At 29.5% G+C, this 124,351-nt stretch overlaps 6 protein-coding genes, 1 long non-coding RNA gene and 1 pseudogene across 21 annotated transcripts; 5 read left to right on the top strand and 3 right to left on the bottom strand.

The window, feature by feature from the left end:
* Positions 1-15,261: 15,261 nt before the first annotated feature.
* LOC111678549 (serine/threonine-protein phosphatase 2A activator) lies at positions 15,262-21,804 on the bottom strand. Its single transcript, XM_023439937.2, has 6 exons — positions 21,646-21,804; positions 21,281-21,570; positions 16,622-16,964; positions 16,458-16,558; positions 16,287-16,394; positions 15,262-15,683 (listed from the first exon to the last, which is right to left on the bottom strand). Exons 1-6 carry the CDS (start codon positions 21,680-21,682, stop codon positions 15,405-15,407), a joined length of 1,158 nt encoding a protein of 385 aa, XP_023295705.2. The 5' UTR covers positions 21,683-21,804; the 3' UTR covers positions 15,262-15,404.
* A 5,079-nt stretch (positions 21,805-26,883) lies between these two features.
* On the top strand, positions 26,884-41,033 carry LOC111678552. Of its 6 annotated transcripts, none has more exons than XM_046948802.1 (5): positions 26,884-26,989; positions 27,159-28,767; positions 34,044-34,125; positions 40,450-40,566; positions 40,747-41,033. In XM_046948802.1, exons 2-5 carry the CDS (start codon positions 27,536-27,538, stop codon positions 40,756-40,758), a joined length of 1,443 nt encoding a protein of 480 aa, XP_046804758.1. In that variant the 5' UTR covers positions 26,884-26,989; positions 27,159-27,535; the 3' UTR covers positions 40,759-41,033. The 6 variants fall into 6 exon arrangements, with proteins under 6 accessions (XP_046804758.1, XP_046804754.1, XP_046804746.1 ...); XM_046948798.1 differs by having other exon boundaries at positions 40,634-41,033; XM_046948790.1 differs by having other exon boundaries at positions 40,450-40,582.
* A 1,629-nt stretch (positions 41,034-42,662) lies between these two features.
* On the top strand, positions 42,663-56,245 carry LOC124420789 (annotated as a pseudogene).
* An 841-nt stretch (positions 56,246-57,086) lies between these two features.
* Positions 57,087-58,056, bottom strand: LOC124419440 (glycine-rich RNA-binding protein 1-like). Its single transcript, XM_046948951.1, has 2 exons — positions 57,833-58,056; positions 57,087-57,779 (listed from the first exon to the last, which is right to left on the bottom strand). Exons 1-2 carry the CDS (start codon positions 57,848-57,850, stop codon positions 57,624-57,626), a joined length of 174 nt encoding a protein of 57 aa, XP_046804907.1. The 5' UTR covers positions 57,851-58,056; the 3' UTR covers positions 57,087-57,623.
* A 3,121-nt stretch (positions 58,057-61,177) lies between these two features.
* On the top strand, positions 61,178-65,060 carry LOC124419443. Its single transcript, XR_006940600.1, has 3 exons — positions 61,178-61,293; positions 61,342-61,395; positions 64,796-65,060. It is a non-coding gene; the product is annotated as an uncharacterized LOC124419443 (long non-coding RNA).
* Positions 65,061-69,895: 4,835 nt separating this feature from the next.
* LOC124420785 (uncharacterized protein K02A2.6-like) lies at positions 69,896-70,330 on the bottom strand. The gene has a single exon (XM_046954919.1). The coding sequence runs from the start codon at positions 70,328-70,330 to the stop codon at positions 69,896-69,898; it is 435 nt and encodes a 144-aa protein (XP_046810875.1).
* A 5,583-nt stretch (positions 70,331-75,913) lies between these two features.
* Positions 75,914-90,289, top strand: LOC111678556 (protein Aster-B). Of its 3 annotated transcripts, XM_046948753.1 has the most exons (11): positions 75,915-76,707; positions 78,426-78,494; positions 79,209-79,530; positions 81,291-81,504; positions 84,044-84,926; positions 85,082-85,334; positions 85,391-85,521; positions 85,605-85,801; positions 86,287-86,581; positions 86,683-86,803; positions 89,154-90,289. In XM_046948753.1, exons 1-11 carry the CDS (start codon positions 76,265-76,267, stop codon positions 89,187-89,189), a joined length of 2,964 nt encoding a protein of 987 aa, XP_046804709.1. In that variant the 5' UTR covers positions 75,915-76,264; the 3' UTR covers positions 89,190-90,289. The 3 variants fall into 3 exon arrangements, with proteins under 3 accessions (XP_046804702.1, XP_046804709.1, XP_046804715.1); XM_046948746.1 differs by having other exon boundaries at positions 75,914-76,707; positions 86,683-90,289; XM_046948759.1 differs by lacking the exon at positions 78,426-78,494 and having other exon boundaries at positions 86,683-90,289.
* An 8,919-nt stretch (positions 90,290-99,208) lies between these two features.
* LOC111684602 (uncharacterized protein DDB_G0286175-like) lies at positions 99,209-102,791 on the top strand. 8 transcript variants are annotated; one of them, XR_006940590.1, is made up of 2 exons: positions 99,209-99,692; positions 99,950-100,005. XR_006940590.1 is itself a non-coding variant. In XM_046948863.1 (2 exons), exon 2 carries the CDS (start codon positions 101,218-101,220, stop codon positions 101,923-101,925), a length of 708 nt encoding a protein of 235 aa, XP_046804819.1. In that variant the 5' UTR covers positions 99,209-99,629; positions 101,141-101,217; the 3' UTR covers positions 101,926-102,791. The 8 variants fall into 8 exon arrangements, 7 of the variants coding, with proteins under 7 accessions (XP_046804819.1, XP_046804816.1, XP_046804815.1 ...); XM_046948863.1 differs by lacking the exon at positions 99,950-100,005 and adding an exon at positions 101,141-102,791 and having other exon boundaries at positions 99,209-99,629; XM_046948860.1 differs by lacking the exon at positions 99,950-100,005 and adding an exon at positions 101,129-102,791 and having other exon boundaries at positions 99,209-99,629.
* The last annotated feature ends 21,560 nt before the right edge of the window (positions 102,792-124,351 follow it).

The following is a 124,351-nucleotide window of genomic DNA, read 5'->3' as shown; positions in this document are numbered from 1 at the left end:
CGCCATACTTTTATTTTTCAGAGAGTAATGAGGGTTAAAGTCATTTTCTGAAGGGGACCTTAAATGGGGGGTAGGGTCAATTATGGACCGATATACGTAAAATTTGGTTAAGAGATATTGACTTGCATGGCACTTATGTGTATCGAATTTCATCGCTATATTCCCATTTTTAAGAGAGTAATGAGCGTTAAAGTCATTTTATGAAGGGGACCTTATATGGGGGGTAGGGTCAATTATGGACCAATCCACATAAAATTTCATAGAGAGGTTTTGGCTAGTAAGAAACTAACTTATGTCAAATTTCATCGACATACTTTTATTTTTAAGAGAGTAATGAGCGTTAAAGTCATTTTCTGAAGGAGACCTTATATGGGGGGTAGGGTCAATTATGGACATATATACATAAAATTTGGTTGAGAGATATTGGCTTGCATGAAACTTATGTGTGTCGAATTTCATCGCTATATTCCCATTTTTAAGCCAGTAATCAGCTATTTAGTCATTTTCTAAAGGGGATCTTATATGGGGGGTAGGGTCAATTATGGTCCTATGTCCGTCATAATGCAGAATTATTTTTCAGATGTCAAAAAATTGACCTTGTGAAATTTTGTGGCATTTGCTTCATAAACAACGAATTTGTGAATATTTGAAGCTATTTATACAATATTCCGGGGGTACATTTGTATGGGGGCTATGTGAAATCGTTGACCGATTTTGCCCATTTTCAATACCAAACATTTCTGATCAATAAAATATATTTTGGGAAAATTTCATCTCAATATCTCTTATTTTGTGGACGCTATCGTGCCAACAACAGACAGACGGACGAACATGGCTAGATCGTCTTAGAATCTTACGAGGTCCCAGAATATATATACTTTATGGGGTCTTAGAGCAATATTTCGATGTGTTACACACGGAATGACAAAATCAATATACACCCCATCTTTTTTGATGGTGGGTATAAAAATTAAATTAACTTAATTTTTAGTGTCCGACCGAACGTTCGGATACGGGTTCGGAGTTCGGTAAAAAGTGAGGTTCGGCCAATGTTCAGTGTTCAGCGAAATTTTGACCGAACACCGAACTTTTTATAAAATGTTTATCATATTTTTACATCATCAAAAAGCTTAAAAAATGCTGAAAATTTGTTTACAGAAGTTATCATACATCCTGGCTGTAAAATAAATTTCCGATGTAAAATTACAGTAAAATTACAGTTTATAAAAAAATGTATATAATATAAAGAAAATATACTTACAATACTTAACACAATTCGCAAATTTCAATTTGCCGATTTATATGAACCCGTATCCGAACGTTCGGTCGAACACTAATCTTTATATTATATATATTTTATTTTTAAAAACTGCAATTTTACTGATTCAATAAAATTTATTTTGATTTCGATACATATATAAAACGAAATTTTGATCACCTTGGATCATAATATGATCATGTATAACAATATTATGATAAATACAAAACTATCATGATGAAATATTTTGACGGTATTTAATCATAATATGATATTTTAAAATTGTTGCAATAACGAGTTTAGACTACAATCATAATTTTAACGAATTTAAATGCGTTTTTCATTAAAGAAAAAAGTTGTGTTTACCGAACTTTGAAAACCGAACAAAGTTCAGGTTCGGAAGAACTTTCAAATTTACCGAAGTTCGGTACGGAAATTTTAACAAAATAATTAATCCAATATTAATCGGTTTTTCAACCGGTATAAAACCGGTTTTTTCTAAATGTTGATTTTTCGTTGATTTTTTAAAAACCGGTTTCGAATACTTTTATTTGCTTTGCATTAAAAGATTACTTAAATTAAATTTTGAAGTAAATAATACAGCCCGTCTAAATTTTAAGAATATTTGAGTACAGCAAGTAGAGTGTATTTTACCTTTGGTTAAACTCTTTTGATTTGAAGAATCAAAAATAATTAAATTTTTTCAATGTTAAAGATATATTTTTTGTTTTTACATTGTTATGAGATAAAAAATGTTTTATTGGCTTTTGATGTGTCCATTACCATTATTAATGTTAATATTATTTAAGTGAAATTAGTTGTATTCTATATTACTACAATTTCAATTCCGAATAACTTCCAAAACCATTCGAAAACCTAATAATCGATCACCCTAATGCTGATCCAAAAACGTGCATAAAAGGTATGATATGACAATTTCAAAAGTGGAGTGGAGTGCGTGGAGTGGAGTGCGTGGAGTCTAATATATTATCAAAAAAAAATAATAATAATAAAATAAATAATAATAATAATAATAATAATAATAATAATAATAATAATAATAATAATATTTTAGTACTCTAAGATCCAAAAAAGTACCCTCTGAAATATGTTTTGATAGTAAAACAAAATATCTTTTTCCATCCCTGCTTCCAATCATCAGGCTGTAGTGGGTGACCAAAAAGAATCCCTCAAACGAGAGGACCAGTATCGAATTTGAATATTAAAAATGGTCATATACAATAACAAGGTCCATTACAATTCAATGATTATGAAATATTATTTCCAGATTCACTGAACACAAAAAAATGAAACTGTGTCATTTTTAGCTCTTCTCTCGACTGTCCCGTCGAACAGTGTTGCCAACATTGGTCAAGCAAAACGCGCGCAAAAAAATTAAAAAGGGGTAAAAAAGCGTAATTTTCTAACTGAAAATGGGTAAAAAAGCACTAACGTTTTTCAGTCAAATATTGTTTATTTTAATAAAAATTGCACATTATTTCGCTCATTTCCTACAAGACTCCAAAATTCGTTTTTTAGAACATTGGGCTGCAAAACAAAACATGCGTCATACTAAAGTCTTTCACCGGTGTGAGTTAGATTTTTAGTAACGTAAGAACTAAAACTAATGTTTGACGAATATTAGATAAATAAGATGAGAATTTCAAAAATAGTAAAATTTCATTAAACATTCAAACTGACAGGCACACTACCAACTGGCCAACCGATGTACCCACACCCAAATTGTAAAACTTTACAAAACTTATGAAATATATTTTTTTTGCAAAATCTATATATATATTATTTTTAAGTTTTTTGAGTTCTGGAAAAATTGTTAATTTCACTGATAGTGAATAACATAACTTATTTTAAAGTATTTTGAATATTTTGTTTTTTTGTTTTTAAAGAATATTTGCTTTTGTACATTTTGTACATAGATTTTGTTTTGTTGGTCAGTTATAGACCAATTGTCATAAAATTCGGCATAAAGAATTATAATAAAAATCTTTTTATTGCGAGTACAACGATGAAGTAACCATGGAGGCTTTATATATGAGGGATAGATTCAATTGTGTAAAAAAAATTATATAAAACTTATTTTTTGTCAATTTTCATCGCTGTACTCATATTTTTAAGGGGACCTTAATAGGGGGTAGGGTACTTTACCGATAAATCCGAATTAAATTCGGTAGGAAGATTACATTTGTATAAAAGTAGTTTATTTCGAATTTCTCCGCTAAACACGTATTTTTTAGTCAGTAATGAGCGTTAAAATCAATTTTTGAAGGTGACCATATGTGGGGGTAGGGTCAATTATGGACCGATTGCCGTAAAATTTGCTAGAGAGATTTTGGCTTATATAAAACATATTTATGTCGAATATTTTTAAGTCGGTAATGAGTATTAATGTCATTTGGTAGAGAAATTTTGATGCATATAAAAATTTGTGGAAAAATTTAACTCGTTTGCTTTTTACGTTCTAACCCTATCGTGCTTTCAACAGACAGACGGACGGACAGATGAACAGACGGATGGACATGGTTAGATCGCCTTAGAATTTAATAAGGACCCAAAATATATACGACCAATGTGTTACAAACGGAGTGACAAAATCAATATACCCCACTCATCTTGGGTATATGTTGGGTATAAAAAGCACTAAAAGCACTGTCATAAAATTAGAAAGCACCACTTTAGTGCCTTTTTGAAGAAAGGCACCATGAGCAAAATTTTCCGCGTTTGGCACACCAAAACGCACCGCAAATAGTGCTAAAAGCACTAAGTTGGCAACACTGCCGTCGAACTGCTGGGGAGTTCTGTGTAACTCCAACACATATGTAAGAAACTTACTCTCTCTCTCTCCAAACACTGAACACTACCCAGCAGTTCGACAAAGAGTCAATACATACGAAAAAGACAGTAATTTCCACTAATAGTTAACCACCTGGATGATCGTAATCCGTATGTTTTGGGTCATTCATTACGAATGTACCCTTTGTAATCGGGAATGAAGACAGTCGTCTTTTACTGTTCTCAAGTAACACAGAGATTATACTCTTAAAAGTATTTTTTTTTGTTGTATTTCCGAAAGTAGTTATTTTACCCATCTTTTGGAGAAATAATTATTACTTACTACTAATATACCACCAATGGTTGACTCAAATTTATATCTTTCGGATCAATCGTCACATTATTGCCCGATATTATTCTAGAGAGAAGACACTTGAAATTTTTAAATTTTAGTTCCATTAATATCTTACCACCTGGCTGACTCCAATTCGTATGTTTTTGTCTTTCGTCACAAATAAACTCTTTGTAATCGAGAATGAAGGCAGTCGTCACTTTAGTGTCCCCTTTGTAAGCGAGAGCGGAGGTAATCGTCTCTTTACTGTCTCTTTGAAGGGTGTAGAGTGACGATTGACTTCCTCGTAGGACAAGCCCATGTAAAAATGGTCAGTCACCTGGGTAGTTAGGTGGCTAGGGGCCACCACAAGTGGTAGGTTAAGTGGTCAGTTCGGGACTGTCCCGTCGAACTGCTGGGTAACTCTAAGAATGTATTAGTAGAATTCTCAAGCCAACATAGTTGCAAAAAATCGAATTTAAAACAAGAATGAATGTATAGTCGGACGTAGCCGATACCCTATATGATACCCTATGTATGTTAAAAATGTAGATTATTAAAAAAATATTTGATTTGTTTTTTAACTTTATTTCGGAATATTTTTACTTTTTTTTGGCAAAAAAATAGATTTATTACAAGAGGGCTCAAAGGGGAGTAGGGGAAAAAATTTCCCTATCCTTATAAATATTGGTAGGGAAAGTAAAGTCTACTTCAAAGTAATTTATATAGAATTTAAAAGTGTTATTAGTGTTTGTAAGTGAAGTGGAGTTTGTATGGGGGCTAGGGTCAAATGAAGCCCGATCATTACAAAAAATTGTAGTGTCATTTAAAGTTCTATAAAACTAAGTTTTGTCGACTTTTGTTGACATAATAGATCAGCACAAACCCAATATACCCTCCCCACTAAAGTGGTGTAGGGTATAAATATTGAAAAAATTATTACATTTAAAGTTATATCTTAAAAGATTTCTTTATTTATATATTTTGCAACATAATTTTTTCTTGTACCATACGACAATTTTATTTTTTTTTAGTTTATATTTCAACAAAAAAATTTAATGTCAAAAAATTAAAAATATTTTTTTATTTTATGAGGTTTTGGCTCGTAAGAAACTTACGTGTGTTGCATTTCATCGTTTTACTCGTATTTTTAAGCCAGTAATGAGCGTATTTATTTTTTGGGCCGATCCTAAAAAATTGTACCGAATTTTATCGCTATACTCGATTTTTTAGGCCAGTAATAAGTGTTAAAGTCATGTTCCAAAGGTTTTGGCTTATATGAAATTTATGTCGAATTTCCTCGCTATACAGTTATGCTCATGAAAGCTGTTTTTGGAGGCTCACTTGTATGGGGGCTATCCGAAAAAGTGGACCGATTTTCAATACCAAACAAGCAATAGCAATAGAGAATATTTATGCGAAATTTCAACTGTCTAGCTTTTCCCTTGTGGTCCCTATCGTGATTTCAACAAACAGACAGACGGACTTGGCTCGATCGTCTTAGAATCTAATAAGGACCCAGAATATATATACTGTTGTGGTTCTGTGATCAATATTTCGATGTGTTACTAACGGAATAACAAAATCAATATACCCCCATATTTTTTGATGGTGAAAGTGTTACTGAGAGTATGAATTATTACTCTCTTACATCTACAAGATCTGTGTGAATTTAATACACTTGTATGAGTATTTTTGTTTACATAAAACAACAAAAATATGAAAGTACAAAATGTATCCGAGTTATAGATGGGAAATGGGTAAAAACCCAATTGGTAAATATCGGTAAAAACGGTATATTGGGTAAAAACGGGTAAATACCCAAGTGTTTACCAAAAAGATGGGTATAAACCATAGCAGAAATATAGAAGGTAGTGTCAATCTCTCATTATTTTTTTAAATTCTCTATCTGACATGCTTAAGGATTTTGAAGTTTTCGTTAAATTAGTGATACCATATACATTTTGATTTTTCCCATTTTATAATGAAATTTCTATATATTCTTTGAAGTTTATGTAAAAAATTTATAAAAATAATTTCAATTCAGTTAGAAAATAAATGAATAAAATCACATTTATATTAAAATCTTTGAAAACTAATTTGTAAAATTAATTAGAGAATAAATATGAGCTGCATTTTCCCGAACTGCGAAAATACGAAATACTTCTGCAAAAATTCCAATGTAAGAAATTTTTAAAGTCCCTCTATTACCGGGTAAACGCCAACAGTGGCTTGAAAGATGCAAAACCAACGAAGAAAATTTGCCAAAAAAATTAGCCTATGGTTTGTTCAGATCATTTATTTAAAAGTGACATTACAATCAATTCAAAACGTGCAAGATTGGATAGAGATGCTATCCCAATAACTACTAGGTATGTTATATAAGCCAAATACCAACTTTTTGAACCATTTGGAATACGGGTTTTAAACCGTCATTTAAAAGAAAACAAATATTCACACATCAATAAAAAAAATTAAAAAAATTCTCACTTAATAAACCCGAAATGTGTTTTATTTATAAACACAATTTAATTAACTTCCTTTAATATAACATAAATTTTATTTATATAAATTAACTACACATTTTTTGTAAAATATTTCTTGAAATCCATTATTATTTTCAACATGTGGCAACTCTGTATATAAAGTTTAAAATAAGGAAAACGTCAAAAAACCTTATTTAAATTTAATTTTTTTGATTGAGACTACCTTCTATATTTTTGCTATGGTATAAACTATGTTTTAGATAATAGGGAATAAAAATACAATATAATATTAAAGTTAATGTATTTTTCATTAAATTTTATAAAGAAAAAATAATATATATGCAAAACAGATGGAAATAAAGACATAATGCGATAATAATTTCATTCAGACATATTATTCACTATCGCTGGAACTTCCATTATTAGTCTCAATTAGGAAATAATCCAAAACAGTTTGAGTTGTAGGTGTTGAATGGGTTATACCAGTAGAAGTGGATGGTACATCATCAAACGAATCAAAAGAACTGACCGTTTCATCCTCATCTCCTAATAATATTGGCGAATTGGTTTTATCTTTTCTATCTCTATTGAAGAGATTCCAATTATGTGATATAAAGCAAACTTTTCCGGCATTATCAACAGTTAACCTATTGCGTTTCTTTGTATGGATGAAGCTTTGGGTGCTGAATGAGCGTTCTGTTGCAGCTGATGTGTATGGAGCAGTAAATATACGAACAGCAATCCTGCTTAATTCTGTGGATGCGCAAATACTCTTCCACCAGGTGGAAGGAGATATATCTTCTATATTGCTCCATACAAAATTCCTTGCCCACAAATTTTCTTTTGCTTTATAGTTCGCCAAATCTACCATTACATCTATATTTAAAGTTTTACCCACATCATATATAAATTCCAATGCAATTAAATAATCAGATGCACTCAAATCATGCCCTTGACTATTAGGGTCAAAGAAGCTAGCTGCAAAATGTATGGGTTTAACAGACATTTCCATCCTTTTACTAAAGGAAGTCAATAATTGCTGTTTTTCATTTTTATTAATTTCAGTAATGACGTAAATGCATTTTGCAGCTTATTTTTTGTGTCATTGAATACAAAATGTACACGATGAATATTAAGTTTGTCTGATTCGAAAACACTTGTTCCCCGTATTCCTTCATTATGTTTATAATTTCTTTGGCTCGATATACCAATGTGTGGCTGTTGCATTCTGTACTTAAGCTACGAACAAACACAACCTCAGGCTTAGATATTAAGAAATTTACAACTCCTTCATTTCGTACATTGCTCCAACCATCACAATGCAAATGTAAATACCTTGCTGATTTTAATTGAGTGGTAATGTATTTCGGTAAATAGATTATTTAAATATTTGTTGGTAATTGTTTTTCTGTTTGGTAATTTGTAGAGGGGTTGCAGCTCTTGAAAAAACTCTACCCAGAGTGGGTGTTCCACAATTGAAAATGGGGAACCAAAGACAATAATAGCCTTTGCTAATTTCTCATTAAGATTTTCTGTTTTTTTTTTTTTTTTTTTTTTGATATATAGGTGATGCTTTTAAAGAACTAAGCGAGCTTACGCTATCAAAGGATTCAAGTGAATTTTCAGTTATATGTACATCATCTGTTTTAAAAATGTATTTTTGATCATTGCTGGGCATTTCTTGCCCAGCAATGATATTTTATTTACATTTGCATATTTATAATTTGTGTCGCAATAACTGCACAACACAGATTTGACACCACTTGCATTTCAGAAAAAATGCTACCATATTTTTTCATTTCTTGGTCTTCCCATGTCCAAAGCTACAATTTTTCAAGTTAATTATTACATTTCATCACTGTTAGAACCATTACTACATACCTTATTCTTCTTTAATGGCTTTTTAACGGAATTTGTATATTTTTTATATAAATTAAATTGTTTATTTTAAATTTATTTATGTATAAGATGATTGACAATTAGTTTTTGAAAATTATGACATTTTTATAAATACCCAAAAAAGTTTTAAAAAAAGGAATATACCCAGTATTTGCCCATACAATGGGTAAATATAAAATTTTTTGAGTCAAATTTTGTAAAGAGCCCATTCTTGTATAGCATATACCGCTTCGAAAGAAATTAGATAAATAGACTTATTTTATTGACATGTAACATCATTGCATTGACGAAAGTGTTACAAACTTTAAGACATAATCAAAATGCCGTTTCCATTAGTGTGGTGTAGGGTGTATTTAAACTGTATTTGGGCTGCATTGAAATTAACAATAATAGTTTATATTAAGCGTTAATTCAGGCATTCACACAATTTCTTTGGCCCAATAGTCCCTGCTGCAGCAATAAACATTGCTAAAAGTTGTGTTTTCCACAAAATTATTAAAAACATTTTCAGAAAAAAAATTTTCAATTGTTTTTATTTTTTTTTTAATATTATTTTCCAGTGTCAATATTGGTCCAACCCGGCAAAGGGTATTTTACATATGTACTGTCAAAATTTCCATCTGTAAAAGTTGTACATATCCTCTGATACATATGAAACATTGTATATGTAAAATACATACATGTTCGTGTGACAAACATAAACAAAATAGCTGTTTTGTTTTGAAATACAAGTTTTCGAAAAAAATAAATTAAAGAAAGTGAATAAAGAACATGAAAAAGTAAGTATTTTTGAATTTTTAATAAACTCATTTATAATTTTATATTTTTTTACACATTAAAAAGACAGCTTTAATTACATTTATAGATTATGTCATATGGAAAAACACAGGCTGGTGCGATAGAAAAAATTATGAATCGTATGTAAAATAACAATTTTGACATACATTCGGAATTACATATGGATAAAAAAGTGACAATATATATGTAAAATACATGTCGTCTAATAATAATAATATTAAATGAAGATCTTTCTTGCATTGGTCAACTGAATTTAATAAAAAATACTAATTAAAACCATTAATTTTCGACCCTATAAAGTATATATATTCTGGATCCTTATAGATAGCGGAGTCGATTAAGCCATGTCCGTCTGTCTGTTGAAATCAGTTTTTAGAGGACCCCAGATATCGGCGAGATCCAAACCTTCAATAATTCTATTAGACATGCTTTCGAGAAGATCGCTATTTAAAATCAGCAAAATCGGTCGGTAAATAACGGAGATATGAGAATTATTGTACAATTGTGAGTTATTGTACAATAATTTTTATGCGAATAATGTAAGTTTGAAACTTAAAACTAACACAAATTTTTTCCAAGTGCTTTTTAAAACAATTCGTCAATGTTGACCAGCAAAGAACACGAAAGTGTTGTTGTTTTACGCTTGCTTGTATACTGTTAAGAACAACAACAACGTATTGCTAGTGTTAAGCGCATATAAGTGTAACACACTGTCTATAGCTAAGCACATTTACAAAAAGAAAAGAGTACCAAAGTAAATTAATAAAGTAGCATCACTTGAACAGCTGACTATTTTTTTAACTAGTTTCTATAGAAAAATAAAATTATTTGTCAAAGTTTGTTTTGAAAATTGTTAACATTGTTTATGTCGCCATTTTTAAATTGTGTTTTGCTATTTGTTTAAATTTGTGAAGAGTTGAAAAAATGAATTAAAAGTGGTTTTAAAGTAGTTTAAAAGTGTTATAAATTGTATAATATATAAGATTATAATTAAATCCTTAATATTTTCAACTTAAAAGTAATATTTTATATTTATGTTTTTTTCACTTTGTTGTTAAAGGAAATTTTCTTAAATTTTATTTTGACACATTCTTGGATTGTTCCAAAAACAAAATACATGTGCTTGTTGTAGATGTTGTTGTACAACAAGAGATGTCGCTACTTTATTAATTTACTTTGAAGAGTACCAAGCGCATAGGGCTTGGGCACTCTTGGTTTGGATGCTGTTGGCGTCATTGCGTTATTTTTGTTTTTCTGTGTTTTTCGTTATGTATGTTTAGATCAGACGTCGGCGCTAGTATTGTTCTGACAACGAAGATTTTCGGCAAATTACATGTACACAACACGATCGCATACGAACCTCTAAACAAGAGCATCAAAAATACAAATATTTTATTTAGTTGCTTGACAGCATTCAACAAAGCAGGTTGATGTCGCTTTGTTAAAGAAATTGCAAACACAACTTGAAAAAACAAAAACAACTTGCAAAAGCAAGAGCATAATTTACAAAAACAACGTACACTCTAAATAATTTTCTAGAATGCATAACAATGAAAGTAAATAAGTTAATCTTATTTCATACTTTTTTTGTACATTTTAATTAGAAATGTTGTTTCTATGTGAAGAAATTATCATTCTTAAGTACATTGATTACATATTGTTTATAAATATTCGTATTTTACAGTAATGCAATTTAATCTTCAAAATTAAAAATAACCAAAAATTTTTTTCAGTGCAATTTCAATGAAAAAATGCCAATAGTGTGTGTAGTAGTGATTTTTTTATCTGCCTCTCTATCCGCCGGTATATGGTTTAGATGTCTTTTGGTTTAGATCAGTCACGAGCAAAACTGAAATTCTAATGCACGCGTGCATAGGCCAAGAAATTCTGCTGACGCTTTGTTGACACACCTACACTATAAGCTTGTGTGTATTAGTGTGTCTGTGTTTTACTAAAATGACCACATGGACGGTGAGGCACAATGCGTCGTATGTTATAAAATTATATGTAGAAAAGCTTTATTTTTTTTGAAAAGGCATTATGTAACTTTCCATGGACCCTTAAATGACCTTAGGGGACATGACAGAAAAGTAAAGTTGTTGCAATTAAAAGCAGAGTTTTTCTTAAAATTTATAATTAATGAAACAACAGCAAATAATTGCAACAATCTTCCTTTAAATAGAAAAAAAAATATCATTGCCTCATAAAAAGGCATCTTATGTAGTTGCTTTATCGTTAGCAAAACAATGTCGCCCATTTGAGGATGGCATTTTTTTCTTAAATTTAACTACAGATATTTTGAGTTGTTTTGGAGAAAAATGTCATGAAACTATGAAACTCTGCCAGGATATACCATTATCTCGTCGTACTATAACAAGAAGAACGGAAGATATAAGCAAATTTATTAAAATGTCAGCAAAAGAAAGATTAATTAATTGCAAATATTTTTCGATTTCTCTAGATGAGAGTACGGATATCAATAATATTTGCCAGTTAATTATTTGTATTAAAACAGTTAATGCAAATTTAGAGTGCTTCGAAGAAATGTTTGAAGTGGTTTCACTTCATGGTCATGTAACAGGACAAGTTCTGTATGATGCATTAGATGTTAATGTTTTTGCATTTGCTGACAAAAATAAATTAGCCTCAATATGTTCGGATGGAGCAAAGGTAATGAGAGGCAAAAATAAAGGACTTTTGGGCATTTTAAACAAAAATGGAATAAATTGCCCAGCATTCCATTGTGTCATACACCAACAAGCTCTTTTCTCCAAAGAGTTGGGTATGAAAAATACAATGGATGTTGTTGTAAAAGTAATAAATATAATAAGAGGGGGGCACAATTCTCTGACACACAGAAAATTTAAAGATTTTCTAGAAAACCTTAATTCGGATTATGGAGATTTACTTTTATATACCGAAGTCCGTTGGCTAAGTCGAGGCAAAAGTTTGGAAAGACTTTTCCATTTAAGAAAAGAAGTACTCGAATTTTTAAAAACTTTATCCAATAAAGATACAAAACACCTTACTAATTGTCTTGAAAATCCCGACTTTCTATTAGATTTCGCATTTTTATGTGATATTACCGAGATATTAAATGACCTTAATTTATGCCTGCAAGGTAAAAATATAAAAATATTTCATTTGAATAGAATTATTCACCAATTTAGTACAAAATTAGATCTCTTAATAAATCAATTAAAAAGTAATAGTATATCAAATCTTAAGAAAACTTCATCAATATTCATAGAATTTAATTTTAATACGTTTGATTGTATTCAGAAATACGCCAAAATAGTTGAGTCCATAAAAAAGAATTACAATGACAGATTTCAAGACTTAAAATTTATAAAAAAAAACAATAGAAATACATGATAATCCCCTTAGATGTAATGATTTTGAAGTTCCTATGGAATCTGGGGAAAAATTTTGGCAAAATATAGATGATACAAAATATTTCAATTTAAAAAAAGGAATATATAAGCTATATTCCATGTTTGGCACCACATATAACTGTGAGGTGGCATTCTCAAGTATGAAACTGATTTTAAGTAAATTGCGGAATAGGTTAACCGATCAACACATTGGTGACTTATTGCGTATTAAGGAATATAAAGGAAACATTGATTTGGATAGATTAGTTGAACTTTAAATTAAGTTCAGTTAATATCTCGGTAATATCCCTTAAAAGTTCGAAGTCGAATAGAAAGTCGTGATTTTCTTAATGATATTTCAGTAGTTTTATTTAATACTACTTTTTAAAAATATTCCATTTTTGTTTAAAATGCCCAAAAGTTAATGAGTTTTTCTCGTCGTAAAAAGTATTTGCAATAGAAAACAAATTTCAAAACTGTGTACCACCATTTTGTTATAACGTGCAGTCATCTCTCTGCTGCTTAACGCACACAAATATACACATGGTGGTATGTGTTTGCCCATGACTGGTTTAGATTCCTTGTGTATTTTGTGTTTTATTTCGTTTAGCGTTGTTGTTGTTCTTTTTGTTTAGCTTTTGATGTAATAATAATGTAGTCGGGAAAAAATTTAAAATTTATAAAAGATGTTTAAAATACACTATGGTGAAGGGTATATAAGATTCGGCACAGCCGAATATAGCCCTCTTGTTATACCCTACACCACTATAGCGGGGAGGGTATTATACGTTTGTGCTGATGTTTGTAACATACAAAAACATTGGTTCAATACCCACCTTAAAGTATACCGATCGATTCAGAATCTTTTTTTGATTCGATTAAGACATGTCCGTCCGTCTGTCCGGCTGGCTAGCTGGCTGTCCATGTAAACCTTGTGCGCAAGGTACAGGCCGCAATTTTCAAGATAATTTGATGAAATTTGGACCAAACATGTTTTTTGGCACAGGGACGAAGCCTATTGAAAATGGTTGAAATCGGTCCATTATTTCACCTAGCCCCCATACAACCGTACCTCCCGATACCTTTTTATGCCATAATTACGTCAAATATTCTATTATATCTCTCAAATTGGCTCAAATAAGTTCTATATAGGTATAAATGACACTGCAGATTTTCGTAAGGATCGGCCCTTATTTGACCGTAGCCCCCATACAAACCCCCCTTCAAAAAATGTCTTAAACGTCTAAAATTGAATTGTAACCATTTGTATCGCAATGAAACTTAACAAAACTAACTGTTATTTAAAAATATATCCTTTCTCATATTTACCGAGGATCGGCCCATATTTGACCTATATAAAGTCTCATTTAGATATTTTAGTTTTTTAATAAATTGTTTAAATATTTTGGAATTATGAACGTAAAAGTTTCTTAAAAATAAAAATTTTAAAAATATACTCATATTATATGGTCGGCCATGCCCGACTATACTTTCCTACTTGTTTTTTATTCCGATCGTGTAAACACATAAATATAAATCATACGATTTTTATTATCTTTTTTGTTATACGGATGGAATTTCTTTTTACTTTTTCATTGTACAATAACAAAATTTATCTATCACTAGCGAAGTCGTCAGCTACTCTTTTTCACCACCTGGGGGAAGGAGATAAACATTAACCTAGGCGTCGTAGTCGATGGAAACCAAATACCAACTGTGAACCACCCAATACTTTTGGGGTCACATTTGACAGGCTGTTTACTTCCAAAGCTCATTAATCTCCTTCGCTGACTGATACCTAGCGGAGAAATATTCTATGCTGTTAAAATTCTGCCCTACGGCCTTTAACGGGCTTCATGCAAATAACGTCAGAGCATCACCTACAGAAACGAATGTCCTCCCAGTCAAGGAACATAATGTTAGGCTAACTAAACAGTTCCTCCTGGGATGTCAGCGGAAAACAACAGTTGCTCTGGCACAACTGAGATCGGGATGGAGCAACAGGCTCAACGCCTACTGGTCCCGCATAGACCGTGCGTCTCCATATGGACAGGGGTCCCATGATACCCACCACATATTCAACTGTCCAGACCACCCTACTTAACTTAGCCCAATGGATTTATGTACTATCCCTATTGAAGTAGCCCAATTTCTTGGCTTGGACCCGTATTAAAAATTGCATAGTGATTTAATAGTGTTACAACATGTACGAAATTCACAATTTTTGATAAAATTTTCAGAGATTATCCCGGTTGACATTTGCACCAATTTTTCTGGGTCGGAAACTTATAGAAATTGCAAACGGAAAATCAAATAAAATGAAAAGATATTTTCTTTCTTTTATTAACCTTTATTAATATAAAATAAATAACATAACATCATAATGTTTTTTAATTACGAAAACCATCGTTCATCCCGAGATTGAGCTGTACACAAATGTATGTATGTTTGTTGATTTGACATTGTAATTATTCAGCGGTTTCCTTAGTTGATTGACTGGATTGAACGTTTATCATGACACGTTGCTTGTTGTTTATTGAATCTGGTTCGGTAGAACTCGTTGTTGAATTTTCTTGATCAACAACTTTTAAATTGCTCCCAATTGTTGGCTTTTTTGCCTCTGTAACTGTTGCAGGATGCAAAAATCCTAACCGCGCACTGGCTATAGTTGTACCTGGTTTCACACTATTAAATGACATTAAATTTCCGAAGTAAACATGTTGAATTATTGGAAATTTTGATAAAATCTATAACAAATATTAAATTGAAAAAAAAAGAAATCAGATTCATTTAACGAATAATTTTTAAATATATATTATTTTTATTTAAACAAATTAAATTAAAAAAGAAATTAAACGGATTTTGTTCCGACTTCCGAATCTATAGCTTCGGAAGTCATATTATCTTTTATGAAATATTTTTTACAAACATAATTGTTTGGATGATTGGTTATGTAGCAGACCTGGGACAACTGCATTAAATGTGTTAACGCATACAATTTTTTAGCATTAAAAAATTAATGTTAATGCACGTTTATTGTATTACCATTAACTAAGACTCATTTAATACATTAATTTTGCATTAACATTAAATAAAATAAAAAAAATCAAAAGTGTAAAATATATTAAAAATAAGAACGAAAATTGCATAAACGATTGAAAATTGGTTCAAAAATAATAATTGTTACTATTAATTTGGACCTTTTCTTCATTTTTTATATACATCATAGTTGGGGAACCATTATAATTATAATTATGATAAAGATAAATTCTGATTTATGTAAAATGTTTCATACGCTTAGATATAATTGCGTATTACATTGGGACTGTGACATCCGAATTTCTACTTACCTCTTTTTGATACATTTTAACCAGACCAGCATTTATTTTAGACCATGATGGTACGGCGGAAATACTCCACAACTGGTATGAATGTTCCGAAAAGTGACCAGTTTTAACCTTAAATATAAATTCATAAAATATCTTTCGTTGATTTACTTAATATAATTATTGAGCTCACACCTGTTGTATAAAATCAATACAACTTATATACATATATTCGCTCTTATACGAATCAATTATATCCTCATCTAAGAACTTGGCTGGCGGAAATGGACTTCCAACTTACAAAATAAAACATTTATTAGAAAAAATAAATTTTGCATTCCAAAGTAGTAAAAACATACATGAAAGCTGAGCACTGCCCCAAATAAATGGCACAAACTGATAATCGTCAAGCGACCATACACCTTGACTACCTGCTGGCTCCATACGATAAGTTTTCTGTAGTCGTCGCACAAAAGTAAGGTACGTATTAAATAGAACCAACGCACTTGCAATATTATCTTCTTCTTTCAAAATTTCTCCTTTGAAAAGCGCACATAAAAAGAAAATAAAAGACAGCTCGTGCCCGGTGCCATAATCTATTCGCACAGAATTGCCAAAGGACTCGGATAAGTAGAAACCCAATTCAGTAACCAAATGACATTTATCCGCCGGAATACTTTTTAACAAAATTTGAAATATCTCCTATGAAAATCATAAATTAGGTACTGTTCGAAAATGCATCATTGCATCTGATGATTAGTTTGCGATGCAGATGCAATATAAGCTGATAAGTATTTTATACATAAGCAAACATTTTGATTAAAGTAATAAGAATATTCATAAAGTTAAATTAATTATAACCCCCATATTCATATATGTATAACAAAGTTATTTGTGGTCTATTGTAGGAATTTTGTGGAGAATAAACCTTAAATAAGCGACCGATATCTTTATGAATACAGGAGTAAATATTAACTTCAGCTATTTTTGCGATGTCTGTTCAACGTTTTTTTTCATATGATTTAGGTATTACCGGTAGAATAATACATCAGATGCAACTCAGTTATGCATTTCCGAACATATCGTCACCAAAACGCAAAAGGCACTAAACATTTATTTAATTTTATAGAACAACCAAAACTCTATCAGGCCTATTCTGAATAATAAATTGTCGGAGAGTTTGTTTCTTGTCCTATACAAAAAGCATGCAAAAGAAAATAAACTCCCGGGGAATTATTGTTTATTGGTATTTAAAATAAAAATTAAGTATAAACCAACGCGATTATTTTTCTGCAAGGCTGTCAAATTTATTGTCTGTATATATTGTATATTTTTTATAAAATCGCTAAATTTGGTCTACGAATTTCAATAGGTCAATGAAAAAGCTGTTTGCGTTTTAGGAGGCAATATGTACTACTTACAATAATAATTGCCTTGATATAATAGTTTAATTTTAAGAAACTCAAGCGTTCCTATTCACATGATTTAAAAAATAAAATTTTTATAACATGATAGTCATTTTTAAACTTTAATTTAAAGTAGTCTTTACTGTGAGTGTAAAATATGCATGTGTTAGAAATATTCAGCCCAATATGTATGAAAGATCAGATATTATATACCTATATTGACTATATCGAGGAACTATATTCAATAGTGTCTATCTAAAATAAAACAAGTTTTCAGGAGAGCAAAAAAACTGTTTATTTCGCTAGTTCGTGAAGATTTTTTAGTTTTTTCTTCTACAATATATTTCACGACCATATTTAAAATCGTTATATAAAAAGAATTTAAAACTTTGCATTATTTACAAAATTATTCACAAATTTGTATCAAATAGAGCTTTTTTCTATGAAAATCTTTTTTCAAACCTTCAGATTGATAGTTTTTCATACACAGAAAAAAGTATCAGCAAAAATGTTATGAACTGCTTTTTTTTAATCTTTATTTTTTCAAACACAATCTAGAAGCCTTGACTTAAACTATTTTAAATATATTTTTATTTTTTATTTGTTAAAAAAATGTTTGAAATTTTCTTAGGAAAAGTTTGTATTTCTTCATGACTTTTAGATTAAAATCGATAAAATCTGCGCGCAATTGGCAGTATTTTATGAAGAATAGATATTTACTATGATTGCTGATGTTTTCTTGTTTAAAATATTGTTTTTCAGCATTTCAATAAACATTTTTTTAATATACAAAAGTCGCTAATAAAGGATTACTAGCTACTAAATATGGAAACAGATTAGTAGATAATAGACTTTGTTTTTTCATGCATATTGCAGAAAAGTAAAAATTAAAAAAAATCCGTCATGTACAAATTAAAAAATTCTATGAACTTTTAATATTTTGATTGAAAATGGTTTGGGAACAAAAGTCATGTTCGATTCATTCAATTTATTACAAAATTCATTCCAGTTATGTATTATTTTTTTCTGTGTAGATATATAGTTTTTTATTTAATTTAATATCAATAAATATTATATTTTATGCAATTTAATGAAGCAATATAATCCAAATTGTTGAAAAATCAACAGCTTATAAGGGTTTGGTCCAATATCCAAATATTAATCTAATCCGAATTCATATATTTTTTCGGATTTGTGTATGTCCAAATTAGTAAAAAACACTTATTTACAACAGAAAATTATCCAAAATAATAAAGTTTGAAGCAATTTTTGGATAGAATAGAGAATTTTGCATTCAGAATTTTTCTTTTTATACCCAACACCACTATAGTGGAGAGGTTATTATAAGTTTGTGCTGATGTTTGCAACACACAAAAATATTGGTCCTATACCTTAAAGTATACCGATCTATTTAGAATCATTTTTTGAGTCGATTAAGACATGTCCGTCTGTCCGGCTGGCTGGCTGTCCATGTAAACCTTCTGCTCAAAGTACAGGCCGCAATTTTCAAGATAATTTGATGAAATTTGGAAAGGGACGAAGCCTATTGAAAGTGGTTGAAATCGGTCCATTATTCAACCTAGGTCCCCATACAACCGTACCTCCCGATTCGAGCTTTTTATGCCATAACTAGCTTTTTGTACACGGCGTTATCCGGGATTTTAAATTATTTATAATATTAAATCTATAGCTTAATTAATATTGGCTTTGCTTTTTACCCCTGAAATTAATATGTCGAAATTAAAATCTACATTTAATCTATAAATCTACATTTATCTATATATTCAGAACAACTTTCACAAAATTTACCAAAACCACACATTTTCTCCCTTTATAAAATTCTTTGGGCTTAAGTGGTAAAAAATTAATTACCTTTAAAATTAGCAACAAACAATAAAAAATATTAATACTTAAGATTTCGGATTATTAATCATTTTCTCATTTAAAGCAAGATTTAAACTTTTCAAAGCATTTAAAAAGGTACTTTACTAAAAATTGAGAAAGCTAAAACCTAAAAATATTTCCTTAAGAAGCCTTCACACGATCACACGATCTAATGAAAAAGTAAGATGAAATTCATCCGTATAAAAGATAATAAAAGTCGTATGATTTATACTTTTTGTATTTACACAATAGGTATATGTATGATGGAAACAGCTTTTTCACTTTTATGAGTTTACATAAAAATACATCCCTGATCTAATACGATGAAATTTTCCATCAGTATTTTACTCAATGTAGTAAGGTTTCATTACATATAGTGTTTAGACGATCGCATCCGTATCCTTTGACAGATCATATTACGTGTGTTCTCTTCTATACTATTCATTGACGTAGAGAAAAAGTGTGCACTAATTTTACCCCTTTCTGATTTATGTTCCAAATAATGCCTATTAATGCCTTCCAAAACAGTATTGAAGTGTGTGGTTCAAATTTCATAAATTTCGGTTCAGTCGTTGTCAAAATAAGACTTAATTGCATCAAAAAATGTTGCAAAAATACGAATATTTGCTCTGCAGTTTAATTTTTCAAAAATATTGATATTATAAATTTAAAATTTACACAAATTCCGAAAACTTCATATCATTTTATAATTACACAACAGAATTCGTTTCTTATGAAAAATACGAACTCCCCTCTTTAACCATTTTAATTTAATTTTTCTAAAATATATCTTTTGATTGATTACAGCAAAATACTTCACAAGTATTTTCATATTTCCGAAAAAGTAATTAAACTACATACAATTACCCGTTAAATTTGAATTACCCACATGCCTATTTTTTATGCACAAAAGTACCTATTTTCCTTTTTTGTCGTTTTCACCTATTTTTTCCAATTTTCGGAAAGTTATATAGTCTATTGACGCATCCAGACATATATCTTTCTATGTTAAAAATTTGAAGAAATTTATAATATACATTATGATTACGTCAAATACCTATACTATTATCACTCTAAAAAATTGGCACAAATAAGTATAAACATTGACTTGTAACCATTTGTATTGCATTAAAACTCAACAAAACTAACTATTATTTAAAATTAAACCCTTTTCCAAATTTAATGAGGGTCGGCCCATGTTTGACCTATATTCTATTTAAAGCCTCATTTAGAAATATTGTTTTTTTTATCAATAAGTTTCTTAAATATTTTGGATTTAAGGTGAAATTCAACATCAAAATTTCTTTATGAAAAATAAAAATTTTAAAAATATACTAATGGTGTAGGGTATTATATGGTCGCCCATTCCCGACTATACATTCCTACTTGTTTTAAGATAGAGAAATACTGCTATAAAATTGCCAAAAAAATATTTTTTTCTTTTGAAATTAATGTCACTGGTGCGGGATAGTTTTCTGGATATTTTCCTCAATTTCATGAAAATGACAGATAGAGACTATTGAATATAGTCACTCGATATATATTATTTAGTAGTCAAGATAAGTATGTCCAACTCTAATCCAATAACCGTCGGACATGAATTGAGCTGAGAAATATTTCCTATTTTTATTATAAGATTAAGGACTATCATGTGGTATAAAATAATTTGTTAATATCAAATGGAACGCTTGATTTACCCCAATTTTAAAATTAAGGCTGACAATTTACATGATTCATTTTTCGTGACCAGGCGCGAAAAGCTTTATTTCCGAAACGTTGTGGTTGTTCAATCGGTGGTGTTTCATTGATGAATGAATTCAGTTTATCAAAGATTTCGATCAAATTTTTCATCGTTGGCGAAATGTAAATCTGATCATTAAGTTTTTTTCCTTGTATTGCTGTGCTGATTCCATTTATAAATCCTACTAAATCATAATATGCCTCTGAACGTAACCACACTTGTACATCCGATAATTGTTTTACTTTTTTCTCAGGTTGTGCTGCACCGGCTAATTCAACTTTGAAAATAATACACACACAAAAATTGGGATTATTCATAAATAAATAAAAGGACAGTCCTTTTCCCAACTTACGTGGAATATTTTTGGGTTCTTGTACAAGCATATCCATTTTGACCACAATTTGTTACAAGACAGTTCTCTATACGATTTTTTTCAAACTATATTATACTTTTTGCTGAAATGATGAAATTTAATAACAATAATGTCAGACAACTTTTGACAATACATAAAATGTTTGCTTTACAGTTAGCGACAAAAAAGCATACCCAAGGCGAATTCATATAAGGTGGTATTAATCAATCAGCTGATATTTTTTTTTCTTAATTCGCCTGGGTTTCCTAGCTGTCAAAGTTTGTTATTGTTTACATTTTTATATTTAAAAATGTCCGTTAAACAGAGAAAAACTTCGTTAATATTTTGAATTATTTATGTAAAAATTTTGAAAATACCAAGCATCTCGTAAACAAATATCATTTTATTTAAATAATGGCATAATTGGTATGTATACAAATATGTTATTTAAGAAAAATATTTTTTCTATCAAATGTTAAATTTTACACAATATTGTTTTATATTTTATATTAAAATTGTGTAGATAACGTGATTAACTAAACAAAATCTCTTTCGGAACACTTAATATTAAGAAACGCATATGAAGTATTTTCCCGGCTGGCGGTAGCTGACTTCTACGTTATGGCTTAATATTGAAATCTATTAAATGTTAACAAATTAAACAGTATTGTTTAATATATACACTATGTAGATAAAGAGGTTAAATAAAAAAGTCTGTTCCGGAACGCTTTCTATAACAAAACATATATAAGGTATTTACCCGTACGGCGGCTGATACATTATGGCCAAACATTGAAAATTAATCCGCCGAAGTAGAATTATCCATTTGCAACAAATATTCATTCATTCGTAATATATTATTTTCATGAATATGTACTTATTTATGTATATTTTTTACAAAAAATTAAGTTTTACTTTACTTAAGGCACTTACTTAAATTTTGCAAATTAAGCTGCCGGAATAGAATTTTTCGTTTGAAACAAACATTATTCAATTCAGAATATATTTTCCTCATGGTTAGGTTAGGTTAGGTTGATAGGAGGATGTATACTACATCAAATCCGAAGAAATACACCTAGGCCACTATCGGGCCTGTTGTGCGCTCCTTATCATGAAAAAAAACCAAATGCAAAAACAAAATACATGTAAAATGTTGTCGTTGCAGAACTGCCACCACCTTATCTGTATTCGCCTTGCTAGAATACGTACAAATGAAATCATTATTCTTGAACAACTTTAAAATTTTTTTGCTGGGTAGTGTAATTTGTTATCTGAACGTATGTTTATTTGTATATAAAATGAAATTTTATTGAACTTTAGTTTCTAAACAATATTAATTCTTTAAGCAATAAGTATTGCTTATCAAAGATTTTCAGCCCTTTTTGAACTTTGAAATGTACATTGGGGCAGCTATATAGAGAAGCTTGGCGATAATTGAATAATTAAAAATTAAATTTACGAAGAGCAAGTTAGAGTGCTATATTCGGCTGAGCCGAATCTTAAATACCCTAAACCAGCTACTTTTTTAGTCGAACAAATATTTGTAGAAATAAGTTTTCTCATGCCTTAAATAGAAAAACCCCAAGATTTAAAAAGCTTAAATATGTTACAATTAAAAGATTTATTGAACATTACAAACCACATTTTCTTTTATATTTTTATGGCACCCTAAGATATGCTTTAACGATATTTAAAAATGTGCATGTATGTATGTGTGTGAAAGATTTAAGGATTTTCAAAATATATACAGTGAATCAATAAAGTAATTTACCTATGTAAAATTTATAAATTTTAAGAAAAACACATCTGAACAATTATTTTTATCAAAATGAAGTAATTTGTTTGTTGTATTTTTTAAAGAATATCTTATATTTTAATTTTCTACCATGAAAAGTAAAATACTGATATTAATTAACTAGATTTTTGATAAAATGTGAACGTATTGTTAATTTTTTAGGTCAATAAAGTATTTTGCTTTTTTAGGATTTTTTGCATTTTTGCTGCATTATTTTATAATATTTAATATTATTATTACTCCTATATATTATTACTCCTATATATATGGAACGACTAAATTTGACATTTCTTAACCGATTTATCATCCTATATACCTATAAGAATTTATACATATTTGACTTAACATGAAATCTATGGTTTCTTTGATTAAATTTCTAAAATTTAAAAGTCATTTTGAATTGGATACATGATATATTAGATAATCAATGGATTTGGACCTAAAAAATGTTTAGTGAGTTATAAATCTATATATTATAACAAAAATTATCTGGGTTTTTGGTCATTTTGTGTTGATAAACAAAAACTACTTTACGGAAACCCCATATATTTGGCGAGTACTGTGTAATTTTATTTAGAATTGTAGAATATTGATTCTTATTCAATAAATATAACACTAAGTACCTTTCTAGCCACTCTAAGTATGGGGACATCACCATATACCACTATAGAACTATTACATGCTAAAATCTTGTTTTTATACCCTTCACCTTCGTGAGAAGGGTATATATAAGTTTGTCATTCCGTTTGTAATTTCTTTTTCTTGTTGCGATCCAGCCAGAGGGTTGAGAACTCCTCCTATGAGATGACACCGCGGAGTTGGCAGGGTAAATTCTGGCCTCCCGAGAAAACAGGTTCGTAACAAAAGTTATTAAGATTTTGATGACAACAATAATTCCATATATAGTATCGGACAATAATTTCACCCATAGCCTCATAAACGAACATAGGTGACCGCTAAATTTTATGAGGATTTCGGATAATCGGATAATTGACCGGGGGTACGGTGATTTTTCTCGATGTAGACAGTTACAGTAAATGATTATTTTCCATAGAAAGAAAGGAATAATATCGAGGGATATTCTTCGAAAACACTTTTTGCATTTTTTTATCAAAATACATGTATGTCAACATTAAGTGTATAGTGAGCTCATATTAATAAAAAGTCCAGAGGTTTGGTTTTGTAAGTGAAGGGATTAACCTTAGAAAAATTCTTTAACTATTATACACTCATAGCAATGAAATTCAGCAAAAATATGTTTTACATAAATCGAAATCTCTTTATAAAACCCCAGTAGAAAAGGGAAAAAGTAAAATTTTCATCAGAACTAGTAGCCCGAAGTGCTTACAATTCGGGTGAAAAACTTATGAATTTAACATTAGCATGTCATTGGAGGAATGTGCCGTTAAAGAATCATTTCATGGTATTTTTTTTTACATTTGAAGTTTTCCTCTTTTTAGTTGTTATACCCTTCACCTTCGTGAGAAGGGTATATATAAGTTTGTCAATCCGTTTGTAATTTCTATAATATAATTTTCCGATCCCATAAAGTATATATATATATATATATATTCTAGATCATTATAGATAGCGGAGTCGATTAAGCCATGTCCGTCTGTCTGTTGAAATCAGTTTTTAGAGGTCCCCAGATATCGGCAAGATCCGAATCTTCAATAATTCAGTTAGACATGCTTTCGAGAAGATCGCTATTTAAAATCAGCAAAATCGGTCTATAAATAACGGAGATATGAGCAAAAATCCGAGACAATCTCTGAAAATTTCATCAAAAAAGCCACATTTTTTCATGCTTTGTTAAAAAAGCAACAACAACACTGTGAATTGGATAAAGATGTACATGTGCGTGTGGAGATGTATTTGGTTTTATTCAGCTGTGTATTTTTTTTTTGTATGTTTGGATGCTATTCTGTTCTCACGAAGGTAAAGGGTATAACAATAACAAGGAGATAAAGCAGTAATATGTTGGTAATACAGCTCATATTTGTTTGATTGTGGTAATACAGTTTGACGGTGGTATTACAGTACAACGGTTAATATTTCTTTCTGCTACAGTTTATATTTGTTTGTTTGTTTGTATGTTATGTGTGACATGTGTGCAGAGATGCAAAATAAATAAAAACTGTTTTTTAAAACATACTTGGTGAAGGGTATATAAGATTCGGCACAGCCAAATATAGAAATATTACTTGTTTTTTGTGTGACTTGACAAGGGCAGAGAATTGATAACTCTCCCTAATGATTCTAACTTTTTATGGTTGTATCATGGTCCCGAAGAAAATATTTTCTATAAAAGAATGAATATAGGGACTTAAAAAAAAATCTTAAAAAGAACGGCCTTATATATATGTTCCAACTTTAGATGTGTCTTTGAGGAAGATTTATGAGTGAGAATTTTGCCAAAAAACTATAGTATAATTTTAAAAGACGTAGGACCACCACATAAAAACAACTAAAAATAGATCAGGAAATTTTTAGAATAAGAAATTAAACCAAAATATATATTAAAGCAAAGGAGATAGCACACACATGTAAGCGTATTGTTTGTAAATCTTCTCAAGGAGTAGTTACATTTTAAATTCTTGTTCATGTCATTCAGATCACAACTGTTAATTGAAAATACCTCAAACATTTTAAGAAAAGGTATCATAGAATCATAACATTTTTTCTTTTTTTACAAACGGGACCATATAATTATAAAAATTAAGCAAAGCTAATTGCAAAGTCGAACTTTTTTGTTTTTAACTTATGGTATGTTTCACTGGCTTGAAATCTGCTAGATTTGCGTAAACCTCTTTAAGGTGTTTCCACTGAGCTTACTCGTTTTTGATATTCTAGTTTTCAAACAAATTCTGTCACTTTATTTTGTCATATCCACTATAAAGTTAATTTTATATAAAATTACATATTAAAAATACAAAATTACAGTTGTAAACAAATAAATTTATTTATTAAATGCCACTAATTTTAAAATTATAATTTGTTATTATTTTCACTTCGAAATTAATTGTCACTTTTTCGATGAAAACATTCAATTTGAATGGATAGCTTTGCTTATCCTAGACACATCGCATTGTTGCATAAGCAAATCTTGTTCGAAAAAATACAATTTCAACATGTTTTAAATCAAATGTAGTAGATTAACTAGATATGAATGTGTCAAAAAATTATGGGAAATCTACATGATTTCAACTAGTTTTGCCCAAATCAACTAGATTTGCTCAAACGCCTCAGTGGAAACATAGCATTAATATAACGATTTGAAAGTATTGAAACTTTTCTAAAATAAATATATTTCCTAAATAATTTCCTTCAGTGTGCCAAAAATATATACATATGTGTTTTTTGTTCTAGATTTGTGTACAAGTAGTCTTTATATTTAAAAACAAAAGAAATGAAAGCTTTTTTAGTACCTTAATAAGATTTATCTCGTTCGCATGTATCATTTCCCGGTTCCTACATTAAAAATATATAAATATTTTCTATTAAATATACTTCAATAACTGATCGAAATTAACAAACACCTGTGGATTTGTAATAAAAAATAGAGTTATAATATTCAGATAAATATTAAAAATATTAATTATTTTGAATAATAATTGTAGATTTATCTTGCAAATGCAAAAAAAATATTTAATAATGATGTAATAAATGTTTTTTTTTTTTTTTTTTTTTGTATATTGCAAATTATTGAACTTGAAAGTGTTTTGGCATAAAAGCTTTTCGTCTTGTAGCGAAAAAGACAAACAGACAGCAAATATTTTTATGATGTGAAGGAAACAACACTTATACATACATACATATACAAGAAATTTGTTTACAAACAAATTCATTGTTTATACGCAATATTTTAAATAAAAACAATAACAATTTAGAATGATCGATAACATAAAAGAGAATAAAGCGAGAGAAGAAAACGAAAGCGGATGATAGTGAGAGAGCTTAATGAAAAGTATCACTAACAACGTGTATATTAATGTATTAAACGACACAAATAAAAAATACCGTAAATAATAAATACATTAACATATTTACTTTTAAAATAAAAATCGTAAAAAGGAACATCTAAAAAATTTAAATATGGCTAAAAAATGTAGCGTGCGTTCATTGAGTGATAGTTCTTTGGGAGAGTTGGCTAATTTGATTGTATCGACGCTCGGATATGCAAAGTATGCACCGGACGTTGATCTCGATATTAACATTGTTATGGTTGAAATCAACCAATATTTAGAAATGGCTGGTGCAACGTCAAACATCTATCAGGATTTATTACGGGTAATTCTCAGTTCCGACTACTTGGATGCTAGTATGCGTTTCACCTGTTTGCAGATGTTGTTAAATTGTGGAGTTTCCTTTCTGGTTACCGAGGTATTTCCATTTTCATATTATGAAAAAATACTACAGGTGATTGCAGCGCAAGGAGCTGGCTTACGTGTTCTTAATTTGAAAGGAATTTGGGTTAAGGATGAACACATGCACTACATGTTCGAAATTGTCAAGAAATGCCAATATCTTACAAAGCTCTTTGTTCCTTATATAGCTAACGATGATCTGCTGCAAGTGATTGGAAAAAATTGTAAACGATTGCAAGTACTAGACATATCTGGAGAGACGGATATTACCGAAAATGGAATAGAATATCTTAGCAAGGGGTTATGTGCGCAGCGTTTAACTGTCATTGACATCGGTATGCCAGGAGAGGAAAATATTTGTTACTCTGATATTGCCCTTATTTTAGAAAATTGTCCCAATGTTGAAACTTTGTCAACGTATTCGTTCGTGGGACCTGCACTGAAATTTGTTCATGATAATGTTGACAAGAACTTTACTTGCAAATTGAAATATCTCCATGATACAGCTTCAGATGAAGAAGCTGTGAAAATAATAGTCAAGACGTGTCCAAATCTGGAGTCAATTTATTTGGATACTCCAAAGATTGGGTGTTTGCGAGCACTCGCTAATACTCAATTGCGAAAACTTAAAATATATAAATTTTCATCAAATGAATTGGTAAAGTTACTCGAAAATATCGGGCGAAATTTAGTCCATCTTACAATGATTAAAAGCAATGGTGATTTGGATTTGAATGTTTTGGCGCGAATGTGTCCTGGTCTAATAGATTTAGACTGCTATATGATGGATGGTTTAATTTATGCCAATTCTAATCACTGTCGTTTTACTTGCTTAGAGGGTCTTGAAATGTTAAGCAGTCCTATGACCAATATGGCTTTAAAAGCGCTAATATGCAACAATACACAACTGAAGCGATTGGCTGTCGATAGTGTTTCATTCAGCGATGAAGATATAGTAAGGTAATGTATTTGTAATAATAGATCTAAATGAAAAATTATTGCATTCCTCAGTTTAAAAGTACGACATGAAATAACTGCCCAATGGAGCCAAATTGGATTTTGACTTTGAGATCCAAAAGCCTTTTTCGATAAAAGCATTCCTTCAAACTCAATTGTTGATATTTTATAGCTGATTTTTTTATTCTAGACAGAAAATGGTGTTGCAAAACAATTTTGAAAATAAATTTCGACTTGTTTTAAAACTAGTGGATTAATTAATTTGGCATGTGTTAAAAAATTTTTCACCTTCTGTATTACGACGACGTTTTCCAAACATTTTTGAGTTTTTGGTCTCACTCTGGTGTTTTGGGGTTTACGAAAATATTTTCTTTATAGTCATAAGATGTTTGCTATACTGACGACAGCAAACATCTTTCCACCAAATTCCTATGGCAGTATAGTTGGTGAGACTGTCGAGAGTTTTAACGTGAGCACCTGCCGTGTCGGCCTTATCTCACGGTGGTCTTTTTCATCCACAGGGTAGACTTGAGAACGGTCTACCATCGCCCCTTTGTCTTCAATGAAGAACTCAGGTGGCAATTTTTGCACATTGGCTATGACCGGTCCATGCGCAAGTACTTTGCTGGAGTACTCGAGCTATCTAATCTCTTGCCAAAGTAGTCACGTTGAAAGACAACCACACTACTATGGCTCAGTTGATTCGGCAACAGCACCTAGAGAAGTAACCGGTGGACCGAAGCACGATCCATCAATAAGCCGTAGACATTGTTCTTACTCACAGTGACACGCTGTGGCAAGTCTGATATGAACAGAGTATACTCTGAACATAAATGGACAAGGAAGGAAAATTAATCGGTATCACTTGTATATTATACCTTTCATCCATCATCATTCAACCCAGCACACATCTCATTTATTCGACACATTCATAGAGAAAAACATACGACACACTCATTTAGATATACGGGTGGGTGAGGCCCGCATACCTCTACATTCACTCCGTATCATATACAATTGACTCCAACCCATTTCCAACGCTTAGTCCCACAGTCACTCCTCTGTGGGGTATCTGTTGTTTTCGGCAACAGCACCGAACTTATCCCGAAATATTGACTATTATCATGCATCAGTCTTTTAACCGCCACTTACCTTTCCCGCGAATTCGGGTTTAAACCACAGCCACTACTTGGATCCCGAAGGAACCTCAACCAACTGACCAGCCAGGACATCGTCCTGCGGGCAACTGGCCACCCGTAGTACCAGATTATGCGGTGCTCTGGTCTAACCTCTGGCAATCTATACAAGGACTAAGCCAAGCAGTAGACTGTAACCAATTTTTCAGTCCCGGTCAGACCGGAGGTATTGGCCACCTCTTTATACGCCGGGATTGCAATAACACCAAGGCGGAGGTCTCGCCAGGGTAACATGCCCCCGGGGGGATATAGTTGGTGAGAATTCAACCTTCTGATAGGTACTTCTCCCTGTTTACATTTGTTTACTTATAATAAACTAAGTTTATTTATAGACAGCTTATTCATCGCCCTTACTCTTAAATCCTTCCAATTTTTTTTTAAATTACTGTTGGAAAAATTTTAGTTTTTATACTTGTACTTATTTTCAATGTAAATGTAAATTTTCTCTCGAATTAGTTTTTGAGACATTTGTATAATGTTGAAAAAATTTTGTTTTGTCAGAAATTTTCAACTAATAATTAGTAATTTTAATAAATATAAATTTTTTTAAAATATAAAAGGAAATGTTATTAATATTGGGAGTCGTAAAAACAAAACATTGTCGCATTATATATTGCAGCATGTAAATCCGCTAAAGAAATAAGTTTTTACAGAAGTTTATTAAATGAATTAAAAGTGTAAGATTTGATTAAAATAAAACAGCTACTCAATCCAACCGAGTTTTATATGCTGCAAATGGTTCGACGATAAATAATTTGGTGAAAAAGTGTTAAATTCACCAAATAGTTGACGGTTTAGATTTCGTTTTTCCATACATAGACGATTTTTTAATTGCATCTACTACAAAAGAAGAACATTTTGAGCAACTAAGAGTATATTTTAATGCCTTAGTAATTACACATTCTTAGGGTAGTTTATTAATTCAGATGGTATTAAACCCTAGCCTGAAAAAATGGATGCAATTCTCAAGTATCCTAAGCCTGATAATGTAATATCTCTACGCAGGTTTCTTCTTAAATTATTACAAATCATATATTAAACATTCTGCAGACTTACAAACTCCGCTTAATGAATTCCGAAAAGGTAATATAAAACTGGTGTGGTCAGACGCCCAATCTGATTCATTTGAGAAGTTGAATAATGTTCTAGCTAAATGTACTCTTCTTGCCCATCCATCAGTATTAGCATCTCTCTCATTGTACGTGGATGCATCTAATATATCTCAATCATTACGGGATTACATTTTAATAATTTACATGGTTTATCACACCGTAGGTATCAGAACTTCTATTAAATTAATAACCAGGGCAAGGATTTCTATGCAAATGCATGTTTGTAGTCAGTACCTCAAAATAACTTTTAACTAGTTTTCATTTCGAATCAAAGAATTTGCTACAAAATGGCATCGATTTCTTGTTGTATATTTTTTCATATTTTGTTATAAATGCATAAATTGCATATTTTGCTTTAAATTGCATATACATATTTTGCATATTTTCAACATTTTTATAGCATATTTTGCATATTTTTTAATTATTCTAAAACAAATTGTTTTGTTTTTTCTGTATTTCATATTTTTACAACAAATTTGCTATTTACATATTTCGAATTTTTTAAAATTCGTATTAACATATTTCTATGAAATACATTTTACATTTGTATTTAATTTATAAAACCACAATAGTACGGAAGGTATTTTGAGTTTGTGCTGCTAATTGTAAAGTCCAAAATATTGGCCAATAAAGTATCGGTTCAATATCAATTTCTGAGTCTGTCCATCTGTATGTCCATATAAAAAATATTGTTCTTACATCTCTCTCACGTTCATAATTCAATTAAAAACATTACCAAACGAAAAAATTCGGAACAAATATAATTTATACAAAATTGCATTCATTCCCCAAGTTTTGTTTGAATTGCTATCAAGCTTTTTTTAAGTTGTTTCTTTATATTTGTCATTCTCCAGGTCGTCGTTCCGTTAAAGTGGTATTGTAGTTCAAAAAGCAGTCCTTAAAAACCTGTATATTTGTTGTCAAAAACTTAAGATCTAAATATCTATTAATATGTACAAAGAAATATTTTTGGTGCCTATTTTTCATATTTTTAGTGCATATTATAGAGCATATTTTTCATTTTTTAGTGCATGAAAATCCTTGGAGGCTTTGCGCATTCTATATGTTTCATTTATCTGTGAAACTAAAAGAACAAGATTTTTCAAATTTTGCAAGAAGAAATTCGTATATCTGAGAAAGTAAAGAGTTAGAATCTTCAAATTCTACATGAAGAACTTTGACATTCATATGAACATATAGAGAATAACGGTCGGACTATATGAATTAAAAACAAAATTTCGTTTATCTGAGAAACTTAGATTTTAAAAAAATTTTCATTGATTACATAATAATTTTAATAAACATTCAGAATTGAATTGCGAATTGAACATTCAGAATTGAATTGCGAATTGAAAACTATACATCTGGAAAACGATTATAGTTACACTCTTCAAAATTATTAAGTGGGCTTTGTTATATATTTTACTTTTAGGGTAGCAAAGCACACTGGACATAGCTAGTTTATCTATATATATACATAAAATTCTAACGTTACAGACTGACTGATTCATCATTCCACAGATAATGATAGTTAATGAAAATATTAGTTAATTATTTTTTGGAAAGGATATTTTATCTTAAAACATATTATAAACACGTCTTCTCGTCATTTTTTCTGCACTAATGCTAAATGAAAAAAAGTATGTAAAATACTTTTTTAATTTTCAATACGAAAATGTACAACTTTTCTTTTTTCAGTTTTAATTAAAATGAAATGTCAAAGAATAAAAAATATTCTTTCGTTCGCAAAATATAAATTATTTTCAGGGTTTTAAATTAATGAAAAGTGTTTCAAAAAATAATAAACATTAAGTTTAAGTGATAAGAAAAACTAATAAGTTTAGTGAGTGACTTTAGTTCTCATAAGTTTGTTTCATTCTCTCAGAGCTCGTCTGTGTGAAGAGAATAAAAACTTTTTTTAAACCGCTTCAGTTTTGCCTATATGTACTACTATATGATTGTACCTATTTTGGTACTTTTCTATAAAACATTGTTTTTGGTTTACTAAATTATACATATGAATACATAATAACGGGCCACCACAGTGACTGTGGTGATAACTAAAAGTTGTTTCTAATTTTCACAAAAGTATTTGAAATTTGTATTGAAATACAAAAACAATTTGTGATAATTTGTAACAATTTTTTGTTACTGTAATATAATTATTATTTCGATAATGTGGTGGAAAAAAGTACGCCACGGATTAATTTTTATTTCGTTAATGGAAAGGGGAAAAGTACCGAAAGGGAGTAAAAACGGAGAATTTGATGTCATTTAAACACAATTAGTCAATTTAGACAAATTTTTAGATTTAGGAACAACAAATTATATAATAATATAATTTTGAACCTAGAAACATGAAATTAAGCATTAAGGGCCCCTAGTAAATACGAATTTTCTATAATATTGAACCTAGAAACATTAAATTGTAAGACCTGCAGTAAATGCAATTTTTTGGTACTTTGTCGTTTTTAAAAGGTATTTTTGAAGATTCTACAATATTCATTCTAGAAACATAATATTAAGTATTTAGGGTCGGAGTTAGTGATTTTATTAGTACTTTTTACATGTACATGTATTAATCAACTTAAAGTTATTATTAATGGATTTGAATACCTTAAGGTGTGTGTAGGACCAATATTTTTGTGCGTTACAAATATTAAATAAACACTTAAATGTCACTGCATTTTTTGTATAATAAAAATCCTTATTACGACAGATTTCATGTTAAGTTAAAAATTTATAAATTATATAAATTAAGGTATATGGTAATATATAGGTTAAAAAATTTTTAAACTTAGTCGTACCAATACTGAAATATTAGGAACTTGTTATTTTATTCTACATTAATTTTTATATTTCATATTAAATTTTATTTAAAAATAAAAAATATAAAATTTTACATAGGCAAATAACTTTATTGACTGACTGTATGTATGTACATAATAACAATTTAAATTTATAATTTCAGCATTTTTATTGAACATGACTTTAATGTACTAGAAGATGTTTGGTTCACCTTAGCGCCAAATTTAACGGTTCAATCAATTGAGGTAAGTTCATAAAGATGATTTTTTTCTGTAGTGTCAAAATTATGTTTAACTTACAAAAAGAACAATAAAACATCAACTTTGAACTGACATAGAAACAAAAAAGTCTTCTTTTCATGTATACACTGTAAATAATAATTCTTAATATTACGAAAAAAAATTGTAACTACTGTTTTCGTAACATTTACAAATATTTCATGTAGGTATAATACAAAATATTATGTAATAAAACCTTTTTCTATTTTTACGTAAACATTTCGTAAATTTTTATTCCTTTCACCTTTGTGAAAAGGGTATGTATAAGTTTGTCATTCCGTTTGTAATTATTATAATATAATTTTTCAACCCTATATTTTAAATACTTATAGATAGGGGAGTCGATTAAGCCATGTCCGTCTGTCGATTAAGCCATGTCCGCCTTTAATAATTCTATTAGACAAGATCGCTATAAAAAAATCAGTCAAATAGGTTCCTAAATAACGGAGATATGAGCAAAAATCCGAAACATCCTTTGAAAGTTTAAATAAAAAAAGACAAATTTGTTCATGCTTTAATAAATAAGAAACAATAACACTGTGAAATGGAAAAAGATGTAGATGTATTTGGATGTATTTGGTTTTAATACGATGTGTATTGTGTTTTGTATATTTGGATCAGCCAAGCGCAGAAAGAGAAACTGTTATTGTAGTGGTAAGAAAATTCTAAAAAAAACACTTAGAAAAAATATTTCCTAATAACGATTGTTATGATCAAGTTTTATAACAAGTAAAATGGTAAATTTTACAGATAAAACATATCCAAAGAAAAGAAAAATGGTTATTTCTTCACAAAGATTAGATTTTTAAATATAAAATGTTTAAAAAAATTATTAAAAATATCGTTTTTATGTATTTTTATGATTATGCATTCCTAAAAAGTTTTTGGAGTGTATGAGTTTTTTGCAAGTTGCTCTCTTGTTTGCAAGTGATGTTGTTTTGACACGTTTTGTTTGCAATTTCTGAAACAAAGCGACATCAACCTACTTTGTTGAATGCTGTCAAGCAACTAAAGATCATTTTTGTAATTTTAACGCTCTTGCAATAAGTTTTATTTATGATCGGGCTATGTACGTGTGAATTGCAGAAAATCTTCGTAATCAGAACAATATGAACGCGCAACGCAGATTTGGATGAAGCTTGGTTTTATTGCGTTGTTTATTTTGTTTTTCTGTGTCATTCGTTTTGTATGTTTAGTTCAGACGTCGGCGCTAGTATTGTTCTGAATACGAAGATTTGCGGCAGTTTACATGTATACAGCACGATAATATACGAACTTTTAAAAAAGAGAGTCAAAAATACAAATATTTTATTTAGTTGCTTGGCAGGATTCAACAAAGTACGTTGGAGTCGCTTTGTTTCAGAAATTGCAAACGCAATTTGAAAAAAACAAAAACACAACTTCAAAAACAAGAGCATATTTTACAAATACAACATACACCCTAAATAATTTTCTAGAATGCATAACAATGAATATAAATAAGACAAAGCTTAAAGAATGAATTCAATTTGGAATTAATTGAATGTACGATTCTTTAAAATCATTCAATGAATTTAAATTCTAAAGCTGAATTCCTTGGCATTATATTGCATTGAATTAATTCCTAAGATTCATTCTTTATAAGAATGAATTCAATTGAATGATCATTCTTATATGTTTAATTCCTTCTGTTGCAAATTGAATGAAAGAAAAATTGCTTAATTCAATTTTTAATATACAGAATGCTTTTGAATTATAAAGCAAAACTTTTATTCAATCTATTCCAAATTGAATGGTTGAAAAAATTTTAATTCAATTTGTAATAGATTGAATTCAAACAAAATTTTTATCATTCAGAGGGAATTTAGAAATCAATAGGAATTTGTTGAAATTTATTTTAATTCAATTTGTAGCAGATTGAATGCAAACGTAATTAATTCATTCAGGAGGAATTTAACATTCTTTACGAATTAATTCATTAGAGAATTAATTCATCTACATCGAAAGCTTTAAGAATTAATTTTAGGAATAAAATCAAAGTGAATGAGTTAGAAGAATTGTTAATTCTTTAAAATATAACTCAATTTCAAAAAAAGAATTAAGGAATGAATTCTTTTAGAGCTTTGAAATAAGATCATTCTTATTTGATACTTTTTTTAATTTTTATTTGAAATGACCTTTCTATGTGAAGAAATTATCATTCTTATGTCCATTGATTATATTTTGCTTATAAATATTCCCAATTTATAGTAGTGCAATGTGATCTACAAAATTGAAAATAGCCAAATATTTTTTTCAGTGCAATTTCATTGAAAAAATACAAATAGTGTGTGTGTGTAGTGGTGATTTTTTCATCTGCCTCTCTAAACGCCGGTGTATGGTTTAGATATCTGTTGGTTTAATTGTCTTGTGTATTTTGTATTTTTATAACCTACATCACTTTAGTGGGGAGGGTATATTGGGTTTGTGCTGATGTTTGTGACGCACAATAATATTGGTCCTATACCCACCTTAAAGTATACCAATCGACTCCGAATCATTTTCTGTCCGTCCGTCCGTCCATGTAATCCTTGTAATCAAACTACAGGTCGCAATTTTTTAGATAATTCAATGAAATTTGGCACATGATCTTTTATGGTACTGTAGACGAAGCCTATTGAAAACAGTTAACATCCCCATCGAACTGAACCCAACAAAAAGGGCTTTCAATTTCATAATTATGTTTAATATACTCGTATCTCGACAAAAAGCTGCAAAACCAAGTTCTATACTAGTCTTGATGACTCTGATGAACTTTATTATTATAGGGCCTCACTTCACCCTAGACCCTCTAAAGAGCGCCCATCAAAGTTTACTTAAATATCCACAGTTTTATAAAACAGTAAATGACTTTAGTATATCTGAGGCAAGGTACAATTCAACTTAAATGCTTTATTATGAAAACTAAATCACATTTATTCATTTACAGGTGTAGGGTATTATATGGTCGGCCTCGCCCGACTATAACATCTTACTTGTTTTTTTTTATTTTCCTTTAGCGTTGTTGTTGTTCCCTTTGTTGGTTTTGCTTGTGGGGGGTATATAAGATGCGGCACAACCGAATATAGCACTCTTATACTAAGTTTACACGGAGCAGTTGAATTACTTAATTCGGCCTATGAATTACAATAGCCAGTTTACCCGTTTCTACGACACATTCGTAATTCGTTTTGACAGTTCATCACCATGTTTTTTTTATTCATTATTTTGTAATTTTTTCGAATATTTGTGTGTGTATGATACAAAAATACTTTTATTACATTATTTCAACAGTTAAAGTTGTATATTTTCTATTTATTTGCATTTTTTGTAATTTTATTTTTTATTTGTCTCCAACCAATAAATACAAACAGCTGATTATGATAAATACCCGATAAAAACTAGAGATGACAGTAAGATCGTGAATTACGGATAAATGCTCCGTGTGGACGGGGTATTACTTGTGTTTTGTAAATTCAAGAGAAAATAACATAACATTGTAGAAAAATAGAAGGTACCCAATAAGCATTTTTAATTCAAGTGTAAAACAAGTTTTATTCCAGTCAAACATTCAAATTTCAAGTGTTGAATTACACTTGTATTACAATAGCATCTCCAGTTTAAAGGAAACTGGAATTCCAGTCGAACATTTCAGTATAATTTAAGTTTAATTCAAGTCTTGAATTGAATTGTAACTCAAGTCGAAAAATTATTAAAATTGAAGCATAAAGTATGATATTACCTATATATTTGTTTACAGATTCAAGATTTTATTGCTATATTTATCCATGATCAGTAGAATTTAGGTCAAAAAAACTTTATTGTAGTTAAAGAACAAAATACTCATAAATGATCAAATTTATTACATCATTTAAAAAAACACACTTTACATCTAAACTGCATACCTACACATTTAAACCTGCAAAACAGTAAGGATCTTGAAAAGTCCGATCAAAATAAGAAGTGTTCCATAATATAGACTAAAATAAATTTTCAATATTAGTACTGAATACATAATTACTGTTTGCTGAAGTAATTAATAGGAACACCATATTAAATATGCGGTTTAAAATAAATCGAGGGCAAGATATGTAACAAAATTGTATACTTTTAAATTTTACGAAAATATTTTTATATTTTCTCTTTTTTTTTGACAAGAAAATGTTTGAAGAAACATTTCATCAAATCACTGCCATATAAATGAACTTTGATATTTTCAATATTTTATTATTATATATCGATATTAATAAAAACATCAGGGTAACATTTGAAAGGGGTCCATTAAAATTATTTTATGTCGAATTGCATTGCGGTATTCGTATTTTTCGCGTCATTTTTGGTGGGAATTTAATTTATGGACTTACCTTATAAAAACTGGTAGAGAGATTTCGGTTCCTATAGAACTTATCAGTGTCGAATTTCATCGCTGTACTCCCATTTTTAAGCCATTAATGAGCCTTTTTAAGGGGGTAGGGTCAACTATGGACCGATCCACATAAAACTTGGTAGAAAGATATTGCCTCATATAAAACTTATTTCTGGGAATTTTATCACTGTACTCATATTTTGAAACCAGTAAATAATAAGTAATATTTTATCTGGATCGGTCAATTATAGACCGATCCAGATAAAATTTGGTGGAAAAGTTTTGGTTCTTAAGATACTTACTTATGTCAATTTTCTTCGCTATATTTGTATTTTTACGCACATAATTAACGTTAAAGTCGTTTTCTGAAGGGTCCTTATATGGGGGGTAGGGTCAATTATGAACCGATCTACATAAAATTTTGTAAATTTTGACTCGTATAAATCTTACTTCTGTGAAATTTTATTGCTATAATCCTATTTGTAAGCCAGTAATGTGCTTTATGGGGGGTAGGGCCAACTATGGACCGATCCACATAAAATTTGGTAGAGAGATATTGCCTCGTATAAAACTTATTTCTGTGAAATTTCATCGCTGTACTCGTGAGTGTTAATGTAATTTTATGAGGGGACCTTATATAGAATCGGTTCAATTATGAACCGATTCTTATAAAATTTCATAGATTGGTTTTGGCTAGTAAGACACTTACTAATGTAAAATTTCATCGATCCACATAAAATTTGGTGGAGAGATATTGGCTCGCACGAAACTTATGTATATCGAATTTTATCGCTATATTTCCATTTTTAAGCCAGTAATCAGCTTTTTAGTAATTTTCTAAAGGGGACCTTATATGGGGGGTAGGGCTAATTATGGTCCTATGTCCGCCATAATGCAGAATTTTATTTCAGACATCAAAAAACTATGCGAAATTTTGTGGTATTTGCTTCATAAACAACGAATTTGTGAATATTTGAATTTTTTTATACAATATTCCGGGGGTACATTTGTATGGGGGCTATATTAAATCGTTGCCCGATTTTGCCCATTTTCAATACCAAACATTTCTGATCAATAAAATATATTTTGGGAAAATTTCATCTCAATATCTCTTATTTTGTGGACGCTATCGTGCCAACAACAGACAGACGGACGGACATAGCTAGATTGTCTTAGAATCTTACGAGGTCCCAGAATATATATACTTTATGGGCAATATTTCGATGTGTTACACACGGAATGACAAAATCAATCTTTATGACTTAAAAATAGAGTTGGAGTTAAAGTTGAGTTCTAATTAAATATCAAGCAGTTGATTTAAAATTTTTTGAGTGCTTATAGGGTGGTGTCAATCTCTCATTGTACAAAAAAGGTACTTTAGTTTTGTTTTTAGATATAGAAATAATAAACAACATTTAAAAGACCGCTAACTCCTAGATTAAATCGTAATCTATGTTATAATTACAGTATATTATATGTTGGATTACTCATACATTGCATTTTCAATACTTAGATTGATCGCTTAGAACGACATACTGATGTCAACGAATATTATATAAGTACATTGTTTCATTAACTGCTGGGAAACTTTTAATGTACTGAAGAGAGTTTCATCATATTTGATTTGTTTATAAGAAAAGAGCGATACTAACAGCACATTCCGCACGGAATCAATTTTTTGTTTATACCATTTAGTTTTTTTTAGTATACTTACATTTTAAACAAAAAAATCTAGAATACATTTTCCCCATTTTTTTAGTTTTAGACAAAAAAAGTGGTCGTCTGAACCATAGTGCACTGTGAATGTTAGGTTGATAGGTGAATAGTAGATCAAATCCGAAGAAATACACCTAGGCCAATGTCGGGCCTGTTGTGCGCTCCTTTGTGAAATTATCTTAAATAAATATTTTTTCTACTTTTATTTATAGATATTAATGGAAAGATGTCCTGAATTGCAGTCTGTTGGTCAACTTAGCGGCTGGTTCCTTACACCGGATGATCTCGCTTTAATACGAGGACTATTGAAAAGCGGAAATTCTAGTCTTGTACTTACACCAAATGGTTTTTTTCCTTAATATCAATATCTCTAGATTTTTATTCTATTCTTCCTAGGCTACTACTATTACTCACGATCACTAATATAATTATTTTATCTACTAAACTATTCAAATTGAATTCTAGTGTGGGACCAAAAATCAAGCAATTATTTTTTATTTCACTTTCAGCGTCTTCAGTGATTTAGAAAGTATCTTCTGTACATAGATGGATTTCTGCTATTACACACACATACACATTATTGTATTTATGTTTGGATGGATGTTATTAGCGGAAATACGCCCGATAAAAGTCATCAAACAATTTTATTATTAAGATATAAATATTCATACTTTTTGTGCTACTATAGTACATAATTTTAATTTTAAATATTCGTTATTTCTTGTGATTTGTAATTATGAAATACATATGTACATTGTAACTATGTATGTATATAAATATATGCACGTAAATCAGATCTAAATTTTATTTATAATTTTAACTAGAACAAATAAAAAAATCAAACATAGAAAAATACTTATTTCAATTTGTTGATTGATTATATATAAAGTACTGCCTAGGAGTAAGGATGGGATCATCTAAACGCAATATGTAATGAAACCATCACACATTGAGAGAGAATACGGATGGAAAATTTAACATTTTTGAAATGGTTCAAAAAACATTAGATCAGGGATGTATCTCTGTTATACGGAATTTAATTTTAATTTTTCATTAGACTTTACGTACGTAAAGTTAGAAAAATATGATTAATAGCAAATTCATGAACGAAGCATAAACAACTATTCTTTCATAAAAGTTAGTAGCAATTTTTTTTTAAATTAATCAAAATTTTTCAATATTGTGCGCTATAATTATGAAACATTTTTTATGGCTTACATCGAATTTAGATACTTATTATATAAACTAGTTACTTATACTTATTATATGCTTCTAGTTTATATAATAAGTATCGAAATTCGGTGTAAGCCATAAAAAATGTTTCATAATTATAGCGCATAATATTGAAAAATTTTGATTAATTTAAAAAAAAAATTGCTACTAACATTTATGAAAGAATAGTTGTTTATGCTTCTAAATGCATATTAGTGACAAATATTAAGCAGTTGTCTTTGGTTATTTTCGATGAAATGTGTCTTGTAGAACTAGTTAATTACTTTGTGACAAAATTATGCCCTAAATTGGTCAACAGTCCAATTTTTTAATCTAGTGACATTGGAGATGAGATTGAAACATTTTTTTTCCAGGTTAAGAACAATCTGACCCTCTAACACATTTCGATGGTGATGATTGTAATAATTTTACCATATAACCTATAAAACTTGCTTCTACACCGCAAAAATAAAACGAACTACTTCCAAAAGGATAACATTTATCACCACATCAAAAGTAACACTAAGTGAATTTTTACCTTCTGTGCAAGTGATATTTATTAACTTCCAAAAAAACAAAAAGTATGCAATTTTTTTTTAAATATAAGATATATTTTTTGTACGGCAATTTGTTGAATTAAACCAATTTTATTTAGGAGTTAATTGATAAATGTGTGTAATATATTTATTTATGTTAATTTATTAATTTATGTTAATATTGAGTAAAATTATTTGTATTCTATAATACTACAATCTCACTTCTTAATAACTTCCAAAAAAAAAAAAATAAAAATTATTTGTAAAAGAATAAGAGAAAGAATAAGAACTAATCCGTTAATATCTAATATAGTATTACATGGATTTGTCAATACATTTGTATGCTTATAATCATGGTATAAATATATTAGAAGGTAGTTTCAATTTGCCTTAATGTCAGTCTGATTAACCATCTGACAAGAAAGGCGATTTGAAGTTTATGTATAAAATAAAGCTACCATATTCATGAATATTAATCCCACATTTCATTTTAAATATTCAAACTTAAAATAAATAACAAATATTTTAATTCAAATAAAAAAAAATTTAACACAACAAAAAAATATTTTTATAAAAATGAGCTGTCTTTTTCCGAAATGCGAAAGCAAGAAACACCGTTCAAGCGTTTCAAATATACATTTCTTTAAAATACCTACTATACCGTATATACGCAAAGAATGGCTAAAGGTACGTATGTTAGATTTTTAGTTGAAGTTTATTCGTAATATTTCCATGTGAAAGGTGTGCAATATCGAAGAAGACGATTTGCCATTAAACAAATTCCAACTCTTATTTTGGAGATTTGTTGCTTTTGTTTTTACTTTGTTAAGAAATTAACATAGTTGTTCAATAACAGAATTGAACTATGCACACAAATAAAATAGAGAATTTTATTTCTACTTACGTGTTGGTTGGTTGGAATTGAAACACTTTTTTTTTTTTTTGTTTTTTTCAAATAATTGAAGCACCGGGAGTGCGTTTTTTTATTATTATTATTATTTTTTTAATTTAAAAACCACCACTATGACCGGGAGTTGTTCGGTTTTTTTTTTTTAATAATAATAATTAGCCGATCTTCTTCGGCGCCAAGCCCGGCTTGCTCGTAACACTTCCTAAAACATTGCCTTTAGGAAGTGTTTGGAGACCTTCAGTCAAGGTCGGTAAGGCCGTCGTCGAAGTCGATAAGATCGTCATGGAGATCGATCAAATCGTCTTCAACGCGGCCTAACCGGACTTCGACAGCCATGCAATAAAATAGTCAATGGTGTGTTTCTGCCTAAGGTCGAAGCCATCCACCAAATTTTATGTCTTCTTTCAGTAAATCAGTTATTCGTCAGTAAATTTGGAACCAATGTATTATTATTGGAAATTAATCACATATAATATTCGTAATTGGTGTAGGGTATGATATGGTCGGCCACACCCGACTGTACGTTATATGTTTAAATGCTGGACTGCTTCTACCAAATTAAATATTTTCAGTCAACTGAATGATAAAGACCAGTATGTTGAAGAATATTTGGAAGAGTATCTCGATGAAGTCAATCAATATGTAAATGGGTTGGTTAAGTATTCAAAACCGTTTACAAATATACATATATAAAATAAATTATAAATTTAGATGTGGGTTAGAAACTAGAAGTATTTCGAGTAAAATTGTAAGGAAATATTATAAAGTTAAGTAAGTAAAACATAATAAAAATCATTATTAATTCCACTAAAGCTTAATTACATTTTGATTTAAAAAGAACGCATTGCAAATAAGATTCAAATTCAACAGCCACTTATATATATCGTTGTACATCATTTATGAATTACACATATGTGTTTAAAAATTTCTCAATGTATTTTACACTTTTTCTTAATATGGCAACGCTCTTTTGAAATAATAAACTTCAAACATCTCCTTTCTTGTCAACAAATTCATATTGAAACAACCTTCTATATTTTTAAATCATGCTTATACATGGAAATTTGTCATTATCATTAAAATTTCATAATCATTTTGAAAAAAAAAATGAAAAAAATTTAATTCCATTTAATGATAATATATTTTAATATTTAATATTTATATTTTATTTTCATTAGAATTTATTTCAGTAATTGTAATGAAATATCAAGAAAATGTTCAAATACTATTTATAATTTGTAAACAAAAATTTTCATTATTAAAAAAAGATATTCAAAAAATCTAGTAGCTTTATAACATGAAAACACATTATAAACAAAAATTAAACCACCCATGGTAAAAATATGAAGGTAGTGTCTTTTCTCTCTCTCAAAAATTTTTTTGAAGTTTAATGATGAAACAGAATACGACCGTAACTTACAGCAAAAACGTTGTCAGAAAAAAATGGCCCATAATTAAGTCGTTGGGAGTAACTTAAAATACTGTCATTTTTAATAAATATTTTAATTTCAGAATGACATTTGTGAAAAATAAAAATTATTTTCAAAATTTTTAAGGAAATAATATAAATCAATATACAGATGAAATGAGTGCAATCACTGCCATGGACGTGATTAAAAATATATCCAGCATTGTAAAAACTACAATAAATACGTACACGCTGTACGAGGAATCCCTGATGAGAAGTAATCGAAGGTGGTGGGTGAGGCCGTTTAATTTGACCCGAGATTCCATAGGATTTTTTAAGACGTGTATGGAACAAATAAAAGTCCAGGATGAAGAACACTTTTTTAAGGCAACGAGAATGGAGGTATCTAAATATAATATGTTGCTTACGTTACTAAAACCAAAATTGCAGAAGTTTTCAAGAAGAAAACCGATTGATCCGGAACAACGTCTCTCAATAACAATACTGTACGTATTGAGTTTTAATAATGTTTTACATACGAATGTATATACCAATATTTATACACTCTAGATACCTAGCCCACGGATTCAATTTCTAAGTATTGGCTTGGGCATACAAAATAGGGTTTTCTACAACGAGGGAGATCATTTATGAAACGTGTCAAGTCATCTGGGATTTATTCCATGAAATATATTTATCAAATCCTAACAAAAATGAGTGGATAAAAATATCTTCAAATTTTTTGAAAGAAACCGGTCTTCCTCATTGCTTATGCGCCATAGACGGGAAGCATATTCGCATCAAAAGTCCAAAACAAAGTGGATCATTATTTTATAACTATAAAAAGTTCTTTAGTATTGTTTTGCTGGCGGCATGTGACGCGAATTATGATTTTACGTATGTGGATGTCGGAGCTTTAGGAAGCCAAAGTGATGGCGGTGTATTTCGTGAGAGCAATTTTGGGAAAAAAAATTATTAATAATGAACTTAACGTTCCAAATCCTAGATCATTACCAAATTCAAATATTGTGTTTCCGTACTACTTTGTAGCAGATAATGCGTTTCCACTATTAAAAAACCTTATGAGACCTTATCCGGGGAAACACCTTCCGGAAGACAAAAGAAAATTTAATAAAAATTTGTCAAAAGCTAGAAGCAGAATAGAAATTTCTTTTGGAATCCTCGCCAACCGTTGGAGAATTCTGCACACTTCAAATAATGCTTACCCAAAGGACGTTGATAAAATAGTTTTAGCAGCAATAGTTCTGCACAACTTCTTAATATTTCACAAAGACAAATAATATTTAAATCCAGAAAATGCAGAAGAAAATCTTGAAGAATTGGAAAATATACGACTACTGCCTTCGAACCATTCATCTTCAGATGCATTTACTTTACGGGACAATTTAAAGAATTATTTATCAAATATAGTAATAATATTATATATATTATATATTATATATTATATATATTATATATTATATATATTATATATTATATATATTATATATATTATATATTATATATATTATATATAATATTATAAATAAAAAGTCCTGTATTTTTAAAAATTATTTTATTTTATCAGGGAACAAACAAGAACATAGATACATAGTAATATAACAAATGCAATTAAAAAAAAATGGTCAAATATTTATGAATTTGCATATTCACTTATTTTTGAATAAATTAATGAACAAACCGCGCTTTCAATTTCATTAATTTGCTGCATCGTTAGATTAGCATCCTGAATTTTATTTGCCAAATTCCGAAGAGCTGTGCAGTTGGATTAATTTTTGAACTTATATTTTCGATAGATTCTGTTGCTTTATTTAAAAATTTTTTCATTTGATTTTGAATATCCCCTCGTTTATTTTTCCGTTTTAATGATGTTGTTGTGATGAATTCAGTGTCAGTTTCATCGATTGTTGTATCCACCGATAAGTCGGGCACATTAGATATAGTTCTGAAAATATACATACATAGATATGTATTTATATTGTTAATACAAATGCGTATTTATTCGTACTTCCTTTTGCATTTCACATCATCTAAAAAACGTAGGCTGTCAGCGTATTTGTAAGGTTTACAAAACAAAAACTCGCTTCCGGAAGGCTGATTTTCTTTTTGCTTGTACCTTTTGTAAGCGTCGCGGATACTCTTCCACCTTTTCTTTGCATCATCATCTATCAATATAAAAACATTATTTAAGTTATCAAAAAAAAGTTCACTAACCTGAGATTCCGACCGCTTCTCCATTTTTTTCCACAATTCTTGTTTCAAATAAAAATTTTTATACATATGGGATTGCAAGTTATATATGCAATCGTGTTTTTGCACCTCTTCTATTAATTTTTCGTTAAGTTTTTAAAATAATATTATTAGATTTTTTTACAAAAAAATAACGATTTTTTTAATTTTTCTTGTTTCTTTCCTTTATTTTTTCGTTGACACAAAACTTCAAAAACATTTAGTTTATTTACAAAATGTATGAAAATATGGTAACGTTGTTGAGAGAATGGGAGTTTCAAAATGAGAGCATAAAAATAATCGCTGTCAAAATAAAATAAAATCTATTTTTACAAGCGCATTCTACGACTTCAACAAATGCCAATTTGTATGGAAAAAAGCGCTATGCCCCAGTTCTGTTTCATCATTTACTGTTTTTTTTTTTAAATTTGTATTTTGTAAATAAATAAGAAAAGAAAAAGGGGGAAACTTGTTTTTAAGAAATTTGTATTTTGCATGTGGAATTTATGTTAAAGATTTAAAAAAATATTTTAGGTTCAGTGAGAACCGCTGGCGCGATTTAAAAATTATTGTTTTAGTTGGTTTTTTAAATTATATACAATGTAGGTTATCCTTTAGACGTATTTTTATGCAAAGCATAATTGTGTCCTTAACACTGCAGTAATCAATAAAACTGATTTTTTATGGCAGGAATGCTGTTTGACAACTCTGAAGTAGATTTAACCTTATTTTTAGAAGCAGTTAAAATTTGATATTTGTGTGTCAAAAATAAACTACATATTTCCAATGACATCCTTTTTTAAAGATCATTGTATTTTTACCAGTGACCATTCTACATCTTGGTTTATATTTAAGGATCATTAATGCGAAAAATATGTAATCGCATTTTTAGGTGTGATTAAGATTTCTTTTGTAAAGTATGATTTCCATTTATTGCTAGGTATGAATTTACACAAAACAAACATTAGCCTTTAATATTAAGGGGAACAGCGAAAAAGTGGAAAAGAATTCTTGTCCTAACTCCAATAATGGTGTCAATATTAGACAATAAGATGAAAGCAAAGTAGCCAAAAGATTTCATTACTCGTTTTTTTTACTTAAAGAAAACCGTGTATTCTTGGACCGAATGGAACACATATTGCACAAGTTATTTATACGGACAGCAAATTCTGGTCTTCCTTATACTTACATATATGTTGGAAGATAAATTTTAGATGTAACAAGATATAAACTAATATTTATTAAAAAAAACGTTTTTACATATAGCGGTTTTATTTGGTTTCTTCTGTTAATCCTTTCTCCAACTTGAAAAACATGGGAAGCAACAGACAATGTTATCGTGAGTCTCATAGTGTCGATCCATTTGATAATGGACTTAAGAGGAAGCATATAGTTTTGGTTATTCATTTTCCTCATAAAGCTGATTTCTTTTTGGCAATTTTATTTAAACTTTTATTGTATTAGATTTAAAATTTTGTTTGATTTTCAGTTTGAATTGATTTTTATTTAATTTATTTTGGTTGAAAAATAAACAAAAAAATATGATTTTTTAAATAAATGTGGTAGCTCGATTTATTAAAATACCAGCATACGTCAGAAGTTTAATATGACGTCTAAAAGAGAGAAGTATACTACCTTGATATTTTTACCATGGTACCACCTGTTAGAGTTCTCCACAGTCATTTGTCAAAATATGTAAATAATAAATTAAATATTTTTAATTTTGAATAAAAACATCTCAAAATTAAAATGTGTACTTTTCCTTACTCGTCTGTATTGCCATTTTTGTGTCTCATCCTGGTTATTGGAGAGGTCCGATGAACGGTAAAATCTATATTTCTGGATAAAATCTTTGCTGTTGCCGGAAAAACAAGAGATATGTACGTAAGTCAAAATGCTTTACCAGAACATCTATCATGTTGGCCTTTTTTTCCTATAAAATTATTGAAAACATTTTAAGAAAAAAACTAATTTTTCAATAGTTTTTATTTTTTTAATATAATTTTCAAGTGTCAATATTGACTTCACCCAGCAAACACAGAGAGTTTATTTAAAATTAAGAATAATTGATAATGAAGATCTTTCTTACATTGGTCAACTGATATTAAATAAAAATAGCTAATTCAAAACATTATTTCATAAAATATCGAAATATAATATCAAACAAAAATATAAAAACTTTTTAAACGAAAGAGTTTGTGTTTGTTGGGTTACATATTTTTCAACTAATACATTCTCACGACTTAGGTTTTTGACAGCAGACTTAGGTTTTGTCATACTCAGTTTCAGTTCTATGTATATCTTTTCTATAAATACTACCATAAATTGTTGTACTAATACATTCAGACGACTTAGGTTTTTGACAACAGACAGCAGAGTTTCCGCTCTATATATTCTATGATATGGAACCACCATTTTTTTTCAATGTTTAGATGAATTTTAAGCTGCCTTAACACGAAAACACAAGTAATATGATCTGTCAATATTTTGTGTAGATGAGTGCGGATAGGAAAATGAAAAGAACCATACGACTATCAAATTTTCCACCCGTATGTTCTCTTAATGTGTGATGGTTTCAATACATATTGCGTTTAGACTATTCCATCCGTAATCTTCTACACAAAATTTTGATAGATCATATTATTAAACATGAAAGTGGTTATTGGTACTTTTGGATACACTTGTGTTTCAGTAAGAAAGGTGCTGTAGATGATTTTAAATATTCAATTAGGTTATTTTGGTTGCTTGTTTAAGCGCAAATGCAATAGCTGATGCAAAAAATTAGGTAATTCATATGAGACATTTTAAGAAACCCCTCCACTAATGAAATGTTCAGATGGATGTTAAAGTTCTTCGTGCCAAATTTAAGAAAGCTCTAATATTTTCCCCAATAAACGAATTTTGTATTTAATTCATATGGGAGGTTGCAATTTATTACCCAAATGTTCATATTGATTTGGGGATTTTTGCTGTAATAATTTCCCAGATTTTTTCTATTTAATTCATATGGAAGGATTTAACGTCTCTTATGAAAGTCCGCCCTTTTTTTCTAAAATCTTCAGGTAAATATTATAGTTTGAAGATGCTAGCTCTGTTATTTTCCCAGATAAACGAGTTTTTGTTTATTTTATTCATATGGGTGGTGCAACGCCCCCATTGGTTGTCCGCCAATTTATTGCCCAAAATGTTTACATGGATGTTAAAGCCGGATTCACAATGCTAGCAACCAATTATTTTTAAAATTCTCCATAATTTTGCGGCCATAAAAAACACGTGTCACATTAATACGTATAGTATACGGATGCCTCTAATTTATTCTGTACCTTATTCATTTAACTCGTTCCTAACTTTTAGTCCCACAATAATTTTTCTCTCCCAGGGCATGTTACCTTGATCATCTTGTAATTGCTAACCGAGGAAATAGAGAAGCTAAAAATACTTCCTGTATGGCGGGACTATAAACTGGGATATTCCCGGTATACAAGACTTTGCTCCAGTTTCGGACTTTGTCCAGATTTTGGACTTTGTATTGTAACGATTATTGAAGAGGTCCTTTAGGGTACAAGTGTTTTCTGTGGTTTAAACCTATTGAATGTTGGTTAAAAGACTGATACACGGTAAAGGCTATAATACGGGATAAGTTGGGTATAGAAATGTAAATCGAATGATATTTTCGCGTCTCCGAAGTTATGCTACCGGGATTATATAGATCGAGTACTTGAGCAAAGTGTTTGTACATGGATCTGCAGAACAGGTTATCCGGTTTTTATGTTTTTGCACAAAATTGTATTCTTTGACCTTTTATATTGTATTATATTTTTCTAAAAAATTTTGATACAAAATTTAAAATATTATTTTCCGTTCGTGTTTATAAAAACAGACCTAACATTTTTAAACATAAGTTAGGAAATGTTTAAAATTTTTTGTATATATAATTAAGATTTACAATTAAGTAAAAATTTGTTATTTAATGATTTTAAAGTTCTTGTATTATTGGTATAGTATTTTTGGTCCACAAAATAATTTTAAGTGAGTTGGAGAGGCATATTATTTTCACTTTTTTCGAAATAGCTGCCAAAATTATAGTAATCTGTAGGTTATACAGAAAAATAGCTTAAAATTGTTCGGGATTTGGTTTGATCTATTTTATAAATTTTCAGATTATTTTCGGCGTTCTACAAAAGTCGGTTGTTTATAAACACTGCACGTATTCCAAAAAATAGCAAAACAAGTCATGGTGTTATATTCGGCTATACCAAATCTTATATACCTACCATCTAAACATCCTTATTATCTTTGTCTATTAATTATATCTTGTCTAAAAATTGTAAAATATTTGATGTTATCTAAGCAATTTCCTCATTTATTAGATCTATGTTAAATTTTAAAATTAAATTCATTTTCTGAAGGGGGCCTTATTCGACCTTGTTTATGTCGAATTTCATAGCTGTACTCGCAGTTTTAAGCTAGTAATGGTTTAAAAAAAATTTCTAGATCAATCGTGATTAAATGTCTTTGTTGTCCGTCTCTTTTGGTAAAGTACGAAAATCTTTTGTTCCGGCATACGTTCCAAATCAGTTTTAACAATGTTTAGCACGCCTAATTACTTTTCACAAAAAGCACGTTTTATTCCCAAAATTTTGTTTTCCCAATAGATATAGTTGTAATTTTCAGGCATTCCACGTTTAATTAATTTAATATATTTGTATTAATAGTTAAAAATTAAAATATTTGCTAAAAACTAATTTTATATTGTGTTTATTTGAGATTATTTTACACTAACAAATCGATTGTTCTTTTTGTATTGTTGTATTTGTTGCAGCGACGAGGCTACCTTATTAAGTGTACACTGCCTTATATGAGGTCAATTGAGGAAAGATTCTTATATAATGTGGTAGAGACCTGTTGGCTCGCACAAAACTTGTTTATGTAGAATTATGTAGAATTTTACTGCAGTACTCCCATTTTTAGTAATAATTGTATTATTTTTTTACAATTTTGCATTTCTTGCTCAAGTTTAAATCATCTACAGTTGGGCGATGACTTTCGAAACAACTAAAATGGCTTTCGAATAATATCCGATAAATCTGCACATAATCTGAAGAGATTTGTTTTTGTAATTTCATCAGACTTAATTGTCATAACATAAATTCTCTTTAGATATTTAACAGATTAGTCTGCACTTTTTCTGATATTTTTTGCTCAGTCATTTTATACCTTTTTTCTCTTCATTTGTAAGAAAACTTTGCGTCAACTCTGCACATTATCTGAAGGATTTTTTTTATAAAAATCATGCACAAACCTGTTTATTTATATTTTGAAATTCGTCAAGTGTACTTTAAAAGGGAACTTAGTTTTTATACCCTTCACCTTCGTGAGAAGGGTATATATAAGTTTGTCATTCCGTTTGTAATTTCTATAATATAATTTTCCGACCCTATAAAGTATATATATTCTGGATCCTTATAGGTAGCGGAGATGATTAAGCCATGTCCGTCTGTCTGTCTGTCTGTCTGTCCGTCTGTCTGTCTGTATGTTTGTTGAAATCAGTTTTTAGAAGACCCCAGATATCTGCGAGATCCGAATCTTCCATAATTCTATCAGACATACGACCGGCAAGAACGCTATTTAAAATCAGCAAAATCGGTCCATAAATAACGGAGATATGAGCAAAAAACCGAGACAACCTCTAAAAATTTCATATAAAATTTAGATTTTTTATTCATGCTCAGACAGAAACTGCAAAAAACAAAAACAAAATACATAACAATACGGTAAATATTGTTATTGTAATTTGTTTATAAAAGCAAAGCAGAGCAAGAGCAGCAGAGCAAGAGTAGCAGAGCGAGAGCAGCACTAATGTTTTGTTATTGGCTAGAAATATGAAATTAAGTATGTAGAGCCTGGATTAAGTGAGAACCTATAAAAGGGGACTTTCTGGTACTTTTTCGTTCTTCAAAAGGTATTTTTTGAAATTTCTATAATATTGAACCTAGAAACATGAAATTAAGTATGCATGGCCCGGATTAAGTGAGGACCCAAACAAGGGGAGTTTTTGGTACTTTTTCGTTTTTCAAAAGTTACTTTTTGCAATTTCTACAATATTAAACCTAGAAACATGTAATTAAGTATGTATGGCCCGGATTAAGTGAGGACCCATAAAAGGGGACTTTTTCGTTGTTCAAAAGGTACTTTTTGCAATTTCTACATTATCGAACCTAGAAACATTTAATTAAGTATGTATGCCCGGATTAAGTGAGGACCCATAAAAGGGGACTTTTTGGTACTTTTTCGTTCTTCAAAAGGTACTTTTTGCAATTTCTACAATATTGAACCTAGAAACATGTAATTAAGTATGTATGGCCCGGATAAAGTGAGGACCCATACAAGGGGACTTTGTGGTACTTTTTCGTTTTTCAAAAGGTACTTTTTGCAATTTCTACAATATTGAACCTAGAAACATGTAATTAAGTATGTATGGCCCGGATTAAGTGAGGACCCATAAAAGGGGACTTATTGGTACTTTTTCGTTTTTCAAAAGGTACTTTTTGCAATTTCTACGATATTAAACCTAGAAACATGTAATTAAGTATGTATGGCCAGTTAAGTGAGGACCCATAAAAGGGGACTTTTTGGTACTTTTTCGTTCTTCAAAAGGTACTTTTTGCAATTTCTACAATATTGAACCTAGAAACATGTTATTAAGTTCGTATATCCCGGATTAACTGAGGACCCATAGATGGGGACTTTTTGGTACTTTTTCGTTCTTCAAAAGGTACAAAAGGCTTTAAACACATCATGGTGAAGGGTATATAAGATTCGGCACAGCCGAATATAGAACTCTTACTTGTTATTTTCTCAGTTGGTCTTTGGAAATCAATTAAGCAACATCTGCAAATGTGATGATTATTGTTTAAATTTCTTTAAACTTTGTTAATAGCAAAAAATACATCATTTTGTAATTTTGAATATATGTATGTATACAATAACCTCTATTTTCGTATATAATACATTAGTATTATTGCTAAATTTTATTAATTTTAAAAATAATCTATAAGTTTCTATTATTATTTATGCATCCTTAAGATGTCATGACTCATGAATAATGGAAGCTTATAAATTATTATTAAAATTAATAAAATTAAATTATATACATATATGAAAATAGTTTTCATCAGAAGTTGATCGGAATAGCCAGGAGTCGATCAGACTCTTGTACGAACTGTCGGACATTTTATCAGACATTTATCCAAATTTTTTTTATATTTAATCAGATTTTTGTACGAACTGTCTGTTATTTTATCAGACTTTTTATATTTGATCAGACTTTCGTACGAAATCTCGAAAGAATGTCAGGTATGGTATCAGACATTTTACGACTTGATTTGATACCCTTTTTTTGTTTGTAATTTCTATAATATAATTTTCCGACCCCATAAAATAAACAAAATACAAATTCATCTGTAGATTTTGTTATTGTAGTCTTGTTTATAAAAGCAAGACAGAGCGAGAGCAGCACGAGAGTGTTGTTACTGGCTAGAGACATAAAATTAAGTATGTGGAGCCTGGCTTAAGTTAGAAGCCATAAAAGGGAACTTTTTCGTTCTGCAAAAGATACTTTTTAATTTTTCTGTAAGTGCCGGTCTATACTAGGAAACTTTTTTTTAGAAACTTTTGATTTTGAGTGAGACAGAAAGAGAAAGAATATCACTCATCGCTTTCGCGATACGGAGTTTCTCGCACTCGGAAACTTGTTTTGTTAGACCTGGTTCACACTAGAAAACTTTTGTTGAGAAACTTTTGATTTTGTGTGTGAGAGAAAGAGATGGTTGATATATTTTTTTCTCTTTCTCTCAAACACTAAAATCAAAAGTCCTAATGTGAACCAGGTCTTATTCATCTCATTCGTACAACAACAAATCAATGCAATTACTATGTAGTTTCTGAAACAAAAGTTTCTATGTGTGGACATAAAGGAAACTTCAAAAGAAAATTAGGAAAAAGTTTCTCAACAAAAGTTTCCTAGTGTGGACCGGGTCTAATATTGAACCTAGAAACATTATCAAATTAAGTTTATAAAGCCCGGATTAAGCTAGAACACATAAAAGGGGACTGTTTGCTACTTTAAAATTTTCTATAATATTGAATTTAGAAACATTTAGCATGTAGGTCCTTGGCTAGGTAAGAACTTACAAAAAGGGACTTTTTGTTAATTTTTCGTTCTACAAAAGGTACTTTTTGAATTTTCTATAATACAGTGCACTCGCGGTAACGTGAACACCGTCTAACGTGAACACCGCCTAAGGTGAACAAGATGTTTTTTACATTGACTACTCTGTAACGTGAACAAACACAGAAAGCTCTATAACGTGAACAATATTTTTCACAGTATATGTTTTCTAAGCATGTAGACAACATTGAAATACATTCATTAAATTCGAATTTTAAAATTTTGGGAATCTCCTTACATAAATGAGTGTATATCCCCTAAATTATTTTGTTTGTATGGCAAAGAAATTTGAAGTTAGTTTCTTATGTGAAGTGAATCAGTCGGAATGAGTGTAAAAAAATCTAAATATTTGTAGTTAAAAGAAAAGGCTGACATTTTAGATAGTTTGCAAAAGGGAACAAGTGTGACTAGTTTATCAAAAAAGTATGCTGTATTAAAAAGAAACAAGTAAGAAGTTATAGTCAGGCGACGCCGACCATATAATAATTTCATTGAATTATCTCCAAAATTGCGACCTGTAGTTTGATTACAATGTTTACAACCCTTTTTGGGGGGTACAGTTGTATGGGGGCTAGGTGAAAAAATGGACCGATCTTAACCATTTTCTGGGGCAATAGAATATCATGTACCAAATTTCATTCAATTATCTTTAAAATTGCGGCCTGTAGTAAGGTATAAAAAGAAGCAATTTTGAGTTGTGTAAACAACACATACCAAGGACCGGGAAAAAGACAAACATTAAAATCATCAGAACTTCCAGTTAATGAAAAAACTCTTTACCGTTGGTTCCTCCGAATGCGTGATAGGAATTGGCTGTAAGTGGTCTAATATTAAAAGAAATTTGATTTTAATAAAATTTTAAATAATACTAAAAGAATATCACGCTCAAGTGTGTAAAATACAGATTTATAAATTAAAATTTCAAATTTTTTTCATGAAATTTGACAATCGCTAACGTGAACAATTTCGCTAATACATACAAGGGGACTTTTTGGTACTTTTTCGTTCTTCAAAAGGCACTTTTTGAAATTTCTATAATATTGAACCAAGAAATAAGAAATTAAGCATGTAGAGCACGGATTAAGTAAGAATGTATAACATGGGACTTTTTGGCACTTTTTCAGTCTTTAAGAGGCACTTTTTGAATTATCTATAATATTGAACATAGAAACATGAAATTAAGTATGAAGAGCCCTGAAGAACAATTGATATTTTTTGATTTTTTGTAATTAAATTAGTACTGACTGCTTTTTAACACATCATGGTAAAGGGTATATAAGATTCGGCAGAGCCGAATATAGAACTCTTACTTGTTTTAATTTTTCAATAGTTTTTTATTTTTAAAATTAAGTAACAGTTACAATGCTAGCAACAATTTGGTTTTAATCTTTCCCTTTCTTTCTCATAATTTTTTATTTTTTCCTTTAATTTTTAGTACAAAAATGTAACTCAAGTTTTGTGAAAAATTTGAACATAGACCTGGTCCATACGTGGAAACTTTTGTTGAGATAAAGTTTTTTGTTAAGATAAAGTTTCTTAATTCTCATTTGAAGTTTCCTTAATGTCCACACATCGAAACTTTTGTTTCAGAAACTACGTATTAGACCTCATCGTATAAGTAATAGAAGGTAGTGCCGTTATGTCAGTATGATTAATCATTTGACAATAAACAAGATTTGAAATTTATTATCTCGTATTCTATCGATGTGAACAAAACATACTTTTTCCCAGAGTTGTATAAAAACCTACAAGTTGTATAAAACGAAAAATTCTCTTATAGAAAAATTTAAAAATTCTCTTGTTAGTTTCTAGTAGTTCTCGACAATTCTTTTTAGAAAACTTTTCTTATAGAACATTTTTGAAAAATTCTTTTACAGAAAATTTTCAAAAAATTCTCTTAAAGAAATTTTTTGAAAAGTTCTGTAATAAAAAATTTAAAAAAACTAAAAAAATATGTTTCGCAAACGTTTTTCTATTAACGTTTTGGAACATTATCTTTCATAAAATTAAAAATAAAGAAATGTTTTATAGAAATATTCAATTATTTATGTTTAAAACAATGGTAAATTAAAAAAAACTTTGAACATTAAATGCGAAAACTTTCCATATTAAAAGTCGAAAAATCGCATTTTTAAAAATATTTATATTTATTTATTTTACTTAGAATTGTAGCACCTCTCTGAGGATTGATAATATAAAAAAAATTCAAATTAGACATTAAGAAGTTCTATAGGAACATAAATCTCTATACCAAATTGTCTGCTGATCGGTCCATAATTAACCCTATCCCACATATAGGGTCCGCTCAGGAAAATGACTTTAACACTCATTAATGCCCCAAAATAACCAAATTCGACACAAACAAGTTTCGTAGGAATTTGACATAAGCAATTTTTATAGGAACATTAATCTCTATATCAAATTGTATGATGATCAGTTCAAAATTGATCCTATCCCCCTATAAGCTCCCCTTTAGAAAATTATATCGGTTCATAATTGACCCACATAAATATTTTTTATTAATAAATGGTTCCAATGCTTATACTCTCTAATTTTACCCAACAAAACTAAAATTAACTGGAACTGCTATTTTTGTGGCAGCTATTCTGGCGGCTCTTGTTGCTGGAGTGGCCCTTGTTCCTTGGATTGTGCTTGTTGCTGCTGGGCCAGTTGATACTGGGCCGGTTGTTGCTGGGCCAGTTGTTGCTGGGTCGGTTGCTGGTGGGCCGGTTGTTGCTGGACCAGTTGTTGCTGGGCCGGTTGTTGCTGGGCCAGTTGTTGCTGTGTTGGGTCCAATTGTGGATGGTACCACTATTCTTGTGGTTGGTACCACATCTGATTCATTCATTAAGATTAAAACTTTTTACCTCATATCCAACTTGTCCACCAGACCAACCGCCACGACCACGCCAACCTCCGCGACCACCACCATAACCACCACCGTGACCAGCACCACGTCTTCTATTTTCTCCTTCAATAAGGAGGAATAATAATTTCTGAAAAAAGGAAAAAAATAATTACAAATTAAAAAATCGAAAAATAAACCCACCATAGTGCTTGGATCCATTTTTTAAATGGCGGTTCTTTCCATTTTTAAAATGTTGGTTCTTTCCATTTTTTAACTTTTTTCTTTTCCATTTCGTTAGTTGTGTTACCAGATTAATAAATTTTTAAATAGTTGATTATTTATTAAGTAAAGTTATTACCATTTCCAAGCCTGGTCCGAAAAAAGCATGATAACATTTAATTTAACGGCCGTTAAAGTTTCGGACAGAAACGGTCCACCACCTGTGGTTATTAAAGATTTATTATTTTCAGCAACCTTTCTTTTAGTTTTAGAAAATATTTAAATATTACAACTAAAATTTTAAATTTTTAGTGAAATTTTATACTATACTATATTTTATATTCCAATGGCATTTAACTTTGAGCATATTTCAGCCCAAAGTGTTTCACTTTTACTTTTGTTGCCTCCAAAAATTTACTTGTTGGAAGCAAGTTCCGGGAATTTTTTTTAATTCGCTACACAACAGTTCAAATTGCCCAGTCGTAGTCTTCTTAAACCTTAATAATTAAGCCAGAGTGTTATGTTCGACTACACCGAATCATAAATACCCACCGTCGATGTCCTATATGGACTAAGAGAGATTTAAAAACCTATAAGGCCTTATATGGAGAGTAAAATCAATCATGAAATGATCATTAAAATTTTGTACAGAGATTTTGGTCCCTATGAAACATGTTTTAATGCGAGTGATGTCCAATCAACATTATTATTATTGTTTAAAGGTTATATCGGGAGATACTTGTACGGGGGCTTGATGAAATCTTAGACTGATATTGCCCATTTTTAATAACAAACAACCCCTAACAGAGAATATTTGATTAAAGTTTTAGCCCACTAGCTTTTCCCATTCAGACCCTATTCTATTATCAGAGGGACAGACAATCGGAGTAGGTCGTCTTGAATCTAATGATTCATTCCGTTATAAAAAGAATGACATTCATATCGTAGACACAAACGAAAAAATAATACGATTTAGTGAATTGTAATTGTGACTGTTTACCATTTCCAAACGAGACGTTCTATCGAGATAGTGAATTGAGCTATAGATAGAAAAGGAAGCCTTTTAGGGACAATTATGGTTTCTAGCAACTTAAAAAGCACATAAAATCAAATTGTGATGGTGGGTTGCTTATCGAGTTATTGCAATAAGCCCTTCATTTCACCTAGCCCCCATACAACTGAACCCCCGAATAGGGCTTTTAAACTTTGTAATCAAACTACAGGTCGCAATTTTGGAGATAATTCAATGAAATTTGGCACATGATCTTTTATGGTACTGTAGAAAAAGCCTAAAATGGTTAACATCGGTCCATTATTTCACCTAGCCCCCATACGACTGAACCCCCCGAATAGGGCTTTTAAACTTTGTAACCAAACTGCAGTTAAAGTGATGAAGTATACCTGAAGGTTATGGATAAAGAAACTGCTGCAGAAGCATGGGAATCATTAATGCTACAATTTGAAGCGAGATCCAAAGATCAATTATTCAAAAACTGTATTGATTTCTTTCCGTTCATGTGGAACACATATGAAGATGCGAGTCTACATATAGCAAAACTTAAAAACTTATGCACAAAAACAAAAATTGATATCTGGAATGAATGAATGGTAATAAATATCGAACATTCCCAAACCATTTTCATTCAGAATATTAAAAGTTCATAAAATATATGAATTTGTACATGACGGAATTTTTTGTGAATTTTTACCTTTTTTCTACGATATTTATGAAAATTTGCAAAATAAGTCCATTATCTACTAATATGTTTTTGTATTTAGTAGATAGTAATTCTATAATAGCATATATTGTACAAATAAAAAAATAAAAATTGAAATCTTGAAAAACAAAATTTTAACAACAAAAAATCAGCAAACATAATAAAAAGTCTTCTTCATAAAATTCGTCCATTTTTGCGAACATTTATTCGATTTCAATTTAAAAATCATAAAGGAATAAAAAAATTTGAAAAAAAATTCAAACATTTTTAACAAAAAGAAAAAAATAAATTATATTTGAAATAGTTTATCTATCTATCAGTCTAGGCATCTAGACATAGATAATACACATAAATTGCCAACCCAAGCTTTACCACGAAAAAAACAGCTTTCTCTCTCCACACTTACATGTTCTGTGTGAATTCAACACAAAGCTACAACAACAAATATTCAATATTTCAGGTACAAAATTCGCACAAAAAACGATTCGGAAACAATTTTTATAACACAAACACATATTATTTATTTTTTTACAATTGTTTTAATATATTTTTTTTATCGAAATCTTTTTAATTTTCACAAAACAAAAAATTATTTTTTTAATTGTTTTCCATTTCATTTTCTAATTTCAAATTGAAGGCGCAGAGTAGCATTTCTTAGTAGTAAACAAATTTATGAGAATCCAAAAAATTAAAGATTTTTACATTTAAACAAATATAGAATGCATTAAAAATATTATCATGCTTTTATAAATGCAATCTACAATTTAAAATGTATTAATTTAAGAAAAATAATGCAATAAAAACATTGTAATATTATTTCGACTGATTTTATACAACTACGTGGACATTGTATGTGTGGTAAAAAGCTTTTATACACTAACACTTCTAAAGAAAATCTTACTAATACATATTTAGAGTAAGGTTTTTTTGACAGCTGCGTTAGGTTTTTCCGGGAGAGTTGGCCTTCTACGGTAATATTCTATGCTTCTAGATTTCAGACTACAATACTGAGTATTAATACTAGTCAAAAAATCATGTACTGTAATACAATTTTGTTGTCTAAATACAAATTGATTGATTGTGACAAACAATACCTCTGATTCTTTTTTAAGTTTTTGAAAATTTTTAAAAATTTATGATTTTTCATATGTATCAAAGTTGCATTTAAAAAACAAATTTTTTCTTAAAAAAAAAAAAAATAAACAGAAAAAACTAAAATTAAAAATACAGAGAACATCATGGAATTTATAAAGGTAAGAAATGAAAATTCAATATATTTATGTTCCATTGCTGAATTTTTTAAGGTTTTAGATCGAATGGACCAAAGATGTTGTATTTAAATTAATAAGCCTTTGGGAAGAAAAGAATGTATTTAATAATACAAAGGATCCTCTGTAACACAACAAACACGACAGAGCAAGTGCCTTTGAGGACATTTCAAAAAAAAAAAAATGAACGAATTTGTTCCAAATATGACTCCAAATGAAATAAATTCCATCATTATAATATTGCAAACTTATAATCGTATACATATGTTAATTATTTTTAGACAAAGCTTAGTTATCTACGTTCACAATACGGGAGAGAGGTTTTAAAAATAGCAGAGAGCAGAAGAAGTGGATCTGGTGCAGATGAGTTATATGTGCCCACCGCTTTTGGTTTGACCAGCTCCATTTCCTTAGAGATTTCGTGACTGTCAGAAAAGGAATATCAAGTTTACCAAAGGTATATGTATATTGAAATATATTCATACATAGTGAACATTGTGTTTAGGATGTCGTTTTAAATTCTATGTCTGAAAATGAAGATCAGTTATCCCAAAATATGGTAATAACGGATAAATACATACGAATTTATTCATATCATCATCATCATATATATAAATACGCAAAGCCAAAACGATTGGGAACATTTTCCGGCTCTATTACTTGACCGATTTTCTTGATTCTTTTTTTGTTTAATACAGATTGGCGAGCCTCACTGCAGAATCTATATATGATTAAAATCGGTTTAGTATTTTCGGAAATATAAGCGTTTAAAGTTTCTACCAATACACAAACATGTGCTTGAATTAAAAAATAGAAAACAAAATAAGAATGCAAAACAACAAAACTGCATTTTAGAAAAAAGAGAGGAGAGTGTGAAAACAGGTTACTTCTCTGTTGATGTTTTCTTTTTCTATTTGGCAGTGATATTTTTGTTGTTTTTAATACGATTTTTAATATTTTGAAAATAAGATTCTATTGTTTTTGCTAAATTGTGAATGTAATAATGATGTAATATGATGAGTGATACAAAAGGATGTTGGTGTTTGACCTGGGAAAACATTAGTGGGACAATAATTCTACATAAATGTTATTTTTTAGGGATTTTAATGATGGATATATTTACCTACAGCCAGAAGGCGATTAGGGCGATATCAGGTGATAGAATTAAATCTAAGACCGTATTTGATTGTAAGAAAGCTTTAACTGAATACTCTCCCAGAGGTAAGGTTTACATCATATGGGTACCAAGCCACTCGGGAGTAGTCGGCAACGAAAGGGCGAATGTAATAGCTTTAAAGGGAAGGGAGCTCGTTGTAGTTAACCTGACAAACGCAAAACCATTCGACGCAACAAAAGCTAAATTAAACATATGGATGAGGGAATCCCACAAGGCCTCTATGGGTTGACCCTGATGAAAGCAAGACGAGAAATTTCCTTAAAATGAGGTTAGTATGATGGTACGTATTTTAAGTGGACACACAGGATTACGTGCACATCTATACAAAATTGGACTTGCGGATTTAGACGAATGTAGAGCATGTGGAGAGGACAGTGAAACTCTGGAGCACTTTCTTTGCCACTGTCACGCATTCGTCGATGTTAGATCCAAGTATCTTGGAAGTGATGTTATTCCGGAAATAACATTCTTAACAAACAGTGATTGGAAGATTCTTAGGAATTACGTTTCTTGGACGTAGAATAACACAAAAGCGTCTTCCCTTTAAATCCTCACAGTGCTAAACATGCGTATTAGCGATATACTGATTCATTTATTACGTTGAATTATGTACCGACATGACGAACTAAACTTTCCTACTTATGTTTTAACAGGCTTTGTTTTTGTCCATCATTAGGTTATGTTAGGATTAGGTTGATAGGAGGATGTATACTACATCAAATCCGAAGAAATACACCTAGGCCACTATCGGGCCTGTTGTGCTCACCAATTCATGAAAAAAAAAAATTGTTCACTGAATGTATTATTTTTCCATGTTTTCCATGTCTTGGACGTAATTCCTAAAAATCTTCCAATCAGTGTTTGTTAAGAATGTTATTTCCGGAATAACATCACTTCCAAGATACTTGGATCTAACATCGACGAATGCCTGACGGTGGCAAAGAAAGTGTTCCAGAGTTTCACTGTCCTCTCCACATACTCTACATTCGTCTAAATCCGCACGTCCAATTTTGTATAGATGTGCAGATGTGTGTCCACTCAGAATACGTACCATCATACTAACCTCAGACTTGCTCATTTTGAGGAGATTTCTCGTCTTGCTCTCATCAGGGTCACCCTATAGAATCTTTGTGGTTCTACCCACCGTTTCATTATTCCAAGAGGCCTTATGGGATTCCCTCATCCATATGTTTAATTTAGCTTTTGTTGCGTCGAATGGTTTTGCGTCTGTCAGGTTAATTACATCGAGCTCCCTTCCCTTTAAAGCTATTACATTCGCCCTTACGTTGCCGACTACTCCCGAGTGGCCTGGTAACCATATGATGTAAACCTTACATCTGGGAGAGTATTCAGTTAAAGCTTTCTTACAGTCCAATACGGTCTTAGATTTAATTCTATCACCTGATATCGCCCTAATTGCCTTCTGGCTGTCGGTAAATATATCCATCATTAAAATCCCTAAAAACAAACATTTATGTAGAATTATTGTCCCACTAATGTTTTCCCAAGTCAAACACCAACATCCTTTTGTATCACACATCATAATACATCATTATTACATTCTCAATTTAGCAAAAACAATAAAATCTTATTTTCAATATATTAAAAATCGTATTAAAAACAACAAAAAATATCACTGCCAAATAGAAAAAGAAAACATCAACGGAGAAGTTTTGCATTCTTATTTTGTTTTCTATTTTTTTAATTCAAGCACATGTTTGTGTGATTGTGTATTGGTAGAAACTTTAAACGCTTATATTTCCGAAAATACTGAACCGATTTTGACCATATATAGATTCTGCAATGAGGCTCGCCAATCTGTATTAAACAAAAAAAGAATCAAGAAAATCCGTCAAGCAATAGAGCCGGAAAATGTTCCCAATCGTTTTGGCTTTGCGTATTAATATATGTGATGATAAACTTGAAGGATGGACTTTTTATACTAAAGACAGCAAAATTAAACGTATTTATTTGTTATAAAGATAATACTTATATACCTGTTCCAAAATATCATTCAAATCTAAAGTTTTATTAATTTAATAAGAAATATTTATTAAATTAAAAAAGACAATTATTTAAAAATTTCATAGTGGTTAAGACGTTTTACTTCATTTAAAAACAGACATTATTCCACTTTCGATCGGCATGGAATCCTGTTATAGTTCTTATAGCAATAATAGCAAAATTTAATGACTTCAGAAGTAATGAATTTGGAATCAAATAAAAAAGATGAATAACCTATGGTAAAATCATTACTTCTGTAGGCTACAAAGGATTAGTGCTGGAAAGAGAGATTGTTTACGACAAACTGTTCATGAAGGGGCATGGGTGATTGCTGGAGGAATTGGCAGATTGCTAACCATAGGTCTTAATTTAAAACTGGGAGGCGTTTAAAAAAAACTTGGATGAGAATGAGCAAAAATCAAATATTGAAGATCTCAAACAGTATTTAAGAAAATAGTTTACTAATTTTACTGTCAGGAATGAAAATATCATTTTGTAAGTTTTGAATAGATTTTAATGAACATTTTTGTAGAGGATAATAAAACTTAGATTTTTTACTTCTTTCAGGATTAAACTTAAATGTATCACATTTTCTTAAAGAATAGGTTGATCAAAGCAAGTTATACTTATTGATAATAGCAATTGAAGTAATTTTTTGACAGACATGTCAACTACGAAAATATGGTTTTTGTAGCATATGTATGTAACCTTTTCTTCAATGGTTCCGGTCGAATTTCGGCCGCGGGCCGAACTCTAGCACATATAATTATTTAAATAGAATTTCATCGAAGACATATCTGACTACAGAGAAGGGCCCTTAACAATTAAACGTAAAAAAGGACATGATTCTGATACTACTTGCGATAGCTTATTGAAAGATGCAAGCAATATTATATCCGTCCTGAAGGAATCTTTTAACCTACCAAAATATGATGAGAGCCTAGTAATTTTTTTTAAAGCAAATATGGAAGAAATAACAGACAAATATCTTAAAGATGAAGTTACTTCAAAGGTCATGATTCTGTTATTTGAATACAAAAAGAAACAAATACAATTAAATTATGAAAATAAATTTTATTTTATAAATTATTACCAGGTGCCTTATCTAAACTGCAAAGATCGATGATAGTTGTAGGAGGATGTTCTTCAAAATCTCTAAGTATGAAATTCTGAAGGCCACAACAAGCCAATGTCACAATTTCAACTTTCTCAACAGGGAGATTAATTTCATTAAAGAAAATTTGAAATCGGTTTGCCAGTATGCCGAATGCATTTTCGGCCAGTCGACGTGCTCGTACAAACGATAATTAACTATTTTATTTTCTTTTTATACCCTTCACCTTCGTGAGAAGGGTATATATAAGTTTGTCATTCCGTTTGTAATTTCTATAATATAATTTTCCGACCCTATAAAGTATATATATTTAGCGATTAAATTAAAATTAATCCTCAAAAGATGTTTTTGAGTACTCAATTAGTTAATTTTGTTTGAAAGTTTAAGCGCCCAATGGAGGTGGTTTAATCTTAAGCACGAAATGCAAAAGTGTAAACAGCTGATGGAAAAAAAATTAATAAAATTTTGATTTAATTTGATTTAATGATTAATAAAATATTGATTAGTATAAATTATGGACACTTTAAAATACATTTTTTGTTTTCCATTTAAGTTTTCATTAATTTTCATATTAAATTTACAACTGTCTTCTTCTTTTTTATAAAATATACATTGTTTTGATAACAAACAGTCATGTTTGTCTGGCAACACTGCGAAGTTTAATCTTGTACTCAAAAACATCAAATGGTATTAACATTGGATTAAATTTATTTTTAGATTAACTAATCTAATATAAATTGCCATTTGATTGCCAACTCAAAATTCCGGTCTAAATAAAACAACAATATTTTTATAAAAGTTAAGAAAAAGTATTTATTATTCACGAATTATTTCCATAAAAAAATTTAAAAATTTGTGTGGAAAATAATTTTGAACTAAAATTAGAAAAGGTTTAAAATGAACAAAAATGTTTGCGTAAATTAATATTTGGTAAATTTTTCCATATATATTCAAAATTTACTTTTTTCAATTTATGTAATTAATTTTTCCAATATTTTTTTGCATTTTACTAAAATATTTCGTACAATTTCGTATATATAAGGCATGAATTTTTTTAGTGCATGGATATCAATATTTGGTTATATTTTATGGGTATCACTATTTGGTAATGAGTTATGCGCCTTTAAGTGTTTTTCAAAAAAGGACCTTGTACGACGATCCATAAAAACGTTTCACAGTAATGCATATGAACAATACTTATACCAAACTTTATATCGATATCATGATTAGGTAATGAATTATGCGCGTTTAGGAGCAATGACAAATTTTGGCCCTATTGGAAAAACCTTTCACATTAATATTGATGTGCATATGGGCAATACCTGTACCAAATATTATATCGATATCTTAATTTAGTAATGAGTTATGTGCATTTAAGTGATTTTCGGGAGGGGACTTGAATGGGAGCTTTGTCCAATTTTGTAAAGATATCGACATCGTGAAGGAAGTTATTAACAAAAACCCATTTTCCGGGAATATGTACTTTTGTATCGGAGGTATATACGACTACTGAGGCCCCACGTTGGGGCCAAAAATCTCTGTAACGATTCTTTGAGTTGGTAAATTTTAGTGTGAACTGTGCTACCTTTAAAATCGGCCGTGCTCGTCGTTGGGAGGGGTGTATATTAGGTTCTCAACTATCTGGCAATTAGAATCGAATACTAAAGATTTTACCATAGGTAGCAAAAATAAAAAAGAAGTAATTTAAAGCTACTCATACATACACAAGAGAGAGAAAGAGATATTAAATGTTGACGATTTTGGTGTAGCTAAGATAGAATCTGGGAAAAGGATATATTTTTAAATAATAGTTAGTTTTCTTGAGTTTCATTGCGATAAAAATGGTTACAAGTCAATTTTAGACGTTTAAGACATTTTTTGAAGGTGGTTTGTATGGGGGCTAGGGTAAAATAAGGGCCGATCCTTACGAAAATTTGCAGTATCATTTATACTTATATAGAACTTATTTGTGCCAATTTACAGAGAGATAATATAATATTTGACGTAATTATGGCATAAAATTCAAATCGAGAGGTAAGGTTGTATATGGGGCTAGGTGAAATAATGGACCGATTTCAATCATTTTCAATAGGCTTCGTCCATGTGCCAAAAAACATGCTTGGTCCAAATTTCATCAAAATATCTTGAAAATTGCGACCTGTACGTTGCGCAAAAGGTTTACATGGACTCAAAAAATGATTCTGAATCGATCGGTATACTTTAAGGTGGGTATTGGACCAATATTTTTGTATGTTACACACATCAGCACAAACGTATAATACCCTCCCCACCATAGTGGTGTAGGGTATAAATACTATCCTAATTACCCCATACTTTCACTTCATCTTTTAAAGCAAATAACAAATTAGTTTTCCACTTCAAAAATCACACAAAAACAATTAATTCATTACTTCATGATGAATAAAATTTAAAAGTTTAAATTTTTTTTAATTAAAATTCAATTAAAGTTAAATTTTCAGATGATCAATAAATGATGAACTTATGGTCACCTTATTATCAATAATAAAATTTAGAAATAGGTTTTTCTTTATATAGGTACTTTTTCGTTCTTCAAAAGGTACAAAAGGCTTTAAACACATCATGGTGAAGGGTATATAAGATTCGGCACAGCCGAATATAGAACTCTTACTTGTTTTTTTTTGTCTTTGACATTTTAAAGCAGCCAAGCGCAGAAAGAGAAACTGTTATTGTAGTGGTGAGAAAATACTAAAAAACACTTAGAAAAATATTTCCTAATTACGCTTGTTATGATCAAGTTTTATAACAAGTAAAATGGTAAATTTTACAAATAAAACATATCCAAAGAAAAGAAAAATGGTTATTTCTTCACAAAATTTAGATTTTTGAATATAAAATGTTAAAAAAAAGGTATTAATAAAAATATCGTTTTTATGTATTTTTATTATAATGCATTCCTAAAAAGTTTTTGGAGTGTATGAGTTTTTTGCAAGTTGCTCTCTTGTTTGCAAGTGGTGTTGTTGTTTTTACACGTTTTGTTTGCAATTTCTGAAAGAAAGTGACATCAACCTACTTTGTTGAATGCTGTCAAGCAACTAAAGATCATTTTAGTAATTTTTACGCTCTTGCAATGAGTTTTATTTACGATCGGGTTATATACGTGTGAATTGCCGAAAATCCTCGTAATCAGAACAATATGAACGCGTAACGCTGTTTTAAAGGCATCGTCGGAAACAAAAACATAAGGTACCTATAATATTATATGTACATACATATTTTAACGGTATAAAAGTATATACAGTGTCTCTCATAAGTATTCGAATTTAGGTATAATATGAAAAGAAACCAAATTTAATAATATATTTTGTATGCAAAATTAATAAATTAATTTGTTAAATTCTCTAGACTGCCCTTAGTTTTGATATCACGCTTTTTAAAACTTTAAACATTCACATTTACTTAAATTAACTTAGCTTTATTTAAAAATAGTCCATAAAATTACCTCAAAAAATTATACGAATTTTTTCTGTATTTAATATTTGACTATATTATACGAAACACAAAAATTAGAATCGAATCTTTATTTTGCTAAAAATTGTTTTAAGGGGTAACTATCAACCAAATGGATATATTTTTGGAACATTTGGTTCACAATTTTGGGGCATTTATACCATATTTTTATGTAATATCATTAAAATGTCGGTTTTTGGCAATATTTTTGTTTTTTCTCCTTTTTCCCAGATATAAAACCAAAATTTGTTATTGGGATTTAATATACCCCTTGGAGTGTCTAAAAATAATATTTTTTATTACAATAATCTGTATTTAAACGTTCCAAGATATAATATTTTAATCATTCTTCTATTGCTAATTCAATTTATTGGAACTCAAGTTCATTTTTATAATACTAGGGTTAAAACTTTTCGGGGAAACTTGTCTTCTATATATTGTTTCAGATATCAGCTGTTACACATTTTAAGTTTTCAATATATTTTGGATGTTTATAACTCCAAAGCATGTCTCGAAGAAACGCCATTCAATATAGTGGAATCATTCTTTTTATAACCAATGGCCTCTAGCCTGAATGTCACCATATCATTATGGTCTAACTCAAAAATATTGATATCTGTTTAAATATTATCTACTATGATCAAAATAATCCCAAAATTTTTTACATACAGTGTTGTTGTAATGCGCAACATAATCGTGTTATGAGTAGTAAAAACTAAAATCTAGTGTATAGGATGACGTTTTGTTAAGGCATGTTTTGGAGTTGTACACCGCTACGATGTCTTGAAAATTTTAAATATATTAATGCTAATATCTACTAGCCAACTTTGTCAAAAAATATCGATTCTAGTGGTACGAAAAGGGACTTAAGATCCAGATAATTCAATTAGAAACAGAAGAACATGTTAATTGTGCAGAAGAGTGACTATAAATGGTATTTACTGATTTTAAAGGAAGTCTTGAGCAGTAATCCGCATTCAAATTTTCCTTGGTAGACTTAAAAATTACATCATAGTTGAAATTAGCTAGAAAGTCGGCATAATTAGCCATACGGCTAATACATAAATTTGGAAGAGACTTCTCGGGACGAAGAATTTGTGTTAGGGGCGTATGGTCCGTTATCAACGAAAAATGACGAGCATAAAGATATAAGAAAAATTTCTTAACAGCCCACACTATAGCTAAAGCTTCCATGTCAATTTGCGACTAGCATATGCTATTGGACGTTCTTGACCGTTGCTAAGACGATGAGAAAGAACGACACTTAATCCAGGATTATTTTGCAGTAGAAAGTTTTGGAGTATCACGTTTGGCCTCAGATTTGTGAATTCCATTGGAATCAATTTTGTGACCCAAAAATTCGACTTCAGAGGTGGCGAAGACACATTTTGACCGGTTTAGTCGTAAACCATGTTGTCTCATTATTTCTAAGAGCATATCCAGTTTGTTTAGCATTGATTCGAAATCTTTTTCAAATATCAGAACGTCATCGAAAAAATTTCGTACATTTGGAATTCCTTGGAGAACAGTTTCTATGCGCCTTTGCCAGATGGCAGGAATATTTGCAGCTCCATAAATTGCGCGTGTTGGCCTGATTAATCCATTAGTAGGTGTATTAAGAGTTAATGCATGACTAACTTCTTCGTCCACCGGTAAATGGGTATATGCATCAGTTATGTCTAAATGGCAAAATATTGTAGATCCTTTCATTTCATTAAATATGAACTCTGCTCTTGGGATTGGATGTTCGTCAACAATCATCCGAGGATTAAGATTAGTTTTATAATTACCGGTAATTCGAATTTTACCATTTTTCTTTGCTACAACATGAGTGGTTGAGGCCCATTCTGAAAATTCGACTCGTTTGTAATAGCCCAAAGCAATTTTCTTGTCATTTTCTTTAGCATATGCATCTCTCAGAGCTAGTGGTATTTTTCAAGCTTTAGCGAAGATTGGACTTGCATCAGCTTTAAGATAAACTGATATTGGTGGTCCTGACAACAAACCAGCAACTTCACCAAACACATCTTCATATTTTGCTAATAGTTGATTTAGAGTTTTCTGTTGTTTTTGAGTTAAGTTTTGGTTAGCGGTTGTAATGGCGTTAATTTAATTTCGTGAACAAACTGCGCTATCCACTCTCTTCCGAAAAGTGAATAAAAATTTTGTTCTACTACATACAGGTTTAGCTTTCGTGAAGTATTACCAACTTGTACGTTTACAGGTAACCGCCCAACGCATGAGATTCTATGGCGACTGTAACTAGAGAATTGTCTATCTGTTTTCTGTAATAAAAAATGACTTTTAATACTTCGAAGTATTTTTAAACTTATGATACCACAAGGTGCTCCTGTGTCTAACTCCATGTTAATAGGACGTCCATCGATTTGAACCTTCAACAATTTCCTATCTGTCGATTTATCGTTATGCTAGTTTGTTTGTCATTTCATTTAAAGGCATTGAGTCTGAACGATTGACTTGCACTGACGTATTTCGAATGACTTCAAGAGATTGAGCGATTTCGTATGCTGCAGCGAATATATCAGGTTTCTTCCCAATGATTGCATTACATATTTCTCGAGAAGAAGCTGCTCAATCAGCATTCTATCAACGAAAGTTTCATATTCGCAATTAACTGCAGCTTGCTTGAGTCGCAGTGCAAAACTAGCTATTGTTTCGTCTTTTGATTGATTAAAACCTTTTTTAATTCTTCATATGGTAAGTCTTCTGGTTGTAATGGACTCACTGAAATTCGAAGAGCTGATTTTAATTCTGTACCCTTATTGACTCTTACATATTGTGCATGCATCCCTACTGGAACATAGCTAAGCTGCAATGCCCAATCAAATCGTGTGAAATAATCTTTCACTATTGTTGATTGTGATGAGCTATATTCTGACATTGTAAACACTGGATGCTTCTGGACTGCGGCCGTCGATGCGTTAGAAGACTCATCCGCGAATGCTTTCTGAATTGCGTTCGCGAACATTCCCGTAAGGGACTCTATAACGTTTGGTGGAATAGACATCGTGCTATCCCACTTCTGACACCAAAATTTAATGTGTATGAACTTATTTTATTTAATATAAAACAACGAATAATATATTTTTATATGAAAAATTAAAGTATAAAAAATTTTTTAGATATAAAATTTTTTCACAAAAGTTAAAATATTTTGTCTGTATGTCTGAAAACTTTATGTATTTTCCCTAAAGATTTTTTGAAATACCAACCAAATTCTATAATATTTTAATTTTGAAATGTGTTAATACTCAGTATTGTAGTCTGAAAATACCTTAAATATTATTAACTTTTGCCAATGAAAGCAGTTCAAAATATTTATGGTGAAACTTTTCTTTCTGTTTGATTGGAACTGAACAACGGTTCAAAAGCAAGAAACGAAAATCAACTGCCAGATGTTTTACTAGTATGTAAAATTCTTCAGATTTTACAAACACATTTTGATACGTTCAAATCAAGCTGGATGCTTTTAAATAATAATGAAGAAAAGAATTTTGATGAAATGTCAGCACAACTATGTATGTATGAAAGAAATTGCAAAGGAGCAAATGTCGTCAAAAATGAAGAAGCTTTAGTGGTGAATAATTTTAAAAAGAAGTCATTATCAGCAAGCAACAAATCAAATAAGAAATCTGATGTCTGTAATTAAACAACAAGAAAGGCCATTGGGTACGTGATTGCAGAAAATGGATCAACGACGGTAAGCCAGTAAAGGAAAATATAAGTGAAGTAAAATGTACATCATACCGGATACTACAGTTGTAATTCAGGTCTGAGTTGGGGAACAACTCTCGCGTCATCGTTTTTATTTCTTAAGGACGGTCAGGCTTGTGCTTGTTGCTGGGCTTTCGACAGAATTACTTCTCACTCCGCACTAATTTAATGCACTACTTCGTATAACTGTTCTAAGTTATGTGTTGTCTTCATTAAACGCGAGCTTTTGTTTTACCTCAGGGTGAGGTTATGTTTTTAACTGGTAGAGACCATAAAATACTCACGATATAACCTGGTGGAGACCATTTAAACTCAAATATTACTGGTGAAAACCATTTAAACTCTAAATTTTTTTCTGGTGGAGACAATTAATACTTTTGATGAAATTAAGTCCGGATGCTCCAACTTCCTATATGAAGGTATAGGTCGTTTGGTGGGGTTTTCTCTGGACAAACGTGTGATAACCTGGCAATATGAGTGCTTAATGTACCGCCATCCTAATTAAAACCCGAAAAAAAATACCGGATACTACTTAATTTGTGACGAAATAAATGCAATTAATGAAGATTTTCCAAATGATTGGTGGATTGATAATGGTGCAACACGCCATGTTACAAATAGTAGAAGTTTATTTAAAACCTTTGAAAAATTTAAAATTTTCTGCTGGTAAAGAAATTTTAGATGTCGTTGGAAAGGGAACTATAGAGATCAAATCAAAAGTAAACAACAAGGTACTCATATTTGATTTGACAGATGTTTGGTATGTTCCGAACATTTCCAGGAACATGTTCTCTGTATTGTCTACCCAAGATAAAGTAAATAATAGTGAATTTAAGTCGACTACAACTGTCTGTAAACTATTATTAAACAATGAAGTTTTATTAGTTGGACAAAGCATATATTTAACCAGTCATTCTAAGAACAATAAATGAAGTTAATTCTACAGAAGCTGATAATACATTGCAATTATATCACGAGAGATGGGGAAATCAAGATAAACGACATATTCAACAAAAACACAATGTAAAGTTAGACAATAAGTTAGCGAATTCTGCATTTATGGAAAGTCTCATCGGCAACCATTTAAAACTACAGAGAATGCTACTTATTCCAGGCGAGTTAATGTCATCCGATGTATTTCCAGTATCTTTTAGTAAAAAGAAATATTTAGTTATATTTAAAGATTCATAAACTAAATACTGTTTTGGCAACTTACTAAAAGAAAAAAACCGAAGTTAAAGATGCCCTAAAAGAAGTTTTAGCTCTTGCAAAGAACCAAGAAAATAAAATTAAAGAATTTTTGAGCGATAATGGGGTGAGTTTGATAATTATGAAATTCTAAAAATTTTAAAAGAATATGGAGTGACACAGAGGTTGAATGCTTCTCATACACCACAACAAAACGGTGCAAGTGAACGAGAAAATAGAACAGTGATTGAAATGGCTCGAACATTTAAGTATTCAAATAAGAACGTAAAATTTCCTGAAGCCACTTGGGCTGAATTAGTTCGCACAGCCATTTACATTCTAAATCAAACTCGAAAGACCTCTGTTGGTAAGAGCCCACACGAGCTATGGTTTAGAAGAAAGCCTAGAATAAATCATTTAAGAATAATCGGAAGTGAATGCTATGCCTATGTTCCTTGTCAGAAGAGAATGAAAATGGATTCAAAGGCAACCAAGGGCTACTTAATTGGATATGACACAGAAGAACGTTACCGAATTTAATAAAAGAAAATCACAGTATAATGTTATCAAGAGATGTTATGTTTAGTGAAGAACTAGTAAATTGTGATGAATTCCAAGATGCTGGTGGAGAATATTTCGAAAGATAAGAGTGGTGAAATAAAATTAAAATTTAAAAATTACGATATCTATTACAGCTAAACACTCCTCAGGACAGTCAATATGCCGTGAGCGAATCCCAACCTAGTCAACAGGAAAATAATTCAGATACTGAAGAAAACGAATCTTATGAAGAGTGTATAGAAGATGGTTATTTAAAATCCGATATAAGTGATTTCCATGGATTCGAGGTAAATAAACTTAAGAGATCATTTACCAATGGGGATGAAGAACCGATTAGCAAACGACATATAGTTCTCACCTTACTACATAATTCAAGAATTGATGATTACGTTATGGCGGCTCAAGATAACTTTTGGTGAAGCAATTAATAGTGCGGAAAAGAAAGCCATGAATTCCGAAATTAATTCTTTAAGAAAAAACCAAACGTGGGAAATGGCTGATCTTCAAAACGATTCCAAAACTCTGCCTTCAATGTGGGTATTTAAAGTGAAAACCAATCCTGATGGAAGTATAGACAAATGTAAAGCAAGATTGGTAATAAAAGGCTTTAAACTGTGTAAAGGTATAGATAAGAAACGTTTTGTTCTGTAGTCAAATTGGGAACAATTAGAGCTATTCTAAGTGTAGCTGCTAGTCAAAACATACATATATCTCAATTTGATGTTTCAACAGCGTTTCTTTATGGTCATCTTGAGGAAATTATTTGTATGAAACAGCCCGAAGGTGTTGATGATAGTACTAAAAAGGCAAGTGAAGCGGATCCATTCTTATATATGAGAGATAAAAATGGTAAGAAGTTAATACTTACCCTGTATGTAGACTTTGAATTTAAACTACAAGTCGCAATTTTGAAGATAATTCAATAAAATTTGGCACATTAGTACCGTAGACGAAGCCTGTTGAAAATATTTAACATAGGTCCCTTATTTCACCAATCCAGCCTACAACAGAATCAGCCGAATAGGCCTTTTAAGTTCATAATTATGTTTAATATACTCGTATCTCGATAAAAAGCTTCAAAACTAAGTTCTATACTTGGCTTGATGACCCTAATGAACTTTATATAATGAACATATATTTACAATAAAAGGCTTAATATTATATGAGGCAAGATACTATTCAACTTAAATGCTTTACTATGAATACTAAATCACATTTTATTTTTTGTAACAGGTATTTGGTATTATAAGGTCGGCCTATAAATTCTCACTTTTTTTTTGTATTTTATTTAATTTTATTTTTTATGTCATCAAAATTTAAGTAGCATTGCTACATAGAACGGCTACTTAACAAAGTAGCAATGCTACCAAATTTTTGATTGTTGATAAAATATTTGTTGCTACTATTTGAAGTATTCAACAGCTACATTGAAACATTTAAATACAAATGACTGTATTGCTGCTATCAAAATTTTTATTATTTTGCTACATCGATAACTACTGCTACCAAAATATAAAGGTAGCAGTAGTAAATAATTTACGCTAAAAAAAATTTTAGTTGAAATTTTAAATACAATTTTGTGAAACTTGTTGCACCATGAACAAACATACATATACATACATAAAATGTTTATATTTTAATAGTATTTTTTCGTTTAATTTGACTTCTTGTGTACAGTGGCAACACTGTACACAAGAAGTCTTTTTAAGCCGCTAGTGTCAGCCGGCGTTAATATAAATTTGCGAAAGTCTCTGGCAAATACACAAACAGCTGAGTGAGATAGCTGTCAGATAAATTCTCACTTCTATGTCAGATAAATTTTTTCGCACTGTGCATTTACTTTCATCGAAACTCATTAATATCATAAATATTTTTCCAACTAAAATATAAATGAATAAATGAAACAATTTAAGTAAAATGTTTAAAATAAAAAAGATTCATGAAAAAAGTGTAAACTAAAAAAATACAATAGATTTGTTTGGATTTAAAGAAAAATTTGTTAACTGGCATTTTACAACATTACACATGATGACCATGTAGTTTAGAAAAATCAATGCAGTTGTCATCATCACTTTTTGACTACTAAGGGCAATGTTATTGTATGCTTAATAACAGTCTGGAGGAGTATACTTCAAGTATTAAGAATTTTTAAGTTTTGTCATGAATTTTGGTATATCACAAATTACTACTACCACTACTTATACTAATACCAGCAATACTGTAACTACAACGGCGGCATTAGCATCTGTTAGCACAGCTACTGTCTCCGATAGCATTAGCAAAGATACCACAACTGATGTACCGACAGGAACAGAAACTCAAACCTCTAGTAACGTCTCTGATAATATCGGTAAACAAAACTCTACTAGCAATTCCATACATCCTTCGAAATCATTTACAACTCCACAAAACTGCTTAGAGATCTTAACGTCAATACAAAATAAAACAGTTCCTAGCGATTGTGCGTCTACTGCTAATTATTTTTCCACGGCTTCCTCCAATAACTCATCGCAAATCTTGCCGACCTCTTCTTCCTCATCATTATTAACATCTTCGAGTGCAACAAGATCACCTTTGGAACCATTAGGTGGTATACAGTCTATGTAAGTAAATATTCATATACATACATGCGTACATAATTTTATAAGAAATATTTAATGTAATTGTATGTGTATACATTCTTTCAACAAAATCTTTCCATTAAATCTTACTATGCAATCTTTACATTAACATTATGTCTATAAATTGATTATTATTTTCGGGAACAAATTACGTAAAAATCCAGCCAATATATCCCTTATATATTGTAGACCATTATCATAATATATTTTGCCTTCGATACCAGCTCTACTGCTGAATATTATGTGTTATTTGCTCTTTATATTCATACGTATATGTACGTTTATTAAGCTTCAAGCGAAATTTTTTGAAATTGTGATATCATATCTTTCATGAAGTATTTGGATCAGCATCAATATTGGCGTTTTTATTTGTTAATTTCAACCATATAATAACGGATCAATTAAGCTATGTTTGTCTGTTAAAATTAATTTCTGAAAATCCCAGTTATCTTTGGAAGCTAAATCTTCAAAAATTTTTTGCGACATGCTATCGAGGAATTTCATAAAACCTATTCCTAATGGTTTTATACAATGCCAATTAAACCTAGTACCTAAAAATCATAATTCATGCTGTAACAGTTTGTGCTGAGCGATGCTGAAGTTTGTCTGCAGTTATCATTGATTGTAAAATAAACGTAAAGAAGTAATAATATAATTTCAAATAAGTATGTATGTAATAAAAAACTTATTTGCGTTTGGTGCGTAAACTTTTTTAACAACCACGCAAAAATATATTTTTTTTTATATATATATTAAATACTTTATTCGGCGATGCTGTGTCAATTCTCATATTTTGCAAAAATATCTAATAGTTATATACCTAATGTACATATATACATGTTTTTTCATTAATGAATGGAATAACTTGCATACTAAGAAGAAAGGTATTTCCGATATACACACATAGTTTAATGTATATTGGAATTTAAGATTTTTGAAACAATATGCAACGTAATCATGTTAACAAAATTTTTCTGTAATTTAATATTTATATTGCCGTTATTATGTTGATGTTCCATAACACGTTGTTGTTAAACTACATGCCACAATTTTCAAGATAAAAATATCTTTTGACTTAAAAACTAAGCATATTTTCGATAGTTCAATTCGGTCATTTATTTCACCATACTACCAGTTCCTCCAATTAGAACATTATAGTTTATAATTAATTAAATTAAATAGTTAAATAATAGATCTTCCTTACTATACAAAAAAAAATCATTTCCTACTCATAACTGGTTAGTATATCATATGGTCGAAATCGGTAGGCGAAATTAGCATACAAATTTTGATTTTGATATTTTTGAATTCTTAATATATTTAGTTTCATTCTTATAATTTACATAAATAATGCAATAACAAATTGTGCTAAAATTTTTTCAAAGCTACTTAAAAAGTAAACAAGAATCTTTATTATTTGATCATTAAAAAAATCTACTACTTAAGTATTTTTATATAGAATTTAAAAATATTTAATACGAATTAAATTGTTGGTGCGATTTTATTTAGAGTAATATCGATTAACACATAAATTGTTTGTTATTCAAATTGTTTGTCTTTGCTATTTGTATATTTGTTTATTAACATTATTGTTGTTGTTGAATTTTATCTTTAATTTATTAAATACATATTCATTTTTATAAAATTTTTATTTTCATTGAATTTTATTTTCGTGCACACACATCCTTACATCAATATAGAAATAACGAAAACTCTTCAGTTCACATGGATGGAAATGAAGAAATAAATATTTGTTTTTATTTCGAAAGGTATGTTAAAAATCGTACTTCCATTTTCTCTATATCCGGTCATTTTTGTCGTTCGTAACAATATATTGACAGTATATAGTAAATATCTTTCGATATGCAGTATCGTAGAGTCTAATCATACATATTATCCAACAAAACCATAACAGAGATTTTAAAGTTGAACGTAATAGAGTGAATAAATATTTTTTATTTAATAATATATGTACATACATACATATACATACATACATATGTATGTCCAAAAATTCGCAACTGCAATGTAGTTCTAAATCAAATTCTAGGTGAACAAAATTAAAAATTTATATCTCTCGTTTTCATAAGAGAAATTAAACAAATGTTGGATATTTTTTTTAAAAATACATTAGTTTACAACAATTTTGCTCTGATATAAAACATATAAGAATTTCTTTGTTTATGCCGTCTAAGGTCCAGAAAAAATATTGGATAAAATTTGTGACCTTTAATTTTTATTTATTCATTAAAAAGTGTATATACCTATGTACATTATTACGTGTCACGATTAAGACAACTGCTGGAATGGTCGATCGTTGTGTTTTTAATAAAAAAATTCAAGATCATCATCGTTCTTCAATGTTTACTGCTGCATTTTTGAAAATAAGTTTTAAAATGAAGAAAAATTGTAAACTATAACTAATTTTATACATTTGTTATTACGTTTAACGATTTATTTAAATATTATTGCAATTTTTTCAGGAAACTTCTCTTGCCAGAAGATTTACCAAAACAAATCAATTCGACGATTTCAGACAATTCTTCTAATATCGAAAATACAATAAAATCTACATTTTCTTCGATTTCTAATAGTATAACTGGTACTGTTGCCTCATTGAAAAATGATAATTTGACAACTCAACCTGATTTGAGTCAATCAAGAGAATCTTTAAAATCACAAACAGAGCGAAATAGTTGCAGCAATATTGAGGAAAATATTGAGTTAGATGACAAAGTAAATGATTTAAGTCTGAGCGAAAGTAAGATTTCAATTAATTCAGCAAACATATTACGTTGTGATGAGGTAAGTAAACATTTTGAATATTCCAGTTCTTGTCAGATTGATAGGTTTTTAGTCAGTAGTAGTCACAATTATTTAGAAGAACAACAAAAGCAAAGCTTTTTTTGAGGTAAATTTCAATTTAAAACGTGGTCACTTAAATACCATTTAAATACCGTCTTACATTTTTTTGAATAAATTATGTAATATAAATAATGAATTTTTAATACATTTTAATAATGCCTTAAAGTATGCTTTTAAATGCAATACTGTTATACAAGATAGGTAAATGTTACTTTTAACATTCAAATAATCGTCAAACAATCTTCTATAGTTTTTGTAAAAACAGCAGAAGAAAGAGTAGACTATATTTTGTTTAAACAAAATGGCAAACGTATGTTTATAGCAGAGACTGAAAATAACGGGTCCAATTTATTTTTATTAGTTTATTTGGTGTGATCACTATTTAAATTGCTTTTTTGCAGTTTATCACTCAGATAAATATTTATGTTGGATTTGTTTTTGATAAGTAGTTGAGAGAAACTAAAGTGAAAAACAAAATAACTCGATACAATAGATTTTTAATCTGTAAACATTTTTGAAAAGGTTATTTTTAAAGGCAAAAAATAAATCACAAATCAAAGCAAACAACAATAATTTACTCACCTACTTTTATATAAGCAAGAGAGAAAAGAGAATAGAAAACGCAAGTGCTCAGCCAAAAACAAAAAAACAAAACTTGTAAAGGTATAATAAACTATTTAAGTAAAAATCATTTTGGGTTAAATTAGACATATTGGTCATACAGGGATTATTTCGAATGAATGTAATTTTTGACTTATTGGTTCTAACAAAAGTATGCACACAAGAAGTGCTCTTTAAACAAAGTTTAACTAAAGGTTTACTCTTTAGTTTAATTACAGTTTTCCATCAAAGATGTAAAAGATGGATTTACATTTAGAGAAAAATACCGGAAATAATCGATTTGTAGTTAACATTTTTTAACTCAATTGTTCAAAATGGACTTTTATGTTTTTATTTTGTGATCACTTAGTGGAATGCATTGCCAGGAATTACAAGACATATTATTTTTAAAAGTTATTTTTTTTTATAAATATGTATGTGTATGTGTATAAATAATAGAAAAACTTTGTTTATTTTGGTATTTTTTTACGGTTACGATTCGAGTCAATTAGTTGTTTGCAGTCTGTTTTATTTATGTGTATATTCAAATGCCTTATGGTGCGATCAATTAGGTTGAACTCATTTCAACAACTAGCGAAAAAGCTCTAAACATATTTGATTAGAAACCCCTTACTAAAAAGCTCACCATTGATGAAAAGCTTTCATTGATAACAGCTTGCTCTACAAACACAGTACAATAACAAAATGTGTGTTTGTGTTACTTCCATGCTAAACATGCTTTAGTACGGCCAATGCCATTTAAACCAGTAACATCTTAAAACTAGCTGCAATCATTTTGGCTAATACATATTCACAATATTATTTTTTCAGAATAATTCCATTATGAAACTATAAAAAAAATAAATAAATCGAAGTAAATAAATAAAAAGTTTATACAAGTTCTTCATTATCGTCGTTACTTGATAGTGTTTGATAAGAACAATTAATCTGACAATAATGAGTAATACATATTTGTTGGTTTTATACATACATTTGAATGTAGAATATATTTCGGGTTTACCCATGAAATGACACTGTAAATAGTAAACTTAATAAATGTTTGGTATTAAAATATCCATTTATTTTTTATTTTATTTTAGGACTCATTAAGCAAATCTAGTGAAAACTCGGGAGATTTATTGAGAAACCTTTATTCATCTGATTGTATTGATAAAATAAGAAACGTTACACGTTTGTCAGAACGTGCTAAAAAGAAATCGTGGTATAACGTGTTGTATCCTAACTATAAGTCACGTTCACAGGATTTTAAGAAATTATTTAAGGAAGTGCCAAATGATGAACGCTTGATTGTTGGTAAGTCAATAAAATTAATTGTGGTGTTATGAATACAAAGGTGTCTTCAAATAAGTGATACATGTTTTAAATAAAAGTCAATTTAAATATGTACAAATGTATCACAATAATAACGAAAAAATCGAAAAATCACTTTTTAAACAAAATGTGTACATTGTATTATAAAAAAGTCTTGGAAAATAACACTTACAGTGAATCAACTAAGTTTTTTGCTTCTTTAGGTTTTCCAATTAAAAATATATATTGTGTAAAATGGAAAAACCATGAATAAATATTTACATTAAAATTTTGGTGCATTTGTTGTTGCAGTTTTATATCTTTCATAAGAATTTGCAGGACAATAAATTATTTTGCATTTTTAAAATTCCAGTTAATTTCGTTGGGGTTTTCAAATTACTTTTTAATTACTTTTTAGAACTTATTGTTTAGTTGTAAAAAGGACACGTGTTAAGTATTTTTCAATTGTAATCTTCATAAACCATTTCCTTATAGTTTAAAACAGAGAAGTTAATTGCATTAAACATTTTTTAAAGGAAAATAATGGGGCAATTCCGATGTAAAAATGTTTCAGTTATTAGAACAAGAGTAAATCAATGATATATAATTATGAAATGTTTATCAATATTATTATAAAATATTATATAAAGTAATTGACGAAATAAATTAAAGAATCAGAGAAAACAAGACATTTTCAAAATCTTTAACTATTATAGGGGAGCGGCTTGTAGGAAAGCCATTGAATTTCTATTTATCTTCTCCAAAGTCCAAAGGAAAAACACTATGTTTAGATTTTTTATTCTAAACAGACCTTAGGTAGCTTGGAACCAATATAAAATGCACTGTCGTGTGGTACAGAAAAAATACTCAATTTAAATATTCATAAAATAAAGCATTCAAAATATTATTTTCCGTAAAAATTGTGAGAACTTTTTCAAATAAAAATCAATAATAAAAAACCATAAGGTACAAATAAAAATCAATATTTTTTGAAATTAATTATAAAACTCATTATGCGATATTTACCTTAAAAACACAGTAAAAATTATAGGATTTAAACAGGGATTAATAGAAAATTTATAAAATTTCTTTACTAAATTTGCAGAAATTGTGCAGAAATGAGATTCGAAAATTGGAAAATTTAAATTTAGTCGGTTTTTATTCTTTGTTTTGAAAAATAAAAACCATTGATTGATTTCTATTTTTTGTTTGACAGGCAACATACATGTGCGTTAGCCAAAGCATGAGATGTATTGCAAATCCGCAGGTATCATACCATCAGGACACTGATTTGTAGGGGTCGAACCAGTTGATCCTATCTTCATTTATGGATATTCCTATATCCCGTTTTCCGGGGATTAACAACCCGGAAAGTGAGTAGCCATTAAAACTCCTATGGTTTTCCGACTACTAGTCATCCAACTGCCACATGGTTTTTGAATGAAACTTGGGGCAGGAGAAGTGGACAATAAGATTCTGCGCCGCTACAAAATGTACTTCAAGATTTACGCTTTACATTTCATTCCAGGTTTTTAAACGATTTACCGAGCTCTTATAGGAAGTTCAGTTTTCGGTTTCTTCGCATCGTTAAACGCGTCTCTTTTCGAGATTTCGCAATGTCAGGCCAATATTAGAAATAACAAATTGTTGTTATTTTTAATATTGTTTTTTAATTTGAATATATTTTTTATATTGAATATATTGTAATCAGTGTTTCGTTAATCGTTATTCTTAATACTTGTGCCTGTATTGAGAAATATTAAAAAACAATTTTTAAAAAATTGTATGAAAACTCCGTTTTTATTAGTGTTTTTACACCAAATTACACAAAAAAATTAAATATTGTTTTACCTTCTTCTTTCTTAATATGGGACTTGTTTTTTGTCGGCTTTGAAATATTTTTAAATCTCATTTATAATTTTATTTTTATAGTTGACCTGAATGCTTATGTAATAAGAACACTTGTGAGTTAAAAAGAAAAAAATACCCTTTACATAGAGTATTGGTAGAATGTTGCAAATTTTTGTATAAAATTTAATTTTTAAAATACAGTGAGTTCCTAATATTCAGCCTCATATTTAAATAAATTCAAAAAACAAAAAAATATTGTAGCTTGAAATAAACATATTCTCATTTATTATCTTAAATTAGCCCTAAAAGTTAATGTATATATAAAAGAATCGTAATACTTTTTTTCATGTTTTGAAATACGCAAAGGTATAAATAACTGGTAAAATCGTTTTGTTCTATTCATAGTAAACAAAAAAAATCAATTAGATTTAGTAAACTGTATCCCGTTTCTGTATTTTTTACATCGAGAAAAAAAACAGGGTGAACACAATTAATTGAAATATTTCTTGTTAAATTTTAATGCGTACAATTTTAAAATAAACTGATAAACTGATTTTTCTCGATTCGAGAAAAATACAGAATCGAGGCACTGATTAAACATATTAACATTTAATTTTTGAATACTTTACATAAATTAGAACCGAAATGATTGAACAAATAATTTATGAGTTTTGTTTTTTTTTTATTTTAGACTATTCCTGTGCACTTTATAGAGATTTGCTTATACAGGGACGATTGTATATATCACAAAACTACGTTTGTTTTCATGCCAACATTTTGGGTTGGGAAACTTGTTTGATTATCAAGTGGAAAGACGTAACGTCGATAACCAAAGAGAAAACGGCGCTTGTTATACCAAACGCCATATCAATTTGTACACCAAAAGAAAAATACTTTTTTTCGTCATTCACCACGCGCGATAAAACATTTTTAATACTTTTTCGAGTATGGCAAAATACGTTAATGAATAAACCCATGCCAGCACAGGAGATATGGCAATTAGTACACAATTATTATGGTGATGAATTAGGTCTTACGACAGATGACGAAGATTATATAGATCCAACTGTTGAGGATCGAGACGACAGCACTTCAAATATAGACTTTGTATCTGCCATAGATGATACCAATTCATTGAGTGTTTACCAAGAGGCTATAGTAGGGTCCAGTTCAAATATTTACCAAGCAATTGATAGTAGTAGCGGAAATAGTGCTTCTAATAATAACAGCGGAAATAATAGTGCCAGTAGTGGTGATTGTATAAACTCAAAAATAATGAAGTCAAATGCTAAAGAATTAACATTGATCTCAGCAAAACCAGAAGATGGTTTCGCATCAAATTCTCAAACACAGCAAACTTCTGCTACAAGTGGCGGCAGCGGTAGTGGGAGCGCAGTTACCGGTAGTCATAGTGCAAATGTTTCAAAAGAATCAAAACATAATACTTCAACATTCGATTCAAAACGTAAAGTGTCAAAAAATAATCGACAACGAGAAGAAAACACAAGTAAAAATTCAGAAACTCTACCAACCGATATATCGGATTCCAGCGATTCAGAAGAAAATAATATTCCGTAAGTAGCAAAAATCAAATTCGCATTTGCTAAACGGATCCAAAAAAAATACTAAGTTATTTTTATCATAATTTTTTTTCGAATTTTTATATACAAATTTCCTTTTTACATCCTTTTTTATATGTGATAATTTAATAAATATTTATAAATTTTAGATTCGTAGCCACAGCTGAATGTAATTCCCCTCACGAAGGCCGCCAATTGGTTCATACAATACTACCGATCAATATAGAAACATTGTTTAATTTATTGTTTTCTAAGTCGAAATTTTTGCTAGATTTTCATGCAATGCGAAAGTCAACGGATTTGGTTTTTGGCGAATGGATAACAAATGAAGATGGTCAAAAAACACGTACTTTTAATGTGACTGTACAGTTGGCCGCTTCGGTTGGTCCAAAAACGTCCAAGGTATGAATTCACACTCAAATGATCTTCGATTTGAATAAATAAACAATTAAATTTAGGTTACGGAATTTCAAGTGATGCGAGATTGCAGTAAACCTGGTGAACTTTATTCCATTGATATAAATAACGTCAATGCTGGCATTCCATATGCAGATAGTTTTAGCGTTTTAGTACATTACTGTCTGGTTAAGTAAGTTAATAGAATGTGTTTATGTTTCTATTTCTTTAAAGACTTTTCAATTGATTTGTTTTGTTCTATAATTTCAACTAAAGGACTGTAGATGATCACACAATGCTTTCGGTTCACGCCCAAATCAAATATAAAAAATCTATTTGGGGTGTTGTTAAAGGTTTCATAGAGAAAAATACTTGGGCTGGCCTAGATGATTTCTACACATCGCTATTGCATTCATTACAAAGCGAAACATGCATCCCACCGGCCAAGGGCAAAGGAAGACGTCCACGCAGGGGTAAGCATAAACCAATAAATGCTTTATGTGTTATTGCAAGTCTAAGTGAAGATGGTGGTCAAACCATCACTTCTTCTGTAACAAGCGTTGATGAACATGAATATCTGAGTAATAGTAATAAAAACATCGATCCCTGTTTTTATGAAACTACAACAATTCATTGTCATTGTCGCCACCACAGTAATCATAATCACAGCAACCATTATCACCGTCATTGTCACTGTCCTCAACATAAAAAAGAATGCGACAAAAAAGGTACAATAGGCAATTGTAAATTTCCATTTCACTATGTATTTAAAAAAAAAAGAATTAAACTTAAGTTAAATTTAAATTGAACTATTTGAATATTGTATATAATTTATACAAGATTAAAAGTTATATTTCGTCTGAGGAACTCAAATAGGGGCTACTTTCGAATGTACGAATATTTTAATACAATAAAATGTAAATTTCTCACAAAAACGTGAAATTAATTATCGTTTTAGGCACTGCTACTCAAATACGTCCACTGGAAGAGATGCCTATATTGCCAACAAAACCTGAGCCAGCTGACCACAGTGGTATTGCACAAACTATTTCTACACGCCATCCAATCGACAGTCCTGTTGTAGCAGTTGAAGCAACTACAAAATTCAGGTGGCTGTCACTGTTTGTTCTTGTTCTCTTATGTTTCCTCATAATTGTTAATGTCATATTATTGCTTAAATTATGGAAATTAGAGGAGCGCATTGATGAAGACATGTCCGCTAGAGCACGTATGCCAAATTTATCGGCTCTAAAGTATGTACCAGCATTATTGTAGTTTTTGTTTTCTACCTTAAATTAATATTTTTTTAAATCTTATTATTCTCTCTTATTTGTAAATCGTACCTTTTTTCCAGGCAATTACCTAATAATCATGAAGATTGGATTGAATTGTTGCGTCAACAGGAAATTTTACACGAAACCGAATTGAAAAAGTGGCACACAGTATTGCAGACCGCAATTGAATTGTTAAAAAAGGTGAGCGTTGTTTGTCAAAATATGTTTCACAATGACGATAAACTAACTCAACAGATCGATCAAATCAGTGATGAACTTTAATTCGCAAAGTATGATTAAAAAATTCAAAACAAATTTTATAGAAAATTTTTTAAACTACAACAATTGCAAAACAATCAATCAAAAGATGAAAATTTTGTCTTTTTACAGTCTCGATATTTTAAAAATATTTTAATCTGCATTTGAAATTGAATCTGCAAATACATTTACATATATTTATATTGCGAAAGTCACCTATCGCCCAAACAAATTAATATTTATGTTTTTATTATCCTTAGTTTTTGTAATTTTTGTTATGTATAAAACGTTTTACTTAATCTAGTTTAATACTCGAGAACATATTAGAAAAATTATGTCAAAAAACTAATATGGAACTTTGAATTTTCAATAAATCTTCAAAAATTAATTTTAATTAATTTTTAATTTAATCAAATGATTGGAGATCATTAGAACCAATGCACATTGGAAGATTCGACAACTGTTTTTATTTGTTTTTTTTTTTATTTTTCTAATTTATTTGAAATATTTTTCAGAAATAGTTTTTATTTATATTATTTTCCTTAAATATATACATATATGTTAAAAATATCATCCAAATGTACGATAGATGGAACCATTGAAACATCGTTTTTAATTCATTAAGCTTTTATTTTCTAATTTAATTTCAATCATTTTATTTACCAGCCAATTACTTGAGTTTAATCAGGGTTTCAAGTGGTTTGGTTTAGTTAAACCATGCATAATTTTAATATTAGCGTCTTATTGGAGTCATTTTTCGAATCATAAAATCAATGCAAATTGGAAGATTCGAACACGATGTATCATTAGTTCGGGCAAGCTATTTGTTTTTTAGATGTTTTCAAATTTATTTGAAATATTTTCTAGCAATTCATTTATTTTTATAAACATTTATATTGATGGTTTTCGCATCAGTTTTCCTCATTCCCAATTTCTACCCACATTAACACAGAAAAAATTAATTCATATCTGGAATGAATTTGGTAATAAATATTATGAATCGAACATAACTTCTTTTCCAAACCATTTTCATTCAGAATATTAAAAGTTCATATTTATTTAAGTTCGATATTTATTAAAAAAAAATTGCAAAATAAGTCCATTATCTACTAATATATCTCTCTATTTAGCCGATAGTAATCTTATATTAGCAAATTTTGAAAATTAAAATCTTGAACAACAAAACATCAGTAAAGCATCTATTCTTCATAACATTCGGTCAATTTCGCAAACATTTCATCGATTTTAATCTGAAAATCATAAAAAAATCCAAAGAAAATTTCAAAAATTTTTAACAAAAGAAGAAATATAATTTAAATTTGAAATATTTTAAGTCAAGGCTTCTAGATTTTGTTTGAATAAATTTATATGAAAAAATTCATACAATTTAGGAACTTATTCTTAAATACTATTAAATATGGCAATGAATGGAGTTCATAATATTTATGCTGAAACTTTTTTCTGTGAAATTGGGAAACAAAATTATGATCGAATCTTTAAAAACAACTTTTAAAGGTTTATTTGAACTTAAGTTATGTTGAACTTAACTACTTTAAATAAATTTTTGGTAATTTGTTGTTGAAGTAGAATTTCACCACAAATAACATACTTGAAGTACTTCCAATTTTGGTGAAAAATCTATCAATTTTACATTAGCGTGTAATTGGAGGGATGTTGTTGTTTTTGACAACTATGAACTACATCTAATCTTATTCATAGATGCAATAAAAATCCAATATTTGGATGTCAAAAATATACCGAATTCGTTGAATGACATTCTTATGTTAATTTCATTGGTTTTTCACCAAAGTTTGATGTACTTCAAATATGTTTTTTGTAGTGACTTTCCTCACTTTTAACTGGATTTTTATTTGTAAGGAAATATTTGGTTTATAAAAGCGAAAAATATATAATCGCATTTTTAGATGTGATAAAGATGTAGTTTGAAAAGTATGATATCAATTATTTTTTGTTGGGTATATTAATTTGTCCAAATGAAACCTAAAAGTTCTTGACTTGAATAAGTTTTATCGTACAAAAGTCCATTGCTGATTTGATGTGATTATATATTATATTTGTTTTTGCAATTTTCTAAAACAAAAGTGAGAATCACACAGATATAGAAAATAAATAAAAAATAAAATAAAAAATAAAAGAAAAAATATTTGTAAGTGTGTTGTGCCGACAGACAAAATATTATTTTTTTAATATATAATTATTTGTTTTTTTTTGTTTTGTTTTAAAATTGTTTTTATTATTTTATTTTTCTTTTATATCTCTTTTATCATTTCAGACTGAAAGAACTTTGGCCGAACTAATGTTTCGCTAATATACATATTTCCACCTATAGAATAAGTTTTTATTTTTTGTTTGCTTTTATTGATTAATTATTTATTTTTATTATTTTGTTATTGTTTTGCTAAATCAAACATATTTTAATAGACAAATTAGAAAATATGTACCTACGTACATACATATATGTATGTATGTACAGATTAATAGAAATATTTGTAATAAATGTAAAACGATTGTTCTTCCTCTTCTTCATATTTCTCCTATTAATGGTGCATTTTTATTTTGTTCTAAATTAAACTTTTTCTTATACATTTAATTTTATACATTTCAATGTTAAAAACAAAACCCATAGTGAGTAGTAATTATGTGATTTTTTGTTTAAATATGTAATTAGCTGCAAGTAGAATATATGTATGTAGTTTTTAACTAATAATTATATTTATTATTATGTATTAATACTAATTTTGTTGTTGTGTTTTTATTTTTGTGCGCTTAAGGTGTTTAAGCTAATAGTTGCAATAAACATAAATACATAAATACTGAAAAATGCCTCAGAGTGTAAACATTTCTTGTCAGTAGAAAATTTATTTTAAAACAAATGTATATTTAATTTTGTATATAATAACAATTGTTTATATATTTTGATATATTGTTACCATAGTTTTACTATTACAATTATTTTGTCTGTCTTAGCAGCACACGAATTATTTACTGTCAAACATTATGAATAATAACAACTAATATTTTTGTAAAAAAAGATTTTTAATAAAACTATTTTTAAAATAAGAAAAAAAAAACTAAGTAGAAACCAAATTGTTAATAACCATTGAAAAATTTAGAATTTGAATAATAAAAAAATTCGAATACATAAATGTATTTCTTTATCAACTAAATATAATTAAAAAGAAAGGGTGTATTGTATGTCTGTTACCAATAGTATTTATCGTACAAGTAGATATGTATTGTAAATTAAGAAGGAAATTCCTTATTTCCCAATAAATAAATGTAAAAATTTAATTGTAAAGCATTTGAGAATATGTATGTATTTTAATTGATAATAAATAAACAATAATTTAGTCAAAATAAAGCTTTGCAGCATCAAGTGAATAAAAATAAATTGTATTTCAATGATAACAAAAAAGTGTTTTATTTTAAATTGAGAAGAGATCTTTAAAAATACTGGAACATTTTTTCCGAAACGAGTGTCAAACATTCTCCAACATAGTTAGTGCATATTTTACCCGCAATACATTTTTTTCCATTTTTGAATATTTTGATTTTCCTCTCAAACCCTAAAAGATCTACAAAAACTTACGAAAATTATACGAATCTGTATTGCTTAGCAGAAAAAATTATTCAGGAGTGATTGTGCTACCAGGGTGATACTTCTAAGATATACGAAAGCAATACTCATAGAAGACAAAAAAGAAAGGTGAAAATATTCGAAATAGTCGTATGGATTATATATAGAAGATTTTATCATTAGGAAGAAAAATATAAGAAATTAAAAAAACTAGAAATTTGAAAACACATTTATTAGTGTTAGCATTAAAAGATTATAATATAGAAAATATATTTATTAATATATAAATTTTCAAAATTAAAGTTGTTTTAACATAATTTCCTTTGTCCACAGGAAATTTCTCAAAAATCATTATGACTATTACTTTCTTATTGATAAACAAAGATAAAGTTATATTTTTTCAAGCATAAGCAAAAGCTTTACCCAGTGTGCTTTGCTAAGTTAAAAGCAGTATTTTTTTCGGGTTTTAATTAGGATGACGGTACATTAAGCACTAATATTGCCCGGTTATCACACGTTTGTCCAGAGAAAAACCCCACCAACCGACCTATACCTTCATATAGGAAGTTGGAGCATCCGGACTTAATTTCATCAAAAGTATTAATGGTCTCCACCAGAAAAAAGTTTTAGAGTTTTAATGGTCTCCACCAGTAAATATTTGAGTTTAAATGGTCTCCACCAGGTTATATCGTGAGAATTTTATGGTCTCCACCAGTTAAAAACATAACCTCACTCTGAGGTAAAACGAAAGCACGCGTTTAATGAAGACAGCGCATAACTTAGAACAGTTATATGAAGTAGTGCATTAAATTAGTGCAGGGTGAGAAGTAATTCTGTCGAAAGCCCAGCAACAAGCACAAGCCTGACCGTCCTTAAGATATAAAAACCATGACGCGAGAGTTGTTCCCCAACACAGACCTGAATTACAACTGTAAAAGCTGTATAAATAAAAAAATACACTTAACGATTTTGAAGATTCTAACTACAATAGTTTTCCAAATTTACAATATGTTACATTAGAGTGATTCAAGCTTGTATGAAGGAAAAAAATAATCCAACAGGCCGTTTCCCAAGTGCATCAAAGGTTTAATTTAACTTTCTTTTACTCTATTGTAAATATCGGACTATATACGATAACTTCCAGTAACTTTTGGTAAATATCGCCCACAAATAAAGATTATTTCACTGAGAATTCCCAAATATTACAAAATTTTACCTTTGAACTCCACACTTTATGGGTTAAGAATGTCCGATTTTATTAAAACTTCGTATATATATTTTATATTATCTGGACTATAATACTCGGAAAATATTTTATTAATACGTATTCTCTAAAATATTACAAAAAAAAAAAACAAGTAATATTTCTATATTCGGCTGTGGCGAATCTTATATACCCTTCATTAAGTATGTTTTAAAAAAACAGTTTTTATTTATTTTGTATCTCTGCACACATGTCACACATAACATACACACAAACAAATATAAACTGTAGCAGAAAGAAAAATTAACAGTTGTACTGTAATACCACCGTCAAACTGTATTACCACCCTCAAACAAACATCAGCTGTATTACCAACATATTACTGCTTTATCTCCTTGTTATACCCACTTACCTTCGTGAGCATGCAAACATACAAAAAAATACACAGCTGAATAAAACCAAATACATCTCCACACGCACATGTACATCTTTATCCAATTCACAGTGTTGTTTTTGCTTTTTTAACAAAGCATGAAAAAATGTGGCTTTTTTGATGAAATTTTCAGAGGTTGTCTCGGATTTTTGCTCATATCTCCGTTATTTATAGACCGATTTTGCTGATTTTAAATAGCGGTCTAACTGAAAGCATGTCTAACTGAATTATTGAAGATTCGGATATCGCCGATATCTGGGGACCTCTAAAAACTGATTTCAACAGACAGACAGACGGATATGACTTAATCGACTCCGCTATCTATAAGGATCCAGAATATATATACTTTATAGAGTCGGAAAATTATATTATAGAAATTACAAACGGAATGACAAACTTATATATACCCTTCTCACGAAGGTGAAGGGTATAAAAACGATTTCCTGAAATAATTCGATTTTAACTGTTAACGTAGGAAATATAGATTCAACTTTTTTACTGTTTAATGGCCTTATTTATTGCCTATAAATCTCCATCCCCTAAGAATTTTTTAATTTGTTTAACAAAGTTTCAAAAAAAAAAAAAAAAACTAAAATTGGAGATTTGAAACTGCCGTTGTAAAATCAAACTTATTTGATCATAGCTGAGAACGAGTTATCTTATAAAGACAAAAACTAATATCCGAGTAAATATAGATATATTTTGAGTAACAAAATGTTTTTTTAGAATATATCCAAAAAATTTAATTTTTTTGTCATATTTTGAATTTGTATGCTACGAGACACGTTAATGGCCTGGGGAATTTTAAAGTTTTTGTGTTTTATATCTTTCCGAAATGCTTACTCTGTGGACATTATGATTCCTTTACATTAAAGTTCAAAATTTATTATTAAATGGCCAAATTTGAGAAAAAACTGAAAAAATCTATATTTTCCCCTTGTAAATGCACTTGGAAAGTTCAGAGCCTTTGCGGCAACTGTTAACGTTATCTTATCAGCTTAATAATACCCTTCACCTTCGTGAGAAGGGTATATACAAGTTTGTCATTCCGTTTGTAATTTCTATAATATAATTTTCCGACCCTATAAAGTATATATACCTATATTCTGGATCCTTATAGATAGCGGAGTCGATTAAGCCATGTCCGTCTGTCTGTCTGTTGAAATCAGTTTTTAGAGGACCCCAGATATCGGCGAGATCCGAATCTTCAATAATTCTATTAGACATGCTTTCGAGAAGATCGCTATTTAAAATCAGCAAAATCGGTGGGTAAATAACGGAGAGATATGAGCAAAAATCCGAGACAACCTGTGAAAATTTCATCAAAAAATTGTTTAAAAAGCAACAAAAACACTGTACATAGAAATAGGTGTACACGTGTGTGTGTAGATGTATTTGGTTTTATTCTGCTGTGTATTTTTATACCCTTCACCTTCGTGAGAAGGGTATATATAAGTTTGTCATTCCGTTTGTAATTTCTATAATATAATTTTCCGACCCTATAAAGTATATATATTCTGGATCCTTATAGGTAGCGGAGATGATTAAGCCATGTCCGTCTGTCTGTCTGTCCGTCTGTCTGTATGTTTGTTGAAATCAGTTTTTAGAAGACCCCAGATATCTGCGAGATCCGAATCTTCCATAATTCTATCAGACATACGACCGGCAAGAACGCTATTTAAAATCAGCAAAATCGGTCCATAAATAACGGAGATATGAGCAAAAAAACGAGACAACCTCTGAAAATTTCATATAAAATTTAGATTTTTTATTCATGCTCAGACAGAAACTGCAAAAAACAAAAACAAAATACATAACAATACGGTAAATATTGTTATTGTAATTTGTTTATAAAAGCAAAGCAGAGCAAGAGCAGCAGAGCAAGAGTAGCAGAGCGAGAGCAGCACTAATGTTTTGTTATTGGCTAGAAATATGAAATTAAGTATGCATGGCCCGGATTAAGCGAGGACCCAAACAAGGGGAGTTTTTGGTACTTTTTCGTTTTTCAAAAGGTACTTTTTGCAATTTCTACAATATTGAACCTAGAAACATGTAATTAAGTATGTATGGCCCGGATTAAGTGAGGACCCATAAAAGGGGACTTTTTTGTTGTTCAAAAGGTACTTTTTGCAATTTCTACAACATTGAACCTAGAAACATGTAATTAAGTATGTATGGCCCGGATTAAGTGAGGACCCATAAAAGGGGACTTTTTGGTACTTTTTCGTTCTTCAAAAGGTACTTTTTGCAATTTCTACAATATTGAACCTAGAAACATGTAATTAAGTATGTATGGCCCGGATTAAGTGAGGACCCATACAAGGGGACTTTTTGGTACTTTTTCGTTTTTCAAAAGGTACTTTTTGCAATTTCTACGATATTTAACCTAGAAACATGTAATTATGTATGTATGGCCCGGATTAAGTAAGGACCCATAAAAGGGGACTTTTTGGTACTTTTTCGTTTTTCAAAAGGTACTTTTTGCAATTTCTACGATATTAAACCTAGAAACATGTAATTAAGTATGTATGGCCAGGATTAAGTGAGGACCCATGAAAGGGTACTTTTTGGTACTTTTTCATTCTTCAAAAGGTACTTTTTGAAATTTCTATAATATTGAACCTAGAAACATGTTATTAAGTTCGTATATCCCGGATTAAGTGAGAACCAGTAAAAGGGGACTTCTTGGTACTTTTTCGTTCTTCAAAAGGTACTTTTTACAATTTCTACAATATTGAACCTAGGAACATGTAATTAAGTTTGTATGGCCCGGATTAACTGAGGACCCATAGATGGGGACTTTTTGGTACTTTTTCGTTCTTCAAAAGGTACAAAAGGCTTTAAACACATCATGGTGAAGGGTATATAAAATTCGGCACAGCCGAATATAGAACTCTTACTTGTTTGTTGTATGTTTGGAATCCAAACATACAAAAATTACACAGCAAAAAAATATGATTTGCATTTTTTGTTAAAATAAAATAATTTTCCTTTTTGTTTTGCAAATATATTTTTTAATGAATAGAAAAAAGTATTTAAAACGTTTTCAATTATATGAGAGTAGATTGTGAGTTATTGTACAATAATTTTTATGCGAATAATGTAAGTTTGAAATTTAAAACTAACACAAATTTTTCCAAGTGCTTTTAAAACAATTTTTTTTACGATAAACAAAAACAAAATCTACGTCTCTTCAATGTTTACCAGCAATGAATCAGAGGTCGAAGTCGACCGGCTTCGAGTCGTAGCTTAGCCGCCGAACTATATTTAGTTGCTTGAGCCGCCGCCGATACATTCGGCTTAAATCGACTCAAATTAATTTAATGTTTTTACTAACTAGACTGTAAGATGAATTATGTTTAAAATACACTATGGTGAAGGGTATATAAGATTCGGCACAGCCGAATATAGCACTCTTACTTGTTTTTTTTGTATGATATAGTTTCAAAACTAAGAGAACAATTCTAGAGAGGGAGACGGGCAAAATTCGCAAGTTTCTCAGTTATAAAATTTTTCTTTTTTATACATATGGGGCCTTCAAGTTCTCCAATTGAATGTGCAAAATTTGAAGAATATAGTTCTATTAGTTTCCCAGATAAACGAAATTTTATATTTATATCATATGGAATGTGCCCCTATTAAAAGTTCGACTGTTATACTTTAAATATTCAAATTAATGTCAAAGTAAAATTTCAATATTCTAGCTCTAATAGTTTCTAAGATATACGATTTTTTACTAATTAATATACTTCGGGACTCCAAGCCCCCCAGATAATAGTCCGCTCGTTTCAAGAATCTTTTTGTATTAGTTTCCCAGGTAGGAGAAATTTTGTATTTAATTGAAGTTTGCTTAATGTCCACACATAGAAACTTTTGTTTGAGAAACTACGTGTTAATTGCATTGATTTGTTATTGTAGAATGAGAAGAATAATAAAACAAGTTTCCGAGTACGAGAAACTCAGCACCGACCGAGATATGGATGATATTCGTTTTCTTTCTATCTCACTCAAAATTTAAAGTTTTCAAAAAAAAGTTTACTAGACCCTTCCCTCCTCCATTTGATTTTGTATTATTGATGATATGTCGTTCGGTTCTCTTTTTTATGAAGTTGAAATATATAGAAAAGTTTAGAATAGACGAAGTGATTAAAAATGCTCTAGTTACTAGAGTTGCAGGAAGTTGCAGATGCAATTTATAATACTTTTTTCTGATAAATAATAGTAGTAGATACAATGTTCACCCAACCTCTTATAGCCCCTTTTCCCTTTCTGCGGTCTTTCGAAATTTGGATTTGTATAGCTTTCTTAGTTTCTTAAGTAGGCCACAATCACTTAATTTATCGGAAAAAAGTAAACCGCAAAATCGCATGAAATGATCACTTATTAAGACTACTTTAAAACACGTGCTAATTTACAAAGAAAATTTTTAATGAAAAATCATAGCCTTCATTTATGTAAAGGTACCTAAATTCTAATTTTAAAACTTTAAAACGACAGGCAAAATATTATCAACTTTGCATATGTTTAAACAGTCACAAGGTTAAGCAGTAATCAAATATGATTTAAATTGTATGATTTGAAGTGTTAGCTATAATCTACCATCAAAAATGTATCAGAATTAAATAATTGAAAGAAATCATTTTTGACCACCGTGCACAAGTGGGAATCGAACCCACCACCTCCGGTCTACCAGACTAGAACACTAACCTACCGCAAGAAACAAAAGAAAATTAAGATCCATTTAATTTATCTTCGTTCAAATTATTTAATTATTTTTTTATTCGTCTCATTAACTTCACTTAGAACTCCACACATTATGTAAGACCTGGTCGACACTAGGAAGCTTTTGTTGATCAAGATTTTCTTAATTCTACGTATTAATTGCATTGATTTCTTATTTTACGAATGAGAACAATAACAAAACAAGTTTTCGAGTACGAGAAACTCCGTACCGCGAGAAAGATGAATGATATTCTTTGCCTTTCTCTCTCACGAAAAATCAAAAGTTTCTTAACAAAAGTTTCCTAGTGTGGACCAGGTCTTTCTAAAACAAAAGTTTCTATGTGTAGCAGGGATAGAAAAAGAGATTTTGTTTCAGTATCAAAAAATATTCCAGAGGGTACTTTTTTTGGATCTCAAAGTACTAAACTATTTTTTTTTTGCCAAAAGTGCGTACTGAAATTATTAAATATTTTCAACTAAACCCAACTTGGTCTTACAAAAAGTTGGCCAAGCATACAAAGGTCTGCCGTCAAACTGTTTCTAATGTTATTAAACAGTACCGGGAGAACTTGTTAGTTGATAGAAAACCTGGTTCAGGTAGAAGGAATGGTCCACATGATGTTTCTAAAGCCAAAAAATAGAACGCATTTTCAAAAGAGCTCCCAACACATCCGGTAGGAAAGCAGCTCGGTTAGCTCAGTGCTCGGTCTATTTGGTACGAAAAGTTGAAGCTAATGCAGGTTTAAAAACATACAAGGCTCAAAAAGTTCCTGACAGAAACAGAGCACGGAAATTGAAGTCAAGTTTTATAAAAAAATATTCTTGCTGCATAATGGATGACAAAACGTATGTTCTGGCAGATTTTTCGCAACTTCCAGGTCAAAAGTTTTATGTTGCTGATGCTCGAGGGAATGTTGAAGAAGTTTAGGACCCAAAAGCAGACAAAATTTCCCAGAAAGTTCTTGGTATGGCAAGCAATATGCAGTTGCGGCAAAAGAAGCCAATCATTTGTTACAACGGGCTCTATAAATACCGAAATTTACATCAAGGAATGTTTACAAAAAAGGCTGCTTCCATTCATAAGACTTCATAATGTGTCCACTTATTTTTGGCCTGACTTGGCATCCTGTCACTATGGTAAACAAGCCCTTGAGTGGTACAAGATTAATAATGTGGTATTTGTACCAAGAGAGGCAAATCCTCCAAACTGCCGGAGCTAAGGCCAGTGGAGAGATATTGGGCTCTTGTTAAAAGAGAATTGAAGAGTACAAAAAAGGTGTCCAAAAGTGTGGTAGATTTTAATCGGAGATGGACTACATGTTCGAGCAAAGTGACAGAAAGCACTATAAAAACGTTAATGGAATGGTTTCCGAAAAGGGTTCAAAATTTCATCACTAGTGATTAAAACTATAAAAATATTTTTTTTTGTAAATTGTAATAATAATTTGAATCAAATAAAAAAAATAAAGCTGTAAGTTTAGTGGTTTCTTTTTTATAAACATATATGTATGTTAAGAATTTTTCGATCTCACTCCCTAATTATGTTTTTATCAGAAAATATATTTTTTATATATTGTACTTATGTTCCAATATAATTGTCTTCATTAGCAATAAAATTGCTTATTATTGAATTAAAAGTATGTACATTCTTTAATATTTAAAATTTTAAAGTCCGGTTCCTCTAGGAACCAAGCAGATACTATTCACGTAACTTAGGTAAATACTACATATGAACAAAGTTGTAGAACAAGATGCTTAGAAATAAAGTTTTATAACATTATTTTTTCCCGCTTAGACCAGGCTACTAATGTTTATACTTTTAAGTTTTAGACATTAATGAACAAAATTTGACCCATTTTAGAGAATACTACACATATTTTGCGACACATAAATATATTTGGTACGAAACATAATTTGTGTGAGATAATGTTGGATACGCTACTGATAACACAATTGACGATGTTTCTTGGAAAATCAAAGATTTTCTGCAAAAGAGAATAATTAGGTTTTGACTTCATCATAATGCTAAAAAGATTTCAAAAGGGCTGGATACGACTACCTCCAATTGATGCATTTTTGTGTTTGTGTTGCCGATATTGTTATCGCATTATCGCATTACAGCAACATTTCACAATCTTTTAAGAGTTTTCTTTTTGTATATAGTATGAATTTCTCTGAAATGTTCTCTTTCTTTAAATAAAGAATTGATACTGGATACGAGAGATAATAGCACAACAAAATGTTTGCTCATAACATACATCACAATAACAAAAAGCATTCGGCATACGTTTTGTTTGTTTACTGACGACGACTACTGACTACTGATATTGCTTTGTTTTCAAGTTGTCTTCATCTGCTGCAGCAAGATCAGTTAAAAACAAGATCGGTCGGTAGAAGAACATGTAAATCTGTTCGCGGAATACAAGAAAATCGAAAATAAAAAAAATAAAATCTCGGCAAATGTACACTGCATTGTTTATGTTCCCACTACATAAAACTGAAATATAAAATAAAAAATACATATGAACATTAGGGCGGAATTCTTTTTGGTCGGCAAAATACCACAGCAGTACCCTATAGACAATACTCTCCTATTAATTGATCTAAAATGGTTTTAATTATTTTCATATAAATAGATTAAATACGCAATATAGTCGCGATTTGATACAAAATAAATATACTTATTTTTCTCATTTTAAAAAAGTAATATTTATAAGAAATTTATCGTGTTAGGTGCGGGAACTTTCTATATGATCGCGAAAAAATAATATATTCCGTAACATTTGTTCATGCTCTACAAGGCCTTGCTATGGTATTTTTGATATTTGCAAAAATTGCAAAGAGTTATGACCCTAATAAATATATTTGAACATAAGTAAATACAGTTTACTTGTATAAGAATTTATATACTTTTACGTATATATGTACATATGTATGTACATTTGTATATAAAATATTATTGACGTTGTTGTAATTGTTAATATGATAATTTTTAATATTATTTGTTTAACAATGTCTGTACAAATATACAACAAATGCATGATAGTACATACATATGTACAACCAAGTTCAACGACAACAAAAACATCATCACATCACTGTGCAGTAAAATTAACGTAAAAATATTTACAGGAATTGAAAAAACAATTGTATAATATATATTTTCATACAAACACAGCAAAAATTTAAATACTTAAAGGAAAAAGTAACAAAACAAGTAAAAACAACTGAATATAAAAAATAAAAAAATGCAACAATTGTAAATTACATAAATTAAAATTATAAATATTTGATTACAAATAATACAGACATAAGTAATTTGTTGAAAAAAATTAACACTTTTTCAGGGAATCGAACCTTACATCTTTAATTTTCATAAACTGTGCAAATATTCAAGGCCTTAAAATTGAACAAAATTAATTAAACTATTTTTCTAGTTTTCTTAAAATTATAATTTTAAGAAAAATAAATAAATATACATCATACGAAATTTGGAAATTAATATATATCAGGCGCGGGCCCAAGGGGTAAAAAATGATCTTTATCATGATACAATTAATAAGGTAGCCTTGTCCGCAGCTCTGATCATCAGCTGTTACAATCTTATCTGTCAAAATTCCTGTTTGTTTATATTGTGAAATTTTTTAAAAAGTTAAAAAAAGTTGTGGTTTTAAAAGAGTTTTCTGAGTAGTGATTTTAATGTCTTTGTTGTCCTTCTCTCTTGATAAAATAACAATATCTTTTGCTCTGTAATACGTTCCAGATCAGTTTCAACAATTTTTTGCCCGACGAATTAATTTTCGCATAAAACACAATTTTTCGCAAAATTTATCCTCCCAATTTTAATATATTAATTGTTAAAAATTAAAATATTTGCTCACAACTCATATTGTTGAGTTTTTTTTGTTCTTTTTTATTCGCCCCAACAAAATTTTGACAGATGGAATTATTTCACAATAACAAATCGTTTGCTTTAACGTTGTTTTGCAACGAGACTTACTTATTAACTGATCTGTAACTTTACTTCTTCGTTTCCTTAATGTGAATTTTTGTTTTAGTGGGATAACATTTACCTATTTCTGTGGTTCAAAAAAGTAATCATTTTCATGGTTCCATTTACAAAATTATAAAAAAATAAAAAAAAAATTAGTAAAAACACTGCGTAATTATTTATAAGTTATGACATTTCAGTTTCAAATGAAAGGTTCACTTGCTTTTAAGTTTTTTAGAATAAATATAAAAAATTAATAGTGCCAAATTAAGTAGGTTAAATCTTTTAATCTATCCTTACTTGCATTTTGAAGTCGTCAGATTTTATTACAGATATTAAAGGAATAACAATTATTTGCTCAGCAAATAAAAACAGATAAAAATAAAATAAAAATATTCAATCTGTTAAAATGATAATCTCAAAAGATCTTTTTATTTTTGGCGAGCATATTTTTGGCACAATTATACCAGAATCATTGGCAAGTATATCTGCGCCAGCGGTTACAACAACAACTACTACATTTACATCAACGTCGTCAATATCGCCAATTAATACTACTTCATCGAATTACCAACATCATAATCGTCATCATCATCAGCAGCATCAGTATGATAACAATCATCAATCAAATTGTTTTGATTCCATTGATCAAAATGACAAAATGTTTAATCAATTGAGTGGTGACTCAACAATGATGTCTGAAGATGAGGAGTCAACACCAGGTGCAACCAAAACAAGAAAAACCATTCCGAAACTAACAGAAGAATTGGAAACAACAAATGCAACAAACCTGAAACACCATTATATATCATCATCTTCGTCACAATCATCAACATCTTCCTGCTGCCTATCATCCGCGATTTCTACCATTCATTCTCAAACTAATGTCAGCAAAACTTTAAAAAATTTCGAACCAAACGAGAGGTTGTCTGAATTTAACTCATGTTTCCATTCCAAAGATAGAATTAAACCTACGTCAGCGACTGATGGTGTTTTAAACTCTTTTCAGTCAAAACAACGGCCAGGCACTATCGAGTCAGAGAGAATGCAGCATATCCATGGAAATCGAAATCAGCACAAAGTAATATTGGATAAAAATTCAAGGTTAGTAGAATGATTTAAAGAACTTTTTTACTTCAGTTTAAGATTAATTCATTTTTAGCAGAATAAAGATAAAAATAGTTTTCTCTTTCTCTTAAAAAATAAATTATTAAGATAAAAATGAAATTTTTGTTTATAGTTAGCACTGAATGAATAGGCAGAATATTCTATCAAATTGTACTATGTTTTACATCCCAATTGAGTGCTAAAAAAAATTCCATCACTGTATGTAGACGTTGAAAAATATACACAAGTTCAATTTACATAATCAAAAAGTATAACAAAGAGCGAGCAAGTATGAGGGAGATTAGTTTTACGATATCATTAAAAAGTTTTTCTTTTTTTTTTGTTTACACATAATTCATTGACACTTTACAAATTTCTCTAGAATTTTGATAAAAAGGTAGACCGCAAATATGACCTTGAATGGATACATATTTATGCGTGTACTTCGGTACGTTATACAAATAGTGATTTAAAAACATGTTCGATTTCTGGTGAGAATTTAAATAAAGTTATGTTTACAAATAATTGCATTCCGATAACACAGCGAGACAAAATAAACATTGTGTGCATTTCATCAACAATCATATTTATGCCCTACACCACTTGAGTGGGGAGGGCATATTGGGTTTGTGCTGATGTTTGTAACGGACAATAATATTGGTCATATAGCACCTTAAAGTATACCAATTAGATCGATTTATGATCGGCCCATTATTTCACCTAGACCCCATGCAACTGAACCACCGAATAGGGGTTGTAAATCGTGTAATCAAACTGCAATTTTAAAGATAATTCAATGAAATTTGGCACATGATCTTCTATGGTACCGTAGACGAAGCCTATTGAAAATGGTTAATATCGGCCCATTATTTCACCTAGCCCCCATACACAGTTTTATTCAACTTAAATGTTTTATTATGAAAACTACATCACATTTTATTTTTGTAACAGGTGTGGGGTATTACATGGTCCGCCTCGACCGACTACAATTTCTTACTTGTTTTTACTTTAGTTTTGCACCGTTTTTCAATACTGTAGATATTTTTACATACCATTGTACATAGGAGCCTAACTATTTATTAATGTACTTTTTTTAATCTGTCAAAAATTAGGTATCGTTATGACCTGTGCAAGGATTTTTATGCAAATGCATGTTTGTAGTCAGTAACTCAAAATAACTTTTAACTAGTTTTCTTTTTTTTTTTTAAATTGCATATATTGCGCATATTTCCAACATTTTTATAGCTTATTTTTTTTTGTTTTACCAAAAAATAAAACAAATTTCAAACGACAAAGTTTGACATATTTCTTTTAATTTAATAGTTTTTAAAACTGGCATTTTAATATTGTCATAGAATTCAATAGGTTTCTTTACTAGTTTTTTAAACGATAAAAATGGATTTGTATCATAGAATCCAAAGTAATCGGTTTTATTCCGATTTAAATGTTAATGCTTTATTGCAAATTCTAGTAAATTTTTTTCAATATTGTAAAATACTCAACAAATGTTTAAAAAAAATGAAAAACGTCAAAATTTGTACTAAAATAGTAAAATAGGCTCTAAAAAAATTAGTAAAATATGCAATAATATGGTCAAACAAATCGATACCAAAATTCCTGAATTACTCTAAAAGGTGTAAATATCTTATCCATGAGTCCATATAACGCACCTCAAAATAACATGCATTTGTATATTTTGGTTTCCCTGGTTATAAGTAAATTTTGAATGTTTGAGACATTTTTAAAGGGGCGTTTGTATAGGCTAGGGTCAAACAAAAGCCGATCATGACAAAAATCGGCAGTGTCATATAATTGTAGTGATGTAAGGTACAACTATAGAATTGTGTATATTTTTGGTGCAGCTCTTCCATTTTAATAAAGCCTAATTTTGAGTAATGCCAAGTAAATAAGCGATATGTAGTGTATGTATTTAAATTTAAAAAATAGTAATGCAAGATTTTCACTTTGAAAGTATTTGTCATAAAAATGCAATGAAATTGTTTAAGAGTTTGTTTATATTTACTCGTTTTGTTTTGTTATTTTTTTTCTTTCTTATTGTCTCTTCCTATTACTTGTACCGGTTAATGTGTTTAAGCTGTTATTCGTCGTTAGACTTTTTATCACCGCAAATCTTGACCTACATTGAAAGTTTATTAACCGGTTCGGCTTGAATCTTATTTAACATGAATGAAGAAATAAAAACAGATATACATACATATGTATGTATGTATGTATGTATGTATGTATGTATGTATGTATGTATGTATGTATGTATGTATGTATGTATGTATGTATGTATGTATGAATGTATGTATGTATAATGAAAACTCACATTCGGAAATCTCTAAAAACCCATATGAAATGTTGATAAAAAACGAAATTTGTAAGTTGAACCACCAGTTATATTTGTGAACTTATGTATGTACATACATATGTATGTATGTACATACATATGTATGTATGTACATATTTATGCATGTATGTATGTATCGTCTTTTGATATGCAAAAGAAAGAATTACCAATTCTTTATATGAGAGATACCAAAAATAATAAAACAAAAAATCTTTTAAAATTAGATAATTTGCAATTTTATGTAAATCTTATAAAATAATTATATTGATACCCTATCTTGGTGAGTTTTGGCGGTGACTGTAGCCTCAATACATTCTCTATGCCTGGTATAAATTTAAGAAAATTAAAATTTTTAAATCCTATAAAATTGTCAAAAATATTTTTTTTATACCCTACACGACTTTAGTAGTGAGGGTATATTGGGTTTGTGTTAAAGTATACCAATCGGCTTAGAATCGTTTTCTGAGTCGATTAAGCTATGTCCGTCCGTCTGGCTGGAAGCCTATTAAAAATGACCATAGAACAGAACCCCCCGAAAATGACTTCTGAGTTCATAATTATGTTAAATATAAAGGTAATATCGATAGTTATATAAAAGTCTTGATGACCCTGCCATGTTTCATAAAGATCAGGCCCCATTTCACCATAGCTCCCTTCAGAATGTCCAAAATTAACTTATAAAAACAAATATCGCGATGAAATTCAGCACAATAAAAAATTATATAAAAATAAATATATTCACAAAATTTTTTAGGACTTGTTCCATATTTGCCCCTAGCCCCCATATAAAGCCTCTTTCAGAAACAGAAGATAAATGCTTTGTTATGAAAAATAAATCACATTTATTTTCTTGTTTGATTTTGAAAATTTACATTGCGGATAGTTTGATGAATATTTTGCCATCTAAAAATGAAAGATTAGTTATGGAATTTTTGTTACTCTCTGGAAAACTAAACTTTTTATAGTTACATATTATATTGTTTATTCATATCTCTCGAAGGGAAGATAAAGGAAATTTTCTTTAAGTTTTCCTTCACAATTGTTCATTTTGTTCTTAGATGCTGTTCACAGAAAAAGCATCAAAATATTTCATATCATGGAGAAATTTTTCACTTTACCTCAATAAAGTCGAAAAGAAGATAAAATTCGTATGATTTATATTTTTTGCACATAATAGGAGTGTTCGCTTACTTTCCAATAAAAATATCCAGTAACTTTATGATAGAAAGAAAGTTTTTGTTTATCACTCTCTTCAAAGTAAAATATTTTCAGATTTTGGTAATGAGTATTGTAGGTTATGTAGTTATTTCATACATTACTTGGTAATGAGTTCTCGTTATCAATAAAATAAATTAATTTTTTTGAATGGAATTAGTAGTCAATTGTATATAGCGTCGTATGTCTAATAAGAAATTAGTTAGTGTTTCTAACCATAGCCGATTTTAGAAATTTTTTCAAGAAATGTTGATATTTACATTTGTGTGAAAACCATTCCAGATAGAATGATAAAACTATTTTTTAATAGGGCATTGAGTAAGAGAATAGAATAGCAAACATGAAAAATGACTATAGAACCAGTTTTAAATCCGGAAAATCGGGTAAGCAGATTTGAAACTAGTTATTTTTTGGTCATCGTCGAAGAAAAATAAGTAGTTATTCACCCAAAAAGTAACTACTTACACTTTTCTCCAATATTACTTGCCTACTTACCGGGTATGTAAAGATTTTGCTGGGTTACTCTCTCGCTGCAAGTTTTCAAAAGTACACGAACGGAATACGGTAACAATTGTGAATGACTTTTAGTGTCTTTTTGGGGACTTCGAGACAAAGTTTTATCATAAAGTTTAATATAACCAAACAGAATAATGATTCATTTAGTACAGTCAAATGTTGTACATACATATGTAAGTCAGACAAAAAAACATAGTCAAATGTTGTACATAGATATGTTAGTCGTAAAAATGAGGAAAAAGGAAGAAAAAAAAAACACAAAAGTTCTCTCCCTCCCAAACACTCGAGTTGGATCCGCGGCTGTGAAAGTAGTAGCTATTTTACTTCTAAATGAGTAGTGTTTTTGTCATTACATATTTAATTTTTTTACTATTCGTTGTCGTTAATATTTTACTGCAATAACTTTTGGATTTACTGTGATATGTTTGTTAGATTATTAGATAAATTGAATATATGAATCGAGTGTATTTACATCTATTTAAAGTTGACCTTTTCAAGTTTACATTTATATATATATTTTTATTTGTTTAGCACAATATAACGCAGACAGTTATAAATTTAAATACAATAAAGAATTAGAACCGTATTTAGGATATAAATGCAAATTAATGCAATATTTCAGTCACACTTGTAACATTGTTAAATACTTTACACTTTGCAATGGGAATTTATCACATTTTCTGTCCCGGAACAAGTCTGATAATAACCAATAATATTTATTACGCGTACATATTTATTAAATTAAAATACAACGCATATATCAAGTATGAATAGAATGCATGTTAAATGAGGAAGGGATTTTACTCTGTAGGACAATTGTAATTTGATCAACCAATAAAAGTTCTTTTATTACATATTATAATAAAGATAATAAGAAAGACACTTAATAATAAGAAAAAAATTGTATTCAATTTGAATACCCACCGTCAAAAGATAAGTAATACACAGTGAATCAACTAAGTTTTTTGCATACATTTTTTTAGGAGAATTTTGTTTTTTGTTCATAAAAAAAATTTCGAAAAAACATGTAAAAAATAAATTTAAGTTTTCCAATTAATAATAGAAATTGTGTAAAATGGGATAACCAAGAAAAAAAAATTAAAATACAAATTTTGGTGCATTTGTTGTTGCATTTCAATATTTTTCATCAGAATTTGCACATCAATAAAGTATTTTGCATGTTGAGAATTCCAGTTAATTTTTTTGGGTTTTTCCAATTACTTTTTGATTACTTTTTGGAATTTATTGTTTTATTGTTAAAAGGACGAGTGTAGAGTATTTTTCAATTGCAATTTGCAAAAATCATATCCTCATTGTGTGAAAATGTGATGTTGTTTGACTTAAAAATGTTTAAAGGATAATAATGATGCAATTTCGATATAAAAAATTAGTTTAGATTTCTAGAACAAGTGTAAATCAATGAAATATAATTATGAGATGTTTAATCAATAACATTAAAAAATATAAAGTAGAGTTACTGATGAAATGATCCAAAGAATTATTAGAAAAAACGCACTGAGAGGTCTTTCAAAATCCTTAACTACCAATGGGAGGCGACTTGTATTGTAGGAAAACCATTGGACTAATGATTTATCTTTTCCAAAATCCATATACGAACTAAGAGGAACACTATGTTTAAATTTAGACCTCTAAACAGACGTTACGTTGCTTGGAACCAATTTAAAGTAAACTATCGTCTAGTACGGGAAAAATACCTAATTTAGATATTTTAAAATAGAGGTGGCTATCATACCCTAAGGTCAACAAAAGCAATATTTTTCAGCTAGTACATATACTTATATATATTTAAACCCAAATCAAGAATAACGATCCAGATCCTAATACGCCTACTGTATCTTATTCATAAAATAAAGCATTTAAAATATGAGGTTGAAAGATTTTAGCATGTAATAGTTCTATAGTGGTATATGGTGATATCCCTATACTTAGATTGGCTAGGATGATACTTTGTTTTAGATTTATTGAATAAGAATCAATATTCTACAATTCTAAATAAAATTTACACAATACTTCCCAAATAGATGGAGTTTCCGTAATGTAGTTTTTGTTTATCAATACAAAATGGCAAAAATTCCAGATTATTTCTGTTATAATAAATAGATTTATAACTCATAACATTTTTTCTAAGTCCAAATCCATTGATTGTCTAATATATCATGTATCCAATTCAAAATTACTTATTTTCGAAATTTAATCAAAGAAACGATAGATTTCCTGTTAAGTCAAATATTGATAAATTCTTATAGGATAATAAATCTGTTATGAAATGTCCAAATTTATTCGTTCTACTACTAAAATATCTAAAAAATATTATTTTAATATATGGAAGTAATAAAAATATTAAATTTTATAAAATAATGCAGCAATATTCAAAAATTAACAAAAAAACGATTTTACTTTTTATGGTAAAAAAAATTTAAATATAAGATATTCTTTAAAAAATAACAACAAAAAAATTGCTTTATTTTGCTAAAAATAATTGTTCAGATAAAGTTTTTTCTTAAAATTTTTAAAATTTTACATAGGCAAATTACTTAATTGATTCACTGTACATATATTATATATTGTATTTGTAAATCAATAATTGGTAGACTCGAATATCGTTTTCATTATGAAGGGTCTCGTCAAACTGGCGAAAATTTTTTAAGAACTATCCAGTTTTTTTGCTTCCAAACTAAAATTTTTTTTGCAAAAATAATGGACTAATCAGTTACAATAAACGTTTAAATAATAATATGATGTATAGTGATGTTGTAGAAGTTGATTAAGCTGTGCAATTGTTCACATAATTCAGTGATATGTTTTTATCGAAAATCTTATTTAAAATCTTATTTAAAATTATGGGAAAAGTAAGCTAAATAAAATTCCATGCCAGAGCGTTATATTGAGTTTGCAAATAAATGCTACATTCTAAAAAGGCTAATATCATCCGAAAACTTTTTAAACCCTCCGCCACCATCAGTGCTGATAGAAAGTATATGTATATAAGTTTGTCATTTCGTGTGTAACACAAAGAAATATTCTTGTGAGGCCCTACAAAGTGTAAATATTCTGGATCCTTATGAAATTCTGAGTCGATTTAGAAATGTCCCACTGTCTGTCTGATTAGAACACCAAATTCACTGGAAATATTTATTGTTGTCTTAAGCAGTTTAGTATTGAAAACCACAACGTGAAAGGTTATGAGTAAACATTTCAGACTGCCTCGAAATATGAACATAATAGGAACGTAGTATTGTATCGGTCCACAATTGGTCATAGCTCCCATATAAGGCCCACTTCCAAAAATCACTTAATCGGGCATATTTAATTTTTTTCCAAATCTATCCATATAGTTTCCATATAAGGTCCATTCCAAAAATCACTTAAACGCATATATTTCATTGAATTATTAAGATATGTGGATAAAATTCAAATTAAGTATGTTTTGTGTACATATAAACCATTTTATTTTTTTTCGGACCGGTTCATCATTTTTAATAGCTTCCATATAAGGTACATTTCTGAAAATCAGCATATTATATGATTTATTTAAATGATTTATTTTAAATGATTTATAATATTAAATCTACAGATCAATTAATATTGTCTTTTCTTTTTAGCCCTAAAATTAATAGGTCGAAATTAAAATCTACATTTAAACTATATAATTCAGAACAACTTTCACAAAATTTACCAGAACCACACATTTTCTCCCTTTTCAAAATTCTTTGGGCTTGATTGGTAAAAAATACCCTTTAATTCTTTTTTAAACCAAAATAATAAAGAGCCTTCACACGATGAAACTTTACATACGTAAAGTCTAATGAAAAAGTATGATGATATTCCATCCTTATTTCAAAAAAGATTTTAAAAGTCGTATGATTTATACTTTTTGTGTTAACACGATTGGTGCAAAACAATAACAAGTTGAGATGGAAACAGCTTCCTGATCTAATACTCAGGTTTCATTACATAAAATTTTGACAGATCATATTACTTGTCTGCTCGTGTGAAGGGGCCTTAGAATAAATAATATTCATTGACGTAGAGAAAAAGTGTGTACTAATTTTCCCCTTTCTGATTTATGTTTCAAATAGTGCCTATTAAAGCTTTCCAAGACAGTCTTGAAGTGTGTGGTTCAAATTTCATAAATTGCATTAAAAAATTTAGCAAAAATACAAATATTTCCTTTGCAGTTTAAGTTGTCAAAAATATTGATATTTATAAATTTAAAATTCATACAAATTCTAGAACTTCATTTCATTTTAAGATTACACAACAAAATTCGTTTCTTTTATCTGCAAATTTTTAGTTTATTAATTAGGGTTAATTATGGAACGATTCTCACAAAATTCCGTAGAGACATTTGTGCTTTTAAGAAACTTACTTGTGTCGATTTTTAGCGCTTTACTTGTATTTTGGAACCAGTAGTGAGCGTTATATGAAGTAACCCTACACTTGGACCGATGGACCGATACTCATAAAATTATGTAAAAAAATTTTAGCTCGTAAGAAATTTACATACATCGAATTTCAGCGCTAAACTCGTATTTTTAAGCCAGTAATAAGCGTTAAAGTCATTTTTTGAGGGTCAATAATGAATCTAGAAAATTTTGCTAGGAAAAATTTAGCTCAAATAAGATTTATTTATGCGAATTTCAACGCTGTACTCTCATACGAAAACGTGAACCTATATTGCAAATTAATATAAAGAAACCTTGCCTATGGGAAATACAAAAAATATCTAACTTAAAATAACTTTCAACTATTTTTCTTTTAGAATCAAAGAATTTTCATTAAAATGGCTTCGATTTGTTGATGCATATTTTCATATTTTGTTTTATATTGCATATTTATAAAATTTTTATTACATATTTTTAAACTTCTTTGTATTATATATATTAGCAATAAATTTACTTATTTTGATTTTTTAAATAAATTTAAAAAATCTTAACAACAAAATACCAGGTTTCATTTCTAAAACTCTGTCTTTCTGAGTCTTTACATCTGTGAGTCCATATAAACAAATAAATATAAGATTTTGTATATTGTCTATATAAAAAAAATCTGTAGATTATAATTAATATTTTTAATTGAATGTGAGACTTTCTTCAGTTAATCAATATTATCATTTTGATGATTAGAGCAAAATAAAAACTTTTTCTAATTAATATGACCAATTTTATAATTGAAATTCATTTTTAATTATTAACAATTTAGTATTGTAAGAAAATGTTAAATTTTTTTGGTTCCCTATAAAGGAATATCTATTACGAAGTGCCATTAGATAATTAAATTTTTGAAAATTTATAATACTGTAAGTAATTAATTAATAATGTTAAGAGTATAGTGTATAAAAAATCGACTTTTGAAGAAACCGGTTTGTCGGTTAACCGAAAATTGGCCATTCCTAGAAAACCGATTTGTCGGTTAACCGAGAACAAAAAAAAAACGGTTAACCGAAATGTACGGAAATCTATTAAATATACTTATATTTGTGGCCTCCGGTAGGTTAGTGGTTAATGTTCTAGTGTGGTGAGTTCGATTTTTACCTGAGACACTGGTTAAGGAGCGCACAACAGGCCCGATAGAGGCCTAGGTGAATTTCTTCGGATTTGATGTATATACATCCTCCTTTCAAACTAGTTACTTATTTAGTAACTAACTTACTAAATAAGTAACTAACTACTTATATTTAGTTGGATTAGAATATTTTGCGAAATATCCTATCCGTGTTTAACTTGGTAGATGTTTGTTCCTATACGCTTGTGTGTGTCATTTTCTAAAGAGGAATTTATATGGGGGTATAGTCAACAATGAACTGATCCTTAGATCAATTTGGTAAAGAGATTTTTCTTGTTCGTGTTGAGTTTTGTCATAATACTATTGTTATTAAGCCAGTTATGAGCGTTAAAAACAAATTCTGAAAATGGATTTTGTTTCTTTAAAACTTGTTTATGTCGAATTTCGTGACTATACTTCTACTGTTTACTCAATTAAAGCCATATATCACAGTATAATTTCTGTTTGTATAAAAACTTGTATCAAATTTTGTCTTAATAAGATAACGCAAACTTGTTCTCAGCTATGATCAAAATTTTTTCAACGGCCGTTTTAAATCTCTAATTTCATTTTTTTGAAATTTTTAAAATTTTTAGAAGATCTCTTGGGGATTTATGGACAAATAGATAAAGATTAAACGGTAAAATAATGAGATCAATATTTCTTAATGATTAGCTGTACCTGTGATTTCGGGAATATCATTTTTTTGCAATATTTTAGAGAATATGTATTACAGTGGGACCTCGATTCATTCTGTATAATCGATGGAATCCAAACATACAAAAAAATACACAGCAAAAAATATGATTTGCATTTTTTGTTAAAATAAAATAATTTTCCCTTTTGTTTTGCAAATATATTTTTTATTGAATAGAAAAAAGTATTTAAAACGTTTTCAATTATATGAGAGTAGATTGTGAGTTATTGTACAATAATTTTTATGCGAATAATGTAAGTTTGAAATTTAAAACTAACACAAATTTTTTCCAAGTACTTTTTAAAACAATTTTTTCTACGATAAACAAAAACAAAATCTACGTCTCGTCAATGTTTACCAGCAATGAATACGAAAGTGTTGTTGTTTTACTCTTGCTTGTATACTGTTAAGAACAACAATAACGTATTGCTAGTGTTAAGCGCATATAAGTGTATAGAAAACACACTGTCTATAGCTAAGCGCATTTACAAAAACAAAAGAGTACCAAGCATATAGGGCTTGAGCACCCTTGGTTTGGATGCTGTTGGCGTCATTGCGTTGTTACTTTTGTTTTTGTTTTTCTATGTTTTTCGTTATGTATGTTTAGATGTCTGTTGGTTTAGATGCCTTGTGTATTTTGTGTTTTATTTCGTTTAGCGTTGTTGTTGTTCTTTTTGTTAAGCTTTTGATGTAATAATAATGTAGTCGGGACAAAATTTAAAATTTATAAAAGATGTTTAAAATTCACTATGGTGAAGGGTATATAAGATTTTGCACAGCCGAATATAGCACTCTTACTTGTTAATAGATATTTTTATTAATTAATACATATTTATATAAAAATGAAATAATTCAAGTATTTTATATTCATAAATATAGAAAAAAATTGTCAGAAAACAGTAGATAAGGATTTCATGTTATATAATTTCTAAAAATAATCGTTAAATGTTGTTTGTTTCTTATTTTCCAATTTAGTATTTTCGGGAATTCCCCTTTTTGATTTGTTCTAATTGTCCATGATTGTTAAAAAAAATAACAGAATTTTGCTTATAATTACGGATAATAGAGGTAATCACGGTTAACCGATGCTGCAAAATTTAATTTAAGTCAATCCAAATTAACATTAAGTCGATGCAAAAAAAATGTATTTTTCCATCACGGATAATGTTGGCGGATAATCGAAAATCAGATAATCAAGGTCCTACTGTAATTCTTTACTGTTGTACATTTTCTATAAAGTGTTTTCGAGTATTATAGTCAAGATAGTAAAAAAATATATACGAAGTTTTATTAAAATAAGACATTCTTAACCCTAAAACTATAGAGTTCAATTGTCAAATTTTGTAATATTTGGGAACTCTCAGTGTACCATATCGAAATAATATTTATTTAACGGTAATATTTACCAAAAATTATTGAAATTTATCATATATAGTCCAATATTTAAAATAGAGTAAAACAACTAAGTAAACCCTTTGAGGCACTTGGGAACAATTTAACACCAAAGTTTAAAAATTCGAAAAAACATTATCTATTTGAATAATGCTCTATATAATTAGAGGAATAAGAAATATAAAAAAATATATATTAAGTATAAAACAATTATTAATTAATCCTCTTGACCATATAAAGTTTGTATTTTTAGACATATTAGATTGAAAATCGTCAGTTTTAAAAACAAAATATGTGTTTTAAAAGTGTTCACCTCAAGTTCACTCCATAGTCAAAAAAGGTTAAAGTATTATTATACCCACCATCAAAAAATATGGGGGGTATATTGATTTTGTTATTCCGTGTGTAACACATCGAAATATTGCTCTAAGACCCCATAAAGTATATATATTCTGGGACCTCGTAAGATTCTAAGACGATCTAGCCATGTCCGTCCGTCTGTCTGTTGTTGGCACGATAGCGTCCACAAAATAAGAGATATTGAGATGAAATTTTCCCAAAATATATTTTATTGATCAGAAATGTTTGGTATTGAAAATGGGCAAAATCGGTCAACGATTTCATATAGCCCCCATACAACTGTACCCCCCGGAATATTGTATAAATAGCTTCAAATATTCACAAATTCGTTGTTTATGAAGCATATTATTCTGCATTATGGCAGACATAGGACCATAATTGGCCCTACCCCCCATATAAGGTCCCCTTTAGAAATGACTAAATAGCTGATTACTAGCTTAAAAATGGGAATATAGCGATGAAATTCGACACACATAAGTTTCATGCAAGTCAATATCTCTCAACCAAATTTTATGTATATCGGTCCAAAATTGACCCTGCCCCCCATATAACGTCCCCTTCAGAAAATGACTTTAACGCTCATTACTCTCTTAAAAATACAAGTATAGCGATGCAATTTGACATAAGTAAGTTTTTTACTAGCCAAAACCTCTCTATGAAATTTTATGTGAATCGGTCCATAATTGACCCTACCCCCCATATAAGGTCCCCTTCAGAAAATGACTTTAACGCTCATTACTGGCTTAAAAATGGGAATATAGCGATGAAATTCGACACACATAAGTTTTATGCAAGCCAATATCTCTCAACCAAATTTTATGTATATCGGTCCATAATTGACCCTACCCCATCCATATAACGTCCCCTTCAGAAAATTACTTTAACGCTCATTACTCGCTTAAAAATACAAGTATAGCGATGAAATTTGACATAAGTAAGTTTCTTACTAACCAAAACCTATCTATGAAATTTTATGTGGATCGGTCCATAATTGACCCTACCCCCCATATAAGGTCCCCTTTAGAAAATGACTTTAACGCTCATTACTGGCTTAAAAATGGGAATATAGCGATGAAATTCTACACACATAAGTTTTATGCAAGCCAATATCACTCAACCAAATTTTATGTATATCGGTCCATAATTGACCCTACCCCCTCCATATAACGTCCCCTTCAGAAAATTACTTTAACGCTCATTACTCGCTTAAAAATACAAGTATAGCGATGAAATTTGACATAAGTAAGTTTCTTACTAGCCAAAACCTATCTATGAAATTTTATGTGGATCGGTCCATAATTGACCCTACCATAATTGACCCTAGTTAATCCTACCCCCCATAAAAAGTCCCCCCATAAAATTTCTTTAATGCTCATTACTGGCTTAAAAATCGGATTATAGCAATGAAATTACACAGAAGTAAGATTTATACAAGTCAAAATTTACCAAATTTTATGTGGATCGGTTCACAATTGACCCTTCCCCCCATATAAGGCCCCCTTCAGAAAACGACTTTAACGTTAATTATGGGCGGAAAAATACTAATATAGCGAAGAAATTTGACATAAGTATGTATCTTAGGAACCAAAACCTTTCGGTCTATAATCGGATCGGTCTACAATTGACCCCCCCCATATATGGACCCCTCCATAAAAATATTTCAACGCTCATTACTGCCTTAATCTCTTTACCAAATTTTATGTGGAACAGGCCTTAATTGACCCTAACCCCAACATAAGATCCCTATTAGAAAATACTTTAAGGCCCATTACTGGCTTAAAAATACGAGTATAGTAATAAAATTCGACTCAATTAAGTTTCTTGCCAGTCAAAAACTCTTAACTTAATTTTATGTGGATCGAGCCTTAATTGACCTACCCCCATATAATATCCCCATCAAAAAAACGAGTAAAGCAATAAAAAACGAGTAAAGCGATGAAATTCGATATAAACCTGACCTGTAGTAACCAAGATCGTTCTACAAAATTTTACGGAGATCGGTCTATAATTGACGCTACCCCCATATAAGGCCCCTTCAGTAAATGACTTTAAAGCTCAGGCTTAAAAATACTGGTAGATTTATGAAATTGAAATGAAATGAACCGAAATCATTCTATCAACTTTTATGTGGATCAGTCCCCCATATAAATTCCGCCCAAGAAAATGACGCGAAAAATACGAATACCGCAATGCAACTCGACATAAAACAATTTTGATTTAAAGTCTCACTACCATATTTTATGAATTTAATGCTCCTTAATGGCTTCAAAATACAAGTAGATCGATGGAATTTTAAACAAATAAGGAACTGAAATCTTCCTACAGACATTTATGAGAATTGGTCCATATATGTATGTATAAATACTCGCTATAAAAATTAGCACTGTCAATAGTAAAACCCCCATCAATGGACCTCTTTCAAATGTTACCCTGATGTTTTTATTAATATCGGTATGTAATAATAACATATTCAAAATATCAAAGTTCATTTATATATCAGTGATTTGATGGTGGGTATAAAAGATTCGGCATAGCCGAATATAACACTCTTACTTGTTTTTTATACATAATATATAATATTTTGATTTATTTCCGTTATTTATTTCTCTCCTGATCTAGAATTAAAAAAAAAACAAAAGCGGAAACCGGTTTTTTCCTTGTTTGAAATCCGACCGGTTTTGAATTACAATTTTTAGGTCATGAGGGACTTCTATAAATAATAAGTTACATTCAAAAGTTAATTACCAATGCAAAAAAATATTTCGCCCTTATTAATATTAATACAGCATTCTTCGTTCTGGATTCAAATTATCCACCTTTATATAAAATTTATCGTTTTTAAATGGAATTCCGTAAGATGACTTAAATGTTTTTCAATCTTAACTCTAAATGCTTAAGCAAATTCAACAAATTTCTGCAGAACTTATTATAAATAAAACCGTATGTGAAACCGTTTTTATACCCTACACCACTTTAGTGGGGAGGGTATATTGGGTTTGTGGTGATATTTGTAACGCCCAATAATATGGGTCCTATACCTTAAAGCCTGGATCGGCAAACATTTTGCACTTGTATAAGTGAAAGAGCGAAAAAAACAAGAAATGAGAAATCATTGTACATATGTATGTATATAAAAACACAAATTTGAGCTTTTTAACTATATTAGTAATTAAATATACACATATTAAATGTTAAACAAAATTACATTACATTTTGGTTAATTATTATAATTTGCAAATTATGTTGAAAGAAAAAAACATTTTAAAAGGTTAATAATTCTAAAAACTTCTAAATATGTAGTGCAGATGAAAAAAGTACAACAATAATTAGTATTATCCATCCCTTCATTTATGTAATTTCGTTCATTTTCATTGCAAAAATAAGAAACGAGCGACGACACAACCTTCTTCTATGACAGCTCAAATGAGACTGAATTGAGTCTTCTATGCGTGTGAGTAATCTGTGTAAATTTAGTAACGGCCAAAAAACACTGTGTATAGGAGTTGCCGATCGTGTCCTTAAAGTATTCCAATCGGCTCAGAATCATTTTCTGAGTCGTTTTAGCTATGTCCGTCTGTCTGACTGTCCGTCCACGTAAACCTTATAATCAAATTACAGGTCGCAATTTTGAAGATAGGGACGAAGCCTATAGAAAATAGTTAAGATCGGTTCATTTTTTCACCTGGCCCCCATACAACTGTACCCCCGAATAGGGCTTTTAAACATTGTAATCAAACTACACGTCGAAATTTTGGAGAAAATTTTATGAAATTTGGCACATGATATTTTATGGTACTGTAGACGAAGCCTATTGAAAATAGTTAATATCGGTCCATTTTTCACCTAGGCCCCATACAACTGAACCCGCTAAATAGGGCTTTTAAGCTCATTAGTATGTTTAATATACTCGTATCTCGACAAAAAGCTTCAAAACCAAGTTATATACTAACCTTGATGACCCTGATGATCTTGTTTATTCATTTGACCCTAACCCCCATAAAAAGCCCACATCAAAATTTAACTTAAATATCCACAGTTTTATTAAACAATAAATGGCTTAAGTATATCTGAAATCACATTTTATTCGTGTACATGTGTAGGGTATTATATGTTCGGCCTCGCCCGACTATTACTTCTTACTTGTTTAAGTTTCGAATTGTTGAAACAATCTAAGTATTTTGCCTTTTTTCAGTATATCTTATTTTTTATTTACCAATTAATTTTTGTTGAAAAATGCGATTTTGTGTTACTTACGGAGGTATGCCTTCAACAGTTTTAACTAAACTCAAATCGGTTTTTGGTAGTCAAATAGTCCGAAACATGGAAGGTATAAATAAGGCTTCTTTGCTTTCATAAAAATTATCGAAAATTTAAAATAAATCGAAAATTTTTCTTTCAAAAAATTCTGATGATTTTGATACTGATAAAAAACTTTTTGATTCTTTTTTCTAAACTTAGGACTTCATATGACGAGTACTAAAAAATTAACTCTCAACGAAAAGTATTAAAAATTTAAAAGTATTAAAAAAGTATTAAAAATTTAAGATTCATTGCGAAAAACCATAGAAATATCGCTATGACGTCAATCTAAATGTGGAACAAGATTTTGAGTAAAGGCAATGTAAGTTGTGACGCAAAACTGAGTATTAACTGTTCAAAAATTAAAAAAATATGTTAATTAATACAGTTTTGTCACATTTGAATTATAATATCGTAAATATTTTAAGTAGATTTCTTATTAGTACATACATATATAGAAAAAAAACTACACCTTTGTATCCCAGCATTTCTATCCAGTCATCTGGACGCTCGTTGGCTAGGGGTAATCCTAAATGGTAGATTAAATTGGCAGTACCAAACTTATATTCGTAATTTTTAAATAAGGTACGAATGTGATATAAATTTTATTTCTATGTTCACTCGTTAAAAAGTATAAACCTTTTCAAAAAAGTACCAAAAGTTCAAAAAAGTACCAAAATAAAGTTGTTACCGATTAACTCCTAAAATGAACCAAATTTCGAAAAAGTACCAGACACCTGTCGGCTTATTTTTTGAATAAACAACGATAAGTGTAACGTTTTTATTGTATCTCCTTTAGTTTAGGAGATATAAAATTACCAAATTTACCCGTTTTTACTCTTTTCACGCCTTAAAAATTTTAATTTCCAAAAATCCGTTCTTATTGGATCTACATGACCAAAAATACATTTGGAGTCAAAATATTATGTTTCTGGGTTCAGTCGTTTAGGCAGTGCGGTGATCAATCAGTTAGTAACGCAACTCTTTTATATATAGATTAGACCGGCTCACAAAAAATGGTGCTTGAGGTACCCTTCTCAAAATATTCGCAGTTATGTAATATGATATAACAATTTTAAATATTTTGGAATATGACAATTATGAGTAGACGGTTATTTATGATTAATACATCATCCCAAAATCCCTTTCAACCGATACCCAATATTGATATTTTGTTTCAAAACAAAAAATTAAAAAAAAAATAATTCCAAAATACCATCTCTAGACTTAAAATATTTTGGGGATCATCATAAAACAAAGCAAAGTAAATTTTGAAAGGGGTAACAAAAACATGTTTTTGCTTTCCATACAGAGTGAGTCGGTCTAATGTACATATATTTATGTCATTGTTGTTAAAATCGGATTTAAAATTAATTATACAGTTCGTTGATAAAGAATTTTTTTTATTTTACTGGATATTTTAAAATATTAAAAACCAAAAAAAGTATCTTAAATATAATTTTACAGTAATAAAACATTAATTAATATTAGAAATGTATTTTACATAGTTAAAGTTATTTTTTTGTAATTTTGACTTTATTTTAGTTTTTAATAAATTATCTGCGATTGTTATTTACTAAAAAATTGGCATGACTAGTCAGCTGTATAAAATAATTCTTGGATAATAATTACAAATTGGCGTTCGCGTACGTTTTTAGACATTTTTTTTCACTGAGAGTAAATTAAAAATTTTTCTCTAAAATCTTCTTAAAATCATTATAATTATAGATTAATTTTTAGATTATGTGTGTTCGCGTACTTTGCAATAAAAATATCCGGTAACTTATTTTTATTGCAAAGTACGAACACACATAATCTAAAAATGAATCTATAATTATAATGATTTTAAGAAGATTTTCGACAACCCCTGCTACTTTTTGACTTCCCACTATGAGCCTTTAACCGACATAACAATGAATTCATAATAATATAAATATTATTAGGAATTCATACTTAATTCAAAAAAAATCAGAATTTTATAACTGAATTGTTTTAGCATTTATATATTTTTTCAAACGTTAACTTCAAAATATACACACATAGAATAGTAAAACTGCATGTTGTTGTTTTCTTTGAGTTTTCCTACATATGCATTTAATGACAAAACCTCGTATTTTTTGGCAATATCTTTACGAATTGTTTCCGTTATTTATTACGATTTGGGGTCTTCAGAAAATTGATTTTAACAAACTTACAGATATACATACAGACGGGCATCTATAACAAAGCATAGTAAAGTAGCGAAGTAGAGTACTTTGTTATGTATGTTCATATGTATGTGATATTTAATGAGTGCGAATAATTGATTTATATGTATAATCGTAGATCGTTAATTGGAATAAGTTTAAAAACTCAAACTACTCAATTTAATAAATTTAAATGCACTTGATAAATAAAGTTGATCCAGATTGAAGTATTAGTACAATTGAATGCTTATGATTATATACAACACACAAGTCAAGTAGCACTTGGTGACAGTACTTGAAATGACTATTTGTTGTTATTTGTATGATATGTACATATTTATCGGTTTACTTTTGTTATGTCATATTGTTGTTGATTGAAGTAAGAAAACAAAATCCAATATATTCTTCCTTAAATACATATTTATCTCATGTATAAATTATGCAAAATTCACTATATAAAATTATATCTTTTGATATTAGAGTGTCATTGAAAAAAAGAAATAGTTTTGTATGTGAAAATGGGGTATTTTCAACTGATATTTTCAAAGGATTATCAGTGGTGGTACGAAATGACAAATTTGTTTTTACTATTCATGATAATTTTGATACCCACCATCAATAAAGATGGGGGTATATTAATATTGTCATTCCGTTTGTATCACCTCGAAATATTGGTTATAGACCCACAAAAGTCTGTCTGTCTGTTGAAAGCACGATAGAGTCCAAAGTTTTCCACAAATATTCTCTATAGGTAAGTTTTGTTTGGTATGGAAAATGGGTAATATCGGTCCACGATTTCGCATAGCCCCAATACATGTGGACCCCCAAAAATAGCTTCAATGGGCATATCTGTTTCAAAAGTACGAATATAGCTATGAAATTCGACATAAATAAGTTTCATTTGATCCAAAATCTCCCTAACAAATTGTATGAGGATCGGTCCATAATTGACTCTACCCCCATATAAGGCCCCCATCAAAAAATGTGTTTAACTCTCTTTACTGGCTTAAAAATACAGAATACAGGAAAGCGATGAAATTCGGCCAAATGTAGTGAAGATCGGTCCATGAGAAAATTACTTCAACGATCTTTGCTGACTTAAAAATACATGAACAGTTATAAAATTTTATAAAAAAAAAACATTTATAGGAACATAAATCTTCCTACCCAACTTTATGCGGAAACTGTTGGGAAGTGATAAAATTTTTTTATGAATAACGGCTAATTATTAAGCCGATATCTCATATAAAGTCCTCTTCAGTTAATTTGATGAGTAATATCCTTTTAAAGCATACGGTTTGATGGTGGGTATATGAGATTCGGCACAGCCGAATATAACACTCTCACTTGTTATATTTAAACTTATATATTTGTAATTAACATTTAGCATTGCTACTATTTTGTTAGTCACTGTCGGCAACTTTCAAAAGTTGGTGTACTTTCGTTCTTGTCTTATGGCAGTTCATTTCCTACTCATCTCTTTGTTTTCTCTTTTTACGCGTGTTTTCTTTTGTATTTTGAATTTAGTATTGAATGCAAAAAGTCAATGGCCCTCAAATATGTCAGATTTATGTTTAATTTTATACATATGTATGTTTTAAATTTAAGTATTTATAAAAGAAATATCAAAATAAGTAAATTAAAAAATATAATATGTAAACATATGTACATGTATAAATACATACATACATACATACAAACATATATATGTACATACATACATACATACATACATACATACATACATACATACATACATACATACATACATACATACTTACATACATACATACATTAACAACCCCAGTAAAATATTTTCAAATTTTGGTAATGAGTATTGTAGGTAATGTACTTATTTTACACATTACATAGTAATGAGTTGCCGTTATCATTATTATTTTTTTTATAGAATTTGTAGTCAATTGTCTACAGCGTATGTCTAATAAGGAATTAGTGTTTCTAACCCTAGTCGATTTTGCAAGTTCTTTCAAGAAATGTTGATATTTACATTTGTGTTGAAACCATTCGAGATAGAATAATAAAATGACTTTTTAAAGGTATTTTACATTATCTGATTTTGTATTAATACAAAGTATTATTTGAAAATGTATTGTAGTCTGAAAAACTAAAATATTTTGTAGTTTGATATGTATTAATGTTTTAAAAAGATTTTAAAATCTTTTTCTGTACAAATTTTGTAGTTTTCTTTTAGATTTTGATTTGTAAATTGGATTTTTTTAATTTTTCACCATAATTTTCTTCATAATCAATTTGAAATTGAAAATAAAAAAAAAAACATGTAAGGGTTTCACCATAGTGTATTTTAAACATATTTTATAAATTTTAAATTTTTTCCCGACTACATTATTATTACATCAAAAGTTAAACAAAAAGAATAACAACAACGCTAAACGAAATAAAACACAAAATACACAAGGCATCTAAACCAACAGACATCTAAACATACATAACGAAAAACATAGAAAAACAAAAACAAAAGTAACAACGCAATGACGCTAACAGCATCCAAACCAAGGGTGCTCAAGCCCTATGTGCTTGGTACTCTTTTGTTTTTGTAAATGCGCTTAGCTATAGACAGTGTGTTTTCTATACACTTATATGCGCTTAACACTAGCAATACGTTGTTGTTGTTCTTAACAGTGTACAAGCAAGAGTAAAACAACAACACTTTCGTATTCAATGCTGGTAAACATTGACGAGACGTAGATTTTGTTTTTGTTTATCGTAGAAAAAATTGTTTTAAAAAGTACTTGGAAAAAATTTGTGTTAGTTTTAAATTTCAAACTTACATTATTCGCATAAAAATTATTGTACAATAACTCACAATCTACTCTCATATAATTGAAAACGTTTTAAATACTTTTTTCTATTCACTGAAAAATATATTTGCAAAACAAAAGGGAAAATTATTTTATTTTTAACAAAAAATGCAAATCATATTTTTTGATGTGTATTTTTTTGTATGTTTGGATTCCAAACATACAAAAAAAAATACACAGCTGAATAAAACCAAATATATCTACACCAGTCATGGGCAAACACATACCACCATGTGTATATTTGTGTGCGTTAAGCAGCAGACAGATGACTGCACGTTATAACTAAATGGTGGTACACTGAGAAAAGTTTTGAAATTTGTTTTCTATTGCAAATACTTTTTACGACGAGAAAAACTCATGAACTTTTGGGCATTTTAAACAAAAATGGAATAATGGGAAAGAGTTTTTCATTTAAGAAAAGTAGTAGTATTTTTAAAAAGTAGTATTAAATAAAACTACTGAAATATCATTAAGAAAATCACGACTTTCTATTCGACTTCGAACTTTTAAGGGATATTACCGAGATATTAACTGAACTTAATTTAAAGTTCAACTAATCTATCCAAATCAATGTTTCCTTTATATTCCTTAATACGCAATAAGTCACCAATGTGTTGATCGGTTAACCTATTCCGCAATTTACTTAAAATCAGTTTCATACTTGAGAATGCCACCTCATAGTTATATGTGGTGCCAAACATGGAATATAGCTTATATATTCCTTTTTTTTAAATTGAAATATTTTGTATCATCTATATTTTGCCAAAATTTTTCCCCAGATTCCATAGGAACTTCAAAATCATTACATCTAAGGGGATTATCATGTATTTCTATTGTTTTTTTTATAAATTTTAAGTCTTGAAATCTGTCATTGTAATTATTTTTTATGGACTCAACTATTTTGACGTATTTCTGAATACAATCAAACGTATTAAAATTAAATTCTATGAATATTGATGAAGTTTTCTTAAGATTTGATATACTATTACTTTTTAATTGATTTATTAAGAGAT

The sequence above is a fragment of the Lucilia cuprina genome, chromosome 2 (assembly GCF_022045245.1).
Source record: "Lucilia cuprina isolate Lc7/37 chromosome 2, ASM2204524v1, whole genome shotgun sequence".
In the NCBI taxonomy this organism is placed as follows: Eukaryota; Metazoa; Arthropoda; class Insecta; order Diptera; family Calliphoridae; genus Lucilia; species Lucilia cuprina.
This window is presented reverse-complemented; position numbering and strand designations above follow the sequence as displayed.

Bases quoted from the DNA above. Each gene is read 5' to 3' on its own strand.
- LOC111678549 (XM_023439937.2), bottom strand. From the start codon at position 21,682: ATGGATATGCTTGTACAAGAACCCAAAAATATTCCAC. The intron at 21,571-21,645 runs GTAAGTTGGGAA...TTATTTTCAAAG, and splicing joins AGAACCCAAAAATATTCCAC to TTGAATTAGCCGGTGCAGCA. The intron at 16,559-16,621 runs GTATGTTTTTAC...TTATTTTGTAAG, and splicing joins GGGCAGTGCTCAGCTTTCAT to TTGGAAGTCCATTTCCGCCA.
- LOC111678552 (XM_046948790.1), top strand. From the start codon at position 27,536: ATGGCTAAAAAATGTAGCGTGCGTTCATTGAGTGATAGTTCTTTGGGA. The intron at 28,768-34,043 runs GTAATGTATTTG...TTATAATTTCAG, and splicing joins AGCGATGAAGATATAGTAAG to CATTTTTATTGAACATGACT. The intron at 34,126-40,449 runs GTAAGTTCATAA...TTTTATTTATAG, and splicing joins TAACGGTTCAATCAATTGAG to ATATTAATGGAAAGATGTCC.
- LOC124420785 (XM_046954919.1), bottom strand. From the start codon at position 70,330: ATGAAAGGATCTACAATATTTTGCCATTTAGACATAACTGATGCATAT.
- LOC111678556 (XM_046948746.1), top strand. From the start codon at position 76,265: ATGAATTTTGGTATATCACAAATTACTACTACCACTACTTATACTAAT. The intron at 85,335-85,390 runs GTATGAATTCAC...AATTAAATTTAG, and splicing joins TTGGTCCAAAAACGTCCAAG to GTTACGGAATTTCAAGTGAT. The intron at 85,522-85,604 runs GTAAGTTAATAG...TTTCAACTAAAG, and splicing joins GTACATTACTGTCTGGTTAA to GACTGTAGATGATCACACAA.
- LOC111684602 (XM_046948863.1), top strand. From the start codon at position 101,218: ATGATAATCTCAAAAGATCTTTTTATTTTTGGCGAGCATATTTTTGGC.